At 34.0% G+C, this 131059-nt stretch overlaps 1 non-coding gene and 2 pseudogenes across 1 annotated transcript; all 3 read left to right on the plus strand.

Annotated features, from left to right (window-relative positions):
* Nucleotides 1-11828: 11828 nt before the first annotated feature.
* LOC117931972 lies at nucleotides 11829-26850 on the plus strand (annotated as a pseudogene).
* Nucleotides 26851-32647: 5797 nt separating this feature from the next.
* Nucleotides 32648-32754, plus strand: LOC117932829. The gene has a single exon (XR_004654236.1). It is a non-coding gene; the product is annotated as a small nucleolar RNA R71 (small nucleolar RNA).
* Nucleotides 32755-40941: 8187 nt separating this feature from the next.
* LOC117931973 lies at nucleotides 40942-82171 on the plus strand (annotated as a pseudogene).
* The last annotated feature ends 48888 nt before the right edge of the window (nucleotides 82172-131059 follow it).

Raw genomic sequence — 131059 nt, forward strand, 5'->3', positions numbered from 1 at the left:
TAGTATCACTATAACTTGACACCTTCCCCGGCAACGGCGCCATTTGATTCATGCCTAATTGGTGTCTCAGCTGATTCGTGTCCAGCTGGTGCTCCTTGATTGAGGGATTAATCAACAAAATTTATAACCTATTACACCATATACTAGGGTAGCAAAGACAAAGCTACTATAGCATAGTGGCTCTAGGATCGTTCACTGGATGGGTTTTCACTTCACAAAAGATATTATTTCAAAGATGAATTGGTGCCTTTTCATTTCAAAGTTAGCTTTAAAAGAAAACATAAAGATGTTTGAAATAAAAATGTTCGATTTTAAACTAACCAAAAATAGTAACTGATATTACTTACAAAGAAAAGTGTTTCTTGGAGTTTCAGATCACTAGGCTCAGATTCCTCATACAAAAAGGGAGTTCCGGTCACTTGTTTCTTTCCTCGCATTAGAGAATTAACATATAGTTCCTTCTCCAACCGGTGTTATACAGATGCTTCCCATTGATGGGTTCAAACACTAAATCCCTCTCACTGATGCACCTTGCAATGGCTCATACCTCTCACCTAGCACTTGCCATTCAAGGTGATCTTTAACCTTGGATTACCCGTCAAAAGCTTGCAAGAGATAACTAATGGATGTCTCCTTAGAGTCCAAAAGCTTACCAAGTGTTGGCAATTCTAGAAAATCCTACCTTCAAGTCACCTCCTAGAGGCTCGCAAGGGGTAAACTAGTGAATCTCCATGGACGAAGATCACTTGCCTTACCAAGTGTTGGCCCAGGTGATTTAAAGGCGTTTTAAGTTAACTAAAAAGATAAAAACCATTAACGGATCACACTTTCTCTTCATTAAAAACTAAAACAACAAAACTTCCAATTTATGCATGAGGGAACCTACCCGGCTTTCTTCACTCCAAGAGACAAAGAGCCTAGCCTCTCATCCTCTGAGAAAAATCCTCAGAGTTTGATTGGCTAGAAAGAAAACTAACGAGAAAACAAGAATATATAGGAAAAATAGAGCAAGTGCTCTGTATTTTACTTCCTTGCAAATTTGTACAAAGGATTCGTCACAACTACCTTCGTCCTCAAGAACAAGCTCTCGAGATATATATATAAAGAAAATTACAAAACAAAATATCTGAGGTTATTCACCCATTTTCCAAACTTAATAACTAAGGAATCCTATGATAGGTGGGTTACAAGGAGAATTTGGGGATTTAGACAACAAAAATCTGAAGAAAAATATCTCCAAGTGTTGGTTACAAATATCGGGAAGTACTAAGGACCATTTCGTAGGTGAAAAAGAGGTCTGCGAAATTTCGCAGACAAACAAAAAGGGCTGCGAAATCACTTCGCAGCAAAAGGCTGATTCCGCAGCGCTGCGAAGTTGGCTTTCAACTTGTGGTGTTTGGCTTCCATCGCGTCGTGAAGCTTTAGGGGAAATCCATAGCACTGTGCAAAAAGGCTGCGAAATCATTTCGCAACAAAAGGGTGATGTCGCAGCACTTTTCTGAAGCCTTCCTTCAGCTTGGAGCAGTTGTCTTCAAAAGGCTGTAACTTCCTCATTTCAGCTCCAAATCGAACACGGTTTGAAGCATTGGATTGTTGACTTCCTAAGCTTTGAAATGGTATATAGAATATAGAAAATGGACTTCTGGAAGTGCTCCAAAAGTGAAAAGGAAGACTGCAGCTGCTGTCCTCTGTTTTCCTCTTTGTTTTTCTCCTCTTTGCTTCTCTCCTTGCATTCCGGATTTGCTTATGGCAAAGGACTTCAAAGCTTTGGTTCTTCATGTTTCTAAGCTTCCCATTGCTTTTCCAAGGATTCCAAATAACTCTCCTCAATCTCATATTGCTTTGGTGATCAAAAAGCTATCAAAACACCAAAACTTAACACAATTTGATTAGAATTGATTGCAAGGGTCCTTAACATGTTAATTGGATTAAAAGGCAATAACTACTACTCAAAAGTGTTTAAAAGAGTTAATTACAAGCTATGAAATAGCACTTTTTGAGTAGTAATCACTATCACTAGCATCAAATGAGCATCTCCCATAAGAAGAAATAGGATGATGTCTATATATCAACCAAATCCCAAACACCAGCCTAAGTAGAGGCTACAAAGAAAGCATCTGATCTCATGGCCTCAGGGTGGTCTTAAGACACGGGATGTAAAGTAGGCCAGGGTGATAAGGTGAAAGAAATGAAGGGAAACCAAGCTCAAATACCCAATGATCAAACCCATACCCTCATGTACACGATGTAATGTATAGAAAAATCTCATGAGCCATGGACCTAAAGGTAACCAAAGGAAATGTCAATGGTGAAACAAGAGAAAGGATAAGTGGTCAAACCATCTATGAAACATGTGAATGATGTGAAGAAGTTATCGAATTAGAAATGTGTATCAATATGTAGGAAATGAATAAAAGATGGAATGAAGATCTAGAAAGAGGTGATGAGACACAAAAGAAAGCAATGAGAAAGTGGAATGAATGATAATCAACTCGTATTAGTACAATAAAGGGAAGTCATATCACCAATGATGGGATGGTGGATAAGACAATGATTCAGAGACCCTAGTAAAAGGTCACTCATCTTTCATACCTAACACATCAACCATGATCCAAGAAGCATAGGATCTCATAGAACTCTCATATGAACCCTCAACACTCCAAATGCATGACAAGAATGACTCAAGGAGTGAAAACTCATATAAAAATCTCACAAGAATCCACAATGACAAATATACCCAATAAATAGACCTCAAAAAGTGACATAAGTGCCCAATGGAGCAAGCTACCATAGACAAACATATCATTGCTGTTTTTTTCTTTTTTTTTATTTGATTTTTTTTTAATGTGCATGCTCTAATCATCAATAAATCAAACTCCAATGGGAAAGATACAAGAAAATAACAAACTCTCTCAAATCATTAATGAATACATGAACCCAAACCCATGAGACAACTTCTCAAACTAAAATCTTCGAATCAATGCCAAATGATGGGATGAATGGAGTGATATGACTGCCCTCTTTTACACCAAGATGTGAAGAATCATCAACCCAAGAAATAGAATAGATAAGATGAAGCAAATAATGATAAAAACAAGAAAGAGAATGAAAATGTGATGATGGTAAAATATAACAAACGGGGTGATAAAGAGACGGTAACAAGAATGAGAAGATAGGCCTATAAGTCTAAAGCTCATGAGACTTTCCTAGCAAAGCATGCATATACATCAAAGGGCCCCAATCCGGGTGTAGAAATGGTAATCAAGGCTATAAAAAAGAAAAGGTTATAGCATACCATATGAGGCTTAATGGGCTAGCAATGGTCTAATATATCAATAAAGGTGATAAGGTGTGAGGCTAACCGAAATGATGGCCACCCATCCTGCGACCATGGTCTCAAATATAACAGTTCTTCAACTGATCCACATTGGTAGGGTCTGAGAACTGGTCTCTATCTAGATATGTCAATCATATTTCCTCTCTAGGGTCAACTCTCTAATGACATGTGGTGTACTCCAAGTAAGTCCATAGGGTCTCGTGGAATAGATGAATCTCCATGACCATAACTAGGCTAACATCATCATCAACATAAGTGGAATGCCCTAACATAAATAAATTGAATCTCTCCTGAACTCTCAACGATGAATATCTCAAGCATATCGAGAGAGTGAACTATCTCTGGCTAATCTGTGCTAACCATCCAACTATCATCCAATACGTCCATCTCAAGCTCATCATAAAGAAAACCATGTCGATCAAATCTCCCATCTGAGAAAAACTAACGTCCTCTACAAGAACTCTCATCTGATAAACTTTGACTCAATATCCACTAAACTCATCATATGTACGATGTCACCCTCAACAATGTCACTGGCTAACTGGGTGGTGGGGGTGGGTAGGCAACAAGTCATAGGATATCTCATCCTAAACTGGATGTTATCTATCTCACTGTCCATCAATCCTCTGGCTCAAACCTGCTAATGCATCCTGAATAGAGTCATGGTGACTGTAAGTCGATCAATTGTATCATGTCGAGGATCCACACTTGACTGCTTTGAAACCCTGATCAATCTATCTCCAACTCTAATCTAAGAAGTCGAATTCAAACCAAAACGAATAACACTCCTATAAGGTACAAAGGCATGGAAAGAGAAACGACATGAAGGAAGCTAAAAAACAGACAGTGGAAACGTACTAATCACAATGCAGAAAGGTGGTCCAATTGAAACTCAAACATGTACCAATCTTTGAGCACACCAAAAGGAGATCGTGAAGAGGATAATTGAACCCAATTGTGACCAAAACAACTCTAGAGGTCCACAGATGCACCCACGTGTAGGAGTGAAACCTTAATTGGGTCTAGGTTAGCCTACAAGGTTGAGGTGGCTCTATAAGATAAAATGGGTGGGTTAAAGGATCCCTAGCAGAAGCGATTGTACCCTCCGACGATATGCAACCCTCTGCATGCCTCCAAGGAGATGGGGTGCTTCCATGCAAGGTGGTCATCACCTCCACACATGCACTTTCTCGCGTTCCCAAGGGGTTTCCTAACAGTGAAGGATGATTTCCCATCTCTCAACACTCAGGAATAATCTAAAGTGCACAGTGAAAGATGTGGATGCATCTGAAAAACCTAAGATCTAAAGTGAGATAGTGAATAAAGACAAGCAATCATACAATCATGTAAGAGAAAGGGTTGTCATGCAACAAGGGGTCATGTGAAACAGATAAATATCAAGCAATCAAAGTCCTATCTAACATATGTGAGAGTGAATCATGCTAGTGAGAAATCAATCAAAGGCAATCAAACATGTTAAGATAGCATACCAAACAAGCAACCAAACTAAATCACTTTGCCTAAAAAAAGGAGGTACCATCTAATCGACCAATTAAATGCCACATTTTCCTCAACTAGTGTTCAAGCTTCATCCTCAAGATCCCCAATAGAGTCGCCAATTTGTGGACCCGCATTTTTCACGTGCGTCCACACTTGATCGACGAGACTCGCTTTTTATTTGTGAAAAATTTATTTTTGGAAAAGTCGGAGTCACCACTTATTTTATTTTATTTTAAAGGGAAAATAAAACAAGAAATAAAACCCTAAAAATGACTCCATAATTTTTGGAAAAAGCGTGTCTTTAAAAAACCCGAGTCTAGGTCCGGGGATCAGGTTACTTATTGGGAAGGCACCTATAAGAGGCAGCACCCCTCTAAGCCCTAAAAAGGTCTCTACTGACTAAGTCGAGGGGGATGTGGCAATTAAATGATTGATCATGGATACCGAGGTAAGCTAGGTGATTTTAAAAAAATAGCATGTCGAACAAGAAAGTCTGATCATAAGAGAGAGTCAAAGTGCACCTGAACTGCTTCTCAAGCGCTATCATAGAACATCAAAGTTAGTATAGAAATATGACACACGACATGCATTCTATCAGAGATAATCAAACAAGCATCAAGGCAATCAAGTATGGCATCAAACATGGACATGGCTCATGATAACATACACATTCATGGAATTTTAGAGTTGGGAGAGAGGGGAGGGGGCAAAAAGAGCGTACGTGGTTAGCAGGCATCAACACCTCCATGGGGAACAAGGGTAGATCAACAATAAATATAAAACAAATTCATATATATCATCAAGAGGAATCTAAAATCAACAAGATATAGAGCAAACAATATCGAAGAGAATATCATGAATGTCGGGCCTCAACCAAAGCCCTAATTGATTTCGCATGAGTTGATTCTATGAATTCCATTCTTTGGAATCATGAAGTCCATTCATGCTTGTTTGGAATCGAGAAAACCATGAAAATAGTAGAAAATAAAAGAAAATAGTGAAAATCCATGCCTGGAGGAAAGTGGCAGCAAATTGATTAAAATCCGGATTTTTAGTGACTAGAAAGGCTCTAAATATGAATTTTTCAAAGCTAGAATTATTCAATTAAAAAAGGATTTGAAAAATCAATTCAAAATAGTAAATTCCCAATCAATGAAGCATATTGAGGAAGAAGTGTGCACCAAGATGACCATGCTAGACTGGAGCTTTGGAGTGTGGTTGGGATTGTTCTTCTATTTCTGAAGCTAATTCCTCAATTCTTTTCTGCTGCAAATTTCTGATGCGCCTCGTTAAAGCAAACATGTGCATCTCCTTAACCTCTTTCTTTCTGCTTGAAACACTATGCTTCGGAGGTGGTCACTTGTGTCTATATTTCAGGAAGTGGTTGCTGCAAGCTTGTGAAGATCTAAACTCAAGCAGTCATAGAAATGAAGGTAGCATGTGACTCTTTTCATTGTGGCAGAAATTAGATGATTCAAGCCACCAAAAACTTTCTCATAACTGATGTGTCACCAATTAACTATAGAAGCTCATCCGGACTAAGATTTGAGAAATCGGACTCATTAGATTAAGATTCTAAACTAGTTTCAAAGTCTTCTCCTGACTATACAACCTCGTTTTTCTGTGTTACAAGTCATTGCTGATGGAGCCCTTTTCTTTATCTTTGTAAGGTGAAAACAAACTGGCACTAGAAAAAAATTGGCTAACATGGGTTGTTGATTTATGCATCTATTCACCATTAATTTCTTATTTTCTTTTTGGAATTTTTGGATTATGGAAGAAACCTACAGTAGCATTAGATGCTGCTAAACCCAATTCATTCAGTCTCTACATAATGACTCTCAACATAAGTGCTTGAACTGTAACAGTGATGTTGGAGTTCCCTGCCTACTTCGAGTCCATAAGATTCTTATCGGTGTAATTGAAATTTCTGAACATTCACGCTTGCTCAAATGAATTCGTCAGAAGGGAACTTTGAGTATGTCTAGATGGTTCATGAATAACCACCTCATATTCTTTAGAACCCCTCGAAAAGCAATGCTCAAAGGATGGAATAGATTTCGAGTCAATAGCCATAGGATCAACTGTGTACTTCTGTTTTAACCTGTGCAAAATGGTTCATCATATGGTCGTCAAAATCCATTCCTCCAAGATGGGTGTCTCTAGCAGTGACCTTCACTCCAAAATACATCAAGATGGGTATCTTTTGAACCTTGCTGCTCAATAATTTGAATATTCCAGTCCCTAACTGATTGAGAATCGGAAAGTAAATTTGAGTTTGCTTCAGAAGCATGAGGAATCCATAATGGAATATGCTGCCTTAGAGTATGGACATCTTGTCTGTTCCAACATCTCAAGGACTATAGGCTTTGCTATCCCAATCTCCACTTCTCTAATACCAAGGAATAGAAATTCGTGATCAGCCAAAGTACCACTGGATAGCTTTAGTGCGGCAACAAGCCTCGCAAAAACCATAGATGTTGTTCCCTGTATATCACCATTGGAGACAAGATGAGTTGTGTTGTATCTTGCAAGCAACTCAAAAGCATTATGGTTTGCAGAGTCCTTAAACTGTATAACCCTTTTTTATAGTTCTGCTTGACAGTAGACATGAACTCATGCAGAAATTTAGAATATTCCTTCCCAGGAAGAATGTTCAGCGTGCGAGCAAACAATTAAGAAACAACCAGCTTCATGTTGAATAACCCTGTTATGACACTTCAGTCTGAAAGTATGTCTAACTTTATCGAAAGTCAAGCTACAAGTTAGAACCAAGAGTTGCAGCTCTTTGATGGTCGAACTTTCCCCTTAATCTCAGGCAATTCACGAACATGAATTATGGAAATATCACCAAGTTTAACCATAGCACCAGCTTCGCTGTCTTGTCAGATTGAATATGGTAAAATTGGTTCCTAAAGATGATCTCTTCTCTCTTCTATGCTTATTTTAGGCGGACATATCATTTTGGATTCCTCGATGCGGCACAAAGCAGAAGAAAGAGATATAATGGTTCGAATTTTGACTGATTCAACACATTGTGTTTCTAGAACCCTATTAGAGGAACTGAAGGTTATCATATTTTGTCATTCTTTCAGATTCAAGGATGTAAGCATGTTTTGTGAACTGGATTCTGAATTCATCACTTGATGAGTTACTATCAGTTAGAGAGACACTTTCCTTTCATGATTGGATTTCTCTCTGAATCTAATTTCTGATAGAATTTATACTCTTAAATTAAAAGCTATATTTGAAAGTCAGTTCGCAAAGGATGACTTTTATGCCCATCAGAACATAAAGTCGCATCATTGTTATTTCCCGAGAATTTAACATCTCAAACACAACTAGAACATTCTATGCTTTGAACGTAAATTCCTTCTCCAGATTCTTGCAAAAGCAATCTTTACTGCCACTGACTTAAACAACCAGCATCTGAAAATTGTACGCTTAGACTGCATCTTTGGTCTGAGCATGGTGTCGATGAGGCCACTAATGAACTCCGAGGAACCTCTATCTTATACTCATTCTCAAAGACTTTGAGCTACTCCAAATCTTCTTCTAGTCAGAGAGGAGTAGGAGAGAGAACTCTGAACATATCCTTAGAAACTAGGCATCATTGAAGTGCGGACATAGCGTCTACTAGTGGAGTATGCATGCCTATGTCAATTATACAACCCTCGTGTACCATGCTGCTGATTTATGAGAAATTCAATAACCAAACTGCAATCTCTTCAAACGTAGGAGCCGAATAGACACCAGGCTCAATGAAGGGAAACTTGATTTGAATCAGGATGAATGGGATTGAAACACAAATCAAATGGAACTTGAGTGAATCTAAGGTAGATGTAATCAGGCAAGCGGGAAGGACAAGTTGCTGGGAGACCAAAGCATGGCTTCCTTGTGACGAGATTGAGCTTCTGGTTATCCAGTTCATCAATTAGTGGAGAAGTTTGACATGACTCGGATAATGGCCAGATCACTCCTAGTTGTCAGTCTCTTTATGGTGCAGAGCTTGAAGTAGAAAGGTCATGTGATCGCAGACATAGGTGATGGTATGAGTGGTGCTCAGTCAATGTTGCTATTCTTGCCATCCACTGCATTGTTGAAGTTTCTTCTGATGATGTTCCTCTAACCATGGTCCAACTATTGTGGGCGAATTTGATAATGGATACCTTGAGAGCCTTGACTTTGATAACCGAGCAACCCACTAACGATCTCTTGAAAAAGCCACCAGTAAACCAAACCAAGTCATTCATAATCAATGTCATGTGGAGAGATCTTATTGCTCAAGCCCTTTATCAAGTAGTTGTCTTGTTGATCCTTCTTAGAAGACTTGAACATCTCCACCTACGACTTCTTCATTTCCTGGGCGAATAACGCTTCTGCTAGGACTGTTGAATTCATACAGCTTGCCGTCATTAAAATAACAAAATGACCACCAGCTTCTAGGAGATATTGCAAGCGTTAGGACTATCAAAGCTTTGAGGACCAATCAGTCCAAAAGGGAACTTAATAATAGTGGATTCAGAATATAACTCAAAAGGCTCCTTATGCTGCCCGTCACTTATATCCTTCTTAATAAGTGGACGCATATGATCAAATGAAATGCAAGACTCTGCAGTATCTTTCTTAGGAGCAACATCAGGAACTTTACTAGAATAGTCTCTTGGGGATTCCTGAACCAGGCGCTCTGATGTTTGTGAAGGCACACCTCCAAATAAAGGGACATCACAATTAATTGGTCTATTCACTAAGGTGTCTGGTTTAACTTGAGGTTATGAGCAATGCAAGAAGCATTTGCATGAAGTTCTTTGTAAGTCCCCAATCAGTTGAGGTTAATTTAGAGACTTCATCTGCAATTTTCCCCAATCAGTTGACAACTTTGGACATCAAATACCTGCAGTGTTCTCGCTTCCAAAGACGAGAAGAATGGCTTTTATTAAGCTTTTGTATCATGTAAGTCCTCTATGTTCTTTGCATACCAAAAATAACAAACACCAATTTTAGAAATAGCCAAGACATATAAGCCTGACTTATCCGTATCCCCATTGTCAATGCACCTGCTATCTAAGAAGACAACAGGGTGCTCCATTCAGAAATAGCCAAGAACACATCTGGCTGACTATTTTTCGATACCATCAATTCTCCAAACTGCAATATATTTCTCACCAATAACGGATGATACGATGTACTCCCCATCATTAGTATAGATCATACAACGAACAACTTTAGGATGACCTGAAAACTTTCGTATCTTCTTGTGATCAGAAGAATTGGAGATCTTTGATTGAGCCGCTGTCAAAACAGACATAGATGATGTTGCCTTTGTAGAAGCTCTAAATTTCCCTAATAGGTTTTCTGCACAAGTGCTAAAACATCATCGCTGCTTGTTCTTCAATTGCCTAAGCAATTCAGTAATTAATGCCCATCTGCAGCCCTTGGAAGAGAACTTGACATGAAAGAATAACCGGAACCAGAGCTCCTTTATAGACAGAAGTGATAAAGGTTGAATAATCATGCCATTGTTAGATGTTTCAAGGTCCTTCGACAAGACAAAAATAATCTACAAAGCTCATAATGATTATGGCAACATAATGCACAATGACATCTAGAATACAAGTTGAGAATACAAGTTGTATAAAGGAAGAATGATCTAGAATTTAAATATCCTTTTGGCATCCAGCACGATAGATTAAGCGAGCTTTGACAAGTTGTAAATTCCATGCTTTGTAAAAGAAAGGCTTTCTTTTCTTCTTTAAATTCTGTAGGCAGCCTATCAGATAGATGAGAAGTCAGTTCCGCCACTGATGCATAATCATTAGTTACATACTTGGCACCTGGCACAACCACTGATGAGTTGTCAAAGGCACTTAAAACCTCTTGCCAATTGGGTGATGAATTGAAGTCAAAATCTTTGTATGCTGCATCCATAAGTAATGGTGATAATAAAAATTCTCCAGATTACGGCAAACCCTGGATGCAATGTGCCTGCAAACAAATTTTTGTTCATACAGAATGGGGTCACTTAGAAGTTCCATCGAGATTTGCCCCACGATTCTTTCAATGACCTCCTCCTTGCAAGGTTGTTTTGGCATGCATGCCGTTATGCACTTTGTTTTCAATGATTGGAAGATTACTCTTTAACGAGGTTGCTGATGAGGAAGTTTGATTGTTACTTAATACTCTCCAGGACGAGAAATCAAAGATGTGATAAGGGTCTCGGTCATTCCGAGTGCAGTCTTCGCCCTGAATCTATTATAGAGCATTTGGCCTGAAGTTGGACTAGGAATCCATATTCATCAAATGGACGTGTCAAATCATCGAATTATCTATGAGAATGACCAAATACTCTTAACAAGGACTTTCAACTGGAGAATTGACTCATAACAGAAGGTTGGGATGCAAAATCATTTTCCTCTTGATCATCCAAAGAAGATGAAACCATGATTAAACTGAAGGATGGAATTTGGATATTGTCCTTTTCATGACACGAAACCCAAAAAGTAGATTCTTTCATCAATCATGTAAGCAACATAAATACCAGAGATACCTTCATAGTTTAAATCTACCAACATCCAATCCAGAAAATCATGAAGGGATCCTAGAAACGGTGGCAACCTCTGCACCCGTCTAACCCTAAGTAACCCCCACTATACACAGCCTTTATAAAGTTTCCACATTTCTTGGAATACTCATGGTCTCCATGGCCGAGAACGCCAAAGTAAAGACGAGGAAGAAACCTAGATACAGAAGCACAGAAAAAAAGAAACCAAACAAAGAAAGAAAAAAAAACAGGGGAAATGAAGGCAATGGGTGGGTAATCCAAATAAGTCACATTTCATGCTCTTTAAATGGACTTCAAAACCAAGTGGGACATCAAATATGATCAAGAAAACAGAGAGCGTAGAACAGTCATACCTAAAAATGCTCCTTTGATTTTCGCTTTCCTGCCCAGTTCCTTCCTAGTGCGTACTGATCATGTATGCTGCCCATAATGGTGCATATTCCCGTTATCAATGGGACTGTGATTCTCTATGTAAGTGTCATGATCTTCCCAATGGTCCCGGCTCAATGGGTGACAACCTTGCTTTTTCCAGAACTCCATTGGCAGTGTGATCATGTTTTCTTTTGTCCGCCTCCTCTGATTTTTTTTTTTCGATCCGCGTTTCTGTTCCCTCAAAATATACCCCGTAAGTCTTCTTTTATAACTTGTGTCCCCCCTTCAAAAATATTCCCTCAATACATCTCTTCCGGATAACCTTCCATATCACAACTTTTCTTTCCTTGTCCTTTTCTTATTCCATAAAAAATATCTGCCACTTTCCTTCTCAAAATTCTAGTGATCCTCCTTCCAAATAGATGGCAGCCTGTTTCCTCATACAAAAAAGGCAAAGAAATAAGAGTTAGAAAACTTATAATATAATAAAATAAAATAAAACAAAACAAAAATAATAAATAAAATAAAAAGTAATAAATAAATAATAAATAAAGAAAGGCGCATGGGCCACACAAGTCATGCAATTCATGCAACCATGCAAGTTATGCAAAAATAAGTGGGTCTAAAAGCATGCCTAAGTGGGCCTAAGTGGGCTAAGTGCATCTAAATGGGTCCAAGTGTGCAATCCTAAAAGTGCAACTAAAAGCTATCCTAAAAAGGAAGGAAAAAAACCTAAGTCTAAATTAGGTTCGCCAAGAGTCACAATGGGATTAGATAAATCCCTCAATCAGAGTCTCCGAGGTGACTCAAAAAAGGTAAGTAGTATGAGTAGTAATGGCCCGCCAAGGAACTACTGTGGAGCACTGGAGGTGAACTTAAAAACATGTGCTAAAGGGACAAGAGGATGGGTCACAGTCTTAAACTCCCTAAGTCAAATCTCCAATCTCAATATTTTCCATGATAGGTCAGGCCTCAAGACCACAATGTACAAGTGAATAGATGCCTCAAGTTAAAAGTACAACACATCATATGATATATGGTCCTACGATGGCAATCTAAAACTGGAAAAATGATATAAACTTTAAGGTCAAAATGTGTCCACTGTGAGATGGCTTCAAATGTGACTAAAGAATCGTTATCAATAATCCAGAAAAGAATAAGGTGTGAAAAACAACACTGTCATGAGATTGATATTCCATTATAACAAAATATCCCTAATTCATTTTCAACCCGAACTCCATAAAGAAATATGATAAGGTGATCAAGGTAGATATCTCAAAAAGGGTGTGAATGTGAAACATGCATTTCACTTTCTTGTAATAAAAATATAAGTTGAAAATAGAAATAGGCAAATCGACCAAAGAATGAAGTACCAAGCCCATGTTAGGTGAAGAATGTAAAAAGGTGAGCATGATCAATGGGCATATCCCAAAATATCAAGTAAAAACTGACAACAAACTGAAAGAATGTGTCAACTCAAGAAAAAAAGACTATCTGAAACCCTAGGGAGAAAGTGTTCTAGACTCAACGAGCGATAAGAAGAAACCAAAACCATACAACAAGGGATAGTCCAACTGATACTCAAACTCGCATCAATATCTAAGCACTCTCGATTGGAGACCAAAAGATGGAGTATTGGATCCAAACTATGACTAAAGCGGCCTCGAAGGCTCTTAGATGCACCCACATGTAGGAAATGAAATCCTAATCAAAAGATCTAAGGCTCAACCTACAAGGTCAAAATGGCTCTAAAATGAAAAATGAGTGGACTTTAAAGGATATATAGTAGAAACGATCATACCCTTTGGCGGTATGTAATCTCTTGTACGCCTCCGAAGAGACAAGGGTGTTTCCATGCAAAGTGGTCATCACCTCCACACATGCACTATCTCGCATCCTAGAAGGTTTCCTAATGATGAAGACTCTCATATCTCTCAACACTTAGTGGTAATCTAAGGTGCACAATGAACGGTGTGGGTGCATTTGAAAATCCTATCAAACTAAGTGGAAAGAAAACACATTGGTCACACAAATATCCTGAAATCTAGCTCTAGGTTATATAAGTCTTCAAAGATCAGACTCTAATCAACATCAATGTGTCGGCCTCCTCTAAAATGCCCCTAAACATAGATAAAGCCCATCACTAAACCCTACTCCAAATCACTAGCTCGGTCGAAGAGCAAACAAAGTAACAAGTCTTATATCAAATACAAGATCAAGGGAAACAAGGTCGATCGAGACTAGGGAATTGGAGGTAAGGGGATAGATGTGCGTCCCACACAAACAAGCAATACATACATCACATAGAAGAAGAGCGGTCATACACCAACTAGTCATGCAAATAACAGGTATATCATCCATATCTACACACAAGCTAAGCAAGAAACAAGATAAACAAGATAAGTATATAACAAAGATAAACAATATGTTGAGATAAACAAGATAATATACAATAAAGAGAATCAATCACACCAATATGAATGAGATATATAAAAATGAGAATATACACATCAAGGATTGCAAGATAATCATACAACAAGAAGAGTCTTATGTTAAAGCAAGCAAGAGAATCAATCGATGTAGTTAACATGTCAACATCTCTAATGAACAATAATAACTAAACTTGCATCACAGATAAACATATCAAAGCTCTCAACATGTAATCAACACCCAATCATACAAAGACACATAGAGATGGGTATCCACTGATCGACCAATCAAACGCCACATTTTCCTCAACTCAAATTCAAGTTTGACACTCTAAATATCCCCAATGGAGTCACCATTTTGTGGACCTTGCATTTTACTCGATGTGTTCCCACTCAATGGTGTGACTCGCTTTTTATTAGGTGAAATTTTGATTTTTTTTAAAAAAGACTTAGAGTCGCCACTTATTTGTGTTTTATTTTTTAAAAGGGAAAATAAAATAAGAAATAAAATCATATGTGACTCCTTATTTGCAAAATACATATTTGCAAAAAATTGAATTTGGATCCGGGGGTTAAGTTACCTATTAGGAAGGTACGGTGGTGAGCCGTAACACCCTTTTAAGCCAGTATGTATGGTCTCTACCAAACGAATTAAGGAAATTGTGGGAATTAATTAATTAATCATGGACACCAAGATTTAAGGAATGAAACAATATACACAAAGATGATGACAAAATAAAATTACAAGAATGTACAAAACAAATGATTGTAGAATTATGCAAATTGATTTATTGACTAATTAGAAAAAAAAAGATATTTGAAAGAATTAGTTTTCAATAAATTTCAAATGATTTTATTAAAAACAAATTTGAATTAGTGATTTCAATTTATTTATTAACAAAAAAAAAAAAAAAGTTTCTATTTATTTTCAATTAATGATTTGATGCAATTCATTTGTATTTAACTTTTAAAAAAAAAAAAAAAAAAGTTATTTACACTTATTTTATCAAAATAATTTATTACAAAATTTCAATTTGGGCACAAAAATTATTTTTACTTGCTTTTACTAGAAAGAATGAATTTTTACAATTTTATTTACAAAAGTGTTTCAATTTGTTTTCATTTAAGAAAAGTAACTTATACAAATTATTAAAATATATATATATATATATATAATTTTATTTGCAAAAGAATTTTTAATTTAAAATTATTTTTTGGGACAACTTTATTTACAAAAATATTTTGGACAATTTTTATTAAACAAAGAAATTTTTGGACAATTTTTATTAAAAACAATTTTTCAAATTCTATTTTTTTTTTCTAAAAGCATTTTTCTGAATTTTTATTAATAAAAAAAACTTTTTTTATTAAGAAGAATATTTTAAAATTATTATTTTATTAAAACATAATATTCAATTTTGTACACACTCAATAAATATATATAAATAAATATTTATAAGAACTAATAAAAATAAAACCGAATAAAAGTGAGAAATAAAATGTGTAACCAAACAAGCTTACAACAAGTTCAGTGTCTTCCTACAACTTTTTGAGTCTCACTTTCTTCCATGAAATTTCATGAACTACGTGTCATAAATTCAAACTCAACTAACAAATTTGCAAAATGGATCCATGAAAAAACAAAAATAATCCAAAGTGTAAATATCCAAAAATATGTCGAGCCCAAAATAATTATTCAAATCCAAATTCAAACTTCAAATTAGTCCAATAAATTTCATCAATTAAAATGGGCCCAAATTAACAAATATAACCCAACAAATATCTCATATGTCATAGACCCTAATCTAAAATTTCTGAATTAATAGCCAAAATATAAGCTCAATTAATAAAACCCAAAACATGATAAATTAAAATAAATCCCATTAGGCCCAAATTTAATATCCCATAATCTTAGCCCAATTTAATATGCAAACCCATATCCAAAATATACCACAATATTATATCATATCCAAATTAAATAATTCAAATGAGCAAAACCATATAAATTATCAACTAATTTAGCACAAATTAACAAATTCCAAATTAATTCACCAACAATAAATTAGCCGAAATTTCATATTAATTTTCCAATAACAAATTAACCCAAATTCCATATTAATTAACAAAACTCAAATTTCATATTAATTCAATAATTCAAATCTCACAAACAACAATTACTATTAAAATCAAATCAAGAAAAATGAATAATAATAATAATAATAATAATAATAATAATAATAATGGAAAATGTGTGTGATGGGAAAGTGAAGGAATGAGAGAATGAGAGAAAAGATGAAGGGGGTCACCGACTAGCAGTGGCTCACCAGCAACGACTAGCCGGTGGTCTCGTCGACAACGATGAGGGTTGATGGCTTTTTGAAAAAAATAAATAAATAAAATAATAATAATAATAATACTAATAATAATAATAAAAGAAATAAAGATAATAAAAATGGGAGGAAGAAAATGGGAGAAAAGGGGGATGGAGGGGCACTGACGTCACGCCATCGGTAGTGGCGATGGAGACTGCTGAAGATGGGAAGTGGTGTGGAGAAGAAAAGGAAAAGAGACAAAATAATAATAATAATAATAATAATAATAATAATAATAATAATAATAATAATAGTAATCAAATGAATGAAGATTGGGTGGAGTTGTGGAATGTAAGGGAAGAAAAGCAAGCAGAGAGAAGAAAAAAAATGGAAGAGAAAATGGGCTAGTCGTCTGGTGTGTGGGTCATGGAGTGTTTGTGCTGATGGAAGAGAGCCAGAAGAAGAAATGATGGAGGAAAAAATAAAAATAAAAAAAGGAAAAAAATATAATAAAGTAAAGAAAGAGAGGAAATAAGGGTATGGCTTAGATATGGGGGTATAGGCAGAGAGGTATGGGGGTAGGTGGAGGAGAGAGGAGAGAGAAAAAATAATAATAAAATAAATATACTAATAATAATAATAATAATAATAATAATAATAATAAAACAATATACAAGATAAAAAAAACTAAGAATTAAATGGTGACTGGGTCAAAAATATCACATGTAATTGGGATTTAAAATCCAAGGACAAAATTGGACTCAAAATTAATGTAAAAATAAAATTGGGACAAATTTTGGGGTCTATAGTGTGTCTTATCGATTTTAATTTTCATTTTTAAATACTTTTATTCTTGAAATTTCTAATTATATATTGAAATTTATATAATCTCATTATTTTTTATTGATTGGATTATATTTTGAATTATATTTTACAAAATTGATGTATATCCTAAATTGCATTTCACTTCACTTAGGCATGTACTACCTTGTGCTTAAACTATACAAAACTTTTGCACATTACGTGCACCTTGCACCTTTTTAAACTACGATTCTAGTTGCCTTTATTAAATTTCAACACTTTAATTTTAGTGTCCTATATGTCTATATATATATATATATATATATATATATATATATATATATATATATATATATATATATATATATATATATATATATATATATGTATATATATATCTAAGGCTTTAGGAAGCCATTTTTGGCACGCCTAATGGTTCCAAGTCATTCAAAGAACCCTACATTAGAAATCAAAAATCCATGAATTGATAAATTTGACTTAATGTCTATCATGTTTAATAAAATGTTAATAAAAGAGTGTTTGGTAAAACTTAATATTGATTGAGTTAAGTTGACTTTAAATTAAATTATTTTTAAGTTATTAACTTAAAACATATTTTTATTTCGAAATATTGAGGTTGTTTGCATGGATTGAATTTTTGGTTTTTATCAACAATATTTTGTCGATATATTGGATATCAGACAACTTTGAAATGCTTTTGAGCACCGATTAGAGAGGAATATCGGGAAAATATCAAGAAATTTGTCGAAATATCGGTTTGGAACCGATAAATTGGCTATAAAATTGCGAGTGAAGCGACACGCGAAGCAACCGAGGAGAACATAAAAAAATCATCGAAGTTGATTTTTTCTGCCACTTTTTTTTTTGAAAATTTTGAAAATTCCCATATTTGAATTTTTGACAATCCAATGGCCCAAATTTCATCCGTGTTTTTATATTATCATTTTATTTTTAACACTTTTCATATTTATCTCATTAATCCTATTTTTAAAAATTATTATCACTTCACTCTTAAATTTTTTTCATATTTATCCTTTCAATTTTATTTAATTTTAAATGTTTTTATTTTAAAATATTAAAAATATAATTTTACCCAAGAAATTGCTATAATATAAAAATTTAAGAAAGTTCTAATATTTTATAAATTAAAATTAATTTAATAAGATAAATTATTAATAATTTTAATTATTTAAATAAATTAATGTTAATAGAAAAAGTTATTACCACGTATTTTTAATAAAATTTTAGAAATTAAATCTCAAATAAAACATGTTTTAATAAAAGTATTTTAAAATTTTTTAAATAAATATTGTCTTCAACAAGATGGGCTCCCTTCATCTAACAATATGATGGAACCACATCGATCTTCATTTTGATACTAAAGACTATTGTAATGTCATATGTATTATATTTATGTTAAAATTGTTTTTATTTAATAAAATAAAATATTTCTTAACTCAATTCTAACTTTATACACTTCCAAAATTCATATTTATCATTTTTAAAATTCAAATATCGAATCTACTGATATATCTCTGTCTACCGATGTTTTTCTTCTTGATCATATCTATGTCAATTACACTTACAAAATAACTTTAAAATATGTATTCTTGCTTATTTTATCTTTTTTTTTTTTTTTTTTGTGTTTTTCCAAGCATTCCTATGAATTTTAAATAATTTTCACTGCACCGATATTTCTCCGATATTTTCGATATATCCGTAAAATCAAAGTATTGATATATCCATAATTACTGATATTTTCATCCTTGGTTGTTTGATAAAGTTAATTTAAAATTTATTTTAAATCATCCAATTTACATATCTACCTCGTTAATCTTAAACAAGTGTTTATTGTTATTGATTTTAACTGAATTTATTTTCACTAATTTTAAGTAACATATAAATTTATTTGTAAAACATATATATATATATATATATATATATATATATATATATATATATATATATATATATATATATATATATATATATATTTATTTATTTATTTATTTAAAGTATTTTACATATACAAGATAACTTTATAATTTTAAAATATATTCTCACTATGTGGACAAATGAGGTAAAAATTAAGAATAAATTAACTTTTTAACTTAATACTTGAAGTTAAAAATAACTTTAAGTTGTAATAATAAGTTATTTTATTAGATAGGATTAATATATTTAATGATTTAAATTAAGTTAATTAAGTCATATTAAGTTATTAAATTGATTTCCCAAATCACCCTTTTAGTTAAATTATGTTGGTAAAATGATTAATCATACTGAATTGGATTTTGCATTTAATTAGAGATTATTCATTTTCAACTAATTTGATGATAAAAAAATTAATTGTGTGCAGAGCATTGATTTGAGAGCACATGTTCATATCTTAGCATTCAATACGAAGTAGCACTTGTCTTCGCTACTTCACTAGCCATAACCTGCACTTGTCTGCCCTTCCATCCATTTAACAAAAGGGAGGTGCTATGCCTAGTCAGTTTCCACAACGAAGTAGCACAAGTTTTCTAAAATGTTCTCTTTCTTATGCTTCACAGGTGACACAACCATAGCCATATTGTCATCCTCCCTGCAGGACATTTTGAACCTGTTTGGACCACTACATTAATTATCTTGGGGAATGGAAACTGCTATGTTTGGTTCACGCCACCTGGATTAGGAAACAAACCACAACATGAGCCTCCTTCCAATCCAGAAAAAGATGGGTGTGTTTCCCACAAAAATGACTAAATAATTGGCGCCGTCCGTGTCCATGCTCACCCGAATTTCTGAACCCCATGTTCTGTATTTGTTTAAGTCTCTGCTTTTCAAGCACAACCTCATTGACTGGTTGATGATGACAAATTCCTTTGGGAAGATTAGTTTTGACCTAACAATCCTTCTTCCATATTCTCTGCATGAGTGGATAAGCTACACGTCATGCTGTTCATAGATCTAATTATCTAGGTTCCATGTGCAAAATAAACATGCAACGCTCAATTATTACTTCTACCCATCTACTGCAGCGTCTTGGGATTTTAATTTAATATTCCAAGGAAATTAAATACATTAAGCCTTTTCAAAACTGATATAAATATCAATGGTTTAGAGGCTTAGGAGGAGAGAAAGTAAAGCAGCATAGAAGAGGATACAGAGATAGGATGGATTTGGGCAGTGCGGAGAGAGAGCTAATGAGCTACTTCAAGCCCAAGCTCATGTAGTGAACCACACGTTCAACTTCATGAACTTCATGGCTCTGAAATGTGCAATAGACCTAGCCATACCAGATGTCATCCACAGCCATGGCCAGCCCATGCTTCTTTCTCAACTGGTCACTGCCCTGTCTGTCCAACCATCTAAAGTACCATGCCTCCACCGCCTCATGCGGCTTCTTGCTCATTCTGGCTTCTGTTGGAAATCAAGCTCACGTCGCCTTCCTGCCTGTGCATGTTCCTCCCCATATTTAGCATCCTCTGTTTACTTCCCTGAATTAGTGTAATGTACAGCCTTTATTATAATTGATTTAGGAGTAATTCTAGCAAGGTAGTTTATTCACTTTCCATGTAAGAGTTTATTCACTTTCCGTGTAAGGGAAATTCCGTCCGGTGATAGTGTACCATTCCGGAATTGTCTCATATATGTAGGCTATTTATTTATGCTTTCATTCATTGTAAAAATAAAAGTATCACAGAATGAATTGAGTCTGTGTTCCTCCATAGTTTGTCTTCAAATTCTTCATATTTTAGTCTTCAAATACTACATGGTATCAGAGCAGGTTTAATCCTGTCTCATCGTCTTCATCTTTAGTCAGTTTTTTTTTTCCTACTCAATTCTATTCTTCTAGTTTATGCCTAAATACGGTCCAGCCTTTGGAATGGCTACCAACTCATCATCCTCTACTTCTGATATCATCATCTCATCGTCTTCATCCTCTCATCAGATGGAAACCTCTCATCTTCCAATCACAGCCCATAAACTGAATGGGCAAAATTATTTGCAATGGTCTCAGTCCATATTAATGTTTATACGGGGAAAGGAGAAAGATGACTATATCACCGGAGCTTCGGCGGCACCAGAAACCACAGCATCAACCTACAAAAAGTGGATAGCAGAAAATAATATGGTCATGTCCTGGCTAGTCAACTCCATGACCACTGACATTGGTGAAAATTTTCTGTCATTTGATACTACCAAAGAAATCTGGGACATTGCAAAAGAAACTTTCTCAAACAAGGAAAACACATATGAAATCATCCAGATTGAAGGCATCCTCCACGATTTGTGTCAAGGAAACCTTACGGTAACTGAATATTTCAATACTCTTACTCGTCTATGGCGTCAACTTGATATGTTTGAGGTTCATAACTGGAATTGTGTTATAGATGGTTTGTTGTATAAAAAGATTGTCGAAGGGAAACGTGCGTTTAAATTTTTGTTAGGCTTGAACAAAAATCTTGATGAAATCAGAGGAAGAATCATGGGAGTAAAACCTCTACCTAGCCTCAGAGAGGCATTCTCTGAAGTCCGTCGCGAAGAAAGTCGGAAAAATCTCATGATGGGATCCCATCAACAACTGAATATGGCAGAAAGCTCGGCTCTTAAGACTCAATTCGCTCCTTTTGACAACCGTCAAAAAATTAAAGGAGGTAGACCTTGGTGTGATCATTGTAGAAAGCCGGGACACTCAAGAGAAACTTACTGGAAGATTCATGGAAAGCTAGTAGATTGGAAGCCACGTCAACCATTTGAGAAAGAAGGACGAGGCAATCATGTGGCTACCGATGAAAAATCGACACAACCTGAAGCTAGCCCTTTTAATAAGGAGCAAATGGAGATGCTTCAGAAACTACTGTCTCCTCTTTTGTCAGTACAGTCACAAACTGGCTCATCTTCCAACCAGGTCATTGGTTCCGGAACCTTGGCTCACAAAAGTAATTTTTTGAGTGCCTTCACTGCTGGTAAGAAATGTAAAAAACCTTGGATCGTGGACTCAGGAGCATCTGATCATATGACGGGAGATGCGACAATTTTTGATACATATAGCTCATGTCCAAATAATTTAACAGTCCGAATAGCAGATGGTTCACTATCAAAGGTTGCCGGAACAGGTTCAGTTGTGCTATCAAGGGATCTTACTCTCAACTCTGTTCTCTTTGTTCCTAACTTGGACTGTAATCTATTGTCAATTAGTAAACTCACTAAGGAAAAGAGGTGTATTACTAATTTTTCCTCCACTCACTGTGAATTTCAGGATTTGGATTCGGGGAAGACGATTGGCAATGCTGAGGAATGCTCTGGACTCTACATCCTTAAGGAGCGCCACGATCCACAAGAACGACCTCAAATGGCAGTTGGTAGTAATTCTTTTTCGGTTTCATGTCAAAATAACGATAGTGCAATTAGGTTGTGGCACTATCGCTTAGGTCATCCAAATGTTATGTATCTCAAGCATTTATTTCCTTCATTATTTAATAAAAATCCAAAATCCTTTGAGTGTGAAATCTGTCAATTATCAAAGCAAGTCCGGTCTCATTTTCCCATTCAACCCTATAAAGAGTCTAGTCCATTCTCAATGATTCATAGCGATATCTGGGGTCCGTCAAGAATAAAAAATGTAACTGGTACTAGGTGGTTTGTCTCATTCATAGATGATCACACTAGATTAACTTGGGTATTCCTCATGAAAGAAAAATCTTAAACGAGTCAAATTTTCAAAAATTTTAAAAATATGATTCAGACCCAATTCCAGTCAAAAATACAAATTCTAAAGTCTGATAATGCTAGGGATTATTTAAACTCCATTCTAGGAGAATTTCTAGCACAAGAAGGGATAGTTCACTTAAGTTCATGTGTTGATACCCCACAACAAAACGGAATCGCTGAAAGGAAAAATAGGCATTTGTTAGAGGTGGTTAGATCACTAATGTTCTCCATGAATGTTCCAAAATTATTCTGGGGGCAAGCTGTCCTTACGGCAGCCTACCTCATCAATAGGATGCCATCTAGGGTACTAAAATTCCAAACACCTTGTCAAACACTCCTAAAATCCTTTCCGACTACTCGTCTCATCTCCACTGTCCCACCCAAAATTTTCGGGTGCTCTATCTTTGTTCATATCAATCAACAACATAGAAGTAAACTTGATCCTAGGTCACTCAAGTGCATCTTTCTTGGGTATTCTTCAAATCAAAAAGGGTATAAGTGTTACTCTCCGGTCACAAGAAAATTCTACAATTCAATGGATGTCACCTTTTTTGAAACCCAGCCTTACTATCCCAAAAACGATATTCAGGGGAGAATTCAACTCAGGAATATCAATTTTGGGATCTTGAGTCATTCAGTGAGTCACCCATCACCACTGAAAATCACATTCCTCCAGAGTCATTTAATCAGCCCGAGTCCATTGTTGACTTATGGGATAAGGAGCACATCCAAGAGGAAACGGAGGAAGGAGCACTTTCTCAACAAACCCATGAGGCTGAACCGGGTCCTAATCCAAGCAAACTTCCAGGTAACAACGCTCCTGATGGTACTGTTGATTCCGAGTTAGAAAATGATATTCTTAATATGCCCATAGCTTGGAGGAAAGAAGTTAGATCATGCACTCAGCATCCCATTGGAAATTTTATTTCTTATGATAAGCTATCACCTACGTTTCGTGCATTCACTTCTAGCATCACAGAGATACAAGTTCCTCGGAATATTCAGGAAGCTTTCAAGTATCCTAAGTGGAAGGCGACAGTCGATGAGGAAGTTCGGGTGCTGGAAAAGAATGGTACGTGGGAAATTACTGACCTCCCAAGAGGTAAGAAACCAGTTGGGTGTAAGTGGATTTTCACAGTAAAGTACAAGGCAGATGGTAATGTGGACAGGTATAAGGCTCGGTTGGTCGCCAAAGGATTCACCCAATCCTATGGCATTGACTATCAAGAAACTTTTGCTCCAGTTGCCAAGCTCAATACTGTTCGTGTACTTTTATCCTTGGCAGCTAATCTCGATTGGTCGCTTCACCAACTTGATGTGAAGAATGCCTTCCTCAATGGTGACTTAGAGGAAGAAGTTTACATGGACATTCCTGCTGGACTTGAGACGACATCAAATTTCAACAAGGTTTGCAACTCCGAAAATCCTTGTATGGTCTCAAACAATCTCCCAGGGCCTGGTTTGAACGATTCACTAAGGTAGTGAAAGGGTACGGATTCGTTCAATGTCAATCCGATCACACATTATTTGTGAAACACTTCCCAGAAGGGAAGCTGGCAATTATCATTGTATATGTGGACGACATAATTTTGACAGGTGATCATGAAGAGAAAATTGACTTACTTAAAAAATTACTGACAAAGGAATTTGAGATCAAGGATCTTGGAAATCTCAAGTACTTTCTCGGAATGGAGATTGCTAGGTCAAAGAAAGGTATAGTAGTCTCACAACGCAAATACGTTTTGGACTTATTGAATGAAACAGGAATGCTAGGATGCAAGCCGGTAGAAACACCTATGGATACAACTGTCAAACTGGAAGAAAGTGATGGAAGTGCGCCAGTTGATAAAGGAAGATATCAACGTCTTGTGGGGAAACTCATCTATCTTTCTCATACAAGGCCAAACATCGGCTTCTCCGTTAGTGTGGTAAGTCAATTCATGAATAATCCAACCGAAAAACACATGACTGCTGTGATCAGAATATTGAGGTACCTCAAGATGACACTGGGAAAGGGTCTCTTCTTTCAAAGAACAACAAAGAAAGAGATTGAGATTTTTTTCAGATGCAGATTGGGTAGGTTCAGTGACTAATCGGAGATCAACTTCAGGCCATTGTTCATTTGTCTAGGGGAACTTGGTTACATGGCGAAGCAAGAAACAGTTAGTGGTAGCCCGTAGCAGTGCTGAGGCAGAATTTCGTGCTATGGCACAAGGTATCTGCGAGGGAATCTGGTTGAACAGGTTGTTAGAAGAATTACGGGTTCCATTGAAGCATCCCATGGTGTTATACTGCGACAATCAAGCTGCCATCAGTATTGCTAAGAATCCGGTTCATCATGATCGAACAAAGCACGTGGAGATAGATCAACACTTTATCAAGGAAAAGATTGAAGAAGGAGTTTTCAAAGTCAACTACACTCCGACAAATTGTCAAACGACTGACATTCTCACAAAAGCTCTTGCTCGAGTTAACTTCAAAGATCTGACAGAAAAACTTGGAATGATCAACATCTACAACGCGGCTTGAGGGGGAGTGTTGGAAATCAAGCCCACGTCGCCTTCCTGCCTGTGCATGCTCCTCTCCATATTTAGCATCCTCTATTTACTTCCCTGAATTAGTGTAATGTACAGCCTTTATTATAATTGATTTAGGAGTAATTCTAGCAAGGTAGTTTATTCACTTTCCATGTAAGAGTTTATTCACTTTCCGTGTAAGGGAAATTCCATCCGGTGATAGTGTACCATTCCGGAATTGTCTCATATATGTAAGCTATTTATTTATGCTTTCATTCATTGTAAAAAAAAAAAAAAAGTATCACAGAATGAATTGAGTCTGTGTTCCTCCATAGTTTGTCTTCAAATTCTTCATATTTTAGTCTTCAAATACTACAGCTTCTTTTCTCAGCAACAAGTAATCCATAACAATGAGCAAGAAGAAGGGTATTCCCTGACTTCTGCCTCTCGGTTCCTACTAAAAGATGAGCCCCTGACCGGACTGCCACTCTCACTTCTTCATCTTAATCCAGTACTTACAGCTCCATGGCATTTCTTGAGTGGTTGGTTCCGGAATGGTGATCCAACCCCATTTTATACTGCACACGGCAACCCATATTGGGATTATACAACCCAAGAACCAGACTTTAACGATCTCTTTAATGAGGCCATGGCAAGCGACTCCCGGATTATTGCAAGCGTGCTGATTACCAAGTGTAAGGAGCAGTTCAAAGGGCTGTTCTCGTTGGTCGATGTTGGGGCAGGCACTGGAACAATGACCAAAGCCATTGCCAAAGCATTCCCTCATTTGAAGTGCATTGTATTTGATCAACCACACGTAGTCGCTGATTTACAGGGAGGTGGAAACTAGGAGGTTGTAGGAGGGGATATGTTTGAGGCAATTCCTTCTGCGAATGCAGTCATACTCAAGGTGTGTACATAATCTTATTCCTTTGTGTATTTATTTAGTTTTCCCCTTTCGATGTTTTCGCTTTCAATTCTGTAAAATGACAAGCAGTGGATCCTACATAACTGGAGCGATGAGGAATGTGTGAAGATACTGAAAAAATGCAAAGAAGCAATTCCAACTAAGGACAAGGGAGGGAAGCTGATGATCATCGACATGGTAATGGAGAACAACAAAGGAGACGACCAAGCAGTCGAAACCCAGCTATTTTGGGACATGCTTATGATGACTGTGCTCACAGGTAAACAGAGAAATGAGAACGAATGGAAGAAGCTCTTTGTGACTGCAGGCTTCACTCACTATAAGATAAGCGCAGTGTTAGGTTTCAGGTCCCTCATTGAGGTTTATCCATGATGATGATACCTCTTGGTGTTAAATTTTATACTTGTCTAAGGGTTACTTAATTGCGTTAATGGCCTTATGAAGCTATGTACCTGAATGCATCAGATATTTGGGATTCTACTCTGTCGTGTTATGCAATAAATTAAAATTAAAGTATAAGTGCGTTTGGAAGTAATTCTGAAAAATGTTTTTATCATTTCTGAAAAATATTAGTAAAATATGAATTGTAATATTATAATAAAATCATAAATCATATTTTTATTATAAAAAAATAATATTTTAATACATGTTATAAAAATATTGATGTTAACATCTTCATGAAAACATAATTGATTTTTTTTGTTACAAATGGATAATAGTAATTCAAAAATAATAATTATTAATAATATTTTATTTAAAAGTAATTTTAAAACAAATAAAGTTTAACTTTTTTTAAGACATAAATAAGTTAAGGTTTTCATTACTTGCACATATTTAATACTTAATTAAGGACATGTTATTTTAGAATGTCTTGATTTAATTTGCAATTAATTGGATCAATTATTTTTTTGGTTTCAAATTATTTTTAAAAATTATTAAACTCATCAATAAATTTAATAGAAAATGTCACTTGAATTCAAGTTCATTTCTCTAATGAAAAAAATCTATAAAAATATAATTGTATATAGAAAAGAAATAATAGTTACTGTGGACCAATTTTTAATCATAAATTTCTGGATTTAATTTGGTCACTATTGAGTTTCAAGTTATTTTTTAAATGATTAGACTCATTAATGAATCTAACACATTAAGTTGCTTCATTTATAGTTCTTGCCTAGTGAAAAAAATTATAAAAATATGATTATATGCAAAGAAGAAACTAGTCAAGTCCAGAAATTGACTAGTTTAAAAAATTTGTATTAATTATTGAATTTATGCAAAAAATTATAAAATATGATTTTTTATATCAGCATTAGGTCATGGAGAGAATGTTAGGATAGAGTTCTTAAAAGTATAACATAATGTAATAATAATATAATTTATTTTTTTCATAATATGATTCTAATTTCTTACTTCATCTATCTTATTTATGCTTTATATTTTTTGAGCATTCAAGTATGACATTTCTTACATTGTATATGATTTAGGTGCATTATAAATTATACGAAAAATTCAAGTTAAAGGTTTCTTATAAGTAGATGATTTGTTTACAATTGGTTCACTGATGATTTATTCCCAATAGAGAGAAGAAGAAAGATATTATATTTAATTTTATTTTCTTTTTAAGTATTTAAAACTTCTCTATGTTTTTTTTTTTTTTTTTAAAAAAAAATAAATGAAAACAATTTTTACATCTTTTTTTTAAAAAAAAAATGTTTTCTATTTCATTTTGTTTTTAAAAACTGGAAACAAAAAATGATGACCGAATAGTGTTATAAATTTTTAAAAACAATATTCTAATTTTTAAAAACCAAAAATTGTTTTTAAATTCCATCTCCAAATAAGCTATAATTATATTTTGTTATAAGATTCAGTGTACCTAGATCTTTGGTTGTTGGGACAACGGTAGGGAAAAGTAATAATAATAAATTAATAAAAATAACTATGCTTGTTCTTTTCATGAAATAAATAATAATAATAATAATAATAATAATAATAATATAATAATAATAATAATAAATATCATTAATGTAATTATACAAAATGAAAATAATAACAGTATCGTTAATGAAAGATTTTATTGATATAAAAATAAATTCTTAGAAGAAAGTTTGAACAACCACAAGTTCTACAAAGATTTAGGAATTTGTTAATTTTAGATAATTTGGTAATTATTATTATTATTATTTATGTTAGGTGTAGATTAAGAAGCCGTTTTTATTAAAAATAATTTTCTTTTAGACTTTAAATTATTTGTTTTTCTACTTTTTCATAACTAATTATAAACTTTTTGCTAAATAGAAAAAGTCAAAATATTTAACTTTTTCTAAATGGAAAAAATAATATATTGATTTTTTATTACTTTTTAATATTTAATAGAAAGAAAATATTAAAAAAAAAAACCTAATACTTAACACTATTAAGCATTAAAATTTTATTTAGAATTTAGTAAAAAAACAAACACCACCTTAGTCTTTTAGGAGTTTAAGTAACTTTTTTAGGTAAGGTTAAATAGTGTGGCAAATAATTTTATAATTCTTTATACGTTTTTATTTATTGTTAAGGTATCAAAATGTTTGAATTTCCTAAAGTGAATCAAATAATATTTTAAAAAAAATATATATGTTATGGTTTGTTTTTAATTTGTAAAATGAATTGAGAATATGATCATATGATTTGTTTAATTACTTAAGAAATGAATTTCACCTTTTAATTTATTATAATGATTTTGAAACTCTAATTATTAGTAAACCTAATAAAGAAAATGGTTGAGTTGTTGACTTTCATTCCCCTTGGTAAAAGTTGTGATCTAGTGCAATCTTAGCCACCTAGCATAGGTCTCGCTATTTAGGCACAGTCTTATTATTAGTGGATGGATGTATTTTTTTTTTCTAAATAAAATTATGTTGAATATGAACTAATTATGCTAAATGTGTTATGTCAGTAATTTTTAAATTTAAAGTGTTGGAATATCTATATTACTCCATTCCAAGCCTTAGATCATTTGGGTGTACATGGAAATAACTTCCTCAGGACACTAGATCTAGGGAACGAAAATTTTAAAAAACTATGGGTTAGAGATTTAGTTGTTTAGAAAACAATTAATTTATGTGATTTGATGTTCTTAGATCAATTCTAGTCAGTGAAAAGAGAAATACAAATCTCAAATAGCTCATCATCTTCCGTTAGATGGCTCTCTCATGAACTTTGACACGTGAAGATGGTGAAATTCTCTTTGTGGGGATAGAGGCTAGGGTTCCTCTCTATGAAAGATTGAATGCCAAGAATGTGCAAGTCCTAATCGATTAAGAGGGTTTATATAGGCTTGCCTTATGAGATTAAGTGACTTGAATCCATCTTAAGCTTAGGTAACTTAATCTAGCCCCATTGGTTCTTAATTAATTAATTAATCCTATTGGGTTCTAATTAATTAATTAATTAGCTTCTTCTAGAAAGACCATTTGTAAGATCTTATATAACCTTACTTATTTACCAAAATGCCTTATGCAGCCATATGAATAAAAAACCTAAATATCACTCTAATAATGTGCTACCTAGGAATGTAAGTTTGAATAGGGACCATTGGAACTCATAAGAAAGTACTGACTCCCTCAAAATCTAATTCTAAAGTTGACTCGACTTTTCATTATAGAGAGTGAACTACACTCTAATATCCTTATGATATCAACTTAAGATAGAAAACTCAAGTTTGTGACCTAGTAATGACTACATGTAAGCTTTCCCATGTTTGTAATCTAACAAGGTGAATGTTATTAACCTCTCAAGATTACCTCTACCATCCTTGAGTGTCAAATCCTCCTATTATGTGATCACCTAACATTCTTTAACTCTTCAAAACATGTCAAATTCCACTTAAAGAATTATTATGACAACAAATTTCATGATTATATATGTCTTTAGGATCACTCAAGGGGACACACTGTCTCAAACCTATGAGATATCATGGTGCCTATTTTGAGAATATTTGTTGTCATATGCCCTTATCAATAGTGACCTAATACATAAGGAATATATGACTACCTTAAGGTTTGATTTTTAGGCCAAAGCTACTAAAGACCTTGGCACTAGCTCAATATTCTCTTAAGATTAAGAGCTCATGCAACATAGTATCTTGGTAAAGTAATGATTACCTGATAGCCAATGTTATGATACCGTAAGTCTTTTTTAATGTGTAACCATACACACTAGTGTAATCACCATGTGAACCCCATCTCGATTACTAAGATGAGTCATACCTCCAATTAGGAGATAGTGACTACAACATCAAATGAATTGCCTAAATCCATGGACCAACTATAAATGAATCATCAATTTACAAGGAACCTATGACTTGGATCTTTCATGCAATTCTTTATGCACAAGTCATATACAATGTAAGTGATATAAACTTGAATACTCAACATATATAATGCATAAACAAGATAGTGAAAAGGAAAAGTGGAATCATAATATAAGTATTGATGAAATTTATTTATTGTTACATTATGTTATCTTTTTGTGGGCTCTATCCTAACATAAAGTACCTAATTTTTGGAAGAAAGTAAACTTAATTATTAAATTTAGTGAGTTTAATTATTAATTGATTTTTTTTATGCATGTATGACTATATATATATATGTATGTAATAACTCCAAGGATTTAATTCTATATGATAAGGATTTAATTCTCCTTATTGAACTAAGAAACTAGTTGTGAACGAATCATCAACTTGCAAGGAACCCGTAACTTAGACCTTCCATGCTACTCCTAATGCACCCAATTCATGTACAATGTAAGAGATGCCCAACAAAAATGATCATGAGTTATAATACATGGAAGAAGAATAGATAAAAGTGAAATTGGAATAATATTAAATAAATAATAAATTTAAATCTATTATATCATGTCATGCTTTTTAAGGCCCTATCTTAACAACTTTATCTTGACGTGGAACATTAAACAATTTAGCATATTGGTCATCCTCCTTTTCATCCTATAGCTTTAGGAAATGGGGTTATTGTCTTCACTAGTTCAGGTTCTTTCATGAGTTTAAGCGTTTTACGTTTCTGCTGATTTTGCATACATTCTTTGTTTTTTGTCTTTTTTATTTATTTATTTATTCTTCTTCTTTATTTCTCCATTTCTTTTATCCCTTAATTAATGCTCTACCACTTCTCAAAGCAACAACTACTTTCAACGCTTGATGCTCACTGATGGAGGTTGTGGACTTTTTGGCTTCATATACATATTTTGGATTTTGTTATGGTTATGCTAGAAATTTCCCCGTCTCACCATTGGGTTATAGGTTAATCTTAGTTCACATAGTATGGATATTTGTGACGCTTAGAGAAGTAGTGGCATTGAATTTTCTTTACTTCCCATTTTATTTTATTTATTTATTTATTTTTTCATCATTGATGGACCTTTTGAACTCATCATTTGCTTTCACTTGTTCTATGATGACGGTTTGCATCATCGCTTTTAGTGATGATAGGAGTGCTTTTTGTGGTTGTTGCTATATTGGAACCTACTATTGTTGTTGGTACTAATGTTGCATAATTTGTTCATATTGATTTTCTCTTTGCTAATACTTAAGTATTTTGAAAGTTTATAGGATTACTCTATAACAAGTAGGGATGGTTCCTCCAACCAGGATTATACGCATTCAAAAATGGAGAATGCTTCTATTGAAGACAAAATATCTTCTTATTATACCCCCCAACCATACCTAATATTGCAGCTTGCTCACTAAAAATTTCTTTAATAGTAGGGATAGTAGGGTACTCTACTGTAATGTGCTCCTTTGATTCACATATGGCATAGGTTTCCAAAACTTTAATCACTTCATAAACCTTTTTGTCCTTTATTTCTAGTTTTTCCAATCTCCTTGCTAAAGTAGATACTTTAGATTTTAACTTCATATCCTGATTCATCATATGCATTCCTCCTCTGTTGGAGGCTTGAGTAGAATTGAAATTTCTTCTATTTTTTAGTAGTTTTTTACATTAGGTCTTGCCATCCTTTGAATAGGTTAGCTATGTATTCCAAGAATTGGATTGCTTCATATGGATTTTGTTTTTTCACAAAGTCCCCTTCATACATGGACTCAATTAATATCTTTTAAGGAAGCATTCCCTCATAGAAGTAAGAAACGATCAACCAACCGTCAAAACTATGATGTGGACAATCTTATATTATCTCCTTGAATTGCTCCCATCATACATAAAAGTTTTTCCTTTATTTTGTAGTGAAGCTAGATATTATTCTCTTCAACATACTAGTGTGTGGTGTATAGAGAAAAACTTCTTGAGAAAGACAACCTAGAGCTGATTCCAAGATTGAATGCTCCTTAGATGTAGCATGTTGAACCACACTTTAGCTAAACAACTTCATTTTCATAATATCCATGGAGATATTTTGGTCTTGGAATATCAAATAGATTTCTTCAAATATTTCTTTAATGTGTGTCTATGGATTCTCTCTTTCACATTCTCTGAATATTGGCAATAGTGATACTAGTTATGATCTAATGGTGACATACTCGGTCTGAGGGATGAAGCATGATGGAGAATCTACTCTTAGTGGATTTAAGTAACCTCACATCAAACAAAATCTTTACATTTGATCTCAAATAGGCAAATTCTAACTTATTTGTTCTTCCATGACTATCACCTCAAGTAGTTGAATTCTTTTCTCCAATCTACCTATACTCCTCTTCCAATTGCCTCTCATACTCAAGCAAACCTCATATAACCTTCCTACATCATTGTTAGTCTAGAAATAAAGTATTTTTTGTGTAAAAAAGTCAATGATAAATTACACAGCAAGCGATGCATAATTTATTTCTAAACTAGTTTGATCATATCAACAATTCGTTAGTAAATCCTTAGCAATGACACTATTTTTGGTTTGGCTTTTGGTGGTACAATTTAATTACTAAGGAAAAATATAAATAATCAAGTTATTGTATTTCACTAGATTTGTCATTGAAATCTCTTGTTTATAAACCAAAACAACTTCATCCTTTGAAATTAAAAGAAACATAAAGGTTAGCATAGCAACTAATGTTGGGAACCCTAGATTACTTCATTCCCATGCCCTAGATTGTGTAGGGTGCATGCAAATCTATCCCAGGCTCTCTAAATCTATCACAATTAGGTATTAAAAAACAATATGGCTACCATAAAAAAACATAGATCTAGAGAATAAAACCACATACCTTTGATCCAAATGTTCTCGGATCAATTCTAATTGATGTAGATAACTCCAAATGGATCTCATAAAAACCATGATCTTCCACCCGATGACTCTTCCTTGTGTCTAGGAACTGAGATGATGGAGATCTCAAGGGTGGAGGCTAGGGTTCTCTCTCCAGACTGAAGAGGAGAATAGCAAGACTTCGAAACCCTAACCCTTAAAGGGGTATTTATAAGCTTCCTATTAGGCTTAAGTGACTTAAGCCCTCATGGGCTTGGGTCACTTAATCTAGCTCAAAACGGTTAATTGATTAATTAACCATACAAGGCCTAATTAATCAATTAGCCTAGTCTATAGATACCACTCACTTATCCTTGTGTAATATTATGTAATTACTAAAACACCCTCATGCACAAAAGTGAACCACAAACCTATTCAACCCTCATAAGTCGTGCCAACAAGGAATATGAGTTCAAAGTGGGGGCCACTGAGACCCATAAAAGTACTGGTTCGCTTATAATCAAATTCTGAAATCAACCCAATAGGGCCTACTAATTAATCAATTAACCTAATCCAGAGACCTTGTTCACTTACCCCTGTTCAACCTTGCATAATTATCAAAATTCCTTTATGCACAAAAGTGAACCTAAAGCCAATCTAACCCTCATAATCCATGCCAATAAGGCATATGTGCTAAGAGCAGGGACCATTGGGACCCATAAGAGTATTGGCTTCCTCGGAATCTAATTCTGAAGTTGATTCAAAATCCCACTACAGAGAATCAACTGAACTCCAATTTCCTATATAATTAACATCAAGGCACTAAGTGCTTAAGTTTGTGACTTACTATCCATTATTTTCAGACTCTCCATGACTAGTGTCTGTAATCTAACAAGGTAATGCTATCACCTATCAAATTCTTGAGTTACAAATCCTACTTATTATGTGATCAAATGACATACTCTAACTCCAAGGAGCATATGTCAAATTTCTCTAAATGAATTATTGTGGCCGCAGATTTCATGATCACATGTCTTTTGAATCACCCAAGGGAACACACTGTCTCAATTTCATGAGATATCATGGTGCTTCTATTGAGAATACCTGTTGCCACCAACCTCTATCAACAGTGACCCAATCCATAGAGATATATGACCACTTTAGGGTCTCATTCATAGGTTAAAGTTTCCTATTGATTTTGGCACAAACTCAATATCCTCTTAAGGTTGAGAGTCAATTCAATATAGTAGCTTGATGAATCATGACAATTAATAACCTTGCATCATGATTCACTGTAGGTCCTGTCTAACGTGCATCACATACACTGGTACACTCACTATGGGAAACCCATCCCAATGGCCAAGACAAGCCATCCCTAAAATTAGGAGGTGGTGCACTATAGTCTCTACTGGATTGTCCAAATCCATGAACTTACTATGGACAACTTATCTACTTACAAGGAACCCATGACTTTTATTTTTTGTGCAACTGCTAATGCACCCAAGTTATGTACAAAGTAAGAGACATGGATTGAATGCTTAAATCAATGTCAATATACAAAAAGGATAGCAATAGGATAGTTAAGTCTAACTTTGTTACATCATGTCTTACTTTTTGGGGCTCAATCCTAACAACTAAGTCATCTTCATAAGGATTTACATCAAAAGAACATATTATTAATACCAATCAAATGAATTTAAATTGAGATTACTTCTACAAAAAAATAATGAAGGAAAGAATTTGGATAACATAAAAACACAATGATCAGTTATAGCAATTGGGCAATGAACAATGATAATTTACACAAATCTAACAATTTTAATGCATCAATTTAGGAAAGTCTTATCACAAAATAAATTATCTTTCTTAATGCACTTATGATAGGATTTACAGTTTCTTATCCTAGATTTGAGATTATCCTTTAGAAATTGAAGTTCTTAAATATTTATGATCAAATCTATCTTATTTTGATTCATAAAACTTCACTTAACAAATTTGATAGAAAATAATAGATCAATGTTGTAACAACTCGCACCTAATCATGTAGATATTATCCGCTTTAAGCCCAAAAAGACCCTTGTAGCTTTAAAATGCGTCTACAAGATTAAGAGGAGTCTATACATATATAGCCCTAGTAACTTTCTCCTCTATCTGATGTGAGATATTACAAACAACCCTCCCCCACACCCCATGCAGACACAACATCCTTGTTGTACCCCATAGGATTGTGGGGCCAAATTGATAAACACCCCCTACATGGTCAAATAGACCTCCACACCAAGGTCGAGGATTGACTTTGATACCATTTGTAAGAACCTACACCCAACCATGTAGATATTGTTTGTTCTAAGCCCAAAGGGGCCCTCACATCTTTAAAACACGTCTACAAGATTAAGAGGAGCCCATACATATATAGCCCTAGTAACTTTCTCCTCTATCCGATACGAGATATCACAAATGCAATGCATCATATCCAATGGATTTTTTTTAGCATGAAAAGGACAAGTTTTATAATGGGAAATCATAAGAATTCAAGATTAAGATTTATAAAATAAAATAAAATAAAATATTACAATTAAGAACATTACAGAGAAATGCATCTTTTAATTTTTTTTTATCGAATCATAAAAAGCTTATTAAAAAATCAACATAATCCTTACTCTCTATGATAAGATTCAAAAACTAGATCTTGTCTTGCAATTAAGAAAATCAAAGAAAATCACTTAAGAAAAGTACAAATGAAACTATCTCTAATTTCTAACATCTAGAACCCAACTCTTCAAACTCTAAGCATTTGAATCTCTCTATCTCTATCAAGCCATCTATATCTCAAAATGACTAGACAAAAAGATATTTATAGGCAAGGAGATTTGTTTCCAAACCAATTATAACTTGCCACATACACATTTGAACCACAAAGAAGTATAAAAAACTAAATCTTCAATTCTACTTTTTCTTATTACATTTCATGAACTATTTTGATACCTCTTTAGCAAATCAATACTAATCCAATATAGCATTTAAACTCTATTTAGCTACCTTTGTTGAAATAGTGAATATGATACATTCCAATACATTTTGGTATAAGAATCCTAATATTGAAGTTGATCATCAAACCTACCAATAGTTTTAGAAGTGAATTTGATATCAAGAGATAATAAGTGATACAAAATTTTGGATATTAAATTTGGAATTACTCATATTGGTTTATTGTGCATTTACTTCTTATTAGTTTTTTACTTTATCGAATTCATATTCGACATACATTGATAATGGTCAATACTTCCTTCTTGTATTAATCTATATTGAAATATAGATCCAATATAATGACTATAACTACCCAATAACTCTGGTGTCAAAATCTTGTAATTGATACCATTGAGGTATCGAAATCTCTCAGTTTCACAAATTTGATACAACTTCTCATATCCATTTCCATATATATGAAAAAATCATTCATGTTCTATCTACTGGGAAACCCAGACTGCTCCATTCACTGGTCTTGGATCATATAGGGTGCATGCATCCATCCCTAGGGTTCTCTAGATCTAACACAACAAAATAATATTGCCTTAAAAACCAAAACAAATATAGATATAGAGTTAAAAAGTGCAAACCTATGATTTGGATGTTACCAAATCAAATCTAATTCAAAGAAGGCTCTGAAATCATAGTGATCATCATGGAACTCCTCTACCCAACGATCTTCCACCGAATCCTCATACCATGGGTCTTGGCACAAGAGAAGGGTGAACTTCTTTATCTCTAGAGGATGGCTAAGGTTCTTCTCTCTAGAATTTTAGAAAACTAAATTGCAATACTGAAGCCCTAAACTATCCCCTTCCCTCCTCCCCCCAAATTATATAAACTTCCCTACGGGCTTAAGTGACTTAAGGCCAAATTAGGTTTGTGTTACCTAATCTAGCCTACTTGGTTCTAATTAATTAATTAGCCCTTATGGGCTATAATTAATTAACTAACCCAATCTAGGAAGACCATTCATAAGATCTAGTGTAACCTTGTGTTTTTACCAAAACACCCTTATACATACTTATGAATTATATACTCAAAATACCCTTAAACCATGTGCCACAATAAACTAGGAGCTCGAGTGGGGACCACTAGAACCCATAGGAAAATAGTAGCTTTGTTAAAACCTAATTCTAAGTTAACTTAACATTCCATTAAAGAGAGTCAATTGCACTCCAATATCTTATGAAATTACAATGAGCAAAGCTCAATTTTGTGAACTATTATTCATGCATAAGACTCCCTATGAACTTCTGTTTGTAATCTAACAAGGTAGTACTATCAATGCATCAAGCTATTGTCTTTCCAATCCTTAAGTTATAGATCCTCCTATTATGTGATCAATTGACATACTTTCAAGGAGCATATATAAAATTCCACTAAAGGAATTACTATGACCACAAATTTCATGATCTCATGTACTTAGATAACCCAAGGGGATACGTTGTCTCAATCCCATGAGATATCATGGCGCCTTTATTGAGAATACCTATTGTCACTAGTCTCCATCAATAGTGACTTAATCCATAGGAATATATGACCATATTAGGGTCTCACTCATTGGTAAAAACATCTTTTTGATTTTAAAACATGCTCAACATTCTTTTAAGGTTGAGAGTCCATGCAACATAGTAGCTTAATGAATCATAACTATTCAATAGTCTTTTATCATGATTCATTGTAGGTCATGTTCAATGTGTAACCATACACACTACTACACTCACCATGAGAACCCCATCCCGACGGCCAAGACAAATCATCCTTCCAATTAGGATGTAGTGCACTACAACCTTTATAGGATTTCTCAAATCTATGAACAAATTGTGAACAACTTATCATCTTGCAAGGAACCCATGACTTGTATTTTTTTTTACAACTCATAATGAACCTGAATCATGTACAATGCAAGTGATATGAGTTGAATGTTTAAAGCAATGTCAATGCATAAAATGGATAACAAAGAAGAGTAAAGTTTAACTTCATTACACCATATTCTGTTGTTAAGGGCTCAATCCCAACACTATTATCATGTATCAAAATACACTTTTGATATCAAATTAATGATCAATTTATTAATTTTCCTCTTCAACAACTTACAATTGTGCTTCAATCTTGTTTGTTGTCTTTTGAATTAATGTGAAAGTTATAAAATACTTTAATTATGCACAAAAACTTCCTATCTTCCAATATTAATTCTAAAAGAGACACTTAGCATAAATATTTGTTAAAGTAACTTATTAGTTTAAGTGAAAATATCTTAAGAATATTAACAATTAAGCTTTACAAAATTGTATGATCTATGCACAAATCAGTTGTAGTGCATTACCTTCTAATTGGAAGGATGACTTGTTTGGGTTATCGAAATGGGTTTCCCTATATGAGTGCACAAGCGTGTATGGTTATACATTGGATAACCTACGATAAGTCAACATTGGCTATTAGGAAGTCATAACTTCACTAGGTTACTATTCTACATGAGCTCTCAACCTTGAGAGAATATCAAGGTAGAGTTGAAATTTTTAATGACTTTGACCTACAAGTTAGACCCTAAGGTGGTTATACATTCCTTATATATTAAATCACTATTGATTAACACAAATGACAATAGGTATTCTCAAGATAATCACTATGATATTTCATAGTCCCGTTCAATGATCTTAAAGATGTGTGATCATGACTCTATGATCGTACTAATACCTTTAATGGAATTTGACATATGTTATTGTTAAGGTAAAGTATGTCAGTTGATTACATAATAAAAGAATTTGAGACTCAAGGATATGATAAAGATAATCTTAAAAAGTTAATTGCATCTACCTTATTAAATTATGGATACCAGTTTATGCTTACATGTAGTGGTTAGTAGATCATAGACTTGAGTTTTATATCTCAATTTAATATAATGGGATATTGGAGTGCGGTTGTCTCTCTATAGTAAGATGTTGAGTAAACTTTGGAATTGGATTTTAGGGGAGCCAGTATTTTCCTATGGGTTCTAATGGTCTTTGCTTGAGCTCAGCTTCCTTAGTGGTACATTGTTTTAGGGATATTAGAGTTCTTTATTCATATATATGCATAAGGGTGTTTTGGTAAATATGAAAAGTTCCATAAGGGCTCATGAATGGTCTCTCTAGATTAGGATAATTAATTAATTAGATCCCAATATGATTAATTAATTGATTAGGAACTAATGAGGCAGATAAAGTAAGCTAAGCACGAGAGAGAAAGAGAGAGAGAGAGAAAGAGAGAAAGAGAGAGAGAACGTTAACCTCCATCTCCACAAAGAGCATTTCATCATTCTTTAGTGCCAAAGTCTAGAAGAGAGTCATCAATGGAAGATCGTGTTGCATTCAAGATCTACATCATCTACTTTATTGATTAGAATTAATTTGAGAACATTAAGGACAAGGGTAATGATTTTGAGCACCTAGATCTAGAGTTTTATTTTAAAATGCTTTCTTTATTTTAAAATTCTGGTCATTCCACTTTTGGCAAATTATAGGTCATCCATCGGTTTATCTGTAAAGCTGCTCTCTTGACCCCATTTGAAGTACGGTGCTCATGGAGACCAGCTAAGAAATGTCACAATATTCTTGAACCATGAGTTTGTCCTTTCAAAATGTGTAATGATTTACAGCCAATGCGGACCAACAAACTCTGAACTTTCATCATCAACATATAGTCTATACATGTGCTTGTGCAAAATTGGATTATATACTTTCAGGAACCCGTCTTCGGAATGATTTAGTTAATAGATTTGCCAAAATCAAATAAATGGGAAACAAAAGTTAAGAGCATTTGTGATGTGATTTAAAAACAGTTTTTTATTTTTTAAAATTAGAGAATTGTTTTTAAAAATTACTAACATTGTTGATCATTGTTTTCTTAAAACAGATTTTAAAAACAAAAATGAAATAGAGAACAACTTTAGAAAATAAACAGGAAGTTGTTTTTATCAATTTTTTAAAACAAAAGGAAAACATGGAAAAAAAAACCCATAAAAAACAAATAAAATTGAATATGATATCTAAGAAAAACCTCTTGGTGCAACTTCTTCAACAACCATCAATGAAAACTTTAATTTGCTTATTTACTGGTATAGGCATGAATTTGGACATAGAACACCGGTTTAAATTAGGACAATCTTAAATTTCTTATTAAACAAAGTGAAAAAGACCCTATATAGTCCAGTCCTCCGGATATGCATTGCTTCAAGAGAAGTCCCAAAATCAAAATATGGCTTCTAAACCTGGAATATTACTCACTGATTGGCCATGGATACCTCTCGGCAATCTCAAATCTCCTCTCTTTCGCTGTCTGTTCACTAAAGAGAGGTCTCCATGCATATGATTTTTTCCTGTTTGAACTCTCATAATTTTGGAAACACCAAGGCTTAGCATATTTCCTGCATGCATACTCATTTCATTTTATTTAGTTCTTCACTTGTATTACTCTGTTGTTTGATGTGATCTTGGCCCCATGGGCGATTCATGCCATATACTCGTTCCTAGTGAAAGATGAGAAGGAGAGAGACGTTGCTCACTTTCTAATATTCCCATTTCTGTTATGGAGGATGCTCCACAACCAGCTTTGGATTTAATGTCTATCATGTTTAATATAATGTTAATAAAAGAGTGTTTGGTAAAACTTAATATTGATTGGTTGATAAATTAAATTGATTTTAAATTAAATTATTTTTAAGTTATTAACTTAAAACACATTTTTATTTTGAAGTATTGAGGTTGTTTGATAATGTTAATTTAAAATTTATTTTAAATCATCCAATTGATATATCTACCCTCGTTAATCTTAACAAGTGTTTATTGTCATTGATTTTAACTCAATTTATTTTCACTAATTTTAAGTGACATACAAATTTATTTGTAAAACATATATATTTAAAGTATTTTACATGTACAAGATAACTTTATAATTTTAAAATACATTCTCACTTGTGTGGACAAATGAGGTAAAAAGAATTGAAATTAAGAACAAGTTAACTATTTTAATTTAATACTTAAATTTAAAAATAAATTTAATGTAATAATTAATATGTTTAATATATTTAATGATTTAAATTAAGTTATTAAGTCATATTAAATTATTAAATTGATTTCTTAAACACCCTTTTAGTTAAATTATGTTCGTAAAATGACTAATCATATCGAATTGGATTTTGCATTTAATTAAAGATTATTCATTTTCAACTAATTTGACGGTAAAAAATTAATTGTGTGCAGAGCATTAATTTGAGAGCACATGTTCATATCTTAGCACTCAATACGAACAGGCGCTCAATTATTACTTCTACCCATCTAGTGCAGCATCTTGGGATTTTAATTTAATATTCCAAGGAAATTAAATACAATAAGCCTTTTCAAAACTGATATAAAATATCAATGGTTTAGAGGGGAAGTTAAGCAGCATAGAAGAGGATATGTAATGCCTAAACTAATTTAAAATTTAATAATTAATTAAAATAATTTAATAAGGGTAAAAAAGTAATGAAATACAGGTTAGACAGTCAACTCTTAGTGGCACCCACTTTGAAGCATCTCCAACACCCACAAGAGAAGCAATCACATGTTCTCACTAGCCTCAGGCATAGCATTACTAAATTGATAAATCATTACCAATTGTCTTTTATATTATTATTATTATTATTATTATTATTATTATTATTATTATTATTATGTTATGAGATTTTCCAAAGTTCACTATCTTTGTTATTTTAAGAATTGTTGTTGCATAGTGGTGATGAAATTTCACGTGTAAACAGTATTAAAATATGTAAGGTTGAGATTGTTTTATTATTATTATTATGTTAGAAGATAGTCCATCCCAGGCCCCCACGTTACATAGCCACCTTCAGGCCTGCAATGTCAACCACTACACCTTTTTATTTTATCCATTTTATTATTTTATTTTATTTTATTTTATTTATCATTCCCTCAAATTTTTCGATATCCCAAATTAATTTTCAAAGATTCCAATTATTACAATCATTTGTTTCAGCACTTTTATTTCCGTTATCATTATTACTTTATTTATTTATTTCTTTCTTTTAAAAATTTCATCCTTAAATAATTTTTCAAAATTCCGATTTTCGAATTTAATTTCCAATTTCAAAAATCTCAATATTCACGTTCATTTATTTAATTATTATTTCGTTATTATTATTATTCTATTTATTTATTTATTTATTTATTTAAATTTCATCCTTAAACAATATTTCAAAATTCCGATTTCTGAATTTAATTTCTAATTTCAAAAATTTCAATATTCACGTTCATTTATTTAATTATTATTTTCGTTATTACTATTATTCTATTCTATTTATTTATTTTTAAAAAATTCCATCCTTAAAAAATTTTTCCAATTCATATTTCCTAATTTAATTTTCGATTTCAAAAATTCCAATATTCACGTTGATTTATTTAATTATTATTTCCGTTATTATTATTATTCCATTTATTTATTCATTTTTAAAAAATTCCATCCTTATACAATTCTTCAAATTCCGATTTTAGAATTTAATTATCGATTTCAAAAATTCCAATAATCACGTTGATTTATTTAATTATTATTTTCGTTATTATTATTATTCCATTTATTTATTATTATTAATTTTTTTTTAAATTCCATCCTTAAACAATTTTTCAAAATTCCGATTTTCAAATTTAATTTCCAATTTCAAAATTTCCAATATTCACGTTCATTTATTTAATTATTATTTTCGTTATTACTTCTATTTATTTATTTATTTTAAAAAATTCTATCCTTAAACAATTTTTCAAATTCCGATTTCCGAATTTAATTTTCAATTTTAAAAATTCCAATATTCACGTTGATTTATTTAATTATTATTTTCGTTATTATTATTATTCCATTTATTTATTTATTTTTAAAAATTCCATCCTTAAACAATTCTTCAAAATTCCGACTTCCAAATTTAATTTCCGATTTCAAAAATTTCAATATTCGCGTTCATTTATTTAATAATTATTATTGTTATTATTATTATTATTATTATTATTATTATTATTATTATTATTATTATTATTATTATTATATTTATTTATTTATTTTTAAAATTCCATCTTTAGATAATTCTTCAAAATTCCGATTTCTAAATTTAGTTCTCAATTTTTGAAATTCCAATTTTGCAATTTCCGACCAATTTCAAAATTCCAATTCTCACAATTATTTATTTATTTATTTATTTATTATTATTATTATTATTATTATTATCATTTTATTTATTTATTTTTTTAAAATTCCACCTTCGAATAATTTCCAAGATTCCAATTTTTATAATTTAATTTTCATAGTTTCTACTTTTCAAATAAATTTCAAAATTCAAATTTCTTTCAAATTTAATCTCCAAAATTCCAATTCTTAAATTTGATTTTCAAAACTCTAATTCTCAAATAATTTGCTAATTTCTCTCAAGTTTAATTTCCAAAGTTCCAATTCCTTAGTTTAATTTTCAAAACTCTAATTCTCAAATAATTTTAAAATTTTCAATTCTTTCAAATTTAATTTCCAAAATTCCAATTCTTAAATTTAATTCCCAAGACTCCAATTTTCAAATAATTTTCAAGATTCCAATTTTCAAATAAATTTAAAAAATCCAGTTTTCTCTCGAACAATTTTAATTCCACTCTGGTTTTCAAATAACCTTTTGTTTCTCTTGATTTTACATAAGTAAGAATGAATTTTTCATAATTCCGAAATAATGAAATTTGTCAGACCAATTCATGCAAGATAAATTGGGCTTTGGTGGGAGGCCCAACATCAAAGAAGTTTTACTTAAAATAAAAATGAACTTGAGTGAAATATCATGTGTGCCATAGGTGATTTCATATTCTGTTTGGTGATGCATGTGATATATTTTATGTTCATTCTTGTGCACTAACCCCATTTCATGATAACGCATTATTCGCTTGCTGCCAAGGTATGCACCCGCTCTTACTCTGACCATTCTTTACTCTTTGTTTTGGCTCCCAATGTATGATAATCTTTTGGTATCCACGTTTAATCAACCAATTGTCACATGTGCTTCATTTTATTAGTAAAGACCCATTTTTAGGGACTTAAAGGGGTCCTACGGTCTTTACCGTACATTCCCAATAAGTAACTTAACCTCGAGCCCCGATTTGGTTTTTCGCATATCACATTTTCCAAATAAGGAGTCACACTTAGAGTTTTCTTTCTTATTTTGTTTACCCTTTAAAAATAAAACAAAAATAAGTGATGACTACAAATCATTTTCTTAATAAATAAATCATTTTTCAAATAAAAAGCAAATTCGCCATTGAGTGGGAACGCATCGTGCAAAATGTGGGGTCCACATATGTTTATCTGTTTAACATTTCATAAATATATTTAAATGGTTCATGAATTGTAATGAAATTATAATTTGAAATTTAAAAAAAAAAAAAAAAAAATCTTGCATAATTTTTAGTCAAATTTTTTTGTTCCATTTGTCATCGGTGCACTTGCCCCTCTTGCGTTCACTCCCTAACTCCACCATAGCAAGGGAAACTTTTGGAATTGAAAGAATAAAGAATGGAAATGGAAATGCAAATGTCATCTTTTTTTTCTTGTCGATAACCGAAAACTAACTTCAATGGTTTTTAAAAAGTATTAAGAAAAAAATAAAATTAAGAGCAATCAATTTTTTTTTTATCTAATTTTATCATGAAAAATATTAAGAAAAAAATTAAAATTAAGAGTATGCAAACAGTGGACGAGGCCTCCATAGTGCTTTGTTACATCAATCTCTTCAAATTAAGTGCATGAATTTGGTGGGAAGTAGTGATCAGCTCACTAACAAAACCTAATTAAAACCAGAAAGATAAAACAGACGAACGCGACAAACAGTCATTAATTATTTGGAAGATAAACCGAACATAACATGTTACTAGTTATGGCGTGATTAGATACACCCTTTGTCTACTACCCTTGTAATGGAGAACAACAAAATCGGCATGGTTGGTGAGATTGATGCTATTGTTTTCAGTCATTATACAGCTCAAAATTTATCTCTTATAAGTATGAGAGATAAATACGATTATTGTTGACAAGGGCATTGAATTTGAGCAAGTAAACGCATCATATCAATTGAAGCAAGATAGAAATTAAAAAATTTGACGCCTCAAATCAATCCTTGTGGGAGGTCTTAGTCCAAATTTTCTGATGGTATTTTGGTTTTGTAGGGATGACCAAATTATTTTCAATGGGATCATACTCTAAATAGCTTATTTCACAGCTCCAGGGGCTACTCACATGCCCTTATGGAGAGCAGATGGTGTGGAGTTTCTGTATTACTGGTTTCACAGGGCTCTACACCATCATTATCTCTACTCACGTTACCATTCTCATCACCATTCATCTATTGTCACCGAGTTTTCTCCAATTGCCTTTCTTCGATCTCTTAGAAATTTGAAAGTTATAAATTAGCTTTAATATTACTCCTGGTGCATTCAATTTTTTATTTTACTAAAAAAAAAATCATATATTTCTTCCATTTTAAGAAGGGAAAATTATGTTAAATTTTATGCAGAGTTTTAAAAAAATGGAAAATAAATATTCTCTAAAAATATTAAAATTTTAGGCATTATTAGGTTTTGATAATATCGTCTTTGACCTAAATTACATAAAATAATAAACATTTTTGGATCATTTGATATGATTTAAAACATGAAAAGGTGGATTCGCATGGAACATTTATTTTCATGTCAAGACACTTTTCCCAATGAAAAATCTATCACCTCCACAATAAGAAATCATAAATTATGGTGGATTCAACCATTCAGGTCATGCATGCACACGCCGTAAACACAATTATGGTGACTAAAAAGTCCAGTGATTTAAGTGATATTTATTTTTTGACTTAATAAAAAAAATAAATATTTGGATTTTTTTTAATTTAGTTAAAAATAATTGGTTGGTATCAATTAACATAATTAAATTGAACAATTAATAACAAGTTCATTTTAATCATGTTGATTGATATCAATAAATTACTTTTAATTTAATAAATAAAATAAAATATTTTGTATTTTTCTATTCTATCAAAAAATAAATACCACCTTAGTTTGACATCAGAACTAAAACTTTTCAATGTATTAGGTAGCATTAAACCATACAACTTTTCGACCAATAGAATTAAAACTTTCAAAACAATCTTATCACAATAAAAGTGTAATTATATATATATATATATATATGGAGTATGTATACATTTTTAAATGTTATTATTTGTAATTTTATATTTTGGTCTCCCTCATTTATTCCTTTGTTTAGTGGTTTAAATCTTATTGCACATATTTAAGAAGGAGAAATTTTTATGGGAGAATTGTGTTTTGGGCCCAACTGGACCCAAAAATTAACATTTGGTTCATATAACTTCCATAATTGATGAAAACACCAATATATCCTTCAAATTTCCTTATATTACATTTTAAAGATATTAAAGAGTGATAGACTAAAATACCCAATAACCTTTCACATAAGTTTTTTTTGTCTTTATTGCACCACTATTCATGCAACCATAATAATTCTATTTTAATAATTTGGATTTTTCATTGTTTTTAATTTTTTTTATAAATAATTGAAAATCAACAATATTTTCTATTTTAAATTATAAATAAAGAAAAATTATGTTAAAAAACTATTTTAAAAAATAATTTCTAAAAAAATGGTAATATGATTTATATTTTTTATATTTTCTTTTTGAAAAAACATTTAATTAAAAAATGAAAACTATTTTTAAAAATAAAAATTGAAAACCTGGCTTAGTACTATTTTTTATATGAAAATAATAAAAATAATTAAATTTCATTAATTGATTATCCATTTTTATTTTTTCCATTAGTTATTTTAATAATAAAATAAAAAAATATAGCATGTTTACAATTAAACAAAGAAATTGATATGTGTTTTTTGTGGGACTATCTTTTACATGAAAAATAATTAAATAACTAAATTATATATATTTATTACTCTTTTTTAATTTTATTTTCTTTATGTATTTTTTGTCTAATAGAAAATTTTAATATATCCATAATTAACAAAGCAATAAATCAATTGTGCACATTTTAATCTAGTAAAATAAATTACTTTCTAATTTAAATAAATAAAATGAAATAAGTAAATAAATTTGGGGTTATTTCTATTTTTCAACATATCTTATCTCAATATTTTTTATGGTTAAATAAATTTATTTATTTATTTATCTTTAATTCCAAAAATAAAATGAAATAAATAAATAAATTTGGTATTTTCTAACTGATTTTATATTCATATTTCTTATGGTTAAATAAATTTTTTATTCTTTTTTCTTTATTTCCAAAAATAAAATGAAAAAAATAAATAAACTTGGCTTAAATAATAGTTTTTAAGTAATTTTTTTGTCTGATTTTTAATTACATTTTGCATTGAAAATAAAATAAAATAACGTTTTATTTGTTTTAATTATTTTAAATGTCAAACTATTGGGAACATAGTTTACACACTCATGTGGATATAATTTATACATATATATGAAATTTATACCATTATACAAGGTTATTACACTAATTGTACAAGGGGTGTACAAAAGTGTACATTTTGAACAACTTTTTTTTTTTTTTTTCTTGTCATCTAAAGATTATACGTTCTCCTACCACAAATTCTTTTATTTCATGTACTTTATTTAACTCGCATATAACAATTCAAATACTTACCTTAATAATGATGTTTAGAGAAAAATTTTGTTTTTACGTTTTATATCATTTTTTAAATCAAACTATTGGAAACATAGTTGACACATCGTATATGGCATATAATGTATGCATATGGATGAAATTTGCACAATTGTACAAGGGTGTTATACTAACTGTATAAGGTAAATGTTCAATTGGACAAGACAAATGTTCTAACTGTATAAGACAAATGTTCTAACTATACAAGGAGTATACAAGGCTATCCTTTGTGAAAGATTTTAATTAATTTTGGACAACTTTTTTTTTTGACTTGTCATCTAAGGATTGCACACTCTTAAGGTACACATTCCTCTATTACACACTTATCTTATGCACTTTATTTAACTCACACATGATAATTCGAATACTTATCCCACTAATGATGTTTGAGATAAAATTTTGTTTTTCCATTTTCCACCATTTTTTGAAACAAGCCAATGAAAACATGGTTAACCTACCTATGGTTACACATTGAGTAGGGGGTATATGGAATTTGAGTCACTGTACAAGGTATTTACACTAAGTGTACATGATAAATATATTAACTGTACAAGGGTGTACACAACTATTATTTGTAAAGGATTTTAAGTGATTTTGAAAAACTTGTTTGTTTATTTCCCCTAACCGAGGATAAATGACATTCCTTACACACATTGGTTAAGCATACATTCATCTCATGCACTTTATCTAACTTGTATATGGTCATTTGAATAGGTACCTCAGTTATGATGATTGTAAAACAAAATTATACAATAATTTTTCTTCTTTTTTAAAACCAAACCAATGCAAATATGGTTAACCGACCTATTGTCAGATATTCATGAGATGATGTATGAAATTTGAGTTATTGTACAAGGGTATTATACTAACTGTACAAGACAATTTTACTAATTGTATAAGGGTGTACAAGATTACTTTTTGTTAAAGATTTCAAGTGATTTTGAAAAACTTTCTCATTTTTTTCTACTCAAAGATTTTTTCCCCACTCAAATTCTCTCACTCAAGAATTGTTTCGAATTTTATTTTTAAATTTCATCATCAAAATTTTGTAATTGCATTTTTTGTTTTTGTAGTTTTAGCAATGTTCTTTCTTTCCACTATTTTTTTTTTTTGTGAAATTTTATCCAAATGAATCTATATTTAAAATTATAATCATATTTATCAAATTTTTTTACTAAGATTATCTTTAATTCTTTTAATATATTTATACTCATTTATTTAAAAAATGAAAAACTAATTTTTTTTGTAAACATGTTCTATTACCTTTCAAGTAAAAAATTAGATAAGTTTGAAAGTCAATAAAAAAAATCAAATACCACTTTCAATAATTTTTAGATAAAATTTTATATAATATATTTTATTTGAAATTTAATTTCTAAAGTTTAACTAAAAATTGTATTGGCAATTTTCTTGTTGTTAGTCAAAATACTTTGCATTAGACTATTTAAATAAGAAAAATTATTAATATAATATTAGAACTTCATATCTTAGTTTTTTTTTTTTTTTTATAAATTTATCTTTTTAAAATTTTAAAATAAAAACATTAAAAATTAAAAAGCTAAAAGGATATATATAATAAAGTGAAGTGATAGTCAATTTTTTAATTTTTTAAAATATGGTTAATGTAAAAAATAATTAAAAATAAGAGAAAAATATAATGAAAGGGTAATATAAATTTAAAATAAAAATGAAAATTAAACTAAAAGATAAAAAATATTTGGATGAAAAATCCCAAAATTTTTATCATTGCTTATAATAAGAACAAAAAGATTCAATATCTTTAAAAATGATAAACAAAAAAACATTATTGTTTTTTATTTGATATAAAATAGAAATATAGATTGGAAGAAAAAGAAAAAGAAAAAGTTAGAAATAAGTAATACTTAATAGGGAATAGAAAAGGGAAAAAAAAAAAATTGAAATTCACACTTACTTGTGCCTATGTAAGGGTTAAGGGTATTTTAAGGATTAATGAAAGACAATATCCTTCATCTTAATTTTCATACTTTGTTTGGGTCTTGAGCTTAAATATGCATCAAATATTAATTTTTTGGTCCAGTTAGGTCCAAAGCACAATTCTCCCGATTTTTATTAGATACTTACCATTATGATACCTTAATATTTTTCTTTCATTAATAAATTATGCTGTTAAATTGTATGACAGCTGTCATTCATCCATTTGCGGAGCATATTGGATATTTTCTATTGTTTTTTATACCATTTCTGACCGTAATTTTCACTGGAACAAGCTCTATTGTAGCTTTGTTTGGCTATACTTCTTATATTGATTTCATGAACAACATGGGGCATTGCAACTTCGAGCTTGTGCCCAAGTGGCTCTTCTCCATATTTCCTTTCCTCAAGTATCTTATGTATACCCCCTCGTAAGTCCCACCTACCATCACTCAATGCTTCTCTTTAATTTAATATCTCTTGTTTTACAATGTAATATAGAAACTAGTAGTATTAAAAAAGACAAAAAAAAGAAAAGTAAATTGAAGTCACATGCCAATTAAAAAGATAAAAATTTTGATAAATAACGATATATCGATACTTAGATTTTATAGATATATAAGAAATATTAGTAAAATATTAATGAATATTTTGATGAAAATATCGATGAGATAAAAGTGGTTCAAAATTTATAAAAAACTTTTAAAAATGATAAAATAAATAAAAATACTCATGTTAAAGTTATATATAAGAAAATTAAAAATAAAATCAAGAGTAGTGACATTACCTTATATTCAAATTTAATTTACCTTGTTCAAATGTCTCACATTAGAGTTACATAAAACATTTGAAAACATAATATTATCTACATACAACGAAGAAGAAATATGATTTTTGAAAATTAGAAAATGTTAAAAGGAGTGTATTTAATTGGCAATGGACCACCCATGATAGTTGTATACGGGACCTCCAGATGTAACCATGATGAATATAGAGTCCAAGGTGGTACCACTACCACATGTTTGGCACTCGTAGGTGACCACATATTTAATGTAACATTAATTGGTATGATAACTATTTTGGAAGAAAAATCTATCCTATGATTCCTTTTAATTATTAAGAATAAGATTCTTTTTGTCGTTATAAATGGTTGTTCATGAGGAAATTAAGAAACATTTACAACAAAAAGTTTTTAATTAGCAAGATTATTTTATTAATTTTTCTCTTTCTTTGTTATACGATCACTTATATGTTTTTTATTTTTATTTTTTCAATTATAAATTTATTTTTTTCGCACATCTCTAGTCGCTTACTATTTAGATTGTTTGATATGGGAAGATCTGATAAAGATTATTAAATATAGATAGATTTTATTAAAAATAAAATCTCTTATAACCATGATGAAGAGTGCATTTGACAATGATTTTAAGAAGTGTTTTTAACTTTTCTAATACTTGAAAGATAAAAAATTTCAAGTGTTAAAAAAACTAGAAACATTTCATAGAATCACTATCAAATACACCCAAAGTACACAAAGATGCACATGTTTGTATGCGACACAAAGGACATTTTTGTTTTCTTGCTTTTATAAAAAGGTTAAATACTAAATTATACCAAAATCCATATCATGGGGACCAAACTATATCTTCAAAATTGGATTGTAGAACAACTGTTGAGCATTTTACTTATGATTTAAAAATAAAATAAGATTTGACGCATCAAATTGATGTAGAAGCTATAAAATAAACGCAAGAACCAAATTAACCAATATTTACTACTTTTATTTAAAAGAAAAAGAAGAAAAAAAATTAGAATTGAAAATTTGACAAATTGATCACCGAAATATAAGTGCTCAAATTAGTATTTGAATAACAAAGTTGTAGAGGTATAATGTCTATAAAATAAAAATTAATTAGGAGGTGTGTTTTATAAAAGAAAAAACCTATAAAAAAGAGTACTAATATTAGTTTGTTATATTTTTCATGTTTGAAAAATTATATATTCATTTTATGATGATAAATGATTTTCGCTCCTTCAAGTTTCAGGTTTCACTCTCTGCACCATACCCAACTCCAAACCAATTACTCACTCTTCATGTCATTCTATGACTACATGTATGATACTGTGGACAAATATTCAAATGTATTATATGAAAAATCACTTACAAGGACTGAAAAATCGCTTGATGTAGTGCATCTCATCCATCTCACAATGTCAGACTCTATTTATCATCTAAGGCTAGGTTTTGCATCTTTAGCCTCCAAGCCATACATCTCCAAATGGCACTTGAGACTAATGTGGCCTCTAGCATATTGGTATATGATGTTGATTTGGATGTGTTCTCGCACATTTGTTCTTGAAAGGAACTATTTCAACAAACTCAAGTAACAAACATGGGTCATTCCAAAATATAAGATTCAAGTAAGAATTATCTTTTCTTGTTCGTTTATTTTGCATTTGGATATATTTCATGTTCTTGTTTTCTATTCTTAAAATAAAAATAAAAATAATAAGTTTTGTAAGATTCAAAACTCTTAGGGACTTACACTAAAAAAAAAAAAAAAATTGTTTTAAAAATAATTTAAAAATTTAAAAGATTTTTAAAGTAAATTTTTTTAAAAAATATAAGATAAATCTATATTTTTTTATATACAAGGAGTTCCATTTTATAAAAAAATAAAAATAAAAATTTATTATTATATCCAAACTAACAGTTAGGAGGCGTTTGATAAAACTTAATACTGATTACATAATGATTTAAGTTGACTTTAAATTAAATTATACATAAATTATTAATTTAAAACTTATTCCTTAATTTTTACTTTAAATATTAATGTTGTTTAATAAATTGAATTTAAAATTTATTTTAAATCATCAAATTGACATATTTGTTCTTATAAATTATAATTAGAGTAAAGGGGATCAAAGTAACAATGGAGGTCATGGAGTAGCAAAAGAGACCGTAGAGGTAACTAGAGCAAATGATGGTAAAAAAGTAAAATAAAGATGTGGATTTAAAAATAAATTAATTATTTTTATTTATTATTTAAAGTTGTTTTTTACTTTAAATCATACCATTAAATTGTTTTATCAAACATACTTAATTTATTTAATGACTTAAAATTAAATTATTAAGTCAGTTTACCAAACACCCACTAACTCTAACCCTTGTTTTTTATTATTTAAGAATGACTTATTATTAGTTAGTTATTATTTATTGAATCAATTTTTGAGTTGTGTAGTACTCCTTGAAATGGAAAAATGAACCCATCAATATCTTGATTAAAGAAGCCATATTGGATACAAAGGAAAGAGGCATTAAAGTGTCGAGTTTAGGTCTTCTCAACCAGGCAAGTTATTACTCTTTTACTGTTTTTAGTTCCAATATATATATTTTTTCTTTAGTTCTCCCATTCCTTTTAGTTCCCTTTCATGCATGGATGTAGGGTATTATATAATGATTTGACTCTCCCATATGGAGATTGTCTGCTTTAAATATAGCATTGCCCTATATGGATATTGTCTGCTTTAATATAATGCTAAGAATTGATAAAGGATATCATAAATCCCTTTTATATTGATATTATTTGCTTTAATATAATGTTATGAACTAAGTGGGATATTATAAATCCCTCTATGTGAATATTGCTCCTTTTAATATGGTTCTTGGAATTGACTAAGATATTACAAATGTCCCTTGTGATTACAGGAAGAAATAAACACACGTTTGGAGGTCCTCCCTCATGTGTAGATTGTTAAGAGATAGTTTCACATGGTTACAAACTCATTGGTTTTCTTCTATTATTGTTAGAGAATTTGTTAGTTAGGTCTACTATATATATTACCCTGTAAACAATAGAATATAGAGAGAAAAATAAAAAGCAGAAAATCACTTTACCATTCTCAGTTCTATTACCTTCCTTTCTCATATCTATTTACTTTCTTTACACGGTATCAGAGCTCTTGAGTTGCGTCTTGAACTGATCAATCTTGGCACGAGTTTGAGTAGCAAAGAAAACCTCCAATTTCTTCCAAATTGAAAAGAAGTTACACATCCAACCATTCTCATTAAGCCCTTCGAACATCAATGAAAGGATCCAAGAAACTAGTAATTGGTCCTATTGTTCCCAATAAGAGAAATCTTGATTAATTTTACCACTTGTTTCATCCGTGGAAGAAAGAAATTTTGGAAGAGAGGTATCGATTCCATTGATGAACTTTGAAAGCTTGTAACCCTTGATTGCAACTTCAACTTGTTGACGGCAAATCAAAAAATTATTCTGATCAAGTTTTATGGAGATTGAGTGATTGAAGGAAATTAGAACAAATTGGGATGAGAACGAAAAGGTGGGGGTGAGGGAATACACAACTCAAGAGCTCTCAGAAAGGTTCATCGTCCATGAATGATTATCTCTTGCGAATAAAAAGAATTGTTGATAGCCTATTATTAGTTGGCTATTCTATCTCTACTTCAGATCATATTGACGCAATTTTTGAAGGATTACCCTCAGAGTATGACACTTTGATTACTGTTGTTACCACACGCACAGAAGAGGTCGTGGAGGCTTCAATGGTGGTCGAAATTATTGGAATTTCAATAAACCTCAATGCCAATTATGTGGTCGTGTTGGTCATTTGGTGCAACAGTGTTACTACAGATTTGATCCATCATTTCAGGGCCTATCTTCATTTCAGAATGGATTTCCTACTATTCAAGATTCATCACAAATGACTGCCATGGTTGCTACTACTCCTGAATTTGCCTAGGACCTAGCTGGTACCCAAATTTTGGAGCTACAAATCATATCACACCAGACATTCATAATCTGATTTATAAAGCTGAATTTGTTGGGAAAACTGAATTTGTTGGGCAAGATAAGATCATGATGGGCAATGGAACATGTTTGAACATTAAACATATTGGACAATCATCTTTTTAGTCTCAATTTTCTTCAAAATTACTCTCTTTGAATCATCTTCTTCATGTTCCTTCTATTACCAAAAATTTGCTCAGTGTCTCTAAATTTGCCAAAGATAATGTTGTGTATTTTGAGTTCTTTCCTAACTTTTGTTATGTCAAAGATCAGGCTTCCAAGGAAATTCTCATGGCATGGAGAGTTAAGAATGGACTTTATGTATTTGATGATTTCACACTTCTGCCTTCTACAAAGCCACTATCAGTTCCATATTCCACAACCTCTTGTGAGTTTCTGCCTTCAGCAAAGCCACTATCAATTCCATCTTCTACAGCCTCTTGTGAGTCCTCTATCTCTTCATTTCAGAATCATGTTTCTAGCTTGTTTCAATATAATCCTAAATCTTGTATTTCAACGAAGGATTCTATCGGTTCTTTGAATACTTTAGATCTATGGCATCATATACTTGGACATCCATCTCTTAAAATTGTAAAGTCTGTTCTATCTAACTGCAATATTTCTGTTCCTAATAAAATGCATTTTTCTTTTTGCTCAGCTTGTTGTTATGGCAAGATTCACAAACTTCATTTTTCTTCTTCCGACACTATTTACACTCAACCCTTACAACTTATACACTCTGATTTATGGGGCCCCTTTCCACTTTAATCCTCCAGTGGTTATTACTACTACATTCACTTTGTTGATGCTTACTCAAGATTTACTTGGATCTACTTGCTTAGACATAAATCAGATGCATTTCAAGCCTTTCTTAATTTCAAAACTCAAGTTGAATTACAACTAGGTTTTAAAATCAAGGCCATACAAACAGATTGGGGCAGAGAATATAGAGTTTTCACAAATTTTTTAACTTCAAAGGGCATTCTTCATAGATATCTTGCCCTTATACTCATGAACAAAATGGCTTGGCTAAAAGGTGGCATAAAACCATTGTAGAACATGGTCTCACCTTGTTATCATCTGCTTCAATGCCAATGAAATATTGGGATGAAGCCTTTAGAGCTTCTGTTTATCTCAGCAATAGATTACCAACATCTATTCTTCATCATAAAACTCTTCTAGAAGTTTTGTTCAAAACTCTATTGGGTTACTCTTTCTTAAAAATATTTGGTTGCTCTTGTTTTCCTAACATTCATTCATATAACAAACACAAGCTTCAATTTCGATCCACTGAATGTACCTTTTTGGGTTATAGTCTCAATCATAAAGGCTACAAATGTCTTGATTCTAATGGAAAAATTATTATTTCTTGAGATGTCATTTTCAATGAGTCTTCATTTTCTTTTGCTCATAAAATTCAATCGTCCTTATCTAATTTTGCTTCACCCTCTTTTCATCCCTCTGCTGCTCCTCCAATAATTTCTTCATTTGGTAGCTTTACTCATCCAGAATTGTCCAATATGTTACTAATGCTTCAACATCTACTGCCTCTCCTTTTGCTACTAATACTTATGACAATGTTGCTGGTCATAGAGCTCTTTCACAGGACCAAATACAAGAAGATTTAACTTATGTTCCAATGTAGCTTTACAAAAATACTCATTCTATGGTCACTCGGTTTAAAGCTGGAATTTTTAAACCAAAGGTTTTGGTTGCCACATGTGAACCTACTTGTGTTGAAGAAGCTTTACATGTACATCATTGGAAACAAGCAATGACTGATGAATTGATGGCTCTTTTGAAGAATAATACATGGTTCTTAGTCCCCTTACCACCTGGAAGAACACCTACTGGCTGCAAATGGGTATTTAAAGTGAAAAAAAACCCTGATGGCTCAATTTAGAAGTACAAAGCCAGGTTAGTGGCAAAAGGGTTTCATCAAGTTGCTGGTTTTGATTTCATAGAAATTTTCAGTCCAGTTGTTAAACCTGCAACTATTCGGGTTATGCTTACTATAACTTTGTCTAGAGGTTGGTTAATTCATCAATTAGACGTTAATAATGCCTTTTTGAATGGAGTGTTGCATGAGGAAGTTTTTATGGAACAACCCCCTGGATTTATTCAGCACAACCAGTCTCATCTTGTTTGTAAATTGCATAAAGCTTTATATGGCTTAAAACAAGCACCAAGGGCCTGGTTTGAAAAGTTAAGTACAACCCTATATTCCTTTGGATTTATCTCCACCAAATCAGATCAGTCTTTGTTCATTCGTGTGACAAAACGTCATTCTACCTATATTCTTGTGTATGTAGATGACATTCTTATCACTGGTAGTAGTGAACAAGTTGTCATGCACCTTATTACCAATTTGAATAGAGAGTGTAGGACCTCAGGCGCTACCAACTCTCCTAAAAGCAATTGCTGTTAGGAAAGGCGCATACCCTAACCTTATAATGCATTCACCCAAGCACCCACGGGAAACACAAGGGGAGTTAATGGACGCGGCCAACCCTCCAATCTGCCAACAAACTCCCCCCTCCCCCCTAACGACACCCTTGGGGTTCGAACCCATGTCCTTGGCTCTGATACCAATTGAGAAAATAAAAGCTATGCTTAAAAGAGAAAAACACCCAAGAAGGGGGTGAATTGGGTTTTTCAAAAACTTTTTCAATACAACAAATTCAAGCACAACATAAACAAGAAATAAAGAGATAGAGTTAGAGAATTCAAACTCGGATTTTATAGTGGTTTGACACTTCCTTACCTACATCCACTCTCCTCAATCTCCTAACCAAGTGAAGGTTCCACTAGCTTGAAGCTTCAACCAAGCTTCCAATCCTTTACACTTGGATTTCGGCTCCAATGGGCTCTTACACAATCTCTTCAAGATTCAAACCTCTTAAAGTCTTTAACACTCAGGTTTTACAAGAAAGAATCCCTCAACCTAGCTCAAAGATAGCTCAAATAAAAAACAAAGTTAGGATGACTCACAAGGGTGCACTAAAAGATATGCAAGTGATGGTTTAATGCACTAAGAAGGAAATAAGAGCTTTTAAGCCAAGAACAAGTAGGTAGACAATTGATTGCAGGTGTTTTCTATGTCATAAATGAAGTGGATCTCTCAATTTATAGGTTTCTAAGCTCGGGAACAAAAAACAGCAAAAAGACAACCTCGACCAGTTGAGTAGGAGGTTGACTGGTTCACTAGCCGTTAGAGCATTTAATGCTTTGGTAGATTACCGTTGCCTCGACCAGAGGTTCGGAGGTCGACCGAGAAGGGGTGAACCTCAATCGGGAAGAGGAAGCTACTGGATGAGAGAGAGTGTTCACTATAAGAAAAAATGCCATTCGTGACATATATTATCTTGACTTAAGGTAATATATGTCAATATTGTCTATTTAAATGAACAACTATGACATATGCAACTTAGTTCAAACCAAAAATGACATATATAAAATTTATTAAATTCTTCTGACTTATGATGATACAAACTTGACAAATAATATATAAGTCAAAGTATATTTAATATGTTCATATGCTAAGATATCTAAATGAAAGCAATGCTGATATATATATATATATATATATATATATATATATATATATATATATATATACACTAATTTTTTCCATAACTTAATGATGGTGTAATCTTGACAAAAGAAAAATTATAAATCAAAATATAATTAATTTACTCATATGTGAAGCATGACCGAGGCAAAGATAAGCGTTGACCAAGTCAAAGCTAAAAAATGAGCTATTTACATGCTACCTAGGGGAGTTGAACCCACAACCAAAAGGTTGGGGGAGTATCCACATTACCATTGGGGCAAATTTGCACCTTGTTAATAATCTTGCACTATATATACATATATTAAAACTTTTCATATACACAAAATATTAACACAATACTTTAAACAACAAATTAATTATAATTAATTTATAATTAAATAAAAAAATTTCATTTAATTGAGTAACAAAAAGTTTTTAATATCATTAATATATTAATTAAATATTAAAAAAATTATACATTTGTCATCATTTGTTTTATATCATTTAATACAATTAAATTAAATATATCATAATTTTAATATTAAATATATTTCAAAATTAAACATATTATAATCAAATATCACATTATTATTATTGAATAATATTTGATGTAATTTAATAATCAATGTACACTTATATATATATATATATATGTATATATATTAATTTCTTTAACAAAACAACTTTAAAATGTCTATTATACTTCTAATTTTATTTTTAAGAGCTTTATTTTACATTTTCAAAAGTTTTGATCAATTTTAAATCAATCGATATTTTGTATCAAAATATCTACCGATATATCCCCGATATATCCGATATATCTGTAAAATCGAACTACTAATATATCCGTGATTATTGATATTTTTATCCTTGATGTGAAGTACCTAAATAAAAAGCAATAATAACATATATATTCATTTGCTAAATTATGTGATTTATTATAATATAACCTTCATAGAAAATTTATAAATCAATAAATATTTAATAAATTCATATGTTAATGTTAGAATATTTGATAGTCACTTTCACAAAAATTTGTAAGTGAAAATATGCCTAATTTTTTTTAATCTATCAAGGTTGACATCAATATATAGAAAAATGGTATTTTTTTATTTTTTCTAGAACTCACCATTTGAAAATCGTTTTGGACTTATCATCTGAAAAAGGTGTAGAAATGAGATTTTTTTTCTTGCATTCTTCTATTACATTGGGGGGTTTTATTAGAGAATATATCCTCACAATAAATTGAGGTTTTATTAAAGGGATTGAATTTTTCTTCATGCATTCTTTTATGATATAAATTGAAGTTTTATTAGTAGAATATAATATCAGCATAAATTGAAATTTTATTAAAGGATATAAAGGTTTTAATAAGGAATATAAGATAAAGTTCTAATTATTTTTGGTAACTTTAACACTTAGGAATGGTAGTTTAAAAAAGTTTGGGAATTATTAAAAAAACACCATCCTTATGTTAGACAATTTTGGAAAATTTTGAATAATTATAGTTTATTAAGACAATAAAAGAAAATATTAAAATTGTGTCTTTATAATAATAAAATTAAGTTTTATATAAATGCACAACCCACTCCTTTGAATTTTTGGTATGTTTTTTTACCATAATATTTTTATACTAAGTTTGGAGCATTCCATTCCACCCAATTGTTGAAGCTCAACCCAAGTATTTTAGGTATATAAGCTTTTTTTAGGCCCTACTTTCCCCCTTTGTTTTTTTTTTTCATGACCTTCTCTATCCCGCCTATTTTATCTTTAGTTTCATTCTATTTTCTCTTCATCTAAACACCATTTTTCTTCATTCTTCTTCATATTCTTTTCCTTTCTTTTTTTTCCCTTTTTCTTACTTCTTCCTCACCTGAGATAGTTTCGTTGTCACAGTTGCTCTAATGCCATCATGGGCTAGTAAACATCGTGTTGCCTTGATGTCGGAGTTTCTCACCACAACAACTTCTCACTGGCATCAAAGTCACTCCTCTCGCTCTTTCATCTTTCATCGTACCATAAGCCCCCATCGTGCTCCTTTGTTGTCGATAACCATCTTTTCTGTCGGGGACGCCATTGTTTCTTCGACCACTGCCACGAGGACCATGTCATAGTGATTCATGATTATAGATCTTAGATCTCTTCGATCTATTTTTGTATTTTTCATGTTTTTATGATTTTGGCATGTTTAATAGGTGAGAAAATTTGCTTTGTAATTATTTTGGGTTTTTTTTTTTGTTCAAAATCCCTTAGTGATAGTGAGCAAAAAGGGTAAAATTCCTCAAAATTACTTGGAACATTCACATTCTTTAAGCCTAAGTAGTTATTGGTGTTTTCTTGTTCAAGATAATGAGTTTCACATTGTAATTTGAGATTCCTTACTCTTAGTCTGTTTGTACATTGAATGCAAGGAAATGGGTTTTGATCGAGAATGAAAAAAATGGAACATTTCATGGGTAATAACATATAAGGTAATTAGATAGGTTTATAATATTCTAATATATTCTCAAATAACATGTTCTAGATTTTACTATTGTTTTTTCTTTACTATTTTTAATTTTTAATGATTTGTGGATGTAATTACATGAAAGCTCTATATTCTATAGAGTACAAGAATGAAGACAATGTTCTGTATATTCTATTTTTGATTCACATGGGAAGTATTTTAAACATTGCATTTCATTTAATTTGTTGGATTTTATTCGCTACAATCATTTCTGTCTTTTATGAGTGATTACTACTCAAAAAGTGCTATTTTGTAGCTTGAAATTAACTCTTTTAAACACTCTTGAATAGTAATTATTACCTTTTAACTCAATTGACATGTTAAGGACCCTTGCAATCGTTTCTAATCAAATTGTGTTAAGTTTTGGTGTTTTTGATAGCTTTTAGCTACACCAAAGCAATCCAAGAATGAGGGAGAGCTGTATATAGTTCATGGAAAAGCTTTTAGAAGCTCAAATTCATGAATAACCAAGCTTTGGAGCCTCATAGTCCTTTGCCTTAGTCGTTCAAAGTATGCAAGGAAAGAGCAATGGAGAGAGGAAAACAGAGTGAAGAAAACAAAGGACAGCAGCTGCAGTATTCCTTCGCACTTTTGGAGTACTTCCCAAAGTCCATTTTCTACATGCTATACACCATTTCAAAGCTCAGGAAGTCAATAATCCAACGCTTCAAACCGTGTACGATTTGGAGCTGAAATGAGGAAGATATGGCCTTCGGAAGACAACTGCATCAAGCTGAGGGACAATTTCGCACCTTGCGAAATTGGAACTTTAACGTGCGAAATTTAAAGTGGATGGCAGCTGTGCAATCGCGGTGAAGCCCAACATGCGAAAGTGATTTTGCAACTTGCGAACTTGGATCTCAACGTGCGAAAGTGGATTCTAAGTTGCGAAATCAACTTGCGAAATTTTCGCAAGTCACCATGCAACGTGCGAAACTGGGATATTTGTGCACCGACTCTTTTTCTTCTGATATTTTGTGTCTAAATCTCCATTTTCTCCTTGTATTCAGCCACTCATGTAATTCCTTAGCTAGGAAGTATTCAAGGAAGGGTAAATTATCTTCCTATATAAACTCTCTTGTAAACACTTAAAAAACTCTCTCTAGGGAGCTTGTTCCAGGAGACCAACTTTTGTATAGTTTTGGAAGGAGAAATACAGAGCTCTCTTTGCTTTCCTTTTCTCTCTTCTATTTTCTTTTTCTTGGAAGCCAAACAACCTCTGAGGATGTTTTCCCAGAGGATGAGAGGCTAAACCTTTGGTTTCTTGGAGTGAAGGAAGCTAGGTGAAAAGTCCAGATGCAAAAGTGGAAACTCTCGTGCATTAAATACAGGTAGTTGGAGTTCATAAATGGCTTTTAAATCTAAATTTTTGCTTTAAATCCCTTAGAATCACTTTGAATGGCCAATACATGATAAGTTTTTAGGTCTCTGTGGATACTTATTGCTAGATCCACATAAGACCAATAGTTATCATGTACGAGCCATTGGAAAGTGACTCAAGGTGAAGACTTATAGTGTCTAAAGCCATTAATGGAACTTGACTACCATTTCTATTGACTTTTTATGGATTAAATCTTCATTGTTAAACCTATACCGGTTCGGGAAACAACCATCCTTTATGTTGTTGTCCCCAATACGAGGAGAAAAATCCGGAATTTCCCACTTTGCATTCTGAACTTGATCCTAGCAACCTTTAGCTCCGGGAGACTTTCTTTCTTCCATTTTTACCTAGTTCTATGTTAGTTTAGTTCCAAACACCACTTTCAAAACAAATTTTATTTTCTTTTAAACTTTAAGTTTTTGACAAAGGAAATCATCAGACTCAATTTCTAATCTTGAGTCTATCACTGGTAGAGTGAAAACCCATCTCAGAGTTCGACCCTAGAGCTGCTATACTATAGTAGCTTTGCTACGCCAGTATAAGGTCATAGGATTTATAAATATTTTTTTATTAAAATACCCAACTGGGCAAGAATCAAAATGGCGCCATTGCCGGGGATGGTGCCACTTTGCAGTGATATGATCTTTTGAGAACACTTGTGAACTTCATCACAAGTTTGGTGATTTTTCTTTTCTTTTACTAACTCTTTTTAATTGTTCTTTTTCTTTATTTATGTTTTAGTTTACCTTTCAGCTAGTTTTAGTTAGTCTTAATTTTTTTTTTAGAATTGTTTTTCTTTTGTTTTCTTTTGTTTTCTCTGTTTTTAATTCACAAATTGCTAGTTGTGCATTTCATATTGAATACGAGATAGCAGAGGAAGCCATGAACTTTTTGAGTTATGTGGCTGAACTTTCAAGAGGATGGGATGAACCAAATGCTAGAGATATGGGAAGAATGATATCTCAACCTAATGCTAAGGCTGAGATGTATATTTTGAAGGAAGGAATCGACATGAAGGCAAAGATTGCAGCTATGGCAAGGAGATTAGAAGAGCTAGAAATGAAAAAAATGCAAGAAATGCAAGCCATCTCTCAGACACCATTGCAAGCTATGCCTTATGCCATTTGTCTATCTTATGAGCACTTGGTGGAAGAGTGTCCTACCATTCCAGTGATGAGGGAAATGTTTGGTGATTGCAACACCTACAATTCCAATTGGAGGGACCATCCAAATTTCTCTTGGAAACCACAGTCACCTCAGTACCAGCAACCTGCTCAAGCACCTCAGCAAGCCTCGAACCTTGAACAAGCTATAGTGAATCTTAGCAAGGTCAGGGGAGACTTTGTTGGAGCTCAGAAATCTATCAATGCTCAGCTCAGTCAAAGAATTGACAATGTAGAGAGTTCATTGAATAAAAGGATGGATGAAATACAAAATGATCTATCTCAAAAGATAGATAATCTCCAATACTCAATCTCAAGGCTCACCAATCTCAAGGCTCATAAGAGAGAATCTTCACAAGTGAGAGACGTTAAAGCCGTGATCACTCTAAGGAGTGGTAAAGAGGTTGATTTGGCCACATCCAAACAAGAGCATGAAACAGAGAATGAAACAGAGAAAAAGAAGAGGGAGGAAATTAAAGGAAAGAGAAAGGGAATTGTTTCCATTGCCATCATACAATGCAAATCTCTAATGAAGGATGCTAACTTCATATGGGATCCGGGCAAGCTGAAACAGGACAACATTTTTTTGATGGACTTAGTCTTTCTAAAGACTAGCTAGTCCATATCTTTTTGCTTTATTACTTGTTTTAATTTTGATTTCAATGCTTTAATTTTAATTAGTTTTGATTTAACATAAGTTTTTGGATGATCATTGCAGGAGGGACTGCAAAACAGTTGGGTGTACTATCAAAAAAAAAAAAATGATGAAAGAAAAGGAAGAGAAGAGAGAATTCTGGCCATTGGTTCTATTGCCACTTCGGGACATATTTGGATAACTTCCTTGAGTCCATTTTATACATACTATATACCGTTCGAAGCTTGGGAAGTCAGAAGTCCAACACTTCAAACGGTGTCCAAATCGGAGTTGAAACGAAAAAGTTATGGTCATTGCAAGAAAACTGCGCCGAGTTGAAAGAAAATTTCGCACAGTGCGAATCAAGGTGCGAAACCACCTGCTGCCACACGAGTGCCACTTCGCAAGTTCATTTTTATTTTCGCACGGTGCGAAACAACTTGCAAAAAAATTTTCTTCAGCGAAACAACTTCCAAAAGTGGGGGAACTTGCGAAACAACTTCCAAAAAGGTGAATCAACTTGCGAAAATCCATCCAAGTTGTGAAAATCCAAAATCCAAATTTGCATGGCTACTGTTCCTGGTGCGAAATGGTTTCGCATAGTGCGAACCACCCCTCTGCCACACGAGTGCCATCACCTCAAGTAGCGAAACGGTTTTGCATGGTGCGAATTCGAGTGCGAAAATCAAAACATGGTGCGAAAATTTCGCACCTTGAAATCCAAAGTGCGAAAAATCCTTTCCAAGGTGAGAAATTTTTTTTTTAAAGTGCGAAAATGACCAATTGTCTTTTAAACCCATTTTTAAACACCCAAGACTCTGTTTTTCATTCCTAAAAGCCATTTTGACTTCTGAAAGAGTTTTTAAACGTGTGACCATCCAAAATCCGCCCCTCCCTCTCTATTTGAAGCCTCAGGAACATGCACTAGAGGAGAGCCCCGCGCACCAGCTGAGTACCCTCTAGAACTCATGAACAACCACCTCTCTCCATTTCAGCCATGTCCAAGACTAGAGGAGAGCCCCGTGCACCCTGGGATCACACACATGAAGCCTCTCACTCCATTTCTGACCTCCTTAAACCATCACAGCCCATAGCTCCAGCTGAGAGCTCCAGTTGAGAAGACTACGCCACCTAAGGAGACTACCAGAGCAGAAGTCAATGTCCTGACCCAACCCACTCAGAAGGCCACCACAGAGCCATTATCTCCACAGGACCCTGCCACTACTTGATCATCTCTTTAATTGTTGTATTTACTTATTATATTAGTATAGATAATTCCATGTTTTGATGTTTTATATTCTGGGATTGGATGTATTGCATGATCATATATTATATTCTATTTTCTCAGATTAATATATAGACATCATTTTTATTTAAACTTGGCATTTTTCTATTTCCTCTACTCATTGAATCTTTTGTTTTTTTTGAAACATGTGGTTTCTCCTATACGACTCAGACTCCATGCCACTCAGGAGGTACCACTTCCTCCCTTTATTTTTTTAATCGCTCTTGAAACATTGAGGACAATGTTCAGCTTGGTTGGGGGGAGAGTTGAGGAAGGAAGTTTTGTTATTAATGCTAAGTTATTTTGGTAATTTAGTTGCTTTTTGCTTAATTTTTAAAATTTTTTAAAAGTTTTTTTGAATACTCTCCATGGTTATTAAGGAAAAAAATTTCAAAATGAAATGGGAGAAATTAAATTATTGTCTTTTTACTTGAAACTTAGAGTTTGTATTATGTTTATTAAAGTTGATGAATTATTGAACTTCTATTGATTTCAACCTCAGTTCTTCCACTTTAAGCTATTCACACACTGTGCACATTAGGTTCCGATTATAAGATGGAAAACTATTTTCCCCCTTTACTTAGGAAATTTTAGACTTAGTACCTTTGACCTCATTTTTAATAGTGTTGGGACACCTTAAAAAAGACCAATGAGCCTGTGAAAAAAAAAGAAAAAAAAAAAAAGAAAAATGTTTTACTTGCCTTGAAACCCGAGCAAGGTCTGAGGGGTATATGGTGAAAATATTTAAAACTTGATGCCCTAAGCCTTCAATGGTTGGGAGTCACCGACCTCAATGCTCGTTACATGGGTGAATAGGTGGAGTTTAGCATACTGTAGGTGCTTGGGTATTTAAAAATTCATTCTCAAAAGTCTGAGGTGAAATCTGAGGAGTTTGTGGTTGAAAAATCCTTAAAGCTAATGCCCTAAACCTTGATTGGCTGGGAGTCATCGATGGACCCCCGTTACATGGACAATTTAGAAAAGAACGCCTTTAAGCTTTGCACTCCTACAAGAAAAAATTGTGAAAGAAAAGAGGTGCGTTCTTAGCCTATTGGAGGTTGATTAGTTTGCTAAGATTTGAAAAGAACTAGGTTGAGGGGAGAGATTAGTTTGACATACTATATCTAGAAACTAATAAATAACACATAGATTTTTGTGGAAGAGTAAGGATTGGACCTTTGGGAGTGGAAATTATTTTGAAGCTTAAATTTGCATAATGCCTACTCTTTATGAATTGTGACTAGGCAAATTATTTGATAGCTCCTATTGAAGTTTGAGTTTTTTTTTTCTTTCATGTTCCATGTGAGAGTTTGATCGGTCATGCCACTTAAACATTTTTTGGAGTGATCAGCATGATTTTGTAAATTTATTACTTTTATTTTTATTTTTTCTCTCATTCATTGCTAAGGGACTAGCAATATGTCGGTTGGGAGGAATGATTACTACTCAAAAAGTGCTATTTCGTAGCTTGTAATTAACTCTTTTAAACACTCTTGAGTAGTAATTATTACCTTTTAACTCAATTGACATGTTAAGGACCCTTGCAATCGTTTCTAATCAAATTGTGTTACGTTTTGGTGTTTTTGATAGCTTTTAGCTACACCAAAGCAATCCAAGAATGAGGGAGAGCTGTATATAGTTCATGGCAAAGCTTTTGGAAGCTCAAATTCATGAAGAACCAAGATTTGGAGCCTCATAGTCCTTTGCCTTAGTCGTTCAAAGTATGCAAGGAAAGAGCAATGGAGAGAGGAAAACAGAGTGAAGAAAATAGAGGACAGTAGCTGTAGTATTCCTTTGCACTTTTGGAGCACTTACCGAAGTCCATTTTCTACATTCTATACACCATTTCAAAGTTCAGGAAGTCAAGAATCCAACGCTTCAAACCGTGTACGATTTGGAGCTGAAATAAGGAAGATATGGCCTTCAGAAGACAACTGCATCAAGCTGAGGGACAATTTCGCACCTTGCGAAATTGGAACTTCAATGTGCGAAATTTAAAGTGGATGGCAGTTGTGCAGTCGCGGTGAAGCTCAACATGCGAAAGTGATTTTTCAACTTGTGAACTTGGATCTCAATGTGCGAAAGTGGATTCTAAGTTGCGAAATCAACTTGCGAAATTTTCGCAAGTCACCATGCAATGTGCGAAACTGGGATATTTGTGCACCGACTCTTTTTCTTCTGATATTTTGTGTCTAAATCTCCATTTTCTCCTTGTATTCAGCCACTCATGTAATTCCTTAGCTAGGAAGTATTCAAAGAAGGGTAAATTACCTTCCTATATAAACTCTCTTGTAAACACTTAAAAAACTCTCTCTAGGGAGCTTGTTCCAGGATACCAACTTTTGTATAGTTTTGGAAGGAGAAATACAGAGCTCTCTTTGCTTTCCTTTTCTCTCTTCTATTTTCTTTTTCTTGGAAGCCAAACAACCTCTGAGGATGTTTTCCCAGAGGATGAGAGGCTAAACCTTTGGTTTCTTGGAGTGAAGGAAGCTAGGTGAAAAGTCCAGATGCAAAAGTGGAAACTCTCGTGCATTAAATACAGATAGTTGGAGTTCATAAATGGCTTTTAAATCTAAATTTTTGCTTTAAATCCCTTAGAATCACTTTGAATGGCCAATACATGATAAACTTTTAGGTCTCTGTGGATACTTATTGCTAGATCCACATAAGACCATTAGTTATCATGTACGAGCCATTGGAAAGTGACTCAAGGTGAAGACCTATAGTGTCTAAAGCCATTAATGGAACTTGACTACCATTTCTATTAACTTTTTATGGATTAAATCTTCATTGTTAAACCTATACCGGTTCGGGAAACAACCATCCTTTATGTTGTTGTCCCCAATACGAGAAGAAAAATCTAGAATTTCCCATTTTGCATTCTGAACTTGATCCTAGCAACCTTTAGCTCTGGGAGACTTTCTTTCTTCCATTTTTACCTAGTTCTATGTTAGTTTAGTTCCAAACACCACTTTCAAAACAAATTTTATTTTCTTTTAAACTTTAAGTTTTTGACAAAGGAAATCATCAGACTCAATTTCTAAGCTTGAGTCTATCACTAGTAGAGTGAAAACCCATCCCAGAGTTCGACCCTAGAGCTGCTATACTCTAGTAGCTTTGCTATGCTAGTATAAGGTCATAGGATTTATAAATATTTTTTATTAAAATACCCAACTGGGCACGAATCAATGAGACTATAGGATAAACAATTCAATTAATTAATGTCTCATTTTCTCAAGCAAAGTGTTTGTGCTCTGGATTTAGTTTCTTGTAAAAAGTTTAGTTTGGTTGGGGAATTCTTAAAAATGATATCTTGATAATAGATATTTTAATTTAAGATTGAAAGCAGAAAGTAGTGAAGGGTTGACTTGAATGAAACTGCTCTTGATAAAAACATGAGAGAATGAGTTCATTCATCATAAAGTGGAACTTGTTTATAGTGTTGTAAATTCTGATCAAAGTTCTATTTGAGATGTCTTTGGGACATCATGATCTTTCTCATCCTGCATCAACGAACATGGAGCAAGTCTTGCTTGCAATTACGTTTCATGTTACTTTGTTTTGTTTTGCCTTGCTACATGCAAGTTCTACTTGAAATTGGAGAAGCTTCTAATTTATCTCTCCAATCACTTTTACCCACTAGTTAGGACACTATCAAGTTTTTCCCTAATTTTATATTAAATCCTCTAAATGAAAATGGTTAGCTGTTCTTGTGATGATTGCAAATTATTTAGTTTTACTGCTTTAAGAAAAGTAGTTCTTTGCTATATCATTCTTCTAGCTTTGCAGCAAATTTAGGTGGTTGGTTCCGCCTTTTATTTTGTTGTAGTTTGAATTTAGGATGGTTCCATATGCTGATTATTATGGACAATATAATCTCCATTAAAGAAATTGTAAAACATATATTTGAAAATCTTTATATAATGGATGTGAATTGTCTATGCTTTATCATGATTACTAACTGATATTCTAATCTTATATCATTATCTTTTTTTTTTTCTTTTTTTTTCAGGTCATCAACAATTTTCTTGATCTTACAAGGTAGAACTTAAGAACATGAGAGCATGGCTAGGTGCTTATTTTGATTGGGGAAAGTTAATATCAAGATTGTCAATTCAATGCTTTCTATTTTTGTTTTTGTTTTTATCACTTTCAAGGAATAACATGATCTATGTTTTTAGAAAACCCAAATTTATATCAAATATGCTTATGTAAGCATATTAACTATAAAATAAAGTATTTATATGCAATGATTGTATTAGGATATAAGAATTATAAAAAAATAAAAAATAAAAAAGAATTAAGAAAATTAAGAAGCTATCACGAGGGTTGCATTTTAATATTTTTAACTATTTTTCATAAATTTCATGTCTATAATATTATTAAAATTAGATAGTTAATTATTTAGTAATGAAGTTCTTCAATGAATATAAACTAAGAGTGGAAAGACCTATAAAATAAATAAATAATCTAAGAGTGGAAATAGGTAAGACAATGTAGAAAAATATAGATTTTTTTTAAACTAAAAACAATTTGTGAACTAAATTATAATCTACTTATGGAAACAAAAAATGATCTACCATGAAAACAATTAACATAACATTAAAAGTTAGTTTAAACTTTAAAGAGTTAGCATTAAAAACATAGGTCTTTAACACTGTAGTTTTTTTTTTTTTTTTTTTTTCACGTATCATATGTGTGAATTCTTTGCTATGTTGCTCTTACTTCCTCTTTTGATGAACTTAATAATTGTAAACTAGGATATCTTCCATGGAGTTTAAATATTCATTGTTTTTTACATTGAATTTAGAGTTACAAAGTTCATTCAATTACAATCGGTGATATGGAAGGTCAATAGGTGTATTCATTGTATTTATCTTTTCTGAAATTGAAGGTAAATAGGTGTATTCTCCTATGATTTTTTTATTTTTATTTTTTGGTATTTCTTGCTTATGTTTATATTAATGTTGTGTTTATCCTACTAGGTATCCAAGAAATACACCAAGAAGGAGACGATGGTGAAGAAATAAAGACCACATTTTACGAAGATAATGTTGTACTTTTCAATTTAAGTTTGTATATTATCTTAATTGAATGTTTTTAACTAGGTTTTGTTTGCATATAAAATAAAATAGAGAGTAACTTGAAAAAGATTTACGAAATTATCTTTTTAATGTTCAAATGTATATGTAATATTTTTTATTTTTTTGCCTTGAATAGTAGTTTCTTTACATTATTCTAGGACTTGATTGTTATGATCATAATTAAAAGGTACCAAATTTAATTTGGAGATATGTTTCATATGGTAATAGGTTCATTTTCCATTAAAAAAATAAAATTATAATAAAATAATATTAAAATTTTCAAAATCAACCTTGGCTGATGGGTCATGCATAATTTTGCCACGTGCAGTAGCAATTATAAGATACGTGATAGCAAACATTGACATATATAAGCCAATTATGATATATATAAAATCTAACCTTGACATATGTATCTGAAAGCCTTGATATATGTGGGGTTAATCATGACATATATGATACCTAACCTTGACATTTGTTGGACTAATCTTAACAAAATAGTGAGTTAACCTTGACCTAAGATTAAGTAATCTTGATATAAGTTGAATCCAACCTTAACATATATGAAAGAAACATTGACATATCACATACTAATAAGATTTCATCATTTGTAAAAATAGAGAAAATCTTAACATATGCATATGTCAAGTTACCTTTAAACTTTTCTTGCCACTGGCATCGATAATATATATGAACAATAACCTACCTTGACAGATATACCTTACATTGACAGTGAAAAACTATCAACGAAGGCTTTTTTTTTTTTTTTTTTTTTTTCGTGTAGTGGTTTTTGGCACTCCTCGACTAGACCTCGACTGGACAAGGGTAATCAGTCGACTGATTCCCCAACCGGTTGAGCCGGTTGGCCAGAGCCTCGACCGGTTTAGCCTTTTGGCCCTGAAAACCTATCATTTTTAATTCCTTTATTTTCTAACACTTAGGCAAGGTCTTTAGCTAAATTAATATGCCAATTTTGAAATATTTTGCCTAAGGTACAGTTGATAAAACTCGGGTTTTAATGAAATCGAAATTTTAAAGAATAAACCGAGTTTTCAAAGATGCATGAAAAGGTATGGAAAACCTAAGTGCACCCATGTATTCATCTTACATTAGTTTCCTATGATCAAAAGTCTTCCAATAGTCTCAATCTTGTATCCCTTTGGTCCTTTGATGAATTTCCGAATTTATACCTAAGATTCTTTATCATTTAAACCAATTAGTCACTTAACCATGGTTTTTTATCATCAAAATCCAATTGGGAGAACCCTTAGGCTAACAATATCCCCATTTTTTTATGATGATAAACCTTGGTTATCTAGGAGAAAAAAGAAATCTCCCCCTCAAACCAATCATGGATTAATTAATTCAAAATTTATGAATTTAAAACCGAGATAATCAGAAAATGCAAATTTTCAATAGGAAACAATGTAAATCATGAAAATAGCATATCATATATAGTAAATTCAAATGTACACGAAACATCCAAACAGATGATATGATAATGATATGCATGTATAAGTCTCCCAGATCCTAAATATCTCTCCCCATTTGGCAACATCAAAAAGAAAAGAAGGGGGTCTCGATGAAATCAAGGTTGAGGAGGTGGAGGTGGAAACATTGAGTGTAGGTAAGCCATCATCTCCTTATGCTGACTCTCCTAGTGACTCTCAATGCGCTCAATCCTCTGCTGAAGATGCTCAAATGTAGCCTGTTGCTGATCCATACTATCCTCTATACGCTCAAATCTCTGTTGTAGATGCTCAAACTGAGAGATGAAGCCAGTTTGATATTGATCAATGTGATTCTCTATAGAATAGAATCGAGTATCACTGACTACTACGATCTCTTCCATACGAGTGCCAAGTGAGCTGACTTGAGTAGATAAATCCATCCAAGGCGCATGATTAAGAGTGTGAGGTGCCTGATGAAATGGTATCTTTGTGTGAGGAAGCTTGGTGAAAGATGGCCTAGAGGATGGTCCTGCTGTGTAAGTCAGCTCAAACATCATAGGCTCAGAGAATGTGGCCTCAACCTGAACACCTCCATCTCACGAATCTCGGCCTCCTCCTCTACTTTGGGATGTACCTGTCCTTGTCCCCGGGCCTATTCTGGTGGTCACTCAGCTCTCCTAATCCAGGAGCCATTGGGGCCCTTCTCAAACTTCATCCGCCCCAAAGGCTACTCATCATAAGTGTCATAAATACTAGGGGCCTCGAAGTCTGTCTCTTTGCTCAAATCAACCCTGGCATCCTTGAATACTCTAGTAAGGAAACGACCGTAGGGGAGTACTCGGGTTGTGCTCTCGCAACATGATATCATGTGCATCATCATTAGATACTCCATGGGAATTCGTCTCCCTATCAGAATAGAGTCCACAAGAAATGCCTCAAGGTAGGAGACTTCATCTCAGTGTCCGCCTCGTGGCAATAGGATGGAGCAGATCATCCGATGAAGGACTCGGATAATAAAGGTCAGGCTATGTGTCGATGGTTTGCCCATTCCCTAGGCATCTAAAAGGCCGCACATCCTCTTAATAACCTCTTTAGGCTTGAAACCCGACACAGTGGGCCAAACCTTGGACTCATACACCCTGAGTCCAACCAGAGGAATGTCAAAAATACGAAAAATGCTCTTCGGGTCTAGCTGGATCTCAACACCTCTAACGGTGGATCTCAACTCGTGAATAGAATTCACGCACCAGAGTTGGGAAAATCCGCTCAGAAATCGTCACTACTGGCAGCCATCCCATTCGTCCAAAAAGTCCCTTAAACTTGAAATACTGAAGTTGGGAGAAATTGATACTTCTCCCTAGAACTACTTTCCTCTAAGTGAACTTCTACTTGTACCTATGATAATCCTTTACGGAACTGAAGAGGCCCGTGTCATACCTTGCCTTTCGGCGAACCTCCGTGTGAGCAGGCTGAAACTACTCAGTAGGATACTTGTCCTGAGCCTTAGAGGTTGTCGTCTCTCTCCTAGAAGCCATCAGAAGAATAGAAAAGAAAGAGATGAGGCTGGTAGAGAATGAACCAAGCACAACCAAGAGAAAACAAAATTGAACAAAAGCCCTAGACGTGCGGGAATAGAGTTGAAACCGGCTGTGACGTGCGCTGAAGGAGAAGTCGTCCCAAAACGAAGCCCTAGGTCCCAAAAATCAAATCGAAACCCCTCAAAATGCTGCAATGTCATCAAAAATCTCTTATGGGCAACTAAAACGGCACAACCCTTGAAGAACCAGAGGAAAGAGGTGAAAAAATGAGGCGCGAGAGGGGTATTTAAAACGACACCCCGACGAACTAGTCGACCGCTCCTGATCCGATCGACCGCCTGGTTAATGGTCAACACTTTGGTTTTTGTGCATTTTCTCTTCTCGTGATCCTCTCCCTGCCATTTTTAGATGAAATCCCCAATTTTTTATGTCCAATACTAAGGGAATTTTGATTTTTGGTCAAAATTTGACCATTTTCTTAAGTATATGTCTATATAATGCATATGATATGAAATTCATGCAATCATAAGGTATATTCATCAAGAATTCATTAAGTAATCATTTGATCATAAAGAAATCACCCCTAGTTGTATTCTAATATCAACAAATTGTTTTTCACTTAGAGGTTTCGTAAATATATTGGCAAGTTGATCTTTGTGCTTACAAATTCAAGTGTAATGTCACCATTTTGTGCATGGTCTCTAAGAAAATGATGTCTAATTTCTATATGCTTAGTCCTAGAGTGTTGCACGGGATTTTTTGAAATATTTATGGCACTTGTGTTATCACATTTAATAGGAACATGCTCAAAACACAAATTGAAATCACTAAGTGTTTGTTTCATCTAAAGAATTTGTGCATAACATAAACTGGCTGCTATGTATTAGGCTTCTGCCATTGACAAAGCTACTGAATTTTGCTTCTTACTTTGCCATGAAACAAGTGAGTGTCCTAGGAAATGACAAGTGCCACTAGTGTTTTTTCTTTCAACTTTACAACCGATAAAATCGACATCCGAGAATCCAATTAATTCAAAGTTATCACCCTTAGGATACCATAAGCCTATCTCTATTGTCCCTTTCAAATATCTAAGGATTCGTTTTACAGCACTTAAATGAGATTCTTTAGGACAAGATTGAAATCTAGCACACAAGCATACGCTATACATGATGTCGGGTCTACTAGCGGTCAAATATAGCAAAGAACCTATCATGCCTTTATACATAGTTGAGTCAATGGATTTACCTTTCTCATCCTTATCAAGCTTGATGGATGAGCTCATTGGAGTCTTCATTGTTTTGGCTTCTTCCATGTTGAACCTTTTGAGAAGATCTCTTATATACTTTGCTTGATCGATGAAGGTTCATTCCTTTAGTTGTTTGATTTGAAGTCCAAGGAAGAAGTTGAGTTCTCCCATCATGCTCATTTCAAACTCACTATGCATGCATTTAGAAAATTCTTCACAAAGAGAGACATTAGTAGCTCCAAAAATAATATCATCAATATATATTTGAACTAAGAGCATGTCATTTTCTTTGGTCTTTATGAAAAGAGTTGTGTCAATTTTTCCCATTTTAAAACCCCTTTTATTTACTCAATCTTTCATACCATGCTCTAGGTGTTTGTTTCAAACCATAAAGTGCCTTTTTAAGTTTAAAAACATGGTTAGGAAAGTTAAAACTTTGAAAACCGGGTGGTTGTTCAACATATACTTCTTCATTTATAAAGCCATTTAAGAAATCACTTTTCACATCCATTTGATATAAAACAAAGTCTTTAAAACATGTAAAGGCAAGTAGCATCCTAATGGCTTCCAATCTAGCTACGGGGGCAAAAGTTTCTTCATAATTTATCCGTTCTTCTTGATTAAAACCTTGGGCTACCAATCTTGCTTTATTTCTAACAATTATGCCATTTTCATCCGTTTTATTTCTAAAGACCCATCTAGTTCCAATAACACTTTGATTTGAAGGTCTTGGCACAAATTCCCATACTTCACTTCTTTCAAATTGATTTAACTCTTCTTACATAGCAATCATCCAATTTTCATCAACTAGAGCATCATTTATATATTTAGGTTCAATTTGAGAGATAAAAGCAACATTATTGCAAATATATCTAAGAGATGATCTAGTTTTTACCCCACTAGATGGATTACCTATAATTTGATCTTGTGGGTGGTTGATGACAAACTTCCAATCTTTAAGAAGGTCTTGGCTTGATTCACCTTGCACTTGTTGAGGAGAGGGTAGAGCCAATGGTGATTCTTCTTTCTTGGGATCCTCTCCAATTTCTTCTTGTTGCCATCTATCTTCAATTTTTAATTTTCCCATAGAGGTCTCCAATCCTAAATCATCATCAAAACTCTTTCTTTCTTGGAGAGAATTTTTAGATTCATAAAAAATAACATGGATGGACTCCTCTACAACCATGGTTCTTTTGTTAAAAACTCTAAAGGCTTTACTTGAAGTTGAGTAACCAAGAAAAATTCCAACATCTGATTTTGCATCAAAATTTCCAAGATTGTCTTTGGTGTTTAATATAAAACATTTGCACCCAAAGACTTTGAAATAGCTAATGTTGGGTTTCTTGTTTTTCCAAAGCTCATAGGGAGTTTTCTTAAGAATGGGCCTCAATAATATTCTATTTAAAGCATAACAAGAAGTGTTAATTGCTTCGGCCCAAAAATATATTAGTAAATTGTTTTCATTTAACATGGTTAGAGCCATTTCTTGAAGAGTTCTATTTTTCCTTTCAACTACCCCATTTTGTTGAGTTCTAGAAGCCGAAAAATTGTGGTTAATACCATGCTCATTGCAATAGTCTTCAAAATCAATATTTTCAAATTTTCTCCCATTATCACTTCTTACACAACTAATGGTAAAACCTTTTTCATTTTGAACCTTATTGCAAAACTTTGAAAACTCATAAAAGGCTTCATTCTTTTGACTTAAAAACAAGACCCAAGTGTATCTAGAGAAGTCATCCACAACATATGCGTAAGATTTTCCTCCAAGGCTTGGTGTCCTAAAGGGACCAAATAAGTCCATATCCAACAACTCAAGAGGCCTAGTTGTTGAAATGAAATTTTTGTTTTTAAAAGAGTTTTTGATTTGCTTTCTCATTTGACAAGCTTCACAAACTTTGTCTTTTTAAAAATTTATTTTGGGAAGACCTCTAACAAGTTCATCTTTGTTGAGTTGGGAAATGAGGTCCATATTAGCATGTCTTAACCTCCTATGCCACAACCAACTTTGATCATGCATTCTTGAAAAGCATCTATCATGGCCATCATATTTTGAAATATTTATCTCATAAACATTATCACATCTATGGCCCATGAAGATAGTTTTATCATTTTGAATATCCTTGATGATGCAATGAGATGCTTTAAAAATCACTTTAAAACCTTTGTCACAAAGTTGACTAATGCTTAAAAGATTAAGTTTTAAACCATCCACTAATAAAACACTTTCGATAAGAGAGGATGTGTCATTACCAATACTGCCTTGATCAATGATCCTTCCTTTTGCATTGTCTCCAAAGGTAATGTATCCTCCCTTTCTCTTTGTAAGGAAAGCAAACTTGGATTCATCCCCGGTCATGGGTCTTGAGCATCCACTATCCAAGAACCACTTATCCTTCTTTGAACCCTACAAAATAAAATTCAAGTTGATTTGGGTACCCATATCTTTTTGGGTCCTTGAGGGTTAGTGACCTTGGATTTCTCAATCCAAACCTTTTTAACTTTAACATTTGAATTCTTTTGGGAACCATTCATTAAAGGATATGTGCTACTAATGTGCCCTCCTCTTCCACAAAAGTTGCAAGTAGTAGAAGGACTTGCACTTGAGGATTCTTTTACAAAATAGTTTTTAAAATACTTTTGATTTTTTTAAGATTTGAATCATAGCCCTTGTTTGTCAAAAACACATTTTTGGCTAGCTAAGATCATTTCAAAAGATTTTTGTCCACAAAAAAAAAAATTGAAAGAGAGGAGGTTAACCACTCATTTTTCTTTTTCAAAATCTCATTTTCTTTTTCAAGATGAGTTTTAGAAATTTCAACAATTGAAAATTTTTCTTTCACTTCTTCAAGTTCTTTTTCAAGTTCTTGAATTTTCTTTTTTAAGAGAATTATTTTTCAAACCAAGTTTTTCAAAATCCTCATATAATTCTTCAAAAACATTATGCATATCTTCATCACTAAAGTTAGAATTTACCTCATCAACTTCATCTATTTCCATGAAGCACATGTTTGCCACTTCTTTCTCTTTTTCTTCTTCGGAGGATTCTTCACTTTCACTCCAAGTAGCCATTATTGCCTTTTTCATTCTTCTCTTGGCTTCACTTTTGTAGAGAGGACAATCATATTTGATGTGTCCCAGTTTTTTTGCATTTGAAACACACCAAATCTCTTTTCTCTTCCCATTTCTCCTTGTCACCATGAGATGAGTATTCTTTTTTAGAAATGCATTTTCTAGAGGTGAACTTTCTTCCTCTAAACCTTTCACCCCTCATGTATTTGTTAAGCTTTCTTGTGATGAGGGCTAAATCATCATCTTCCTCACTTGGTTTTCCTTCTTCAACATCTTCTTCTTTCTTAGTTGTAGCTTTGAGAGCTATGCTCTTCTTCTTTTTGTCTTTACCCTCTTGTAGCTTCTTTGCCAAGTTAATCTCATATGTCATCAATGACCCTATGAGCTCTTCCATAGGTAGCTTGGTTAAGTCTTTTGCTTCTTGAATTGTGGTGACCTTAGTATGCCACTTTGATGGGAGTGACCTCAATATCTTCATCACCTTTTCGGATTCCTTGTAGGTTTTTCCCAAAGCTTCAAGACCATTGACAATGTCGGTGAACCTAGTGATCATCTCAACAATAGTCTCATTTTCTTTCATTGAAAACAATTCATAGCTATGAACAAGTAAATTAATTTTCGACTCTTTCACTTGATTTGTTCCTTCATGAGTTATCTCAATTAATCTCCAAATTTCTTTAGCCGATTTGCATTGACATATTCTATTATATTCATTTCTATCCATAGCACATTGCAAAGTAAAAACAACCTTAGCATTTAATTGAAAATTTCTTCTATCAAGTTCATTCCATTCTTGCTTGGGTTTTGGAACCAAGACTCCATCAACTAGTTTAGTAGGAAAAGTTGGGCCATCTTCAATGATGTCCCATACATCTAAATTAGTTGATTGTAAATACCAAGTCATTCTAGTTTTCCAATAGGGATAGACGGGTCTCGTAAAAAATGGAGCTCTATGTTTTGTAAAATTTTCAGTTTGAGATGAGCTTGATGGAATAGCCACTTCCTCTTAGATGATTAAGTCTTAAACAAGAGGTCTAGCTCTGATACCAATTGTAGGACCTCAGGTGCTACCAACTCTTCTAAAAGAAATTGCTATTAGGAAAAGCTCATACCCTAACCTTATAGTGCATTCACCCAAGCGCCCAAGGCGAACATAAGAGGAGTTGATGGACGAGGCCAACCCTTTGATCTGCTAACAAAGAGTTTCCCTTAAAAGATCTTGGAGAAATCAACTATTTTTTAGGGATTGAAGTGAATCATACTTCTGAAGGTATTCACCTTTCTCAATGAAAATACATAACTGATCTATTATGCAAAGCTAAAATGGAAGGTGTCAATCCTATTTCTACTCCTATGACTAGTGGACAAAACTTTCAGGCTATGGAAGTGAATCGGTTCAGGATGTGAAGTTGTATAGATCAGTTGTAGGAGCTTTGCAATATTTAATAGTTACTAGGCCTGAAATTGCCTATAGTGTTAATAAAGTTTGTCAATATATGCAAGCTCCATTCGAATCTCATTGGAGAGTAGTCAAAATAATTCTCAGATACTTGAAAGGCACTCTTCATCATGGATTACATTTAAGAAAGTCTCCTACTCTTGATCTTGTAGTATTTTGTGATGTTGATTGGGCCTCTGATCCTGATGACTAAAGATCAACTTTAGGATTTTGTGTATATTTTGGTCAAATTTAGTGATTTGCCAATTAAAGAAACAACACACTGTATCTAAATCAAGTACAAAAGTAGAATACAGAAGCCTAGCTAGTTTGGTTGTAGAAATCACTTGGCTACAATCTTTTCTCTCAGAAATTAAAATCACTTTGCCTACGCCACCAGGTATTTGGTGTGATAATCTCAACACTGTTATGTTAGCTACTAATCCAATATTACATTTCGGGACAAAACACATTGAATTTGATTTTTATTTTGTCAAGGAAAAAGTTCTGCAAAGAAAGGTTTCAGTCCAACATGTGCCTTCCATTGATCAAGTAGCAGATTTTTTAACTAAAGCTGTCTCAAGCACTCAGTTTGTAAATCTAAGAAACAAACTCAAAGTAGAAAATCTTTCTACCTTAAGTTTGAGGGAGAATGTTAAGAAATAGTTTCATATGGTTAAAAAATGTACATGTGTCATATGCTCATTGGTTTTCTTCTATTATTGTTAGAGAATTTGTTAGTAAGGTCTACTATATATATTACCCTATAAACAGCAGAATAGAGAGAGAAAAATAAAAAACAGAAAATCACTTTACCATTCTCAATTCTGTTATCTTCCTTTCTCATCTCTGTTTACTTTCTTTACATAGATATTATTTTCTAGGCCTCACAAATTTGAAATACATTGACATACAACTTCATCCTTTAATCAATGTGGGGTATTCTTAAGAAGATCTTGGATTGATTGAGCCTCAGACTATCTTTTATTAATCCAAATATTGATTGTTATACACCCAAAATCTATATATTAAAATCTCCTATTTTCATTATAAGAGAAGTCAATCTTTGATGGCCTAAAAATAATTTTACCATCTTGGTCTATACTTCAAATATAATTAATACACTCATTATCTTCTTTCATTTTGAGCCCTCCAGCAATTCATCCATTGAAAAGTTTTTGTTCAAAATAAATTTCTATTTAATTAATTAAAAAATTATACAGGGGAAAGAGCTTAATATATATGGTGAGGTTTATATCCATAGAAATTCTAAGCTCAAAATCAAATTGGTGGATGGGAGTAGCTTAGTGGTAGCTATTGTTCTAAACAACATTCCAAAAGGAACCACTCAAGTACTCTTTAGAGGCAAGCTCTTCAAGGTTGCTTACTTCATAGCCCTTGCTTTGTGCCAAAAGGGTATCCAGGTATTTTCAATATATATATATATATATACATTCATCCCTACTTTTATAACCTGCATATGTAGTAGTTGATAATATTTATTAAACAAAAATTTTCTTTTGGAATCAATAAATAATAAATTAATAATGATGTTAAAATAATAATATTACTTGCAAAAACTAAATTTTTTTAATTAATGTGGAACAACAACTACTATTGTACCAGGTCAGTCTTAGTTTTGATTTATACTATAATACAATTGAAATAATTCTTAGGTGGCTACTTTCCATGATGAATAGTACAAGAAGATCAATATGAAGCTGAACATCAAATTGGAAGGTAAATTGGCTCTTCCAAAAACTTATGCCCATAAGGTAAAACCTCTTATTGCATCATTTTTTTTTTTTTTTCTATAATCTTCCTTACTATTTACCATTGATATATTGCACTTATTAGAATTTGAATGTCAGGAACTAATTATATATATATATATATATATATAATATTGGAAAAGCCACCTAGATGTCACATTAGAGTAACTTTTTGGAAAAATTAAAACAAAATTTTACCAAAAACATCTCAACAATGCAACACAAAAAATAATTAGATTTAAAAACGTTTTTTTGTTTTTTTTGTTTTCATTTGTGTGTGACAAAAAATGAACTTAGCATTGAAAATCTTTAAGAGATATATACTAGTGAATTGTATAGATATGGTTGGTTGGAGATGGCTTGATCGAAGAAGAACAATTGAAGGCACCAAAAGGAACTCTATTTATTCCATTTTCTCAATTCTCTCTTAAAAGAATGCGCAAAGATTGCCTCTACCACACCACACCAGCAATGATGTCTCCCATATCTTTTGAGAACATGGATTCTTGTGAGATCAGTCAATGCTAATTTCTAGAATACCAAACAGTCTTGAGAATAATGATTTATGGTTCTATATAAATAATAAAACTATTCTTTCATATATAACAATTGAAAATTTATTTTGTATACCTCTTGGTTTACGAAATTTTTTATTTAAATATAGAATTGGTTGCCAAGAAGAGCAATCAGTGCGTGATGTTTAGCCAGAATATTGCATGCATTAGAGGGATGGAATGTGCATGAGTGTGGTCACAACATGTTCGATATTGAGAAGATTTGGGAAGCCAGCCTTCGACATGGATTTCGTCCTTTAATGATTCTCTTTTAATGATTAATACAACTTTATTTAAATAGTTTTCTATTTGCTGCTAATATCTAGAATGCTACATGTTTTGGTTCATATCATATGAACTCAATCTATCTATAAGTGGGCATGGTATGATATTCCAAGCCTTCTTGACCATCCTATGTTGTTAATAAGTTACATAAGGTGAATTAAGTAAGATCTAAGAAAATTATAGTGCATGTACCATGCTTTGAAATTAGGGTTATGAACTATAATTGAAGTCTTTACATTCAACTCTTGCATTAAGCCAAAATTATGGGTCATTTGTGCTATACTCAAGATACCATTAGTATGTTCGAGAATTGTTTTAGAAAACAATTTTCTATTTTTGAAGAAAAAAACAATAGCCTATTTTGAAACTGTTTTTTTCCAATGTTTTCAAAACTAGGCTATTTATTGAACTGAAAAAGTTACCAATTCATGATTCATTGGTCGGACCAGTGGTTGAACCATGGTCAAACCAATGATGTCATAAATATATAATTTATATTTTATTAAAATTAAAATTAAAATTTAAAAATTTAAAAATATATAATTAAAAATTTTCTAATATTATTTATTCATTTTCATATAAATGTATTAATATTTTAAATTTTATTAAACAAAACATGTACAATATTTAAATATGAAAAATATTGAAAATGAATATATATATATATATATATATATACATTTATGAAATAACATATGTAGATAATTTTTGAAAGTTTTAGTGAAGTGGTGCACCTACTCTTCCTTGAACTTGTTGTCCATGGTTCAAGCCTCCTCATTGCAACTTCATTACCTCAAAGCATCAGTCAACCTCTAGTTCAAGACAACCATAGCAAAGGAAGCTCAACCCAATGGATGGTTAAAGCATGTTAACGTAATAGCTTGATCTCATATTTAATCATAAAATGGCAATACCATAAAAACTTTACCATAATTATCTTAGAAATGGTTAAAGCATTAAAGAAAAAGATATTTAATCCGTTTAAAAAGCCAAGTAATTGACTCTACCATTACATCCTTTTCATACACTAAACAAAGTGTAAGCATATTTTTGTGTTGGTAATTCTGAATTAAAATTCCCATTATGTTTCTCCTAGCTCAATCATTTCAAATCTTCCCTCGAACTCTTGTCATTTTCAAGTTGTTCATGATTGAAGATTGCTAGAGGAGATGGTAAGTGTTTTTTAGGTGATGAATGATATCAAACATTGGTCAACCAAGTTTTAATCTTGTTAGGACATTAATTCTTATTTGTATGTTGACAATTTTGTTCCTTTTAATATTTGGTCATAGAAGTTTTTTTAGATAGTGACTTGCTCTCCATTGAAGATTTGTTCGTCTAACCAGAAAGTCACAGGTACTTCTAAAAAGGTTTAACTTATGGCAAGTTAGGCTTCTAAAAGGTATAGAGAGAATTGGTTTTGTTTTGAACTTAAAAATGTTTTAAAATTAACTTTTTGAAAAGGGCAAGACCGCTTAAGTGCTCAAGGCCACTTAAGTACTCCACACTTAAGAACTAGAGGCCCTTAAGTGGTGCTTTAGTTGGCTCAAGCGATCATGTTAATTCTATCGAGATTTTTTCATTCAAATTCAATTTAGAACTCTTCCAAAACCAAAACTCTTTGGGTTAGTTGCCTATATTTACCTCATTATAATCCCTTAAGGGTTAGAGATCTCAAACTTATTGTGAGGTTTTCATTAAGGAGAAAGTCTAACGTGACACACTATTTCCAATCTCTTACTCAAAAGAGGCAAGCTTTGAATCTTAGGGTAAAGACCTTCATCCCTTCAACGAGATTGAAGTGTATTCATAGGAGCAATAAGAGGTTGTTGTGTTGCGGATGTGGATTAAGTAGTAGGTATTGGAGAGTAAGTCTTTAGGGTAAAGTGAGCAAGTAAATCTATGTAACTTGATTTCATATAGTGGATTTGGATTAGTTGTCTTAGACCTCGTGGTTTTTTTTATCTCCATAGTTAGTGTGGGGGTTTTCCACGTTAAAATCTTTGTGCCTCATTGTTTATATCTTTTGATTATTTTGTTTGAATTGCCTACAATATAAAAATTGATATACCTTGACTATTCCCAAGATAAAAATTGGGTTTAATATTTAATCATTATACTGTAATAATTTTAATACATCTATTCACCCCTCTTTAGGTGTTACCCTATTGGACTTTGGGCATATTTCAAATTTTTTATCTTTTTATTGAAAAATAAAGTTAAAGCTTAAGAGTGTCAAAATTTGTATTTATATTAGCTGGATCAATTTCTAATTGATCAAATTAAAGACTAATGTTTCTATTATAACTAGATTTTTTCAATATTGTCATATTGATCAAAATTGGATCACATTTGCGAATCTTCATTATTTTTCAAATGAATCTTAATTGTTTAATGGGTTTTAAAACCCTAATATTTAAGCCCTATGTCTAAAAAAAAGGGAAAATACAGTTATGAGATTTAGGTAGGCTCCCTTGAGCTTCAAGTTCTTTACCTATTTTGGTGGTCTTTGGTTTGAAAGAAATTTGATAAAATTTTATGGCTTTGAGTTGAAAATCATCTTTAAAGTGCAAAAATTCCTTTTAAAATTGGTTGATTCAGTGTAGGTTTCATCCATACTCTCATGGTCATCATATTTGATGCAAAATCCAAATTTCTTCTTCTATGGATTCAATAAGAGACCAAGATCAAGCTTAGTATGGATTTCAAGCATGTTTTGAAAGAAAAAGTGGTTAGCCAAAGTTTGAAGGTTCTAGTCAAGTAGTTCAAGAAAGGATTGAAGATTAGGATGTTGGGATTAAGCTCTAGAAAGCATGACATGATGTAACAAATAGAGACTAATTTATAAATTTAATTATTTAATATTTCCTAGTTTCCCATTTATTATCCTTTTTACATAAATTGTTTACTTGAGCATACATGCTCCACATCTCTTGTAGAGTGATGATTAGTCTATAGCCGGTTCATGGATTTGGACAATCCATATGAGACTAGTGCACTACCTCCTAATTGGAGGGATGATTTGTCTTGGTCATCAAGATGGTTTTCCCATGGTGAGTGCACTAGTGTATGTAAAGCATATTGGATAGGACTTATAGTGAATCATAACAAGGCTATTAATTGTCATGATTCACTAAGCTACTATACTGCATAGACTCTCAACCTTGAGAGGATATTAAGTCTATGTCAAAGTCAACAAAAGACTTTGACCTATGGGTAAGACCTTAAGGTGGCCATATATTCCTATGAATTAGGTCACTATTGATGGAAGTTGGTGCTGATAATATTCTCAGTAGAGGAATCATGATATCTCATGGAATTGAGATAGTGTATCCTCTTAGGTGATCCAAAGGACATGTGATCTAGAAGACTATAACCATAACATTTCCTTTAGTGGAAATTTGATATATTCTCCTTCTACCTAGAGTACGTCAATTGATCATATAATAAGTGGGATCTATAACTCAAGGATTGGATAGGTAATCTTAATAGGTGATAGTATTACCTTGTTAGATTATGGACACCGGTTCATGGGGAGTCTACATGTAGTGGATAGTAGGTCACATACTCGAGCTTCATTTCGTTATTATTTACATAGGGTATTAGAGTGCAGTTGATTTTCATTAGTGAAATGTTGAATCAGCTTCAAAATTGGATTTTAAGGGAGTCGATACTTTTATAGGTTATAGTGGTCCCCGCTCTAAGCTCATATACCATGATGACACGGTTTATGAGGGTTGGATTGGTTCTACGTTCACTCTTATGCATAAAGGCATTTTGGTAATTGTTAGTTGCATAGGGAATAGTGAAAAAGTTCTTTAGAGTGGGCTAATTGATTAATTAGATGAGTCTATGAGGTTAATTAATCAATTAAGACCTATTTTAAGTTAGATTAAGTGACCCAATTCTTAGTGGGTTTTGTTGGGATTGAGTCCCTAAAAGTAAGACATGATGTAACAAATTTAGGCTTAACTATCCCCTTGTTATCCTTTTGGTGTATTGACATTGATTTGAGTATTGAGTCCATGTTTCTTACATTGTACATGACTTGGTTGCATTAGAATTTGCCCAAAAGATATAAGCCATGGGTTTCTTGTAAGTAGATAAGTTGTCCATATTCAGTTCATGGATTTGGGCAATCTAGTAGAGACTATAGTGCACTACCTCTTAATTGGAGGGATAACTTATCTTGGTCATCAGGATGGGTTTCCCATGGTGAGTTCACTAGTGTATGTGATGCACACTAAACAAGACCTATGGTGAATCATGATATAGGACTATCAATTATCATGATTCACCAAGCTATTATACTGCACGAGCTCTCAACCTTGAGAGGATATTGAGCCTGTGCCAAAATCAATGAAAGGCTTTGTCCTATGAGTGAGACCTTAAAGTGGTCATATATTCCTATGGATTGGGTCACTATTGATGGAGGTTGACGACAACAAGTATTCTCAATATATATAGGCATCATGATATCTCATGGGATTGAGACAGTGTGTCCTCTTAGGTGATCCAAAGGACATGTGATCATAAAATCCATGGCCATAGTAATTCCTTTAGTGGAATTTGACATATGCTCCTTGGAGGTAGAGTATGTTAGTTGCTCACTTAATAAGTAGGATCTGTCACTCAAGGATATGAGAGGTAATCTTGCTAGCTGATAACACTACATTGTTAGATTACGGGCATGCATGCAATGGATAGTAGGTCACGAACTTGAACACTTGATGTCTCATTAACATATACATAGGGTATTGGCATGCAATTGACTCTCTGTAGTGGGATATTGACTCAATTTTAGAACTTGATTATGAGGGAGCTAGTACTTTTATGGGTCTCAATGGTCCCCGTTTTGAGCTCATATTCCTTGATGACATGGTTTATGAGAGTTGGATGGGTTTTTAGTTCAGTTTTGTTCATAAAGGTGTTTTAGTAATTACACTAAGTTGTATAAGGATAAGTGAGCAGTATATTTGGATTGGGCTAGTTGATTAATTAGGGCTTCGTATGGTTAATTAATCAATTAGAAATCTTTTTAGGCTAGATTAAGTGATCCAAGCCCATAGTAGGCTTAAGTCACTTAAGCCCAATAGGAAGCCTATAGATACCCCTTTAGGGGTTAGGGTTTCAAGGTCTTTCCATTCTCTTTTTCAATCCAAAAAGAAAACCCTGATCTCTACCCTTGAGATCGCCACCATCTCAGTGCCTAGACATAAGGAAGAGTCATCAAGTGGAAAATCTTGGGTGTACGAAAAGCGCATTGGAATCACACAAGTCACACGCACGAGAACCATATGAGATGTGCATAGGAATCATACATGATGTGCACAAGCCATGTGCATGAGAATCGCATGAGACTTGCACGTGGGTAGTGACATGAGGAAAGGTTATCCAGTTTTTCTAGGCATGTTCTTCACCATAAGGAATTGATCTTGGAACATCTAGATCCAGGTATGAACACTTTTTCTATTGATCTTTATTCTATAATGGTTTTTGAAGTCATTATTTTTCACTTGTTAGATTTAGAGAGCCCTAAGGATGGATGCATGCATCTTATGAGATCTAGGGCATGGGAATGGAGTGATCTAGGGTTCCCAACAATTGGTATTAGAGCCCTAGGGTAGGGTTTAGCATGTTAGATCTATTTTAGAGTGTGCTAACTTTGTTTTACAGGGTTGCTTTATTCATCCCATAGCACAAAGAGATGAATGTATGTCAATACAATGATTATAATTGTGATAGGTTGTTATTTCTTCAATTGAATGGAATTTTTTTATTGATTCAATTGCCTTTTGATTCTCTAGATTGGGTTGTATACCTCATAAGGGGTATAGAATTTTTATTTGGTTGTTAAAATCTTTTCTTTTCAATAAATGAGTTGTAAGCTCCATTATAAGCATATAGGAATTTTTATTGCTGTAAAAATTTCAGTTTTTTACATCCATCTATAGTGACCCAAGAGAAAATAAGGAATCTTGAAAGTTCTTTTTGAGATTTTATGATGCTTAAAGAAAAAAGAACCATTCTTGGAAGTTCTTGGTTTGAGATCCGTAGCAACATAGTGACATTGAATTGAACTCAAAATCTAGACTAGATCCTAGTAGTTTCTTGGGGTGAACTACATATGAATTTGAAGTTTAGGAAGTTACTAATCTAACGCCTCAAACAGATCATAATTCGAAGTTGAAATGAGAGAGATATAACCGATTGAAGCAAGGTTGTGCAAAGTGCATGATAACACAGTGACGTCAATTTTGAGCCAAAATCGAGGCTACTTCTAGTTAGTTTCTTGGGAAAAATCACATATGGTTTTGAAGCTTAGGAAGTTAGAAATCCAACACTTCAAACAGATCACAATTAAAAATGGAAACGAGGGAAATATGCCAATTGAAGTAATGATACACAAAGAGCATGTTGTTATGGGATTGCATATGGGTCCAATTCTTTTTGGTTGTTTAGGTTGAATTTTGGACCTCTCATTTTGAGATCATTTTGGTGACAATTGGGCCTTTTGGGTTTTCATTTTTCACTAACCCTATTTTTGGTTGCAGGACTATTATTGGTAATTTGGATTTTAGCCAAATTTAAATTACCAAATATGCAATAGAATCCCTAAAGCCCATGAAAAAATTTTCAATTTAATTATTCCCTTGCTTTTGTAATTATATGTTCTTGATTAATTACATATGTGGCCTCAAGATATTTTAATTGGAAATAAATTTTCTTGTTTTTTTTTTTTTTTTTTAAATTGGAAAACTTATTTAAATTGGAATGTGCATGGTTAGGAAATTTGATTTTAAAGAAAAGATCAGTTGGAAAAAGGATTAAGAGCTTTCTTACATTTTTAAAATTAATTCTTAAAGATTTTAATTTTATTTAAAATCTTCTCAAATCTTTGAGATCTCTCATAATAAAATCTTTCTTTTAAGGAAGAACTCTTATTTTCCCAAATCTTTATAAAATAGTTTTTTTTTTTTTCTATTTTTCACAGGATTCCAATTTAAAGAAAATAAGTTAATTTTGGAAATTCATGATAGATAATTTATAATTAAGAATGGTTACCAAAATAAGTATTAGAACCTAAAGAAAAGTTTTTTAGTATCCTTAGTAAATTTTCATGGGAAGATATTTTCCAATATTATCTATTTAAACTGGTTGTTGCTAAGAAGATTGTTATTTCTTTAGAACTATCTACTTATTAAACTTTAAGAGGTTTTTATGTTCTTTCTTGGTGAGAGAAGGAAGAAACTATTATGTTTGGATGATTAAATAATAAGGAATAAGAGAGCAATTCTTTTGGCACATGAGTCCCGGTTTAAAAGTAAATAATGAATTTCAAAAATCTCATGATAGAGAATTTATGATAAGAAGGGTTATCAAAATAGCTTTGGAAAGTTTTAGTAATTTAATAGAGATATAAAATATTTTGAAAACACTTTCCAAAATGGATTGTTTAATTCCTTTTGAAAATAAACATTTTTGGGACTTTTTTCATTGAAAATATTTTATTTATTAAGGAATTATTAAAAGGTTCTATTTTTGGTAGTATTTAGTGGAATAAAATTTTATTAGAGATTATTTATCATTAAAAGATTATTATCAAAAGACTTAGTAATTTGATGAAAACAAATTTCTTTGAAACATTTTCTAGATAAGATATTTATTAATTGGAATTGTATATAGAATGAGAATTTTATGAAAATAGATTTTAAAATTTTGAGTGGATATTTTATCAAAATTCTTTTTTGAAAATTACTCATGGAAATTTTAATTTTTCATGTTAGTATTCTCTTATTATACTAGGTTTCCAATTAGGAAATAAATATTTATGAAAAATTTTAAAGTAGATAATTTATTCATCAAGAAAATTACTAATGGTTTTAAAATCCTCTTATTTATCTCAAAAGACTAAGTGGAAGAGGGCCTCAAGCAAGCCCACAACCTCCATTGTTGAGCTCATATTGATTTAGGTTCATCACCACCCCCATAGTGGGTTAGCCTTAAGAATCAAGAGATATGGACTCTCCACATGGATGAGACTAGATGTGTTTGTAGTGGGAGTGACCACTCCTACGATAGGGTTCTTTACTTGGTGACATTGATAGTTCAAGGACAATGGTTATACACTTGACATTGTATATGAAGTGGTAGAAAAGCCCCATGCGATCCCACTTGCATAGTCCATAGGCTAAATCAAAGGTATGTTGATCTCATCTTTAAATACCATTATGGTTAAGGCAAGGAGATGAATTTGAGAAGGTCTCTAACTAGTAATAAGGTCGTAACCTAGCCCACATAGGCTTGATTCTTATGATACTAGGATACCTTGCAAAATGACATACATATAGTTTGAGAGTGCTACATTTTTTCTAAATTAATTACCAATTGCCATGAATGCTTAATTATGTCATATGCTTAGTTATTTTCTTTGTTACATATGCCATTTTGGTTTTATTATCACTTTCTTTCTCACAATAGTCCAAGCCCAACTAATCAATTGGACTAATTTTATTTTGGATATAGTAACTAATTGCAATGAAGGTAGGCTAGCTATTCCTTATGAACTAACCTAATAAAATGAAAGAGTGGTATATCAAGGTGGTATTAGACGGATCAGAAGATCAAGTGTCTAATACTTGGATCTTTGGATAATTTGTTGCAATAGAAACACATGTCTATTACTAGAGACTTTGATATTCTCTTTCTAGTTTGCAATGGTTACTTGGTGATAAGGTAGGTTAGCTTTGACAAACTGCTCTTGGGATTGTTATAAACACCAATATTCATATGATCTTAGAGTTCTTACCATTTTCTTTTAAGATGGCTAAGAGGGCTCTCAAAGATTATAGGGTGTTTATATGGAAGTCAATGGTTCTTCAAGTTCTTCTCTCTCGATAAGAAGAACAATACAAAATAAGAAAAGTTCAAGAGAAGGAATAAGAAAGCAAGCTCAAGGGCAAGTGATTCCTTTGTGACCTTTTAGGACACTAGAAAAAGAATGTCAGTTTACCTAAAGGACAAAGGAAAATATACATCATTTTCTCGTTGTGGAATATTTAGTGGTGGATTTCACCATTTATGGTGGATAGATTCCAGGCACACTATCTGCAAGTTCTTATAGGATATTCAACAAGTGAGAAGGTTAAATGATGGGATTATACTTACCTTAGCTTCAAATGCAAGAGGTTAGCTATGCAGGTTAGTGGGAGGTAATATCTTTTTCATTTATATGTATTTCGTTATCACTTTGCTAAGTGATGAGAATAGTCAGATCTTAAGATTAAACCTAGCACTAATTAAACATTTGGCTTTTAGACCTAGGTCATATTAATCTAAAGATTGGTAAAGTTTGGACTCTTTGATTCCAAAGGATCTTTTAGTCTATAAATCCCATATAGATGGTAAAATAACCAAGAAGACTAGAGCCAAGGAATGTTTGGAGTTCGTGCATATTGACATGTATGGAACTTTTAGTGTCCATATATGGGAAGGGTATGGGTATTTCATCACTTTTAGTGATGATTTCTCTAGGTTTGGATATGTACATAGGAAATCTGATTCCTTGGATGCATTATTTGAATTTAAGGTGGGATTGGATAACCTATTAGGTATACATACCAAGTCACTTTGATTAGATCAAGGTGATATGTCTAGTAAGTTTTATTCTTTTCATTGGAGCATGGGATTATTTCCTAATTATATGCACTAGGTTCACTATTGCAAAATGGAGAGGTGGAAAGAAGATATCAAACTTGGATGGACATAGTGAGATCGTGAATAGGTTTCTCATTCTTTTTAGATTCTTTTGAAGATATGTCTTATAAGCTGTGTAATATTCTTTTTCTTAAGAGGTATTTCAGTTTATAGGATATATGAGAGGATTTTTGGGTTATTACCTTTATAATCAATATCATAAGAAGATATTTGTTAACACAAATGTTAGATTTTTTATGAAGACAACATGATAAGGAATAAGACAAAAAGTGATATAGATTGAAGGATGTATTAGAAGATAGTCCCATATTGCATAGAATACTATGGATCTAGAGGGTTAAAGGCATACCATTTCTATGATTTCTAGTACATCAATGCTTCATCGTAGTGGGAGGTTTATATCCTACATATTATGATGAAGTAGTGAGCAGTGTTTGTGCTCACTTAAAGTAAGGAGCTATGAAGAGGTAGTTAGAATCTTTGTTTTCGAACATAATTTGGGTTCATGTAGAAGCAACTAATCGGATAAAACTCATAGGTGTAAGTTGGTCTATAAGAGGAACACAAGAGTAAATGGAAAGCTTGAGTTTTATGTGACTAAGACTGTAGCTAAAGGTTATAGTTTGAAACTTTGTTTCAACAATGGAAAACCTTTTCAATAGTGGTCATACTCAAATCCATCGAATTACTCCTATCTATTGTAGTGTGTCTCATTTATGAGATTTAATAGCCAAACATTTCCATAGCAAAGGGCTTTGTGTGTATAAAAAAGAATAGGAAAGAAAGTGATGCTCTAAGATCTTGTAAGTGGATGACAATCTACTCATTGGATATGATGCAAGAATATTGTCATCAGTTAAGATCTGGTAGTCTAATCAATTCTAGATGAAAAACTAGAGGACGACACAATATATTCTTAGAGTTAAGGTCCTTTAGGACTAAAAAGAATAGGAAAATTGTGCCATGTCACCTACATAGATGAGCATTTGGTCAAGTACATGATGTAAACTCCAAGAAGGGTTTGTTACTCTGTAGATTTGGAGTTGTTTTTCTTAGGATCAATTTCCTCGGACATCTGTGGAGAGAGATAACATTAAGGCGATATCCAATACCTCTACAATGGATTGCCTTACGTATGCAATGCTATGTGCTAAACCAAATATTTACTTTGTTGTAGGAATAATGAGTGGATATTAGTCCATTTCCTGATTAGAGCTTTGGGCAGATGTCAAACATATACTTTAATATCTTTGGAGAATGAGAGATTATATGTTTATGAGTCTTTGCGATGTGTTGGTACTCCTTTCATATTAGGAAATTGAACTTTAGTGTGATAAGGACTCTCACAGGTCTACCTTTAGGTATGTGCACACTTTAAGTGGTTTTTTGTTGTTTCTATAGCAACAAAGGAAGTCATTTGACTTATGGGTAGTTCTCTTGACTATATCATCTAAGATCCTATTATTTGATAATAGTGGGACGATGGCATAGTCTAAAGAACTGAAGTACCACTAGAAGAAGAAACACATAGAGGGGAAGTGTTACCTTATTATCAGATAGTATAGAGACCTGATGAGATTATGGAGCATAATTTTTTATATAGTGCCTAGTCTACTTTTGAGGCCAATGGGAGTTTTTTAAGATTGAGCCCCTAAAAGCAAGACACAATGTAACAAGTGAGACTTAATTATCCCTTTACCATCATTTTTGTGTATTAACATTGATTTGAGTATTTAGTACATGCCTCTTATATTGTACTTGAGTTAGGTGCATTAGGAGTTGCATAGAAGATACAAGTCATTGGTTCTTTGTAAGTAGATAAGTTGTCCACAATTGGTTCGTGGACTTGGGGAATCTAGTGGAAACTATAGTGCACTACCTCTTAATTGGGGGCATGGCTTGTCTTGGCTGTCAAGATGGGTTTCCTATGTTGAGTGCACTAATGTATGCGATTCACACTGGACAAGACCTATGGTGAATCATGATGCAAGGCTATCAATTGTCATGATTCGCCAAACTACTATACTACATAAACTCTTAACTTTGAGAGGATATTGAGCCTATGCCAAAATCAACAAGAGGCTTGGGTGAGACCCTAAAGTGGTCATATATCCCTATGGATTGGGTCACTATTGATGGAGACGGGTGGCAACAGGTATTTTCAATATAGGCACCATGATATCTCATAGGATTGAGATAGTGTGTCCCCTTATGTGATCCAAAGGACATGTGATCATGAAATTTGTGGTCACAGTAATTCCTTTAGTGGAATTTGACATATGCTTCTTAGAGTTAGAGTAGGTCAGTTGATCACATAATAAGTGTGATCTATAACTCAAGGATTTGAGAAGTAATCTTGATAGGTGATAGCACTACCTTGTTAGATTATGGACACCAGTTCATGGGGAGTTTGCATGCAATGAATAGTAGGTCACGAACTCGAGTACTTGATGCCTCGTTGTAATATACATAGGGTACTGGAATGCAATTGACTCTTTGTAGTGGGATGTTAAGTCAATTTCAGAACTTGATTATTAGAGAGCCAATGCTTCTATGGGTCCTAGTGGTTCTCGCTTTGAGATCATATTCCTTGGTGACACAATTTGTGAGGGTTGGATGGGTTTTTAGTTCATTTTTGTGCATAAAAGTGTTTGGTTTTATGCAAGATTGCACAAGAATAAGTGAGTGGTATCTTTGGAGTTGGCTAATTGATTGATTAGGGCCGTATATGGTTAACTAATCAATGAGCAACCTTTTTGGGCTAGATTAAGTGACCCAAGCCCATGGTGAGCTTCGGTCACTTAAGCCTAGTAGGAAGCCTATAAATATCCCTTTAGGGGTTAGGGTTTCAAGGCCTTGTCGTTCTCTTTTTCGGTCTAGAGAGAAAAATCTAGCTTCGATCCTTGAGATCTCCACCATTTCAGTACCTAGACACAAGGAAGTGTCATTGGGGGGAAGATCTTGGGTGTATGAGAAGTGCATTGGAATCACACAAGCTGCACACACAAAACCGTAGGGAATAGGCATAGGCCATGTGCACGGGAACTGCACATGATGTGCATAGGGCATGTGCACAAGAATCGCACAAGACGTGCATGTGGGTTGCAACATGATGAGAGATTATCCAAATTTCCTATGCATGTTCTTCACTGCAAGAAATTGATATAGGAACATCCAGATCCAGGTATGAGCATTTTTTTCTCTAGATCTTTATTTTATAGTGGTTTTTAAAGCCATTATTTTCCACTACATTAGATTTAGAGAGCCTTAAGGATAAATGCATGCACTCTATGAGATCCAAGGCATGGGAACAGAGTGATCTGGGGTTCCCAATAAGTTCAACTCACTTAAGCCCAGTAGGAGAACCCTATAAATACCCCATTAGGGATTAGGGTTTCCATCAATTCTGAGAGACAATCGTTTTTCACTTCTAGAGAAAAAAAGAGCCTAGAATTCCACTATTCCAAACACTACACTTTAGAGTGCCAAGATCATGGTTTGAGTCATCGGGCAAAAGATCTTAAGTGTATAAGACCTTTGGACTCTCCAAGCTTCATCTTCATCAAGCGAAATTGATTTGGGAATGTCCCAATCAAAGGTAAAACTTTATAATGACTTTTCTTTGGACCCTAGAAGGTTAAAAGTTTGATTTTTGCTTTCATTGCATCTGATTTAGAGGCCTAGGGTAGTTTGCATGCACCTATATAATCTAAGATTAAGGAACAGAGGTCTCCAAGGTTCTAACAACTAGTATCAAACCTTAGGATAGGATTTGCATGTTAGATTCACTCTAGAGTGTGCTAACTTTATTTTGTAGGGCCTTTTATTTATCCCATGGCCCTAGGGATAATGAATGTGTGTTCTATATTATAATCTTATAATATGATTATTATAATTTTTACTGATGTTAGGATGGTATTATTGGATTTTTTATTTTTTATTTTTAGAATGGGTTGTAAGCTTCGTGTTTAGGAGCATAGTATTTTTATCGATTGAAAAAATCTTAGTTTTATTAGATTGGTTGTAAACTCCTTCAATGGAGTGTAGGATTTTTTTATTGTAAAAATATGTTTTTTTTTATCAATCTTGTAACCCATGGAAGGTAAGAAAGCAATGTAGGACAACAATCATAGCCATCATGACTCATAATCTAACCAAGGTAAGTTTTCGATGGAGAAAATAGTTGGATTTTGCAAAAGAAGCAGCCTTAGGCGTGTAGGAAAGGGATGCAACACTCAAGCATTGAGAGGCTTGGGCACTTGAGTGGTCACTTATAATGCTTGAGCGATACAATTGATCAAACAGTGCTTCCAATGGTCTTAAAAAATTTTGGGTGCTCTAGCACAAGTGACGGTAGACTAGCAGTAACGAAGGGACAATGGCTGGAAGTGGTAATTTTTTGGATTTTTATAATAGATTTGGGTTTTTGTGTAACTAAGCCTATTTTTTGTTGTAGGATTATTTTGGTAATTTACTAATTTGGATTTTGTATCCAAATTTAATTACCTAATTTGCAACAAGATCCTTAAAGCCATGGGAAGCAATTCATTTATCTTATTATTTATTATCTTTATTTGTTGCTTAACATGTGCTAAATAAATAATAAATTGAAAAATAATTTTGGATTTTTCTCAAGGAAAATAAACTTTTATAAAATGTTTTTCCAATGTTGTTTTTCTTTGATTTGGTTGTTAAAAGATATTTCCTTTATGAATTATCCACTTGGTTGGATAGGTGGTTCTCTAGACTCTCCCACACCCCTTCATTTGAGAGAAAGAAAAACTACACTTATCATTGGTCCTCCAAACTCTCCCCCTCTAAAAGAAGAACGAAACTATTTTGTACATTGATAATCTAAGGATAAAGTAATAAAATAGTAATTCTTTTAGCATAAGAGTCTCGGTTTTTAAGAAGTAAATAATGGATTCGGAAAATCTCATGATAGAGAATTTATTTTGAGAAATGTTACCAAAATTATTAAATGTCTCTCTTTTCAAAAGATTAAGTGGGAGAGAGTCTTAGCCCATTTTGATTTGGGTTCATCACCACCCCACTGGTGGGTTGAGCCCTAAGAATCAAGGGATATGAACTCTCCTTGAGGATGAGATTAGGAATGTTTATAGTGGGAGTAACCACCCCATTGGTGGGGTTCCTTACTTAGTGACATTGATAATTTAAGGACAATGGTTATACACTTAACATGTGATATGGAGTGGTCAAATCGGCCATTGCAATCCTACTTGCATGGGCCAAAAACAATGGTATGTTGATTTTGCCTTTAGATATCTTTATGGTTAAGACATAGAGATCAATCTGAGAGAGTCTCTAACTAGTAATAAGGTCATGAATTGCTCATTGTAGGCTTAATTCTTATGATACTAGGATACCTTATAAAATGACATATGTTAGAGAACACTACATTTTTGTTAAATTAATTACCAATTTGTTGTGTATGCTCAATTAATTAATGCATGGTTTTATTTTTGTTACAAATATTATGTCTTATGATTCAATTAATCTCATTTTCACTATTAATAAGTTGACCAAACCAAAATATGTGGATTGGAAAAGAAATCTAGACATAGTACTCACTTCTGAGAAGCTAAAGTGGGTAACTTAGGAAATTGCTCCTTTTACCCCTAATGAGCATTCAACTGAGGAGAAGAAAGACAATTATTATAGTTGACAAATAGCGGAATAAAAGACCAAGTATATCATACTTAGGTCTTTGGATAACATGCTGTAACATCAACACGTTTCTATGCTAATAGTTTGTGATATTCTTGTCATTCTCCATGAGATGTTTGGTGGCAAGGGCATGATAGCCAGGCAAGTTGTTCTTAAGGCTATTATGGATACTACGATGTCATAAGGAACTCTCATTGGAGATCATATGATTTGTATAATTAGACTCTTTAACAAAATGGAGATCCTTGGAGTTGAGATCGATGGGGAAACCTAGGTTGACATGGTTCTAGAGACCTTACTAGATTCTTTCAAATAGTTCAAGCTCAACTATGGTGATGAACCTAACCAAACTGATGAGAGAACTCCAAATGATTGAGGAGATTCTCAAGGACCAAAGAGGCATTCATATGGTAATGAAGGGTTCGTCAAGTTCTTTTAGCCAGAAGAAGAACACTAATAAGTCTACCAAGTCAAAGGGAAAGTTCAAGAGCAAGGGGAAGAAGAAGAAGAGCAAGGGTTAGAGCAAGTGTTTCCTTTATGATTAGAAAGGCAACTTGTAGACCCTCAATTTTGTCCCTCGACACTGGCATTTATCCTTTGGGTGTCACCTGCACCCATCGTTCTCATATGGCACCACTAGGGCCCCTTTTGGGCTTAGTCGGTGTCCGAGCCTCGTGTGGGCTTGTCTGTGGTCCATTGTGGTGTGTATGTGGTTCATTTTGGAGGGTCATCGTGACCATTTTCCTAGTCGTTCACATCACCCTATAGGAAGGAAGTGGGGTCATCCCGATGTTTTAGCTTAGTTGAAGTTTATAGGGGTATGTTGAGGTTCAGAGCACTCGGGCTTGTTTTGATCATGGCTCCCTCATTCAAACTCGGAATTACACACCGTTTTTTTTTCATGGATTCCTCACTCTTCTAGGAACATTATATCAAATTTTCAAGATTTTTTGCAACCGGTTCGACAGGTTGGCATCCGGTTCAGCCGGTTCATTGAGTCAGCCGGTGTAGAACACTGATTTTTGGTAATTATTTTGATCATATCTCCCTTTTGCAAACTCATAATTGTGTGCTGCTTTTTTCATGGATTCCTCACTCTTCCAGGAACATTCTATCAAATTTTCAAGATTTTTTGCAACCACTTTGACCGGTTGGCATCCGGTTCAGCCGGTTCATCGAGTTAGCTAGTGTAAAACACTGATTTTGGTAATTTTGGGACCCAAATCCTACATGGCTCAGGCCCATAAGCTCCAGATCGGTTTTAGGGAATGTTGTGGGTCCATTTTGGGCCCTGGTTTGGGTTCCTTGCATCCCACCACGAATCCATATGGATTCTTGGTGTTGAAGCAAGCTGAAAACTGAAGAGAGTGAGTTGGCCTCGTAAGTGCAAGAGAAATAATGGGGGGTGTGGTTCCCATGCTGATGGAGGGGATTTTGGTGCTGAAGGGGAAGGAACCTAGGAGGCTCAAATGCTGAGAGGGGTATGAGTATAAAAGGTGAGAGGATAGGAGAGCAAAGGACCTTTTGGCATTTTTGAGAGAGGGGATATTTTGTTGGTGAGAAAAACAGAGGGTGAGGAGCATCTTCTGAGTTGAGAGCGTGGAGGAAAGCTACGGCATCTCGGTTTTTGGAAGTCATCATCAGCGTACATGGATCATATTTGGCGGAGATTCTAAGGTAAGTATGCTGAACTTTTTTTTTACCTACAGGTCATCTTCATCGTCTTCGTATGCTTTTTCCTCTTTCTCATCCTCTTTTATTTCCTTTGATGTGAAGATTGTATTGCTTGGGTGTGGATAATAAAGGCCACACATGTTTGTTGTTGATTGGTTATGAATGGTTGAGGATTACAGTTGAGGATGATTGTTTTCTTGATATGTTAGAATCACGTTTAGGCTCAAGTTTAATTCATTCATCGTTTTCAATTCAGCACCATAGTTGGCTGACTCTGTTAGTCATGAGGAACACCTGACCTTGCTTTGTTTGGTTCTCACTCATCCGGGCTTGGAATTGAGAACCGTTTCCTTTGTTTGCTTCCTTATTAATTTAGAAACTTTCTAACCAAATATGGGATTTTTTATCAACCGGCTGAACTGGTTGGGAACCGGTTCAACCGGTTCAACACCATAGTTGGCTGACTCTGTCAGTCATGAGGAACACCTGACCTTGCTTTGTTTGGTTATCACTCATCTGGGCTCAGAATTGAGAACCGTTTCTTTTGTTTGCTTCCTTATTCATTTAGAAACTTTCTGACCAAATCTGGGATTTTTTATCAACCAGCTGAACTGGTTGGGAACCGGTTCAACCGGTTCAACACCATAGTTGGCTGACTTTGTCAGTCATGAGGAACACCTGACCTTGCTTTGTATGGTTCTCACTCATCCGGGATCGGAATTGAGAACCGTTTCTTTTGTTTGCTTCCTTATTCATTTAGGCACTTTTTGACCAAATCTAGGATTTTTTATCAACCAGCTGTACTGGTTGAGAACCTGTTCAACCGGTTCAGCACCATAGTTGGCTGACTCTGTCAATCATGAGGAACACCTGACCTTGCTTTGTTTGGTTCTCACTCATCCGGGCTTGGAATTGAGAACCGTTTCTTTTGTTTGCTTCCTTATTAATTTAGGAACTTTCTGACCAAATCTAGGATTTTTTATCAACCAGCTGAACTAGTTGGGAACCAGTTCAACCGGTTCAACACCATACTTGGCTAACTCTGTCAGTCATGAGGAACACCTGACCTTGCTTTGTTTGGTTCTCACTCATCCGAGCTCGGAATTGAGAAACGTTTCCTTTTTTTGCTTCCTTATTCATTTAGGAACTTTCTGACCAAATCTAGGATTTTTTATCAATCGGCTGAACTGGTTGAGAATTGGTTCAACCGGTTCAGCACCATAGTTGGCTGACTTTGTCAGTCATGAGGAACACCTAACCTTGCTTTGTTTGGTTCTCACTCATCCAGGCTCGGAATTGAGAACCGTTTCTTTTTTTTGCTTCCTTATTCATTTAGAAACTTTCTATCCAAATCTGGGATTTTTTATCAACCGGATGAACTGGTTGGGAACCGGTTCAACCGGTTCAGCACCATGGCTGACTGACTCTAGCAGTCATGAGGAGCACCTAATCAGGCTTTGTTTGGTTCTCACTCGTTTGGGCTTGGGATTGAGTGTCGTTACTTTTGTTTGATTCCTTATTTATTTAGGAGTCTGCTAAAAAAATTTGGGAACTTTTTCTCAATAGGTTGTACCAGTTGAGAACTGGTTCAACCTATTCTACAAGAGGACTTTGGGCAGCCCTCAATTTTGGAATTTTTCAAGCCCGTATCCATTGGGGCTCAAACCCATTTGCTATGGGGAACTTGTGAGCCATCTTGAAGGTTTAAGTCAGTGTTTGATTTCAATTAGTGTGGGCCCATTTTGAGGTTATGGGCGGTGTGGTCTAGGTAAGTCTAGTTTGATTTGTATGACATTTGGGGGAGTCCATTACCTGATTTTAATCATCTTTCTTCCTTTTTAGCACAAAATTTGATGCTTGATTTTGAATACATGTTGCATGGCTGACTCACCCTCTGCTATAGTACATGGCTAGGGACCACAGGTATGCATCGTTGGTTTTAGATTGTTGAATCATATGCATGCATGGTACTTGATCCTGAATGATTGTTATGTGTTTATCTGTGTTTGGTTGACCTTTTATGCAACGTTGGGCTGGGGACCACAGGTACGCACCCATTGTTTTGGTTGGTTGAATTCATATGCATGCCAAATACCAATTAGATTGTGTGATTCATGACATCTATTTAACGTAGGGTTTCATTTTTGACCCATATGCTCCCACATACCCAATTCATTAGTAGAGACCGAGTTTCGGGCCTAGAGGGGTGCTACCTCGCATGAGGTACCTTCCCAATGGGTAACTTGATCCCCAGACCCAGAATCTAGTTTTCGCAGACCGCTTTTTTCCATACTAGGGTCATTAAGGGTTTTTGTTCTTACTTAATTTTCCCCATTTAAAAAAAAAAAAAAAGTAAGTGGCGACTCCATACAACACCATTCCTCACCGGGGGCGGGTTTTTCAAAACTGGAAACTCAACTTTTTCATTCTTTCTTTTCTTTTAAAAGCGAGTCACGCCGATTCGGTGGATCGGGTGAGGATCCACACAACTAGAAAAATAAATGCCTTAAATTCTTGAAGACACCGTCAAGTTTGCTTCATTCTCTTCTAGTTGAATCATGTTATGTGCTGGATTTCACTAATTCCTAGTGGATAGATTCCAGAGTCACCAATCATGTCTGTAATTCTTTACATGGGTTTTAGTTAAGGAAAAGGCTAAATAATGGGGATATGTGCCTAACATTAGTTTCTAAAGCTAGAGTTATTATGCAGGCAATGGGAGATGTTACCCTTATATTTCCTAATAATAGTCTTCTAGTATTAAAAGATTGTCTTTATGTTCTTAAGTTTTGGAACAATTTGATTTTGGTTTCTAGTTTATGTAAACAAAATTTTTCATTGGCTTTTTTTATAATAAAAAAGTTTTTACTAAGATGAATGATTTTTTTATATGCTTAGGATCATTAATAGATAGTCTTTATTGTTTGACTTTATTATTTGTTTTGCCAAGTAATGAGAATTATCATATCTCACGTAAAACAAAGAAACTTAGCATTAATCAAACACAATTTTGGCACTTACGCCTAGGTCATATTAATTTAAACAGAATCCAAAGATTGCTTAAGTCTAAAATATTACCACCTTTGATTCTAGAAGATCTTTTAGTCTGTTAATCTTGTATAAAAGGTAATTGCTGCTAAAAGATATAAAGCTAAGGAGTGTTTGGAGTTAGTGCATATTGATGAGTATGGGTCTTTCAATGTTCATGCACAAGAAAGGTATGAGTACCTTATCATGTTTATAGATGATTACTCCAAATTCAGATATGTTTACATGATACATAAGAAGTATAATGATTTAGACAAATTCATTGAATTTAAGGTGAAATCAGAAAACCAATTGGGTAAATATATCAAGGCACTTCAATTTGATTGAAGTGAATGTTAGGATAGAGCCCTTAAGAACATGACATGATGTAACATATTTAGAATACATTATTCATTAAATGATATTCCAGGTTCACTTTTATCTATCCTTAATCTATGCATTATATTTTGTGAGCATTCTAACCTAACATCTTTTGCATTATACATGACTTGGGAGCATTAGGAATTGCACAAAATATCCAAGTTATAGGTTCCTTGCAAGTAGATGATTTGCTCATAGTCAATTCGTGGACTTAGGCAATCCATTTGAGGTTGTAGTGTAGCATATCCTAATTGGAGGGTTGATTGGTCTTGGTCATCGGGATGGGGTTCCCATGGTAAGTGCTCTAGTATGTATGGTTACACATTGGGTAAGACCTATGATGAGTTATGACATAAGGTTATCATGTAGTCATGACTTCGCCATGTTGATTCAATATGTTGTGTCTCAACCTTGAGAGAATATTAAGCTTGCATAGCAATTAACAATGACTTTGACTTATGGGTGAGATCATAAGCTGATCATATATTCCCTATGGATTTTGTCATTGTTAATGGAAGCTGGTAGAAATAGGTATTCTCAACAAATGCACCATGATATCTCATGGACTTTGAGACAATGTGTCCCTTTAGGTGATCTTAAGGATATGTGATCAGGATATTTGTGGGCTCACTGTAATTCCTTTAGTGGAATTTGACATTTGCTCTTAGTGAGTTGAGTATATCTTTTGATTACATAATAAAAGGATCTATAACTTAAGGATTGTAGAAATAGTCTTAAAAGGTTTATGGTTTTCAATTTGTTAAACTATGGATGACTAGTTTATAGGGAGATTTTATACAATGAATAATATGTCATGGACTCAAGCACTTGGTGTCTTGTTGTAATATACATAGCGTATTGAAGTGCAATTGACTCTTTGCAATACGTTGTTGAATCAATTTCATAATTGAAATTTGAGGGAGCTAATATGTCCCATAGGTCCCAATGGTCCCCGCTCAAGCTCATATTCCTTAATGACATGATTTATGAGGGTTGGATGGGTTTTTAGTTCATTTATGTGCATAAAGGTGTTTTGGTAATCATGCCAGGTTGCATAAGGGTAAGTGAACGATATATTAAGACTAGGCTAATTCATAAATTGGAGGTTTGTTGGGTTAATTAATCAATTAGCAATCTTTTTAGACTAGATTAAGTGACCTAAGCCTAGGATGGACTCAAGTCACTTAAGCCTAGTAGAAATCCTATAAATACCCCTTTAAGGGTTAAGGTTTTTAACTTTTGTCATTCTCTCCCTACAATCTAGAGAGAGAAACTAGACTCCAACCTTGATATCTCTACCATCTTAATGCTTAGACTTAAGAAGGAGTTATCAGGTGGAAGATCATGGTGTTTACGAGATCTGTTACGACTTTGGAGTATTCTATACATAGTAGAATTGATTTGGAAACATTTGAATCATAGGTATGTGACATTTTTCTCTAGATCTATGTTATTAATATTGGTTTTTGAATACCAAGTTTTCTATTACGATAGATTTAGAGAGCCTATGATCAATTTTCATGCACCCTAATGATTTAGGGCTTGGGAACAAAGGAATTCGAGATTTCCTAGCAATTGGTATCAGAGCCCTAGGTTAGGTTATTTCATATTAGATCCATTATAGGATGTGCTAACTCTGTCTTACAAGGTATGTTTATTCATCCCATGGCTCAAAGGGATGAATGAATGTCAACATGATGGTTATAATTGTAATTGGTTTATTATAGATTACATTTGCTAAGAATTGTCAATTTAAATGTTCTGTTTCTAGTTTCAGTTGTAAGCTTCGTAGTTAGAATATAGGATTTTTTCATTGATTGTAAAAATCCAAATTTTATTTTCTAGATGATGGAAAAAACCTGAATCTCTTTATTTCCCAAGCCCGAATTAGGTTAGGAACATGCAAAACTATCATTCTTTTTTCTAAATCCTATGCATAATGGAAAAATTGCAATTTTAAATTTTATAAGGATTCAGAAAGCACTAATGAAAAACATAACTTAGATTCAAATGTTCTTGAATTGAATTTACATGATGAAAATGAAAAACAAAGTTTCAAAAGTCTCGTAAACCTGAAATCTTCCACCCGATAACTTGAACCTTAACCTTGACACACTTTCGTTGAGGATGGAGGAGAAAGTGGAGGCTATGGCTTTTTTTTTCTAGAGGTAGAAGATGGTTCTCTAGAAAAAGTTATGAATACCCTAACCCTTAAGGGAGGTATTTATAAGATTCCTCACTGAGCTTAAGTGACTTGAGCGCACTAAGGGCTTAGGTCACTTAATCTATCCTAAATCCAAGTTATTTGCCTTTCAAGACTACCTCTATTATCCTTGTGTTACAAATCCTCCTATTATGTGTGCAACTAACAGGTCTTAGCTCTATAAGATTTAATGTCAATTTCCACTTAAGGAACTACTGTAACCATAATTTTCATAAACACGCCTTAGGATTACCTAAGGTATACACTATTTCAATCCTATGAGATATCATAGTGTTTGTATTGAGAATACCTATTGCTATCGACTTCTATTAATAGTGATTCAATGCATAGGGAATATATGATTAGTTTACGATCTTACTCGTAAGTCAAATTCATGCTAACTTTAGTAATAACTCAATATTCTTTTAAGGCTGAGAGACAACACAGCGAAACCCCTTGGTGAAGTCATGACTTCTTGATAGCCTCAAGTCATGATACATCCTAGGTCCAGTTCAATGTGTAATCATACACACTAGTGCACTCATCATAGGAAACCCTATCCCGTTGGCCAAGACAAGTCATTTATCCAATTAGGAGGAGGTGCACTACAACTTTTAATGGGTTGTCTAAATTCATGAACTGGTTGAGAACAAGTCATCTATTTGCAATGAACCCATGACATAGATCTTCTACATACAACTCTTAATATACCCAAGTCATGTACAATGCAAAAGATGCATGCCAAAGTGCTTCAAGATATAATGCATGGAAATAGGATAGACAAAAATGAACTTGAAATTTATTAGATAAATAGTAAAATCCAAAGTTTATTACATCATGTCATGCTTTTAAGGGCTCTATCCTAAACCTAGATTGATTGTAAACTTCATTTTGAGGAGCATAGGATATATATATATATATATATATTGATCAATCTTGTAGTCCAAAGAGAGCATGGATGCATTCCAATACTTCATAGAAAATCCATGGTGAAGATTCCACAATTGGAAAAATGTAAGTTTTCCAATGGAGTGCCTACACATCGACTCTAATCTGACTTAATTTTAAGGCAATCTTCTGTGGGATATTATTGGGATTGAGCCCTTAAAAGCAAGACATGATGTAACAAAGTTAGACTTAACTATCCCCTTGCTATTCCTTTGGTGTATGTGATTACCACTCAAAAAGTGCCCTTTTATAGCTTGTTATAAACTCTTTTAAACACTTTTAAGTAGTATTTATTACCTTTTAACTCAATTGGCACATTAAAGACCCTAGCAGATGTTTCTAATCAGTTTTTGGCAAGTTTTGGTGTTTTTGATGGCTTTTTTATCATTAAAACGAGCCAGGAATGAGGGAGAATTTGTATAGTCCATGGCAAAGCAATTTGAAGCTCAAACACATGAAGAATCCAAGTTTTGGAAAGCTTCGTAGCCTTTGCCAAATCAATAAAGTATGCAAGGAAGAGAATCATAGAAGAAATCTAACATCCAGCAATTTTGCATGGCTATGCGAAATGCCAAAAGGAGTACAAGCTGCATGATAGAGAGCAAGACTGTGAAAAATGAATTTTGCACTCTGTGCAAAATTTCGCAAGCCTTGTGAAAATCATCCTGTGTAATTTTCTGATATTTTTGCACTAACTCCGTTAGATTTTTATCTTGAGATATTTTGTGTAATTACCTATTTTCTCCTTGTAATCAGTTAAAGATATTTTTAGATATTTAGGATATCTAAATGAAGGGTTAAAAATATCTCTCTCTATATATCTTAAAATATCTCTTTTGTAATATCTCGGAAGAAATTCTAGAGAACACTTGTAAATTCTTTTAGTAAAAAATACATAGAGCTTTGCTCTGCCTTACCTTCTTATTTTTGTTTTTATTTTCTTTCTAGCCAAACAACCTCTGAGGATGTTTTCTCAGAGGATGAGTGGCTAGGTTTTTCGTTTCTTGGATTGAAAAAAGCTAGGTAAGGGATCCGGATACAAATGTGGGAGTTTTCCTTGCCTTAAATGAGGAGAGTTGTTACCCGTTAATGGTTTTTATTTTAAGGTTTAATTTAAAATCCCTTAAAATCACCTGGGCCAATACTTGATAAGCTTTTCGGACTCCCTAGAGATCCATTAGTTATCTCTTATGAGCCTTTGAAGGGTAATCCAAGGTTAGGATCACCTTGAATGACCAATACTTGGTAAGATTTTTGGGCTCCATGGAATCCATGGATGTCTATTAGTTATCATATATGAGCCATTGAAAGATGATTCATAGTGAGAGGTCTTTAATGTTTGAAACCATTAATGGGAAGCAACTGCAGTTTTTCATAGACCAGTGGGATCAAATCTTGGTTGCTAAATACACACCGGTTTGGGAGATAACCATTTTTTATGTTATTATCCCCAACGCGAGGATAAGATCCAGAATCTCTCCCTTTTGTCTGAGGAACCTGACCCTAGTGACCTAAAACTCCAAGAAACCTTTTCTTTGTAATTAATCTTAGTTACTATTTTTGGCTAACTTAAAACCAACCCTTTTTAACCAAAATTATGTTTTCTTTTAAAGCTAACTCATAAATGAAAAAACATCATTTAAGTACTTTAACTAATATCACTTGTAATATGAAAACCCATCCCTGTGGATGATCCTAGAACCACTATACTATGCTAGCTATGCTACCTTAGTGTATGGTGAATTAGGTTTATAAATTTTATTGATAACTCCCATCTAGGGACTGAATCAAATAGTACAACAATTGGGGACCAAATCAAATGGCGCTGCTGTCGGGAATGGTGCCACTTCACAGTGATATAACCTTTACAGAACACTTGTGATCTTCATCACAAATTTGGTGATTTTTCTTTTCTTTTACTAACTCTTTTTATTTTTTTTATATTTTAGTTTATCTTTTATTTAGTTTTTAGTTAACCTTAATTTTTTTCTAAAATTGTTTTTTTTTTCTTTGTTTTTGTTTTAGTTATTGCTAGTTGTGCATACCCTATTGGATATGAGACGGTGAGGGAAGACTTGTGAAAATCGAAACTCCTCACGAAACAGAGTTAGAATTGTGCGTGAACGTCATGGAAGCTACACCTGAAGATCAACATAGTCAGCATTTTCAAGAGGAGAATTTCAACGCATACCGATCCACAAGGGACCGCATGCATCCATCTCGTATGAGTGCACCGTCATGTATAGTGCAACCTATAGAGCAGCTAGTGATCTGACCACATATTGTGCCACTTCTACCTACTTTCCACATGATGGAAAGTGAGAATCCCTACACGTATATCAAGGAATTTGAGGATGTTTGTAATACTTTCCAAGAAGGAGGAACTTCAATCGACTTGATGAGGCTCAAGCTATTTCCTTTCACCTTAAAGGATAAGGCCAAGATCTGGCTTAATTCTTTAAGGCCAAGGAGTATCCGAACCTGGATTGATTTGCAAATTGAATTTCTCAAGAAATTTTCCCGGACTCATAGGACCAATGGCTTGAAAAGGCAAATTTCAAACTTCTCAACTAAAGAGAATGAGAAACTCTATGAGTGTTGGAAGAGATACATGGAAGCTATCAATGCTTGTCCTCACCATGGCTTTGATACATGGCAATTGGTGAGCTAGTTTTACGACGGTATGTCTTCCTTAATGAAACAACTCTTAGAAACGATGTGCGGAGGAGACTTCATGAGTAAGAATCCGGAGGAAGCCATAGATTTCTTGAGTTATATGGCTAAAGTTTCAAGAGGATGGGATGAGCCGAATACCAGAAAGGTGGGAAGAATGAAGTCTCAACCTAATGCTCCTAATGCTAAGGTTGAGATGTATACTTTGAACGAAGACATTGATATGAAAGCAAAAGTTGCAGCTATGGCAAGAAGATTGGAGGAGCTAGAAATGAAGAAGATATGAGAAGTGCATGCCATTTTTGAAACACTAGTGCAAGCTATGCCGTGTTCCATTTGTCAATCTTTTGAGCACTTGGTGGAGGAGTGTCCTATGATTTGACCTATGATAGAAATGTTTGGGGATCAAGCAAATGCTATTGGACAATTTAAGCCCAATAACAATGCTTCATATGGCAACACCTACAATTCAAATTGGAGGAACCATCCGAATTTCTCTTGGAAGCCAAGCGCACCTCAGTACATGCAACCTAGCCAAGCACCTCCACAAGCCTCAAATCTTGAACAAGCCGTTGTGAATCTTAGCAAGGTTGTGGGAGACCAAAAATCCATCAATGCTCAGCTCAGTCAAAGAATTGATAGTGTAGAGAGTACATTGAACAAAATGATGGATGGAATGCAAAATGATCTATCTCAGAAGATAGATAATCTCTAGTACTCAATCTCAAGGCTCACCAACCTCAACATAGTGCAAAAGAAAGGAAAGTTTCCTTCTCAACCTCATTAGAATCCCAACGGTATCCATGAAGTGGAGGCTCAGGAGGGAAAATCTTCACAGGTGAGGGAAGTCAAAGCAGTGATCACTCTAAGGAGTGGTAAAGAGGTTGATCTGCTTACATCCAAGCCAGAGCATGAACCAGAGAGTGAAACAGAGAAAGAAAAGAGGGAGGAAATCAAAGAAAAGAGAAAAAATAACAGTGCAAAGAAGGAGGACCTTGAATCTACTGTGAATGAAGAACCGGAGAAGACCATCAACCAGGAAGATATGATGAAGAAACACACACCTCCACCTTTCCCCCAAGCTTTGCATGGCAAAAAAGGAATCAATAATGCATAAGAAATTCTTGAAGTGCTGAGGCAAGTGAAAGTTAACATCCCTTTGCTAGACATGATTAAACAAGTTTCGACTTATGCAAAATTCCTGAATGACTTATGCACTATAAAAAGATGGTTGAATGTGAATAAGAAAACCTTCTTGACTAAGCAAGTAAGTTCCATTATACAGTGTAAGTCTCTAGTGAAATACAAATATTCGGGCTATCCTACCATCTCAGTGATGATTGGAGGGACGTATGTGAAGAAAGCTTTGTTGGACTTGGGGGCAAATGTAAATTTGCTACCCTACTCTCTCTATAAGAAATTGGGACTTGGAGAGTTAAAGCGAACATCAATCACTCTATCTCTAGCAGATAGATATGTGAAGATTCCAAGAGGCATGATTGAAGATGTCCTAGTTCAAGTTGACAAAACCTACTACCTAGTGGATTTTGTTGTTCTTGATACGGACCTAGTTGCCAAATGAACTAACTATGTTCCTATCATACTTGGGAGACCATTCCTAGCTACATCAAATGTTATCATCAAATGTAGGAATGAAGTCATGCAATTTACGTTTGGCAACATGACGTTAGAGCTCAACATCTTCTATTTGTGTAAGAAACAATTCCATCCGGAAGAAGAAGAAGGACCAGAAGAGGTGTGCATGATTGACAACTTAGTGGAGGAGCATTGTGATAAGAAAATGCTCGAAGATTTGAACGAGAGTCTTAGGGATCTTGATGAAGGGTTACCTAAACCCTTAGATTTGCTTGCTACTCTGCCCCATTGGAAGAGAAAGGAAGAAATTCTACCTTTATTCAATGGGGAGGCGACACAAGAAGCAGTTAAGGAGGAGCCCCCAAAGCTTATTTTGAAGCCATTACCCACGGAGTTGAAGTATGCATACCTGGAAGAAAACAAGCAGAGCCCTGTTGTTATTTCTTCATCTCTTACCAATTCTCAGGAGGATTGTCTACTTGAAGTCCTCAAGAAATGTAAGAAGGCGATAGGATGGCAAATTTCTTATTTGAAATAGATTAGCCCTTTAGTCTGTAGCCATCATATATATATGGAAGAAGAATCTAAGCTAGTTCGTCAACCTCATAGAAGGTTGAACCCTCACATGCAAGAATTGGTGCGAGCTAAAGTGCTTAAGCTACTTCAGGCTGGTATTATCTACCCCATATCAGATAGCCCATGGGTGAGTCCTCCGCAAGTCGTGCCAAAGAACTCAAAGATCACGGTGGTGCAAAATGATAAGGGAGAAGAAGTTTCTACATGCCTCACTTCAGGTTGGAGGGTGTGTATTGATTATAGAAAGTTGAATGCTGTAACAAGGAAGGACCACTTCCCGTTGACGTTTATTGATCAAGTGCTTGAGAGGGTCTCTGGCCATCCATTCTACTATTTCTTAGATGGCTACTCCGGGTATTTTCAAATAGAAATTGATGTTGAAGACCAGGAGAAGACCACTTTCACATGTCCATTCGGAACCTATGCATACAGAAGAATGTCTTTCGACTTATGCAATACACTCCCAATATTACAAAGATGCATGTTAAGCATTTTCAGTGATATGGCGGAGCGTATTATGGAAGTCTTTATGGACGATCTCACCATATATGGAAGTGCGTTTGACGAATGCTTAGTCAACTTGGAAGCTGTTCTAAACTGATGCATTGAGAAAGACTTGGTGCTTAACTAGGAGAAATATCATTTCATGGTACACCAAGGGATTGTCCTTGGGCATATTATCTCAAAGCAAGACATTGAAGTGGACAAAGCAAAGGTTGAACTTATTGTCAAGTTGCCATTGCCAGCAACTGTCAAAGGAGTAAGGCAATTTTTTGGTCATGCTGGGTTCTATAGAAGGTTTATCAAATATTTCTCTAAACTTGCAAGACCTCTTTGTGAACTATTGGTAAAGGATGCTAAATTCGTATGGGATGATCGATGTCAACGACGTATTGAAGAACTAAAGCTATTTATGATGACAGCTCCAATAGTGAGAGCTCCCAATTGGCAATTGCCCTTTGAAGTGATGTGCGATGCCAGTGACTTTGCTATAGGAGCTGTTCTTGGGCAAAGAGAATATGGAAAGCCCTATGTGATCTACTATGCTAGCAAAATTTTGAATGAAGCGCAAAGAAACTACACAACCACTGAGAAAGAATTGTTGGCTGTAGTTTTTGCCTTAGACAAATTTCATGCTTACTTGGTGGGGTATTTCATTGTGGTTTTCACTGATCACTTGGCCTTGAAATATCTACTGATTAAGCAAGATGCAAAAGCGAGGCTGATTAGATGGATTCTCTCGCTTCAAGAGTTCAATCTTTAGATCAAAGACAAGAAAGGAGTGGAGAATGTGGTAGCTAACCATCTGTCAAGGCTAGCCATCACACATAATTCCCATAGTTTGCCCATTAATGATGATTTTCCAGAGGAGTCCCTCATGTTGATGGAAGTCACTCCTTGGTATGCTCATTTTGCTAACTATCTAGTTACCGGAGAAGTTCCAAGTGAGTGGAAAGCACAAGATAAGAAGCACTTCTTTGCAGAAATTCATGCCTACTATTGGAAAGAGCCATTTTTATTCAAATATTGTGCGGATCAAATAATACAGAAGTGCGTCCCTTAACAAGAACAATAGGGAATCCTTAGTCATTGCCACGAAAGCGCATGTGGAGGCCACTTTGCTTCTCAGAAGACATCTATGAAGGTATTGCAATCGGGTTTCTACTAGCCATCACTTTTCAAAGATGCCCACACCATGTGCAAGAGCTGTGACAAATGCCAGAGGCTTAGGAAGTTAACACACAGGAACATGATGCCTTTGAACCCTATTTTAATAGTTGATCTTTTTTATGTCTAGGGCATTGACTTCATGAGACCTTTTACTATGTCCTTTGGCTACACCTACATGTTGGTGAGAGTAGATTATGTTTCTAAATGGGTTGAAGTAATCCCGTGCAAACGCAATGATCACAGAGTTGTTCTGAAATTTCTCAAAAAGAATATCTTCTCTAGATTTGGAGTACCCAAGGCCATAATCAGTGATGAGGGTACTCATTTTTATAACAAGTCATTCGAAACTCTCTTAGCCAAGTACGGGGTGAAGCATAAGGTAGCTACACCTTACCACCCTCAGACTTCTGGGCAAGTTGAGTTAGCAAATCGGGAGATAAAAAATATACTGATGAAGGTGGTGAATACGAGCAGAAGAGATTGGTCTATTAAGTTTCATGATTCACTGTGGGCATACAGAACAACTTACAAGACCATTCTTGGAATGTCTCCTTATCGCCTAGTCTACAACAAAGCGTGTCATATCCCGTGGAAGTGGAATACAAAGCTTGGTGGGCAATCAAGAAGCTCAACATGGATTTGAGTAGAGCCGGCATGAAGAGGTTCTTAGACCTTAATGAGATGGAGGAACTGAGAAATGATGCCTACAATAATTCAAACATTGCAAAACAAAGATTGAAAAGGTGGCATGATCAGTTAGTCTCCTGCAAAGAATTCCAAAAAGGACAAAGAGTTTTGTTGTATGACTCTAAACTCCACATCTTCCCGAGAAAGCTGAAGTCAATGTGGATAGGTCCTTTTACTATTCAACAAGTGCATTCAAATGGACTAGTGGAACTGCTCAATTCCAACAGCACCAAGAGTTTCAAAGTCAATGGCCATCATCTCAAGCCATTCGTGGAGCCCTTTTCTCGAGACAAGGAGGAAATCATCCTCCTTGAGCTACATCAAGCTTAACAAGACAAGTGGTTAGATGGACTTAGTATGTCGGAAAACATTAAGTCCATATTTTTTGTTTTAATGTTGATTTAAAGTTTTATTGATTTAGTACTTGTTTTAATTGTGATTTCTTGCTTTAATTTTATTTTTTTGTGATTTAATTTTATTTTTGATGATCAATTGCAGGTGGATTTCAAAACAGATGGGAAAAACCTTAAAAATTTTATAGCGAAGGAAAAACAAGGAAAACAGAGCATTTCGCACACCCTGCAAAAATTTCACAAGGTTTACGAAAATCCCAAATATCATTTCGCAGGGCATGCAAAAAATTCGCACACCTAAGTTTGCGAAAATGCTTTACGAAAAGCTGTGCGAAATTAAAGAGGGTGTACGAACCCATTTCACAACCCTAGAGAAATTTCACAAACCCTGTGCAAATTCCAACAGCCTGTGCAAAAACCAACGGTCACTGAAAAGTCTATTTAAACCCCTCCAGGCCCTGTTTTCATTTCGCACACCCCATCTGCCCATTGCGAAAGCCTCCATCACCTTGCGACGCCCCAACTTCCATAGTTTTTTCTCCATTGGATGTCCCGCGCCCACCCATTTGAAGAGGCGACCCACATCGAACCCATGGAACATAAACCCGAGCCTCTCACTCCATTTATGACATGGTGTGGATTAGAGGAGGCCATACCGACTCTTCACTGTCTCGTAATCCGTGGCTAAGAGTCTCCTCTCCATAGGATTTGACATCTCAGGCCCCCAAAGCCTCGACCATTCCATCTTTTGAGAGTGGAGTGGCCTCTAATCCTCCTCAGCACGGATACGAGACGCGGAGACCACCGACTACACCCAGGACCACTTCTTCACGCCCTGAAAGCTCAATACGTCGCACTCCAGCTAAGAGGGTCAGGACTTCAATCCCTGGAGAGTCATCTAGACCTTCACAGCCTGATCCTCGGGCCCCTGCCGATTCTCAGCGTCCTTCCGGCATGTCACCGGAAGCCATCATCAAACGACCTATGGTCACCGCGCCGCCATTGAGGGAAATTCAGATTTTAGAGCTAGACCATTCCATTTCGAGCTATATTTTGACCTCGAGGTTATGCAACAACAGTAGGAGCTTCGGGATTCATTTGGACTGCTCCAGAGGTACCATCTCGAGCACTTTATGACTCCTAGGGAGTTCTTTTACCCCAGAGTGGCACTAGACTTCTATCAGTCCATGACTACTCATGACGCCTGGAGTCCTATCGCCATTCACTTCAGCATTGATGGGTGCCATGGTATCCTTGAGGCTAGACATGTTGTAGAGGCTCTACATATTCCATACGAGCTAGTGGATCTAGCAGATTTTTGGGAGTGGTCCCCTGTATCTCAGCGGGACATGGTGTACATCTTATCCAATGGGACCTTTATAGATTCAGTCCTTCTACGTAAGGAGCTTCCACCTAGGATGCTCCTAGTAGATGTGTTGCTACGGTCCAACCTTTTTCCTCTTTAGCATTTAGTGTAGAGGCTAGGAGCTATCTTGGACACTTTATTCTGGATATCAGAGGGCTTCTATTTCAGGCCATATCACTTGATTATGGCCTCGCTCCTCCACTTTGAGGAGAAAGTTCACAGGAAGAAGCTCCAGAGGGCCGACACTATTCCACTACTGTTTTCGAGGTTGCTCTGTCACATATTGGAGTATATGGGCTATCCTACTGAGCCCCACCTTGAGCGTTGCCACCATTGTCAAGAGCGATTCACTCTCCACAAATGGACACAGTTGGCGGGCTATTCGGCACCTCTAGGAGCCTCACCCTAGCCAGTACCTCCAGTACCACCACAGGCTGAGCAGGCACAGCAGGATGAGCTTCCCACGAAGTCTGTACCACTTGCCTTTGTCGCACCTATGCCTGAGGCCACTTATACTGCTCCTCCTGCCACTCCTGTTGTTCCATAGGATGCACCTTCTACATCTGAGGCCTCCATCACCATTTCTGCCATGGAGTTTCGTGTCATGGTACATACATTCCAAACACTGACCACTACACACACTGATTTATTCCAACAGATGGCCACTATGAGTGCTCAGCAAGACCAGCATACTGCTATCCTTCGTCAGATTCAGCAACATCTGGGACTTCTACCACCACCTCAGCTTGACATTCCTGGACCATCAGAGCCCATAGCTCCAGCTGAGGAGACCACCAGAGCTGATGTCCCGATCTAAGCCACTTAGGAGGCCACTACAGAGGCATCATTTTCACATGATCCTACCACTACTTGATCATCTTTTTATCTTGTATTTGCTTATTATATTAGTAGACATAATTACTTGTTTTGATGTTTTATATTCTGGGATTGGATGTATTACATGATCATATCTCACATTGTACTTTCTCATAGTAATATATACACATCATTTTTTATTATATTTGCCATTCTTCTATTTCCTCCACTCATTACTCTTTTGTTTTTTTTGAATCATATGGTTTCTCCTATACGACTCATACTCCATGTCACTCAGGAGGTACCACTTTCTCTCTTTATTTTCAATCGCTCTTGCCACATTGAAGGCAATGTTGATCTTGGTTGGGGAGAGAGTTGAGGAAGGAAGTTTTGTTAATAATGCTAGGTTAACTTGTTAAGTTGATTTAGTTGTTTTTGCTTAAATTTTTAATAATTTTTAAAGTTTTTACTCTACTCTTCATGATTATTAAATAAAAATTCTCAAAATGAAATGGGAGAAATTGAATTCCTGCATTTTTACTTAAATATTAGAGTTTGTATTATGCTTATCGAGGTTGATGAATTATTGAAACTCCTATTGATTTCAACCTTATTTCTTCCACTTTAATCTTACCACACACTGTGCACATTAGGTTCCAATTATAAGATGAAAAACTATCTCACCCCCTGAACTTAAGAAAATTTAGACTTGGTACCTTTGACCTCGTTTTAATAGTGTTGAGACACCTTAATAAAGGCCAATGAACCTTCAAAAAAAAAGAAAAAAGATAAAGAACAAAGTGTTACACTTGCCTTGAAACCCGAGCAAGGTCCGAGGAGTATATGGCGAAAGTCTTTAAAACCCGAGCAAGGTCCGAGGAGTATATGGCGAAAGTCTTTAAAACCCGATGCCCTAAGCCCTTATTGGTTGGGAGTCACCGACCTCAATGCTTGTTACAAGGGTGAATAGGTGGAGTTTAAAATATTGTAGGTGTTTGGGTATTAAATTTCATTCTCAAAAGTCTGGGGTAAAATCTAAAGAGTTAGTGGTCAAAAGATCCTTAAAGCTTGATGCCCTAAACCTTGATTGGTTAGGAGTCATCGATGGATCCCCGTTACATGGACACTTTAGAAAACAATACTTTAAGCATTACCTTCTTAAAATAAAAAAAAAATAAAATTGTGAAATAAAAGAGGTGCGTTCTTAGCCTATTAGAGGTTGGTTAGTTTGCTAAAGTTTGAGAAAGAACTAGGTTGGGGGGGGGGGGGGATTAGTTCAACATACTATATTCAGAAACTAATAAGCTTAACACATAGATTTTTGTGGAAGAGTAAGGATTGAGCCTATGAGAGTGGAAATCCTTTTAATACTTAAATATGCATAATGCCTACTCTTTATGAATTGTGATTAGGCAAGATATTTGATAAACTCTTGTTGAAGGTTGAGTTTTGCTTCTTTAATGTCCCGTGAGAGAGTATGTTCTACATCATGCCACTTGAAATTTTTTTGGAGTGATCAACATGATTTTGTAAATTATTTTACTGTCTATTTTTCTTTTTTCTCTCCTTCATTGCTTAGGGACTAGCAACATGTTAGTTGGGGGAAGTGATTACTACTCAAAAAGTGCTCTTTTATAGCTTGTTATAAACTCTTTTATATACTTTTGAGTAGTATTTATTATCTTTTAACTCAATTGGCACATTAAAGACCCTTGAAAATGTTTCTAATCAGTTTTTGGCAAGTTTTGGTGTTTTTAATAGCTTTTTATCATTAAAACGAGCCAAGAATGAGAGAGAATTTTTTATAGTCCATGGCAAAGCAAGTTGAAGCTCAAACACATGAAGAATCCAAGTTTTGGAGAGCTTCGCAGCCTTTGCCAAATCAATCAAGTATGTAAGGAAGAGAATCAGAGAAGAAATCTAACATCCAGAAATTTCACATGGCTATGTGAAATGCCAAAAGAAGTACAAGCTGCAAGACTATGAAAAATGAATTCCGCACCCTATGCAAAATTTCGCAAGCCTTGCGAAAATCCTCTTGTGTAATTTTTAGATATTTTTGCACCGTCTCCATTAGATTTTTATCTCAAGATATTTTGTGTAATTACCTATTTTCTCTTTGTAATCAGCTAAAGTTATTTTTAGATATTTAGGATATCTAAATGAGGGGTTAAAAATATCTCTCTATATATGTTTTAAAATATCTCTTTTGTAATATCTCGGAAGAAATTCCAGAGAACACTTGTAAATTCTTTTAGTAAGAAATACACAGAGCTTTGCTTTGCCTTACCTTCTTATTTTTGTTTTTATTTTCTTTCTAGTCAAATAACCTCTAAGGATGAGTGGCTAGGTTTTTCGTTTCTTGGACTGAAGGAAGCTAGGTAAGGGATCCAGATACAAAGGTGGGAGTTTTTCTTGCCTTAAATTAGGAGAGTTGTTAACCATTAATGTTTTTTATTTTAAGGTTTAACTTAAAATCCCTTAAAATCACCTAAGCCAATACTTGGTAAGCTTTTCAGACTCCTTGGAGATCCATTAGTTATCTCTTACGAGCCTCTGGGAGGTGGTTTAAATGTAGGATTACCTAGAATGGCCAGTACTTGGTAACCTCTTTTGACTCCCTGGAGATCCATTAGTTATCTCTTACGAGCCTTTGAAGGGTAATCCAAGGTTAGGATCACCTTGAATGGCCAATACTTGGTAAGATTTTTGGGCTCCATGGAATCCATGGATGTCTATTAGTTATCATGTACGAGCCATTGAAAGATGATTCACAGTGAGAGGTCTTTAGTGTTTGAAACCATTAATGGGAAGCAATTGCAGTTTTTCATAGACTAGTGGGATCAAATCTTGGTTGCTAAATACACACCAGTTCGGGAGATAACCATTCTTTATGTTATTATCCCCAACGCGAGGAAAAGATCCGGAATCTCCCCCTTTTGTCTAAGGAACCTGAACCTAGTGACCTAAAACTCTACGAAACCTTTTCTTTGTAATTAATCTTAGTTACTATTTTTGGCTAACTTAAAACCAACCCTTTTCAACCAAAATTATGTTTTCTTTTAGAGCTAACTCATAAAAGAAAAAACACCATTTCAATACTTTAACTAATATCACTTGTAATATGAAAACCCATCCTTGTGGACAATCCTAGAACCACTATACTATGCTAGCTATGCTACCCTAGTGTATGGTGAATTAGGTTTATAAATTTTGTTGATAACTCCCGTCTGAGGACTGAATCAAATAGTACACCAATTGGGGACGAATCAGTATGGACATTGATTTGAGCATTCAACCCATGTCTCTTACATTGTACATAACTTAGGTGCATTTGGAGTTGCATAGAAGATACAAGTTATGGGTTCCTCATAAGTAGATAAGTTGTCCATAATTGATTCATGGATATGGACAATCTAGTAGAAACTATAGTGCACCACCTCTTAATTGGATGGATGGCTTGTCTTGGCCGTTGGGATGGGTTTCCCATGGTAAGTGCATTAGTGTATGTGATGTACACTGGACAAGACCTATGGTGAATTATGATGCAAGGTTATCAATTGTCATGATTCACTAAGTTACTATACTACATGGACTCTCAACCTTGAGAGAATACTGAGTCTATGCCAAAATCAACAGGAGGCTTTTACTTATGGTGAGACCCTAAGATGGTCATATATCCCTATGGATTGGGTCACTATTGATGGAGGTTGGTGACAACAAGTATTCTCAATAGGGGCACCATAATATCTCATAGGATTGAGATAGTGTCTCCTTGGGTGATCCAAAGGACATGTGGTAATAATAATTCCTTTAATGGAATTTGACATATGCTCCTTGGAGCTAGAGTATGTCAATTGATCACATAATAAGTGGGATCTGTAACTCAAGAATTGGAGAGGCAATCTTGATAGGTGATAACACTATCTTGTTAAATTACAGGCACCTATTCATGGGGAGTCTACTCAATGGATGGTGTCTCGTTGTAATATACATAGGGTACTAAAGTGTAGTTGACTCTTTGTATTGGGATTTTTAGTTAATTTCATAATTTGATTCTAAGGGAGCCAATACTCTTGTGGATCTCAATGGTCCCCACTCTGAGCTCATAGTCCTTGATGGCACGGTTTATAGGGGTTGGATGGGTTATTAGTTCATTTTTGTGCATAAGGGTGTTTTCATAATTATATAAGGTTGCACAAGGATAAGTGAGTGGTATGTCTGGACTTGACTAATTGATTAATTAGGGCCTTGTATGGTTAATTAATCAATTAACAACCTTTTTGGGCTAAATTAAGTGACCCTAGCCCATTGTGGGCTTAAGTCACTTAAGGTCAATAGGAAGTCTATAAATACCCCTTTAAGGGTTAGGGTTTCTAAGTCTTGCCATTCTCTCCTTCAGTTTAGAGAGAGAACCTTAGCCTCCACCCTTGAGATCTCCACCATTTCTCAAGCAGAAGATCATGGTGGTTACGAGATCCATTATGACTTTGGAGTTATCTACATTGATTGGAATTGATCCAAGAACTTCCAGATCAAAGGTATGTGACTTTATTCTCTATATATATCTATGTTTTCTATAGTAACCATATTGTTTTTTAATACCTGTTTATTTGTTGTGGTAGATTTAGAGAGCCTAGGATAGATTTTCAAGCACCCTATGCGATTTAGTGCATGGGAACGGAGTAATCTGGGGTTCCCAACAGATACATGGGCAAGCCATATATGGTTTTGAAGCATAGGAAGTCAGGAATTCAACACTTCAAACAATTTATAATTCAAAATTGAAACGAGTGAGATATGATCAAAGCAAGACTACATAAAGAGCATGCTATTTCAGGATTGAGTTTGGGCCAAACTATTTTTTAATTGTTTAGACTCAATTTTGGGCTTGTTCTAGGACTCAATATTTTTTTTATTTTTTATTTTATAGCAATTGGGCTTTTTAGCGTGTTTCAATTTTTTACTAACTCTAATCTTTAGTTGCAGAACTCTTTTGATAAGATCCCTAAAGGTCATGATGAGAAATATTTATTTAAATATTCCATTGTTTTTATTATATATTATCTTTATTAATTGCATATGTGGCTTGAAATATTTTAGTATGTTTAATTAAATATCAATTTTAAGGGGTTTTTTCAAAATTGGAAAACTTATTTAAATTGGAATGTGCATGGTTAAGAAATTTTATTTTAGATGATAAGTTGGAAAATAATTAAAACTTCTTTCTTGCTAAAAATTAATTCCTAGATATTTTATTTTTATAAAATCCTTTCAAATCTTTCAAATCTCTAAGAATATTTTTTTTCCTTTTAAGGAAGAGCTTTTATTTTTCCAAATTTTTATAAAAATATATTCCTTCCTTTTTGTTCATGATTTCAATTATAAAGAATGAGTTTATTTTGAAAATTTATGATAGAAAATTTATAGTTAAAAAGGTTACCAACATCAACATAAGTGTTCAAACCTAAAGAAAAGTATTTTGATATTTTTAGTTAATTTTCAAGAGAAGATTTTTCCAAGATTATTTATTTAAACTGGTTGTTGCTATTATCCACGATGCAATTTTGTTTTTGATTAATTTATCTGAGCACACCAGGAGCATTAGGTGTAGAAGATTTCTTATGCACGCTCTTTTGGGTGTTTGATTGGTTCTTCAATAGTTGGCTTGACTTCACCTCGTTCTGTGCTCTCAGACGTAAAGAACTTCTATTGGTACTTGGATTCAAACCTTCTCTTCTCTGAACATTGACCTTTGCTTGGATTGCAAGGGAAATGGATTTCCTTTATTCTTTTAACCAGCAGAACTTTCTTCTGTATCAGGAGAACCTTTGAAGGATATTGTCTCCACTGATCCATTCCAGCTCTCGAATCTGTTGGATCTGGTATCTCTCTCTTTCCATTAAGCACGAGGGTTTAAGTGGATCAGTCATCACTACAACTCCTTTTGCTCACATTACTCCACACAGCTAACACTGCAAAGACTATAATCTTCTGAAGTTGTCTGTGACATGTGGGCAAAGATAGCAGACCAGCAGACACAGGAGGGAACTCTTCCATTTCAACCAATTTCCTCAAAACAGTAGATGCAGGAACTAGCAATCCACAAACCATAAGCCTTCTCAAGCCATTGAACATCAGGGCTTTATGAAAAACTTGCCAATACTATGTTCACAATGGATTTCCTAGGAGACCCTTCCATACCCATATATTGTTCAAACAACTTCCAGCAAGGTGAAGATGTCTCCTTCTCTGACTAATCCTTTCACAACAACATGCATCTCAAGATTAAACCATCTCGAGTTCAGAATTTTACTATCAAACCTTTTGTCCACATGCTGTAAAGGAACTGCACGCCTCCCCTCCTAAGACCTCATCTTTGTTGTTTCCAACCCTACTCAAAATCAAGGGCTTCTCAAATGGTTCAGCTGCCATAGCAAATTTCTCATCAGAAGTAGCCTCTTGTGAGTAGGAGGCAGGTAATACCATGTTGGTGAAGTAAACAAATAAAGCTCGCTCAGTAAAATAGAGACCAGCATTTTTAGCTATAGTGGCAAGCCTCAAAAGTTCAAATCCAGGGCGTCCAGACTTCATACTTATGTGTCGCTTAAGTAAATAATCCACTTGCTCTATAATATTAATTTCTTTGTTGTCAGCAATAGCTCAACCATCTAGTTTCTTCTCACCTCGCCTTAGAACTGAAATTGCATAGGCATTTTTACCTCTGGCTATTCGGTTGCCAGCATTTGTATTAGGAAGTTGGGCCACCCGATTTTCATCTTCAATCTTAACTTGGTTTGATGAGGAAGTTTCATCTTTACCCTCAAAAGTCTTTCTCATTCAAAGAACCAGAAGTGCCAATGACAGTTACGGATTCATTCTTTGGTGATGCTACAGCTTTCAGATGTTCACTTGGCTCATTTGTTGGAGACGTGACAGAACTGGCATAACTATTATTGTTCTTAGTGTACTTAGACTCTGACTGCCCACAATATAGTGAGATTTCTTGGAAATTAGTCCCAAAAAATGAAACAGAGTTCAAGTAATCTGCACCCTCCCTGTTAGTAGACCCATACGAAAATTGTGCCATCATTTCTGTTGTGTCACTGTCTCCTCTTAGAGCAACCTGAAATGGCTGAATCTTATCTGAATCATCAGCTTCGTCTTCAGAATCCTCCCCAGATTGTCTTCTCATCATCTTCTTGCATGAACTTCATTCCTCTGAATGTCTATTGCAGAAGCAGTCTCAGTTTTGGAAGTAAATAAGCCTTTTGTTGTTCAACTGGGTTTTTGAATAGGTGAGGATGTCTTCCTTTATTCCTTCTAACTTCATAAATCGAGGTTCTGTAGTTGAATTTCAGCAATTGCTAGACTAGTCTTCATAAGTCGAGGTTCTGTAGTTGAATTTCAGCAATTGCTAGACTAGTCTCTCTAGCATCATTAGCCAAAGAAACAGAAGGTTTAGGGCTCTTCCTAGCAAAGAGCTACATGAAATGCCATAGCTTTATCACTGGCCATTATCGTCTCCTCAACATTCTTTCACATGTGCAGAAAAGAAACCTTCAGGGAAAAACATAAAGTTCCCATCTCTACCAAACTACAATGGATGTGGTCCTGCTGTACTTCATTCTCTCATTCTTTCAATTGTATCAAGGATTTAAGCTGTTCAATTTCCTTAGTCGAGCTTTCTTTCTCCATCAGATCACTCTTCAACAACATTAACCAGTTCATATCATATCAGCAACAGGTGTTATCTTTCTTGACAGTGAAACTGGCTGGTTCAGTCAATTGATTGTTCTTCAAATTCAACAGCTCAAGTCTTTTAAGCTTGGATATTGAAAAGGGTATGTCCCCATATAGCAGATTATCAGTCAAATCCAAAGTTATCTCATCTGGGATCTGACCAGTTAGTCTATTCCCCTACAGATCTATGGATTTCAGGTTCTTCAAATCACCAACTGCTGATGAAATTTCCCCACTCAAGTTCAAATTTGACAAGCTCAGAGAAACAACTGACAAGCTAACATTATGCCCATTATCCGATGCCTAGAGAACTCTAGGATTCTTTCAATGATCTCTTCTAAAGTTACTTTGGCCTTCCTGAGCAGTAACATTGCCTCTAAAGTATTACCTACCTTTTTTATTATATCCAGAAGCTGGTAGTTGATTGTAATTGTAACCAGAATCATCAATTAGAACAGAAGGACCTCCATGGATTTGCTGCTACCGTTGAGTCTGCTGTTGGCCATAGCCACTTACTGGGGTTGTATACTGACTTGGCTGGGCAGTTGTCTGGTCCCAACCAGAGGCATTCAGTGGAGGATGGCAGAGTAAAGTGCTCTTGTTCAGCTTGATGCTCTCAGTTACTTCTGATGATGGATTGTTAACATCTATTGAGGATTCCTTTTCATCTTTTATTAACTTGAAATCTTTCCTATACTTCAGGTTTCTAGTCATCAGGATAGCAGAAGATATTTCCTCCTTGGTTGTTTCATCTTTGTCAACTTGTTTACCTGAAACAGGACCTTTAGAAGTGCCATGAACAGCTGAAGGACAGTAAGATTTCATACTTTCTATATCTCCAGATCGATCTTCAACCAAAAGATGATCTGTATGCATGAACAAAATTCCATTGATTCTCTATCACATGACTGTACCACTAACAAATGGAAAACCAAGTATCCCGTAAGCCACACATGCCAAAGTCCTCAAATCGACTTGGAAATCACACAACAAATCATCAACGTCCAGACATGAATCATTTACATTTTCAGACATACAAGCTCATATTGTCAAAAAAATCACTCTAATTGCTATTGTCCTCGTTCTCAACCTGGGAAATATTTTCTCTTGGTTTGGTTTCAATTGCGCCTTCAATTTTATCCTTCTATAGTGCATTATGAACTCCCATAAAAAACATTGATCCCCATAACTTTAAATTTGGAATACAATCTCTCTTCCACAGTTTCCCATACAACCATGACTTGCGTTTGATCATATGAAAGAACAGAGCTTGCCCAAACACCTTCTTCTGTGCCTCCAGAAACCCTCTTCCCACTAAACATGCTTGTTGCTGACTTTTTCACAAATGATCAGTCTGAAGACTCATGACCCAAAACATTCCCAATCAAGGTTTGAACCGAACCTGAGCATGTATTAGCAATGAAACCAGACATTGTTGTAGAAATCAGATGGTTCAGATTGCCAAGGCTTGGAGTGGTGAGCTTAAGGGCTCAGAAGCAAATGTCGTAAGGAGATTCATTATCAAGAACCATATACTCATCTGCCTTTCAACTGATTGATGGGCAGATAGGGTGGCATTATGTGATTCTACTACTGTATCAGAGAACTTCTGGAAATAAGTCTACTTCGCACTCAGATGAAGGTACCCACTGAACAACGAGCGCAACCTCAATGTGCAAGACCAGAAACTGTCACCAGAAAAATAAGAAGGATTAGAAAAGGGAACAAAAGGAGAACCTCAGAGAAACTAGAGGAGAACAAACAAAAAAAGGGAAACAAAGTGAAGCCACATCTCATTATTTTATCAATGAGCTTCAAAGTCATGTGAGACATCAAAATAGATTTAAAGAGAATGATAAGAGCTACGTGATGATAAAGAGAAACATAAGTCTACAACAGCATACCTGAGAATGCTCTCTCAAAAACTTTGAAAATCTACCAGCTCCGTCATCGTTTTTTTTTCTTCCTCTGGTTTCTTACTGCTTAGCCTCTCCTTTCTCTAACCGAAACTATGCAACCAGGAAAATGTCTTCTCCCTTTCCTCCTCTGCCTCACTCTCCAAAATATAAACGTCATCACCCCTCCTTCCCCTTCTGCAGAAAATCAGAGAATGTCTCCTAATTCTCTAAGTTTTTCTCTAATGAATCCCCAAGAATCCCACATCTGCTACCATAATCTCTCTCTCTAAAACTCTAAACCCATAGAAGGAGCCTTCCCCTCTCTCCAATGTCTCACTCTGCAGCCCACTAGCAGCTCCTCCTCTCTCTGCCACTTATCCCCTTAAAACAAAAAATGGAGGGTCTACAAATATTCCCCTCTTTGATGTAAATCACGAGTGTAATAAACAAGAACAGTGAAACATGAGTAATGAATGGAAATGGAATGAAGTGAACTGCATCAAGGAACAATACAACTTGGAATTTTATGCTAGCAAATGGCACAATAAGCTCTAAGGTCAGGGTCACATATTGGGGTGAAAAGAATCTAGACAAGGAGGACAATGTGTAAACAACACAGGGCTATTGCATTACATCTCAGGGCTGTGATGTAATAAAGAGATGTGAACTCTAAACACCCAAAATTCAGTCAAAAAGGAGAGTGGTATACACAAAATCTAGGTTAAATCACTCAAAGATGTCTAAAAATAATGAACAACTCGAGGCTATGATGTAATGAATAGTACCACTGTGATGGCAATGAATAACTCATGTGACATCCCACATCAGATAGGGGGAAAGTTCCTAGTGCTATATAAGTATAGACTTCTCTTAACCATGTAGACGCGTTTTAAAGCTGTGAGGGTCCCTTTGGGTCCAAAGCGAACAATATCTACACAGTTGGGAGCAGGTTGTTACAAATGGTATTAGAGCAAATCTCCGACCTCGATGTGAGGGTTTGTTTAGCCCCATAGGGGTGTTCGTCTGTTTGGCCCCACAATCCCATGGGACACAACGAGGATATTGTGTCTGCATGGGGATGTTTGTGACATCCCACATCAGATAGGGAGGAAAATTCCTGATGCTATAAGAGTATGGACTCCTCTTAACCTTGTAGACGCGTTTTAAAACTGTGAGGGCCCCTTTAGGTCCAAAGCAGATAATATCTACACGGTTGTGAGCGGGTTGTTACAAGGTTGTGGTTTTTCATGTCTTTAGTGTTTCTTCTTTCTTTTATGGCTAGTTGTCATTATCCCTTAGAGGTGACCCCTCTTAGGTCACCTGAACCCATTCAAGGCATTCCATTCTAGGATCCTTTTTACTTAGATGACTTTCTAATGGAGTGTTTCCATTGTGAGAAGTCTCATGCACATTTCTATGCATCTTTCCGAGCTCATTGTATCAAGGTTGAGCGTCCTGTCAACCTTAAAGCCTTTCAGGATATTCCTCTCCCCACTATCATTCGTGAGCAACGGTGGGAGACATTTTTTTATCTTTGATGGACTTATTACCTTCATTTTATGTAGACGTTCTAAGCCAACATTCACTCGATTGTTTTTGGCATTACTTTCCTTATCTCCTCACAGTCTATTCGGTGTGTTTTTGGCATGTGTCAACTTGTTGATCATGTCCCGTCTTACCCTTTAGAAGTTCAGGCTCTCACTTAAGGGAAGAATGATGTCATTCCTTTTTTTTTTTTTATTCTCCTCACCCTCTTCTGTTGTACATCCCTATCACTGACTTTATCAAGTCAGAATGGATTTTCACTACTTTTTTTACTTATTCGATCTACCCTTCCTCACATTGTACTCAAATTCACTGCTTAGTTGCTCAATTCATTCATGTCATTCTAAGTGGCCAGTAGTTTGACATAGGGTAGGTCATCCTTGATGTCATGACTCCCTATCGCAACCGTTCCTATTGTTCTGGAGGTTTACCTTTTACTTTTCTCATCTTCAAGATTCTGGAGGATGTTGGTCTAGAGTTTGATCATTCTTTGGGGGCATCTCACGTTCTAATAGACGCAATTTCTTGGGTTAAGCACTACATTTATGTATATGGGTCAATGGTTCCTCCATCTCCCCATGGTCTACAAGATGCCTCTTTGCTTGCTATAACAGTAGATGAGGCTGCTTAAGAGGCCCTCATTAAGAAGGATGAGGTCAAGGCTATGGAGCAAGATGCTCCAGTTCCTGAGGCTAGCTTCCCTAAGCCTACACAACGTCCACGCTCTAGTCATCGTTGTGCTAGTTCTTCACATACTTCAACTTCAACCAATTTGGCTCCATGAAAGCTTATGGATTCGATGACATGTCTTCAGTTGTAGGTGGATAGTTAGGATCAAGCTTTAGATGACCAGGGTGTACAACTTTGTGAGATCCAAGGCCAGTTCACATTCATCATTTCCTAGATCCACACGTAGGGTGCCCCAAGTTCTATACTGCCTCATCTGCCTTTTAATGCTTAGACTATTTTATTTTCACTTTTTTGTTGATTTGGATTGTTTATCATTTCATATATTTCTTGCATATATTAAATCATGATTCTATATATATAGATTATTTTGTTTTCACCTTTTTGTTGATTTGGATTGTTTATCATTTCATATATTTCTTGTATATCTTAAATCATGATTATATATATATATATGATGTGTTACCTTTTTTGTCTCATGTTTTGTATATTTATTGTTGCATAGTTTGATTCATACTTTGCCATAAGGGGTAGAACATTTATATGTTTAAAAAAAATAAGGGGGATTTATTTTAAAGAAAGAGAGACTTTAAATTAGGGAGAGAATTTTTTAATTTTATGATTCAATTTTTTAAGGGAAAATGAGAATTTAATTGAAATATTGGAGGAAACTAAACCTAAGACATTGAAGGAAACCAAATCATTTGTTGATTACATGCTTGAGAGGTTTAAAAGAGATAGCTGACGCAGATGTTTCTTGGAAAATATTTCTTTTGGTTGGTGCAAGCCTCCTGTGCTTTACTATTAATAGACTACTCCTTGCAAAGCTTCTCTAAGACTTGGCTGAATTGCATGTAATTGTATGTGTGTCTATTTGGACTTTGCACATCAGTATCCTTGTAGGACTATATTTATTCTTCAATCTTATGCAATGAATCAAGCAAAACCTTCCACTATCCTATTTTTCTTTACATTATCCCAAACATTGTTTTACCTTTGGTATAGTTGTTTCTATGTGTGTAGGTTACAAGATTGGAAGATAAGTGCTATAAGATGATGCAATGCCTTTCCTCGAGTTATTTTTAGATGAACCTTCATGTGTGTTATGTAAACTCCTTTATAAGAGTTTGGGAAGGTTTATGTAACAATGTTTTATCACAAAATTGCCAAAGGGGGAGATTGTTAAGACAATAAGTCATTATTGTCTATTGGCAATTTTGTTCCTTTTTATTTTCTAACTTAGGAATCTTTTTAGATAGTGATTTATTCTTTATTAAAGATCCAAGGTTGTTGTTCATCCAACTAGAAAGTCATAAGTACTTTTAAAAAAGGCTTGGCTTGTGCCAAGTTAGGCTTCTAAAATGTATAACAAAGATTGGCACTTTTTTTAAAATTAAAAAGTATTTTACTAAATATTTGAAAATTGCAAGGATTGCTTAAGCGAGGAACAACACTCAAGTGTTGGTACTGCTTAAGCGATTAAGTGGTGCTCAAGAAGTGATTAAGTGCACTTGAACACTCTTGCCAAATTTGTCAAAATTTGATATATTAAATATGCACGAAAATCGAGTTTGGAAACTTTGAGATACTGATTTCCTATTGTTTCTATGCTTATATATATAACATTATAACCCTTCTAAGGTTAGAGATTCAGAGACAAACTTTATCGGTGAGCAAGCTTAACAAACCACACCATTCTCAATCTCTCATACGAAGGATTCACTCATTGAATCTAGTTGGTTGAAGACTTGTATCCCTTTGGCGAGGTTAAGGTGTATTCATTGGGAGCAATTGGAGGTTGTTGCATCATGGACGTGGATCAAGTTGTAGGTATTAGAGGGTAAGTCTTTAAGGTAAAGTAGCCAAGTAAATCTATTTAACTTGATCTCATATAGTGGATTTAGATTAACGATATCAGACCTCGTGGTTTTTTATTTCCACAGTTAGTGTGGGGGTCTTCTAATTAAAAATTCTTGTGTCTCATTGTTTATTTTTATAATTCATTGATTACTTTGATCATACATATTATCCTTGATATCTCACAGGTTTAATTGGGTTAAGAACTCTACTCCCTATTTAAGAAAGTTTTTAAATACATCTATTCAACCCCCTCTTCGGGTGTTACCTTATTGGACCAAGGTTTTTCAATTAGGTCAATGTTGATGAAGGTTGGTGGTAATAGGTATTCTCAATAGAGGCACCATGATATCTCATAGGATTGAGACAATGTGTCCCTTTAAGTGATCTAGAAGACTATGGCCATAGCATTTCCTTTAAGAAAAAATTGACATATGCTTTTTAGAGTTAAAGTGTGCTAATTGATCACATAATATGTGTGATCTATAACTTAAGATTAGAGAAACAATCTTGATAGGTGATAGCACTATCTTTTTAGATTAGGACACCAACTCATAAGGAGTCTACATGCAATGGATAGTAGGTCATGGATTTGAGTTTCATCTCATTGTTATCTACATAGGGTTTCGGAGTGCAATTAATTCTCTTTAGTAGGATGTTGAACCAACTTTAGAATTGGAATCTGAGAGAGGATGTACTCCTATGGATCCAAGTGTTCCTTGCTCATGTACCATGATGGCACAATTTTTGAAGGTTGAATTGACTTTAGGTTCACTCTTATGCATACAAGTGTTTTGGAAATTATGTAAGGTTGCATAAGAGATTATGCATGTTTTTGGATTAGGCTAATTGATTAATTAGATGGCCCTAAATGATTAATTAATCAATTAAGACCCATTTTGGGCTAAGATTAATTAGCCTAAGCCCAAGTGGGTTCAAGTCACTTAAGACTAATAAGGAAACCTTATAAAGGTTATTTTGAAGGCTTTTGATTGTTGTCTTCCATTTCCAGAGAGAGAAAGAGAGATAGTTAAGGCATCCTCCCTTTCAAAGTCCACTCTTTGAAGTACTAAGGTTATGGTTCAAGAGTCATCAAGCAAAAGACTTCAAGTATACATCACCTCTAGAGTATTCAAGCATTTTCTTCATCATAAGGAATTGATCTAGAAACATCTAGATTTAAGTAAAAATGTCTATAACACTATTTTTCTAGCCCTTGATTATTATTATTTTTATTTTTTTAGCTTCCATTGCTGGGATCTAGAAGCCCTAAGATTAGTTTCATTTACCTAACCTAAGTATGTAATAGGGAATGAAGAGATCTAAGATTGCCTACAAATTCCCCTAAACAATTATTCCACCATGAATTTGAAACTTAAACGGGGACACTAAGACCCATAAGAAAATATTAACATTCTCAAAACCCAATTATGAAATTGGCTCAACATCCCACTATAGAGAGTCAACTACGCTTTAGTATCCTATGATATTAGATAAGGTATGTGCTACCATCCTTTCATGATCACTTCTACAATCCTTGAGTTGCAAATGATCTCATTATATGATCAACTAACATACTCTATCTCATAAAGAGTATATATCAAATTTTATTTATTTAATCACTATGACCATAGTTTCCTTGATCATATGTCCTTAAGATCACCTAAAGAGACACGTTGTATGAATCTCATGAGATATCATGGTGACTCTATTGAGAATATTTTTTTACCACCAACCTCTATCATATGACCACCTTAGGGTCTCACCCACAA

This window comes from Vitis riparia, chromosome 15 (assembly GCF_004353265.1).
Source record: "Vitis riparia cultivar Riparia Gloire de Montpellier isolate 1030 chromosome 15, EGFV_Vit.rip_1.0, whole genome shotgun sequence".
Taxonomy (NCBI): Eukaryota; Viridiplantae; Streptophyta; class Magnoliopsida; order Vitales; family Vitaceae; genus Vitis; species Vitis riparia.